At 37.1% G+C, this 127,244-nt stretch overlaps 4 protein-coding genes across 6 annotated transcripts; 1 reads left to right on the forward strand and 3 right to left on the reverse strand.

Annotated features, from left to right (window-relative positions):
- Positions 1 to 4,635: 4,635 nt before the first annotated feature.
- HAT1 (histone acetyltransferase 1) lies at positions 4,636 to 22,810 on the reverse strand. The gene is made up of 11 exons (XM_083864795.1): positions 22,726 to 22,810; positions 21,688 to 21,759; positions 21,298 to 21,373; positions 19,552 to 19,672; positions 14,101 to 14,280; positions 13,749 to 13,870; positions 13,144 to 13,248; positions 12,705 to 12,811; positions 10,116 to 10,267; positions 8,761 to 8,877; positions 4,636 to 5,021 (listed from the first exon to the last, which is right to left on the reverse strand). Exons 1-11 carry the CDS (start codon positions 22,730 to 22,732, stop codon positions 4,854 to 4,856), a joined length of 1,227 nt encoding a protein of 408 aa, XP_083720921.1. The 5' UTR covers positions 22,733 to 22,810; the 3' UTR covers positions 4,636 to 4,853.
- A 2,008-nt stretch (positions 22,811 to 24,818) lies between these two features.
- SLC25A12 (solute carrier family 25 member 12) lies at positions 24,819 to 70,280 on the forward strand. Of its 3 annotated transcripts, XM_083864873.1 has the most exons (18): positions 24,819 to 24,892; positions 25,335 to 25,388; positions 29,312 to 29,454; positions 34,211 to 34,326; positions 43,078 to 43,217; positions 45,705 to 45,851; positions 46,948 to 47,086; positions 48,300 to 48,393; positions 48,948 to 49,032; positions 52,304 to 52,388; positions 52,843 to 53,001; positions 56,200 to 56,252; positions 56,450 to 56,530; positions 64,839 to 64,979; positions 66,313 to 66,451; positions 68,708 to 68,866; positions 69,053 to 69,143; positions 69,676 to 70,280. In XM_083864873.1, the coding sequence occupies exons 1-18, from the start codon at positions 24,881 to 24,883 to the stop codon at positions 69,854 to 69,856; spliced, it is 2,019 nt and encodes a 672-aa protein (XP_083720999.1). In that variant the 5' UTR covers positions 24,819 to 24,880; the 3' UTR covers positions 69,857 to 70,280. The 3 variants fall into 3 exon arrangements, 2 of the variants coding, with proteins under 2 accessions (XP_083720999.1, XP_083721000.1); XR_014590505.1 differs by lacking the exons at positions 69,053 to 69,143; positions 69,676 to 70,280 and adding an exon at positions 68,059 to 68,191 and having other exon boundaries at positions 68,708 to 68,817; XM_083864874.1 differs by lacking the exon at positions 69,053 to 69,143 and having other exon boundaries at positions 69,676 to 69,857.
- Positions 70,281 to 73,389: 3,109 nt separating this feature from the next.
- DYNC1I2 (dynein cytoplasmic 1 intermediate chain 2) lies at positions 73,390 to 100,060 on the reverse strand. Its single transcript, XM_083864875.1, has 16 exons — positions 99,781 to 100,060; positions 98,533 to 98,650; positions 97,079 to 97,193; positions 93,734 to 93,824; positions 88,338 to 88,453; positions 80,806 to 80,895; positions 80,399 to 80,561; positions 80,207 to 80,306; positions 79,578 to 79,703; positions 78,497 to 78,643; positions 78,063 to 78,176; positions 77,581 to 77,714; positions 76,466 to 76,610; positions 75,513 to 75,653; positions 74,374 to 74,499; positions 73,390 to 73,697 (listed from the first exon to the last, which is right to left on the reverse strand). Exons 2-16 carry the CDS (start codon positions 98,638 to 98,640, stop codon positions 73,584 to 73,586), a joined length of 1,830 nt encoding a protein of 609 aa, XP_083721001.1. The 5' UTR covers positions 98,641 to 98,650; positions 99,781 to 100,060; the 3' UTR covers positions 73,390 to 73,583.
- A 14,177-nt stretch (positions 100,061 to 114,237) lies between these two features.
- Positions 114,238 to 123,229, reverse strand: CYBRD1 (cytochrome b reductase 1). Its single transcript, XM_083865329.1, has 4 exons — positions 122,874 to 123,229; positions 118,512 to 118,720; positions 115,779 to 115,933; positions 114,238 to 115,571 (listed from the first exon to the last, which is right to left on the reverse strand). The coding sequence occupies exons 1-4, from the start codon at positions 123,058 to 123,060 to the stop codon at positions 115,274 to 115,276; spliced, it is 849 nt and encodes a 282-aa protein (XP_083721455.1). The 5' UTR covers positions 123,061 to 123,229; the 3' UTR covers positions 114,238 to 115,273.
- Between the last annotated feature and the right edge of the window lie 4,015 nt (positions 123,230 to 127,244).

The following is a 127,244-nucleotide window of genomic DNA, read 5'->3' on the forward strand; positions in this document are numbered from 1 at the left end:
CTTCCCATTGATCTAGATTTTCTTTATGTTGTATCTCTTCACCTCAAACTGTGCAACAACCACAAATGGAGAACATACCTCCTGTGTGAGGAATGTTTACAGCATTACATGTTCATTTACTGAAGAAAGAAGCTAGTGTTACTCTCAGAAAAAAACAGTGCACAGTACTGCTCCTACTATATAGATTTTTTTTTTGTAAAGGCAAAGAGGGAATTCTGAATCCTCTTCCCAAGGTTTTGTCTTCATTGTGTCATTACCTGAGATTCTTCCAGTTTGGGTGGGAGCCTTATATCTTAAATGAGCTTTGAAGAGCCAAAGTAGGACATTTTTTCCAACCTTTTCTCTCTTCCTCTGGTCTGGATAATTAAAAATATTTTGAACATGGAAGTCTGAAAACGGTTGGATAAATGATCCCTTGTACACCAGCTTGTCCCATTCTAGATCTAAAAGAAACCTCAGATAGAGTGTGTAATCTTGTTTCTTGTGATTTGTATTACTGAAGGCTTTAGTGCAAGAAACAAAGAACCTAGTAAGCATGTATTTGAATGAGTAGCTAGGAGTAGAAACTGATAGTTGTATTATATTTCTTTTTAGATTGTAAAAAAGATGAGTGATAGGGAGGCAAGCTCATTCCTACAATTTTCCCACCAGTTATAAGCCAGTATGGTGGCAGATAGCATGCCCTGGGTTTGCATCTATTTGTATTACTTTGTGTAATAGCCTTCCATTTTTACTGGCTGCACTAAATTTTTAGCCTCACAATTCCAAATATTGTCACTGGTGTGGTTAAGTGCCTTTCGTAAATTGAATGTTTTAACAGAAAGAATCCAGGGTTGGATTGAAATGTTTCTGATAATTGGAGAAAAGAGTTAGGAGTGTAAGCCAGCTGAAATTACTGAAAATCATGAATGACAGCATGGGGAAAAATATTTCCAATTACTTTAGGCTGTTTTTTTTTTTTTTTTTTTTTTTTTTTTTTTTTTTTTAAATGCAAATACCTGCGACGCATACTTGCTTACGAGATACATGTTAATATGTTACTTTGCTGTCGTTTTTTCAACTTCAAGTACAAATTATCCTAGCAAGCAATGTTTCACAAAGCAGTAGCATTACAGAATAATTTTAAATTTGAAAGCTGAAACTCCAAGGTTTTATAAGATAGGCTTACCAATGTAACAGGTATTTCTAGTTCCAACAGTTTGATACTGAAGAAAGCAGGTCAGAACTGACACTGTGAGGAAAGGTAAAATAGCAAAATATGCAACATGAGATTTCCAAGCTCTCTAGTGTCTGACTGTCATAAAATATGATAAAGGATAAGCATAAAGAACAACAAAGTCTCAGTGAGAGATAAAAAAAGGAATTGAAAAAAAATCTATATAACACACACAAATCCTTCATACAGACATTATGGACTGCTTACCCTCCTGCTGACATTGCAGAGAGAGACAATAGGTCAGTCTTGAATTGCCTAAACTGCCACATAGCAGCTTTGTGTGTCGGTTCCTAGGAGGCAGAGACATTTGCTGCCGAAGATGCTCCTTCAGCAACACACAGACCTTTATTCCCCCAACTACAGCAGTTAGGGTCCTTCAAATCCTGCAGCTTCTGGTAGTTTGCTTTCTCAGTTCTGGAGCTATAGGTATTCTGTTGTATTCCTTGAGATTATTGTTGAACAAGAAGTTGTTTCCTAGTATCTGCAGTAGGTAACTTTTATGTTTCAAAATACCTGAAAGGGAACAGTTTGACCCAGGTTTCTGAACATAAAACACTTTTCAGAGCTTTATTTACCTCTTACGACAAAATCTTGTATTAGCACCGCTGACAATATCTTTATATTGGAAGACAACTTGTGTCTGTCAGTTGAACTAAATTCACTATTTTACTGAATTTCTTTGAAGTACATTCATTGTTGCTGTGGCTGGATTTGAAGTGATGGAAGGGCAAGCCAGCATCTTGATGCCAGAAGCATCTACAATGAAAAGCTTTATAAATATACTCAGAGATCTTATGTACATTCTGAATATTCAGATGTAAAAAACTCGCTAAAATGCTTTATCAGGATGTTGTGCAAAGTTTCACTTGAAATTTGAGTGAAGCAACTGAAAAATCTGGATTTTATCAAAATGCAGAAAAAAAGTCACATAAACCTAAACCTATTATTAGTAAGACTGCTATTAGTTGTTGGGAAAGATGGTTAGTGTTTACTTTAAGTTTCTGTTAGCTAGTAATAACTGAAAAGAACAATAGCAGCTTAAGAAACCTAAGATAACAGATTAAGTATTTGAACAAAAATATTTTTAATCTGGGATTACTTTAGCATCATATTGTGCCCAGAATAGGACAGGGCTCCAATAGCATTCAGCTTCAGCTATCCAATTGTCATGCCCCCAACATCTAGAGTGAAAGAGTTGCTACTAAGCCTCAGTGTTAATTTGTCAGCTCACAAATCCTCACAACTGAACCCTTCCAGTACCTACCTGCAATTTCATACAGACAGCTGTTAGTAGTTCACAGGTCTTCTCAGCACACAAAAGTCAAACATTAGTTGTGTAGTACACTACAAAGTATCTGTTTAAATATAGTAGGAGGTCTCTGTTCTTAGATACGTTAATACAGAAATACAAATGTTACACAAAACTTACTAAACTTTTATAAATAGTACTACACTTTTTTATTTCACAATATGACTCAGTGAACAGCTGGAGTTGCTGCTGTGTGTACTTCTGACAAGCATCCTGCAGTTCACTTGTAGGTGAAATTTGTTAACCCTGTTGAAAATCATGAACAAAATATCCAGACTGGCAAGCTAGGACTTTGTCTGCAGCATCCTGACATGTGAGTATTTAGTCAATTTTACCAGGAATGCATTGTCTCTAGAATGTTAGCTTGAACAGATGCAGGAGCCTACTGAAGGAAACTGGCACATGCCCCACAGCAGTGACAGAAGAGCTGTTGTAGTTTTTAGCTGTCCAGCAAGATTATTGCCTCCTCTTTGCCAAGGGAAAGGACAGTCCAGACAGTTAAGACCACTTCAGGCAAAGTCAGCAGGGCTAGTTTAATTTGCTGATGAAGATTGCTTCAGATAATTGGACTAATTTTCTGTAATGGATTAGGGTGTACTCACAAGGTCTCTCCTGGCAGCAGAGCTGCAGAAGCTGTAATCTGCTGCAGGATGGAAGGATTCCTCGAGGAAGCTGTTTATGCCTGTTTTTCATGCCAAAGTTTTGCAGTTCACAGGCACAGCCCAACATCTCAGAATGTTCCCATGACCATACTGGAATGAGAAACCACTAAAGAAACTGGAAGCACAAATTCAAACTATTTCAACTGTGTAAATGTAAAAAGAAAAACAAAAATTCTGATTTGTTATGAAAAAATGCTGCTGCCCTTACCACTGTGTGAGAGAAGTTTCACTACTGGTGAATAGCAAAAGGAAATTTTGATTAAGGGAAGCAATTTTGTGCTTTTTGGCTCAGTCATTTCCATTAGGCAGTGTTTCTTCTTGTCAGTGCTAGTTTCTTCAATGGCTTAAGAGACTGTTAGTGCAGGCTGTCCCAGAGGCATCAGAAATATCCTGGACCTCTATGCAGGAACCAAATTTAAGCATAATTCTTCAGTTCAGCTTTCCCACTTCTGACTTATAACCAAGATCTGAACATGTTCAATAAAAACTCAAAACCATCCACAAAAAAAACCCAAACTCCAAGTTCCCCAACTTAACCTCAGCCTTATTACTATGAGGAAAGCTGTTTTAACAATTGTTACTATTGATTAATAGATTTAGATACTACAGTAGATGAAAGACATCAAAATATCCTAATCCAGAATTAAAATTTCTTAAAATAATTTAATAGGAAAATACAAAAAATCCCACAGGTTCTAAACATTTAAAAATTATTTCACTTCCTCCACATCACATCAGATAGTGGAGAACTGTCAACCAACAGCTCCAGTTTTGAAAGCTGGACCTGAATCCCATTAGGGCCATCAAACATTGTTAATAAATTTCAATGACCCTTATTCAGATTAAATCCCCTAAAGTCTGAACTACCAGAAAAGATAACAATTTACTCCTTTGAGGGAGGACAGACAGGATATTTAAGAACTAACCTCACATCTGAGAAGTAATGGATAGCAGAACAGAATCAAGGAACTATATAAAGGCTCTTGCTTCCTACAGATTTATGTTTCTTTCACTAGAAGTGCTTCTGGAGTCCTCACAAAGTCTTGGCTGCTTCCCCAGCTGTGAGGTATCTTCCTGAAAATCATGAACCTGAAAACTTGGAGGTTTGAAAAAGGATGTGCTTGAGGCACTTTAGAGACTTTAACAGAATGGGTCTGTTTGCTTCCAGCAGCAGGATCCACTTTTAGCAAAGGGTAAAGACTCTGCACATAGAAAACACCGAGTGACCACAGAACCAATCTTGTAACCTGCTCATGACATTAAACCTGCACAGGCCCTACACCGTACAATGGGATCTATGGAGAACAGCCCCAGGAGAACCAAGTTAAGAGAAATTTGAGACTGCTTAGATTTATATATTAACCTGTTATTCAAGTATCTATTAAGTCTTGATCAAAACAAAAGGGTAAAAGAAAATCCATACAATTGAAGTAACACTGTATCTGAGAATCTACATTTTTTATTTCATCAAGAAGTGCCCCCAAACCTAAAGTACATTTTTAAATCTACAACACAAAAATAGAAAATATTCAAAATGCACAGAAACACAAGTCACTTTTAATGTGATTAAAACGTCACATGAGATTTTCTGCAGTTAAGTGGCAATTAAGGATGTGCTTTACAACACTGTATAGGTATCTGCAAGTCTCCTGTACAGGTAGGATCCTCATGCTTGTGCAAGTCGTTCTAGGACTCTTCGGTAATCTGAAACAAGCTGTTGGAAGCTCTCTTCTAACTGTTCACGTTGCAAGTTTAGGTCTATTTGGTTCAACTGATTAGTCATCTCCTCTGGTCTTAGACACCTTCTCATCTTGGCAAGTTCTCTCTGTTTTTTCTAAGCAATCAAACAAACAGTAGTTTGAACACAGCCAGTAATCATCAAGAATATGGTATTTCATCAACATTTATTCAATTTCAGTATCTAGTTCTTTAAATGTCCCTAATCCCAAGAGAAGCAGTAACCATGTTTGATTAGTACATTTGTTCTGTTAAAGGCTCATAGTTTCTGTATTGCTGATGAGCTAGTGAAGGGAGGAATGGTTTCAAATTTTTTTCCTTAATCAAACAGATTAGGTCTAACAGTACACCTACTACTGAAGACATATGGCACGAAAAACTTGACTGTAGAAATCTGACCAGGATATTTAGTCCTACATTAACATTAATTACGCTGATGTCCCATTATGTGACTGTTCAGCCAACAAATTTCCCTATAACTGACTATCAAAAATTAATTTCAAGCCTCCAGTACACAGAAAAAGTTTCACAAACTCTTACAAATTATTCAAGTTACCAGAGACTAGTAGTAACAGCACTGAAAAACAGTAAAGTTTGTAAGCATAAACATATTTGTACAGAAAGATGAGTTGTCCTTGCTCAGTCACATGAGATTACCTGGTTCTTAAAAACACCTCAAAATACCTTGGTATTTTCTTTATTATTCTTTATTAGCTGATACCTACTTCTGAACTACTCAGTTCTTCAGGTACTTTCCATTCTTTAGTCTTCTCTAGCTTTGTATAAGTAGAATATCATTCAACACTTCATTTAAAAAAAAGTACTATGTGAGCCTGTTATCAATAAATCTTTGCAATACCTATGGAATCAATGCATTAAAAGAAGAAAATCTCACCAAATTATTCTATTTCCAACAGTCTCAAAATCAAAGCACTTTTGTGTTCTAAATTTATGTTTATCTTGCAAAGGAATATTTGTTTTCTTTCTGTGATTGATGCTGAGAGCCAGGAGGAGTGGAGACTACAGTAAAATATAAATGAGTAAGACCAGAATAATTTTTTTAATCTCTCAAAGATTCCACAGATAGGCAAAGTTCAGTTCAGAAAACGAGGTTCTGTACTTAAGTCCTGATGAGGCGTTCAGGCACATTTCTGGCCAATAATCAACAAACCTTTCCTTGATGAAAGGATGTGAAAAGCAGCATAGATGTTTAAATTTTAGCTTCACATTAGCTCTATGCAGTCAAAATGAGTAAGATACTCAAAACATATGATGAGCTGCCCAAATGAAAATAGAGATGAGTACCTTTTGGCCAAGCTTCTGTCCGTAGAACAACTAAAACTCTATTCTAGAATTAATTCAAAGTCTGCCTAACAGGAGTGTCTGTTTAGATTATAAACAGTAGTTCTGAAAAAAGGGTGCCAGCTTTTAAATGCCCACTACAACTGGCACCGTACCATTAGGCCATCTTTAAGTTCCAGATTCCTGCTAAAAAGCAAACTCTTTGCATGTTTCAGATAATCAGTTGTTTCAATATCCATTTCTCCCCCAAATATACTACAAGCATATCCAGGCACACAAGATTTTGAAAACTGCCATCAGTAACATTTTACCTGGGCAGCTTCAAGAGGATTCTTTAAGAGCAAGTTGTTGGGCTGGGCAGAAAAGCAAATTCAAGTAGCAAACAAAGTTTTACAATTATGCAAAGCAGTGCAGCAGTGGTATTTACTTCCAAGAGGGATGACATGAAGAACAAAGACATGATTGAGGAGATATGTCTACCAGCACAATCCACTAATAAAAAGCAGAGTTTGTCAGAAACGGAGAAGCCACAGTGAAACTGAATTTTCACAAGCTGCTCACCCTTCAAGTACCTTGGAGTGATGCCCTGTTAACTAATACACCAAATCTTTTATTTTCTGTATTAGCACTACTTATACAGAAGCAACATCACATCCTGCTGCATCAGTCATCCCAATCTAGTGATGTCACAAGCATAAAGGTCTCAATATCTTTAGCAACCATCTCCTTGCTAATGTAACGACTCCAAGGGGAATAGATCTATTACATGTTCTTCCCCTGAGGCTTCTGCATATAGTTTTTTTCACTGTTACTGTTAGCCAGGAAATAATTCTAAGATGGAATACCATTTTTATTAAACTAAGGTAGTGTCAACTTAGAATTATTCTACGTCTGTACAGCACTGTTTAAAGGAAACTATCAAACAGTGTATGTAATAAAATGACACCAGTATTAGAGTATGCAGTAATATTCCTGATTATATCTTCATAAAGTTTAGTTCCCCTCCTCAAAATTACCCTCTCTATATTATAAGTTAGTTTCATTACATTTTTGAAAACTTTTTAAAAACAGCAATGTGACTAAAATTTGCTGGAAATTGTTTAAAATTAGTGTATGAGTAAGCTATTTCCTAGGCAGAACTACCATAAACAAGATGACTATTTCAGAACATGAGATTTGAAATCAGGGAAAAAGGTGTTGGCTGCTTTAAGGGTTCTTTGGAATCCACACTCAAATAACAAAAAACTAAAAATTCAATGTTCTAAAGTAGCGATATTGCATATTTAGCAATACATAATCCATTCATCATCCATGCACTTATTGTGTGCAAAGACTGAAGTGGAACCACCTGCTAGAAGAACTAGAATTGAAGTTGCTTATGAACTTTTGGATTTTGCCTACAGGACCCAGTGATGAGTGAGTGAATTGAAACCATGTAACAGTAATGAAAAACAGTTGCTGAAAAAACACCCTATTTTTAGTGGACATTGAGTGAAATTTAGCAAAAAAGACAGGACACTTGTGAAAGAAAGTGTGTGTTGATTAAGGTCGTGGCACTCAGCATGACATGAAATTATCACTAGATCAGATAGGTATTTAATACAATGCTGGCCTCTCATTTCTACTAACAGCTTCTGTAAGCCCAACATGACTACTAGCAAAATTCTGCTATTCTGGTGTAACAGGGTAAACGCTGCTTTAGGAAGGATTTCCAGCTGATCAAGGTACTCCTCGTGCTCTGTGTACCTTTATATGTAGGATTTGGTTTGCTACGCAAGTGCTTAATTGACAACAGTAGCTAACATGCTAGTTACAGCAATAAACCTAGATTTATTTGTGGCCATTTTGACTCTTGATACAAAGACTGATGGCATTAGCAACTAAAAAAAAAAAAAACTTTTAAAATTGGTATCTCAAAGGGTTAGTTTATGCAATACAGACCAACCACACTGAAAATCCAGGATGCAGAAATAATAGGAACTAAGAAAATTACTTGGTACTATGATTAATACTTGCTTGAATTTTACTGCTGCTATTATTTTATATTCCATCTGCATGGAGTTGTACTACGTTGATGTGATTTAAATTACTCCTAGCAAGTTGTTTCCTTAAGACTTAGCAAACAATTAGAACAGGAATCTAAACTAGACATAGTTTGCAGTGTAAACTTTACCCCTCTTCAAATTTCCAGCTTGTCTATTTAAGGTATGTTTTTAACCTCTTGCAAGAAATTGACCATTTCCTCCCCCTTAAACCTACTTGGGCACAATGCCCCTTGTAGCTAGACAGCAAAAGCTTAATAGTAACCTCCAACTGGAACTGCACAGGAAACAGTCAGGAGCCAAGCACAGGATCTTCAGTGCTGCTATGTACGAATGTCCTCTGCATCTGTATCTATGTCAACTGAACACTGCATACCTAATAGTAGTTGATTGGCAACATAATTGGCATCAACTACATTTATGGAAATTAAAGTAAAATCAAGTATAATTAGCCTTGAAATAAATATGAAATGATACTTAAGTCATATACACCTTATAGGGCCCAATCAGTCTTCTTTTAACATCCAACCGATAGCTTCTGGACTGTTCTGCATCACCCATATTTGTTGCACGCAATCGGAGAATTTCATAAACTCGTCTTGTGTGTTGCTAATGAACAGAAAGGAGAATAAAAACCACATCTGAATAAAGAGGTCACTCAACAGAACACCATGTGGAGAAATACTGTAATATGAGAATAATTTTTCACGTTATCAGAAGACAGGGGCATGGATAAACCTGTCCTCGTATCTAGTGGGTTCAATGAATAAACTTTTTTTTTTTACTTCAAAACCATTTTCTTCCATCCACCTACTGTCTCATCTCTCAAGTGTTGCACCAGCTGTAGAGGTGCTTCCAGGACTTGCTCTAAGTGGACAGCAGAAAGCCCAGAAGCCAGAGTCCAAAAACACTTCTAAGAACAAGGACTGAAACTAGAGTGACATTAAGCAATACCAAGCAGTATCCACTCTACTAATTTTAACAATCCACATATAATTATTACCCTTCACAAGGCCCCCTGAAAGTTCTAAATATGAACATGAAACAACAATATTTAAAGTCTCCTATTTGCTAGGGAAGAATATTCATTAGTAAATGGAAAAACTGAAGTGCTTTTGGTATCAGGATCAGAAAGTACAACATCTGTGGAGAAAATTCTGTTGCTACTGTATCAGTATTAACTTCCATCTGTATGAAAACAGAATTTAAGACCAAGGTTTTTTTTTTTCTGAACAACAGAACAAAAATAAAGTTGTTTGTTTACTAAACTACCATATTTATATACTGTTAAAAAACCCAAATGAAACTTATTTATCCTTTCAGATTTAAAATAGCAGATGCAGTTTCCTTATAGAAGTTACACCATTTTCATGAATACATCCAAATATGGCTTCAACACTGCCCATCCCTCAAGGTTTAAAGTCTTCAGTACAGCACATTCAAATACATTTTAAGTAACCAACTCTACTTCTATTTCACTACCATGCTCAAAAATGAATTTAATAATTTAAGATTACCAGCAAATTTAGTTGTTCAATTTAACTCTTTAGTTCTTCAAGTGTTTAGAGTTGCACTAGTAAGTTGTTCGCCACTTCAGCATTCTGCATTCCCAAAACAACACTTATTTGCACAAACTCTTGAAAGAAATCAAAACCATGTCAAATTCTATTACAATAGAATTTGTAGGTTAAAAAGGCATTTATCTAAAACCATGAGCCATGTATCTCCTGATACACCCTTAACAACTGTCAAAATTAGCCAGCGTGTCAATTCCATGTCTCTAAGTTTAAATTGTATTGTACTCATTTATAAGAGCATGTCCAACTACAACTGTACTGATTTAATACCTTATTTATTTTCAATTTTTGTTGAGCTTCCGTCACCATTTCTTGACTGAAACCTTGCATTAACTTTACTGGGGAAAAGCAAAGTAAATCTTGACAGAGCTTTACAAGAACAAAGTCTCTAAGCTTCACGTAGTTCTCAGATGGATCTTCAGCTAGAAAGAATAAAAAAAGCTTATCAGCATTATTTGTTTTCTCACCTCTGGTATGTAACTACAAAGAACTATGGAAAACAAAAGCACATGCAGTATTCATCAGTATATACTCTGTGCTTAATTGTTAACACTTATCAAAGGTTTTAATCTTTGACAGTAGATATCAAACAGGTCACAGAAAGATAACTTTTAATACTTTGTGTATGCAGTGCTGTACATATTCTACATATGTATTATGAAATTGACTTGTTTAAACCCATCTAACTTTTGGAAAAAGCAGTCTAGCCTAAAAACCTTTTTTCTTGTATCTTTCATTGATTCTGTATTTGGCAGTGGTAGAACTACTGAAACACAAACAAATGGGAAAACGTGGGAAAAGATTGGTGAAAATATCCTATTGTATACAAGTGAACTGGCTGAAGACATGTATTGAGCAGGAGTTAGTCTTTGTTAGCAAGGAAGGCAGGAAAAGTTACAAGAACCCAAAAGACAAGATTATCCAAACTTAAAAGGCTGAAAGGACCTAAACAAAAGCTGATCACAATTTCAAGTTACTTCCATTTTATTCAAAAAGACAGCTATTGATTCATCACTATCAAAACTGTTGCTTTAGAAAAAAACCACAGAAACTGAGAACTAGCCTCAGTTAAGATCAACAAGAGCCCATATGCAACAATTTAATGCAGAAGGAAAAATATATACAACACTGAATATATTTCTTCTTTCCTTGCTTTAGACAAGCTCACTACAAACAACTAGCAGGTCATCCTTCCCCTTCAACACTCATTTTTCTGGGAGCTAGCACTGTGGAGTTTATGGCTAACCAGCTTACAACCCAGCTGTGTTTTCCTTTAGTTTTGGGGTACACTGTAAACAGTTAAAATTTGCAGCTTTAGGACGTTCAAAAGCAAAATAAAGCTACCAAGAAGGACTGGGACAGAAGCTTTTGCCATGCAGTGTATGTGGCACTGCACAACTAATAATTTATTTTTCTGGGTTAGGTTAAAATGTGTTGTGCATGAGTGGCCTAATCTTGTATGGCAAGCCTTATAGCACTTATTCTGCAAAAGAGATTGGAGAAGTGCACTAAAGTAAATTGATTCATTCTTTTGCACTCAGATTAGTTAGAAGAAGAATGAGGCAGTTTCTGTCCAGTAAACACTATCAGCATACATTTGGTTTGTGTCAGGATGACAAGGTATAAGCAGAACAAAATATTTGCTGCAAACGTCAAACTCAGAAGTAATTTTAACTAGCAATCATTAGCTTTTACAAAGAAATTAATTAGATCTTCATTTCCTCTTTATAGAAAGTTTAAAGGCTTTATTTCACAATATTAGATGGTATGTAACTAAATATCCTGGCCATAATAAGACTGTCCAAGCCCAAGATCCCCCTCGAAAAGGACAATAAATACTTCTCTGAGAGTTGTAACTTTCATAACTTGAGTGCCATATAGAATATTGCAAGCTTTCTTCTGCTTGATTCCACAAAACATGGAACCCTGTTTTAGTGCACATTTACTGTTTGCTACAAGCCTGCACTTAAGGCACTGAGCCATTAGTATGTCATAGGATTTATGCAGTAGCATGTTCAGACTTTGCTCATCCTCAATTATAAAAGTATGGTTTGCACTATGAAAAGGAAAAAGTAAATGCACATGAGTTCCTGAAGCGTAACGTAAGTTATATTTCTTAGGTTCCCATGAAGGATTGAAATGATGAGGTGGATTATTTTGTTACGATGATCCAGCAACAAATGCATTATGAAAGCAAGTGGTCTATTGAGTTTTAATCAGAATGGAGAGTCATTTGTAACCAAGATGGGACTACACATAGAACTGAATGGTCAACGTGTTTGAACTGCATTTCTTCCTTGAAGCCACAGGACTGATGTCATGCCTGTGGCAATTTTTAAAGTTAATTTTGCTATGCACATGGATCCTTTATCTGCCATTTCCACAATCTTTTGTTTTTAGGTATTTGTGCACACACATCTATTATCATGGATACCTTCAGCCAGCTCCTAGAACACAAGTTCTCTACAAACTCTTACTGTCTGTAAAATTTCACCTTGCACACTAATATTAATATGCTATTTTAGTGTCCCCCCTCAAGTTTGAATTTTGGCTAATAGGGCTAAGTTGAACAAGGAATTTGACAAAGCTTGATCTCTTGGCAAACTCAGCTGTGTATCTCACAATAAAATAGTTAATTAGCTGGTAATCCGTTCACGCTAGGGATTGAATTTTCCTGGTGTGCTGCTCTCTAAGTATTTAAGAAGCTACACTATATACACTTTTGTAAACCAGGGTATTAATTCTGAACTGAGCAGAAGCTAATTCTTCAAAAGGCTTTAAATTCAGACAAATTAACATAAAAGTTAGCTTGTGGGCTAAAAACCTGTGAAAGTTCCTTATTAAAAATTTAACACAAACCTGTTATGTCAAGTACTGTAGGAGAAGACATATAGTATCTATGAACTGTTTCAAGCAGCTGAGCACCATGGCCTTCTCCTTGGAATGGTGGCAAGATCAGCATCTGGCTACAGACAAAGGAATGCATTTTCAGTTCAAATGAAAGCATTTGGAAACATAAGCTGAAGTCTTAAAAACAAAATGGTATTCCATATTAGATTAAGGGATGTGCAATCTTCATGTTAAAATGTTATTTTTAATCTCGAAATTGTTAAATATTCAAAACTTGTTTGAGAGTCCCTCCGCTTCAAGAAAGAAACAAAGAAATAAATCAGTGCATAGACAGCTAATAATGGGGATTTTTTTAAACAAATCAACACTATTATAAACAAGTATTGGGAACTTCAGCAGTTCCCTCTTCTGAAATAAAAGGCAAGGCACGAGTTACACCGCCAATTACCTTACACGTGGCCGGGTTTTGTCTGGGTACACATAGTAATTATAGACTGTCATGTAGCCTACGGTCGCAAAGAGCGTAGCTCCATCCTTATTATACTTCTCAAATCTGCAGATAAAACAGAAAGCCAAGCAGGTCAATTACAGTTGCGCTCCCATGCAGTGTCCATTTTCTTTTCCATTCTCCAACTGAATTTTCAGTGTCAGCAAGCTACTCTGTGAGGGCCCAATGGGTACACCTGCTATGTTCTGAATGTACAATTCACTTAATTGGTGTGCAGCAACTTGGATAAATCAGACCTCTTTACAGCACTTCAGTGCACTTGCCTATTATCAAGATGAATAGGTGGCAAGTAAAAGAAAACACAGGCAAAGCTCATTTTACTGTTTAAGCCTACATTCAGGGCTCTAACGGACAACAGCATTTAATTCAGCTCTATTCTCAAGCTTTCCCGAAGCATAATGGAGGAAAACTCAAGCCTCATAAACAATGTTTTTTCTTTCCTGGGAAAAATATCATTATACTGCTCCAATAATTGGCCAGCCACAATTAAAATGCAGGCTTTGTGGAGGTAATAAGGTCCACTGTTGCTTTAGAACTGTACTTACACTAGAAAGTAGTTCCATCTTTCATCATCTACATCAATAAAGCTAGCAGTTTCAATAAACCACATCAAGAACGTCTGAAGCCTTTCATGATATTCTCGAAAGCCTGGACATGTCATGTCAGCCTAGGGAAAAAGCCAGGAGAAGTCAGGTGAAACCTATCACAGATGCAAGAGGAAAACCTATGCAAAACCTAATTAAATTCTCTGATATAAAAAAGCATGTTAATGATTAATAAATGGATAAAATTATAGTATTTATACACTACAGTTGAATCACTACAGAAGGTGCATCTCTGCAAAATAATATTGAACTTGGTTGCTCAAAAGCAGAAGTTTAACTTAATTTTTCATACCTTGTATATCTGATATGTTATATCTTCACCAGCTTCCTCATTATGGATAGAATATGTGTGTAGCAGCATTCCAAAGGGCTTGAAGTTGACCTCCTTCTCCAGCAGAGACACAAAGTCATCTGTGTTTGTGCAAAAACCAGGTGGAATGATTTCTCTAATTTTACTTTCAACATCATCTGCCTGAAGATTACAAAAAGGGGAAGGATCAGTGGAAGATTAGAAAAAGACAGCATTGATGTCGCTGCTGTGTTTAAGAAATGAATATACGAGATATATTAATTTCTATATCTACCAGTATCATCACTGTATCTACCAGTAATTTAAAAAACAGGAAAGAAAAAGAAAAAAGAAAAAGCAAGCATTCTTGTTGTTCATTAGTGATCTTCCAGCAAGTAAAGGAGCTCATGAGATCAGAAATGTCACAATCCAGCCTTTGTAAGCATCAAAAAGCTCTTGGTTACAGCCTAAGTTCATGAACATTCTTATGTTTAGAGATTGTTATATTTGTTCAAGCTTGACTAAGAGCATTGGTAGCTATTCTGTAAGCACAGCATGTTCAGAAGGCAAGACTTTCCAGACAGCAATTCACCAAGACTATGCTATACTACACAGCCTTGGAGGACTCAGGTTCCCAAACAAGCAGCTTACAAGAGGTATTAGGTGATGCAGAACTAAGTGGAGAAAAAGGGACAAAGATCAAAAACGGTAGCTCCCAAATAGGAAAGTGACAGCTAGCACACTCTGGCATTCTTATGGCCCCCTGCTTGAAATGCCTGTCTATAGAATCAGCTGCAAAACACAGTACAAACTCAGACAACCACATCCTGCATTCTAATAAAAGAAAGTTTTGAAAACAAAGTTTGACATAAAATAGTACAACTTATGAATACTGTCAGCAAATCTGACCTGTAGTCTAACATGCTGTAGAAGACAAAATATTCTGACACCAAAATTTAATTCAGAGATTATTCTTTTCAGATAGTCAAAGTTAGAGACTATCAGCTGAGCAGACTTCATAATCCTTTTCAGACCCCCAAAAGACCACTTGATTGAATACATTTACTACTTCTTTATAACCATGAATATTTGATGAAGCTTCACAATAACGTATTACTGCTTCTCACCAGGCAATAAAACTTAATGAATTGGTCTCAACTTAACAAAACCATACTCCTCAATACAACTCCTAAAAGCCTGACATTACATTCAACAAAATGAGCTTACATTCAATTCAAACTTTCCTCTGGACAATGAATCCAGGTTTTTACTTAATGGAGTTTGCCGTGAGTTCAGCTGTAATGTTTGTATTGTATCTATTTCCACAAGGGCGGACACAAGAACACTTTGTGTTAACTTACTAAGCAGCTCTTTCACACCGTTTACATGCATGATGGGTATTAGTTCAAAACCAAGACCCTTACTACTTAGCATTCAAAACAGGGAAATTAAGATGCTTAGAACAAAATACACTACAAAAGGCTAATACAACATGCTACTAATTCCTGTCCTTTCAGCCATGGGCCCTTAAGCAGAAGCAATGCACCTGCAAATGAATAGCACTTTATCATTCAGTTACATTTTTAGCGTAGAGAAAGACAGACTTAGTTCAGCACAAACAAGTTTTATTCTTAATGGTTTGGTACTACCAACATTTATATTTATATTTGGAGAGAGAGCTATTAAGCAGTTAAAATACAGCTCTACAATACCTGGTGTAAGAACTCAGTAAAAATGTGTACAATCTTTACACTCATTTCATTCTCAAAACAAAGATAATTTGTTGGTGCCTTCGGTATTCGTCATAAACCAGTATTAGCTAAAATACGTTTTCCTTACACTTACTGATTTAAGGGCATTACACAAAAACAGCCACTTCTTCAGAATCAATGAATTACATTAAAAAATGTATTTATATGGAACACAATTTAAAAACGCCTTTTAAAATAATTGTGCAAGTGCGTTGTTTACACAGATCTTACATCTGCACTACTGACAGAGCTGTAAGAAACCACAGCTAAAGATCTGTTGCAATTTGCATTTTATATAGCTGAATAAGCATGCAAAAATAATCTAGAATTAAAACAGTATTTCCAAGCAACAGTACAGTAACTCAGACTATGGGGATGACATCTAAAAAGGGTGAATATGCAGTAAGAAGTACTATATACATAATGTCTAAGTAATTTTGCTTCCCCTCACATTTCTCAGAGGCTTAGCAAATAAAGCACTACATAATATTTTTTGATTCTATATGACTATAACATATTTTCATCTATTGCCTCTTAAAAATTCTCTCCCCTTGGAATGGGGTCTGACACAAGAAAATAGAGTCTTCAATTACTTTTAGACTTAACAGGATTTCTCCTTCTTACAGAGCAAATCCCAGAGTCCTCAGTTTGAGCAGTGGCAGAAGTTTAAGCCATGCAATTTTCAGTTAATAAGACCTGAAATACTGGAATCTCAGTATATCAAGCACAAAAAAAGGAATTTATTTCATTAAAACCTGTACTTTTTAATGAAAACATTCACTATTTAGTAGATCCTTTTCAAATGCTTCTCTTTGAGGTGCCCATAATCCATAAGGAGGTACCAAAATGTGTTTACTGCCTTCCCTTCAGCATTACTTTGACATTGGTGAGAGGCTGATTTTTTTTATCAGAGCAAGACACTCATATCTTGCCAACTGGAGTGGATGCACACAAGTTTGTCTTCAGAAAAACAATCCTGTTGACTACTACAGCAATGTTTAACATAGGCAAAGCCACTTACAATGAAGCATGCAAAAACCTAAATTAAGCCAGTCAACAATTATTAAGCTTATGTTCATGGAAGTGCTGCCTGTAATGTATTACCTTCACAATCAGAATCATGTGAGGTCATGACAGTGAATTTGGTATAGGCTTGTAACTACACTTGATTTGTAGTAGGACTGCTTAAGTGAGTGTCTCTTTGTACATCACATTTGACTCTGAGTAAATTTAATTTAGAAATTATTATTGTACTAATAGGCAGCTATGATATTTGCATACCACGCAGATGCTGTTTCAAAGTGACTTAATTTAAAATACCTATAGAAGCATATTTGAGAGTTGAATTTCTCTAAAAATCGTATGCACGTATTTCAGAAGGGAGCAATGGAGTGGTCAGCAGTATTACATTACAAAAGCACCAAATATAGAAACTATTCTTTTTAATTAACTTTTGTATAAAGCAAATGCATACACTAGATGCAAAGCAAGATATAGAGTTTTGTGAAATACTTTACCCCATCCCATCATAAAATGCAGATGAAAAGGAAGATACTGGAACAGCTGCAAATCTCAAAGCAGCAAGCAATTCAGAGGTCATTGCTATTAATATTTACACTAGAAGAAAGCAGCTTCTCTTCAGTTATTTGAAAGAATTAACTCCATTCAAGGGATAAATTCTGTCTCCTTTCACTAAATAAAGTGCCAGCTTCTGTTCAAAACATGATCATCCTTTGCTGAGGCTGCCACAATAATATAATCTCCTTAAAGGTGGACCTAAATCATGTTACGATGCATAAATATGACTGGAGTTCTGCCTTTTGACATTTCAGGGTTGTACCTCTTCCTCATGTTCAAAAAGATCTTGGACAAAAAAAAAAAAAAATAGTGGCATTGGGATGAATATTTCTGTCAGTCCCTAGCAGGGACAGCAGCAGCTGCTTTAGCAATAATGAAACCAAACATAATATTACAAAATAAAACCACCTGCTGTTGAATGAGCTTGTATGGGTATTTGGATACAAAATCCTCAGCTGTGAATAACTTTGTGGAGCATTAATACCAGCTTGCTTGTAACCAGTTGTGGTAAAGGCAGAAACTGTTGTCCTTTCCTAAACGCCATCTATTCACAGCACAAGATTATCTGTCATGTGTGGTGGATAGTCTCTATCTTAGTAAAATTATCATCAAGGAGGAGAGATAGGCAAATAGTTAACTTACAAAACTAAATGTTAATATGCATTGAAATCAACATCCTGCTGTAATGACAGCTTATGTTCTAACCTCTGCAAATGCTCTCTTAGGATGGTTAAACTGACAGCAAATACAAATGCAGAAAAAGACCAACTACAGTGGTATCCTTTTTTCTATATATATTTAGATATAGCAATATAAGCAGCTTATGTGAATGCTCAGTGCTAGTAACACTAAGGGAAGCACAGAGTAAGCAATCATATTCTTCCCCTTCGCTCTGGAAAGCATGCAGAAGTGCTGCTCAAAAAGATCTTTTTTGCCCCTATCTCAGTCCTAAAGAAATTGGAGGAATAATTTAGTATAGGAAACAGGGCTTGAAAAAAGTAACCATTTTGAGCAATCAAAAAAGTTGCAGTGTGCATAGGACAAGACAGACCTTGTTTAGACCTTCGGAGAAGTAAATTGGGTTTTCCATTTGTACAGAAAATAGGTGAAGCAAAAAGGTGCAATGGTGCAGACTCCTGTATTATTTTGAAATTATAGCAGTGAAAGGTTGGACAATTTGATTTTAACATGCTTAGTGTATGGCCAGCAGCCTTTCCTTTTTTTCCTTATTTCCAAACAATCCTTCATTAGATTGAAGAGCATGACTTTTCACTCCTAAGACTTGTTGCTCTAGCCTCCAAAGTATTTCAGACATGTCCAGGAACTTAACTGTTGAACTGAGTATATTCGAATACACCTTCAAAACTAGGAAGGACAAATCTCTAAAACCATTCCAATGTACTTCTCCTTTTACAATAGGCCTTTCCTTGAAATTATTTAAATAAACTACAAGGAATTTCAAAGTAGTAACTTAAATGCAGTCTGAAGTCATATTTGGAGAACATATGGACAGTAGGAGAGAAAAAAATAAAAACTATTCTGTAAGTATTCTATAAGCCCGGAATACCTGCAGGAAAAAAGAAGAAACGACCAAACAAAAACCCTGTAGGTAATTATATTATCACATTCCTTTATGAAAGACATAAAGCACACATGATACCCATACAGTTTATAATCTATTTTCTGCCTTACTTGTTCCCCAAGTTTTAGAGACACGGTCAAGTGTACTATCTCACAAAGTTCTTACAGAAACCTTCTCTTCCTTCGCACTGATTCTCTCCATCATAAACCCCACCAATGCTAGTCCTCCTCCTGGTCACAGTTAATATGAAAACACAGACTTGCTAAATTGAGGTTTATTTTGTGGAACTGCCTTTGGCATCAGCACCTCACATGGGACTGTTCTGTTTGACACAATTTTGATTTGATTTTACTGTCATCAGGGAATGGGAAATCTACAGATGAAGTTCAAAGCTTTTTATTGGCTTAGCAAATGGAAGCTTTGTTTATTCCTTTTTAATTTAAACCATGTTTAGGGGAGCAATTACTAAACCTAGAACTCCTGTCCATACTGAAGTAAACCTTCTCAATGTTATGCTAAAGACAGAAGCAGACCTGCACTCACCTCCACACAGTCAAACTTCTCATTCACTTTGGATGTGTACTCGATGCGGAAGAGCGTTGACAGGTTTCCAGCAATGTAATACAAGAGGATCTTCAGTCCCTTGTAGCCAAAAGCAACTTCACTGAGAAAGGAGAAAATAACAGCCAGGAACTCGATACATAACAAAACATTGACATCACAGTGGTTTCACTTCATGTAACATTCACAAGATCTTTCCCAGTAAGGTAAAGTAAGCTTCCTAACAGGAAAAGGGAATCAAATTGGATGTGCACTACCTGGACAGAGAATGCCTTACACTGCTTCTATTAGCTCGCTCCTCTAGTGGAAATATTCTGAACTCAGTAAGGCAGTGCCTGTGTCCTTACTGTGACAGCTCAGGAGAGAATGCCTGAAACAGCTAATACTGTTTTTATACTTCTTCAACTCATTAACAGGTATTTACATTAATCGATTGCTACATTCATTAAACATTACTTTGCAGTGCAGTATAATAATTTGGAATAAACTACTTCAATCTATAGTGTACAAAGCACAGATAACCAGGTATAGCGATTTGTGGAGTTTTTGGTTGATGGTTCCTATTTAGTTATCCAATCTAACCAGAAATTAGTACATGCAAAAAAAGTATAGAATACAAAAGCCTCTTTTATACTTTGTAAGTACAAGTAGCCTGAACTTTATACTCTTATGAAGAACAGAAATTTTTTTCTGAAAAAACATGCAGAAAATAGTAATGCTCACCAAGAAACAGGCCAAATTTTTTGTTAAAGTATAGCTAAAACTTTTTTTACTGAGATTTTTCTTTAAATGGTAGTACATTCATAATTTAAAATGTAAGTGCCAGAAGAATTTGCTTGTTAGCTAAACTAACAGACTGGAGATTTCTCTGATTACTAAAATTATAATTATTATCAATGATAGCTGCAATAGATTTATTTATTAGATTTAATTTATTAGATTTAATATAGGTAGCTCATCCTAATTTGAATACTTAGAATGCTTTCAAAAGGAAATTGAAATTAAGAAACACAACAACTTAAAGAAGTCCACAAAAATATGCCACTGGATTTTCCTTAGGGGTTTTATTTTTTGTTTGTTTAGCTTATTTTTTATCTAAGACCAGATTGTTGAATATCACTCTACTAAAATTATAAATGACACTTCAGCACTAATTAATTCAGCATACTCAAAATTAAAGAAACAATACTTTTTTACCTACACTTCAGGGAAGACTTTGATACCAGCATTCTCCTGGAGAAACTGGCAGCTCATTGCCTGAATGGGTGTACTCTTCATTGTCTGGATGGCCACGCCCAAAGAGTGGCGCGGGATGGAGTTAAATGCACCAGACAGCTGCTCCCCTGTGGTGTTCCCCAAGGCTCAGTGCTGGGTACAGTCCTATTTAATCTCTTTATCAGTGATCTGAATGCTTCCTAAGTCAGACTGCAGCCAGCACTAGGCTGGACAAGAGCATTGATGTGCTGGACATGGGTCCCAACAAGTGCCAGACTTGGGGCAGAACAGCTGGAAAAGGAGCTGGGGGTGCTGGCTGACAACTGCCTGGACACGACTGAGGCAGCATGTGCCCAAGTGGCATCCTGGCCTCTATCAGAAATGCAGCAGCACCATCAGGGCGGCACTTCTTCCCCTGCACTCAGTATCAGCAAAATTTCTTGGTTTTTAATGACTTGGAAGCAACTTTGCCCTTTGGGACCTATTAATTTGAATCTGGAAACTTTAACTTACTCATCTCCAAACACTTGATGGCTGTACTCTGGATTAAATGTTGTGTTCTCATCCTCCAAATCCTCAGGAAAGCGAACTGAGAAAAAAACCAAACAAAAACAATAGAGCATGACCAAGTCACCACCTCTCATTTGTTAATCCAGATGCCCTGGCAGCTGTTCATGCAGGTTTCCACTAGAGTCAGACAACTTTAATTAAGAAACTATGTGAGGGTGGCATACAAATGAAGTCAAGGCATCCTATACATGGATGTTATTTGATCTGGGAATATCAAATCAGTAATCAGACTAGAACTGAGAAATTGGCACAGCTGTACACATGCATGTATTTCAGAGGAAGGTATTAGAATACTTCAGTATTGCTTGTACAATATTTAAAAAGTGGTATTACCTAGCTTCAGCTGAATTGCTTCATTTGTATTACACTTGTATTCAGCCAGCTTCTTCTCCATAGCAGTAAGTCCTGAAAGAAAAAGGTTTTCTTAAGAGTTAAGAAGTGTCCAATCTCTCTGTCACTATTACTCAAAAAGTATATTAGAAAAAGGGTCATAAACCAAGAAAAAACACACAACACAAAACCACCAAACAAGAAAGATTAAAAAAGCTACAATATGCCAGAATATGTCAATACAGAGGATAAAGAGATCTATCTCACACACTTTTCTGGAACTAGAAAACATACAAGTATCTCTTTTTAGTTTCTGAGAATTAAAGTCATTACTATAAAAATATTAAGTATCCTAAGTTACTACCAGTTAAATATATATTCAATAGTGTCAGTAAGAAAATAAGAATTCACTATAACATGTTATTTAAGTAACACGTGTCAGGACACTTTAAGTGTTTGCATTCAGTCATTCTCATAAACAGCTGTTAATGAACTACAGTGACACGTACACCAGCAATTATTTGGCCAGCACTACTCTTCTAGAGCGGATGTGGAGGAAAAACGCAAATAAACTGTATTCAATCTGATTTCCAAAGCCTAATCCAGGACAGAAGACAAGTTCACTTCAGGTATGTTCCAAATGCTTTACAAACATAGCCCCCCTTCATTTCAGAAGTACCTTAAGTTCTACATCTCACTTAAGTCAGCAAGCTTTAAGTAAACACATTTTCGGGTTTTTAATTCCCTGCCCACCGCCAGCAAACTCGTGGCCACGGCGATACACTCCGGTTTAACACCACCAGACCGTGGCGGCCATAAACTCAGAGATTCGCAGCAGCAGGACACAGGAACTGGGTGGCAGAGCAGCCGCGCTTCCCTCTCACACCCCATTGCCCGTCCCCTGCGCTCTGTCCGGCCCCGAGCTCACGCTCCCCTGCCCCGCGCCCCGGTCACGGCGCTACCCCCGGGGCCCCTCTGCCCCGTCAGGGCGAGGCGCCGCCAGCGTCCGCCCGTTCCCCGAGCGGCGGGGCCGGGACTCACCCGCCATGGCCGAGTCCCCGCACACAGCGAATCAACCCGCGCGCCCGCCCGCCGGAAATGAGGGACGCGCACACGCGCTTCCGCTTCCGCCCGCCGAAACCCGGCGGGGAGCCAATGGCCGCCCCGCGCGGCGCGCCTAGCCCGTGCGCATGCCCAACGCTGCCTCGAGCCTCGCGCCGGCTCGCGTGGCCGGCCCCGCCCCGTCCCCTCAGAACGCGGGCCGGGCGGCGCGCGTGCGCAGCGGGGCTCGCGCCTCTCACGTGCGGGCGGCTGGCCTCGCGCCCCCGGGGCCCCGCCCCCGCGCCTTCCTCATCCACACACCTCGCTCGGGTCTCACCGCTGCACCTGCGCTTTGGCCGAACAAACAACCGCAGCTTTGTCACTAGTAACAAAACCAAAACAACCCCCAAAACGCTCTATGCTGAACCCTTGCTGCAGCCGCTGCGGGAACGACCATGGGGATTTTTGCCATTTTGTTTCAAAGGCCTGGCTTTTGTTGCACATTGGTACTCTGTGCTGGTCTGGGCTGGGGTAGAATTACTTTTCACAGTGGCTTGTGTGGGGGTGGTGAGTTCGATCTATGAGGGTCCCTTCCAACTCAGCTTATTCTGCGATTTGTGCTGAACACAGGGTGGATAATACAGAGATGGTTTTGTTATTGCTGAGTAGGGCTTATATAGAGAGCCAAGGCATTTGCTGCTTTTTGTGCTGCCATGCTGGTAACGATGTTGGGGCTGCATGAAAGGTTGGGAAGACACACAGCTGGGACAGGTGTTCCCAAGAGCCAAAGGGATATTTTTGACCAGATGGCATGATGCTCAGGGTATAAAGTGGGGAGAAGAAGAAAGATGGGAGAGGATGTTTGGGGTGATGACAGTTGTCTTCCCAAGTAACTGCTAGAGGTGATGAAACCCTGCCCTACTGCAGATGGCTGAACACCTTCCTACACGTGGGAAACAGTGAATTCATTCCTCATTTTGCTTTGCTTATATGCGTGGCTTTTGCTTTTCCTATTAAATTGTATCTCAACCCACGAGTTTTCTACTTCTTACTCTCCCAGTTCTCTCACCAGTCCTGCTGGTGAGGGAACAAGTGACTGTGTGGGGCTTGGCTGCTGGCTGGGGTTAAACCATGACACTCTGCAGTTAGCATATATATATACATACATATATATATATGGATTTGCTGAACAAGTGCTTGGGTGGTCAGATGCTTACCAAGTAGGCAGATTTCTAGCAAAACTGTTCCTGCTGCCAGCTGGGACATAGGCATATATGTAGTATGTGAACTCTAAGATATATGCAGAAAGTTTTTGTTGGCATGTAACTATAAGAAGTTGTTTTCCAGAGAAAAGTTGTTTTAAACTTAAGCGAGTCATTGTTTCATAACCACCAGTATAAACTACCAGCTACTGTATTGTAGTTTAATATCTCACTGTGTTATTTGAGGAGTACCAGAATCTGCCTTTTAATGTTTTCCAGTGGCATCTAATAAAAGACACTTTGTTGGGCCTTTAAAATAGCACAGCAAGACAAAATATGCAGTATTATTTGTCAGGTTTTACAAGCACTGTGATTGAACTGTTGAAACAAAGTATAAACTTACTCTTTCTTAAGGCTGTGACCTGCATGCTTTTCATTTTGAAGTATAAAGCATATGTGTGCTCTGCTGATAAAGGGTTGTAAGACCCAGTCAGAAGTTACTGAATTCCAGCCAGATTTTGGGCCTCTGGTTCTGTTTGAAATACAGAGTTACAACCGATTTGCAGCCAAGCTGCCAGAACATCAGTCGGCGCTTGAAACCAACAGGTACACACCTCTGCTGACCCTCGGGGGCACGGCTGCATCTGTTACGCCAGAAATGAGATTCAGCAGCATTAGAAAAGGCTCAGTTCTGCACTGTGGAGGCGCTACCTGCAGCCCTCCGCCAAGGACCCTACACCCCCGCTCCGGCGGTGCCCTGGCGGGGTAGAGCGGCGCTCCCGGGGCTGTGCTGGGCTGTGCTGTGCGGGCCGGGGCTGGGCGGGGCCGGGCTGGGCTGCGCTGAGCGGGGCAGGGCGGGGCGCTCCCCCCACAGCGCTGCGCTCAGGCGGCGGCTGCTGCGGCGGCGCGGCGGGCGGGCGGCTGGCTCCTCCTCCTCCTCGTCGGCGGGCAGCATGGCGGTCAAGGTGACTCTCGTACCCGCCGCCGGTGGCAGGAGGAGCCGGGCGGGCCCCGCGCGGGGCCGGGGGCAGGCGGGGGGAGGCGGCCGCCGGCGCTGCGGGGTTCCCGCGGGGGCCGGTGCCGCAGGGCGCGGCGATGGCGGGGCGGCCCCGGGGGAGCGGCAGCGCAGCCCGCGGTGCCCCCGCCCGCCGGAGTGCCCGGGGTGCCGGGCCGGGGTCCCGGGGTCCCGGGGCGGCGGTGGCGGCGGTGTTTGTCCCGGGGGCCGGGGCTCCGCGGCGCTCGCAGGCGGCCGGCGCTGACAGCTGTCACCGGTCCGTCCCGCGGCGCGGTCACGGCTGAGGCCGGGCCCGGCGGGTCACAGGGGACCCCTATTGCCGCCTGGGGCCGCCGCGCCGGGTTCGTCTGCGCTCCGACAGTGGCTGAGCATTAATTCACTTGTGTTTACAGGTGCATTCAACCAAAAGAGCGGATCCCGCTGAACTACGAAATATTTTTTTGCAGGTAAAAAGAGCTAATGTTGTTTGAGTGTCAGACTTGTGTGTTGTGCCTTTCCAGCAGTTTGCCGTGGCATCAAACGCGTCATGCTGGTGGGACACTTTGAAGTTCACTTTGCAGGCACACTGTACTGAAGGGGCTGTCAGGCGTTGAGGAGAAACTGCTGCTGGCACAAACTGTGATAACCATTTCCAAATTATAATATTAAATAAGTTCCTGAACTATTTTCTAATTTTCTGTAGAGCAAATAATTATAAAAAAGTACTGCTTATTTTTTATTTTAGTCGCCCTTGTAGAATTCAAAAACATTCTTCTTCCATGGCTGTATGTTTTGTCCTTGGGATTTGCATGTGTTCTTACAAATGGTTGGACCACTGGCAATGTTTTTAGAACTTGAATTTGATTTCTCAAGGTTTATATATTCTGTAATATTGTCCCTTGCAGGGGACCTTATAATTGTCATATAAAAATAATAGTATGAAGGTTTCTCCACTCCTGTAGTTTCAATGAAGCTTGATCAGAAAGGAAAATCCAGTCAATCTTAAAACTTTGATGATAAGCTGTGAATCAGGCATATGGAATAAGAAGAACAAGAATTGTGTTTTAGGTCCATAATAGGGCTCCCGATATTTCAAAATGACTAAAATATCTTTTTTTTCCCCTAATGTTGAGTGTTAGACAGTATATTTAAGAAGCTTTTCTCTATTTAAAAAATTAAGAGTATAAAATTAGAGCTAGTACTGTGAATAATAAAACTTATTAAGTATTTATACCTATCTTTTGATTCTACTATACCATCTGACAATTTCCATAAATCATAAGTAGTCAAATATTTTGGCTGAGAGAGAGGAGTTGTATCCCAGCCATAATTTTGGTGGCCTTTGCTTTTGCATATTGGATTGCACTGTAACATTGCTGGAGTGCAAAAACTTAGAATGCTGGCATCAAACTTGAAGCTCAACATTTAGTTTCTAGTACAAAATACTTCAGCACAGGTTCATTTTTGATTGACATGGCATTCAGCTTTTGTAGATAAAGATTACAGTAGAGTATGTTAATAAAATTAGCAACATCAAAATGTAATTTTTAAAACATATAATAATACAGTGTAAAAATGTCATTCTAGAACAGCTTTTTTTCAACTTTTTGCATGATACTTTTGCATTTGAATGAAAAAAGTTAAATGAGGTGTCAAAACACTCTATTGAATTGTAAAAGTGAACTCTGTATGGTTCTTGACATCCAATCAGTAGAAGTTTTTGCTTCTGGAAATAAGCAATTGAAGTTCTTGATAGTGGTCATACAGAGAACAGTGGAGAGGAAGAATATTGTACCACTGGATGTTGACATTTTCTTTCTGACAGTATTTGTTTTATTGACCTAAAAAGCAGTCTGTTTTTAAAAATTGGCCTTTTGGTCATCTCCATGTCTGTCTTGTTTTCTTCAGAGAGATGTGCAAATGAAGTTGTGGATTGTTTGGTGCTCTGAGGAATGAAAAATAGAAGAGCTCTCCTCTCTTCCTTTGAGTATCTGAGATTTTGCAGTTAAAAAAAAGCATAGAGAAAGAATTTGTATTTCTTCTGTATTCTGTTGAGTTTGGAATTGTGTTTTCGTTTGATGCTTAGAAATCAAACTTAGTTGCAGGCTTTAAATGAAGAGAGAATCATTCTTTTCAAGACTAAGTTGTAGAAAGTCTTGCTATGAAATACTGCAAGTGTTTAGGGGTCAGATACGTTGTACTCTTTGCTGAGAGTGCTGGCCTCTTCTGTGAGCTTCAGCTAAAGGTCGTGCATTCCTTCCTAAATTTGGCTTCCCTTGGAAAGGGTTAGAAGGGAAGATGTGAGCTCTAGGCATCGTCACCATCCACCTTAATCGTGGAGCCTACTTAAATTTCCTTCTGTTCATGCATGTCTTCTAATGTTATATCTACCTCCCCCTGTGCAGTTTATGTTGTATCTTAAAGGATATTCAGATATTATTACCTTTCTCTTCAGAATTTCTGAAGTGTGCTATCTGCTCCTTCTAACTGTTTTAAACTGTAAAAAGATAAAGTTTGACTTGCATTAAAAGATGTGCTATTTCTCTTAATCCTGTGACTATGAAATGCAGGCATTCAAATTTCATGTCTGTGCACCATCAAGTAAGTTACCTTTTAGGTGTTTGCTAACCACAGACTTCAGAAACAACCATAAAGAACAAATTTTGTAACAAATTATCACAGAAGGATAAAAGAGTTGGGTGGGAAAACAGTTACCATATTTCTTAGTGAATCTTCATTATTTTTCTTAGGCAAGACACAGTCAGCCTTTGGAAAATAATGAATTATTTCCTGCCTGTTGAATTCAAGTGTAACCTGTTCAAGCAAGGTGGAGAAGGAAACAAAAAGAGATTTCCAAAGCATTGTTTCTGAAAGTGTGCCTAGCATACCTAGCACCAGCTTGTAAACTAGAGTAGGGAGTTTGTATGTTTGTCTAACGTGAGGATGTTTAGAAAAGAAGTCTCATGGAAATTCATCAAGTGCTTACCTGAGGCAATCTACAAGTGTATATTAAGAATTTTGAGTTATAAAGTAACACAGTTCAAGACTGAGAAAAACACAGATTTAATTAATGTGTTATGTTTTATATTCAAATTAGATTATAACTTAAAATTGAACTAAAAGATTCTTGGCTGAAGTTAACTGGTGCAAATATAGGACTAATGTATGTACATGCTTAGCTACTTTGTCAGGCCCTAATTTATTGACTTGCTGCCAAACTCTTCCAAAATGCCATGACCTTCTCATACGGAGCTCAATGTATCTGTCAGTTAATTATTTTTGTCCCAAATTTTTTTAACAAAACTTCCCCCAAACTGTTTTTATAAAGGAAGGTATTATTGTAAATTATTATTTATGATAAACTTAGAGAAATTGGTGTCTGGAGAAAAAAAGATGGTGTTTAGGTGTTGACTGTTTTTGATATGCACTCTACTGTCATGCAGTTGACTTCAGTGATTCTTGAAGATATGCTTCATACTCTGCATGTTTGATGGACCTTCATACATAACATTTTCTCTGGATTTCATGTCTTGCAGCAGAATTGTGCCTCGTAAGGCATTTTTCAGTCACTTGTGTGTACACCTGAGAACAGAACCTTTCAGAGTTGATTCAAGGAAGCCACAGTTTTGTTGTGCTGTCACATTGGCAGTGGTGCTGAATTAAGGGATCCCTGTCCACTGCTTTGTATTCCTGTTTTAGTGGAAATACTCTTTTAATTCTCCATAAATTCAGTAGTCTGGTTTAAAGTGCAGTCATGCAAACAGCTGTCATCACAGCTGTAGAGTAGAAGAGGAAGAGGTGATGAGGTGAGGGGCTGATATTGTGCAAGAGATACATGAGATGCTGAAGCAAGCACTGTCTGTGTGTGTAAATTTTTCCTTAAAATTATTAGTTTCAGGATAAAAATTAATCTGAACATTTATTTCTCATAAGAAGAGAAAAGAAATAATTTATGTTTTCCAAAATTAATGTAGTAAAATCAGGAACAATTATTCAGAAGATATCTGCCGCTAGAAATTGTAAGAAAATTATGTGCCGTGTTTTCAGTGTAGCTGCAAATGGAATGCTATAGCATGGTTGTAATTTTTGTAGACTTTTGCAATGACCTGACAGTTTCTGAAATACATAGTTGTTTTCTAATCAGAAGATGCTGGTCATTATGTGAACACATCTATTGTACAGGGAAATCTGACTGGTGGTAGTATAAAGCTAGTACAGTAACACCTTTAGTTCAGTCCAGCCCTTTAATTTCAGAGCAGTTATGTGCAGAGAGTTGTGCACCATTTTAAATTACATTCACTGAAGATACTAATTTGGCCATCACCGATAATTAGCGTCTAAATGGATTAATTTTTGTTTGTGTGGCTTTGGTTTTTTATTTTTACTCTAGTATGCAAGCGTTGAGAAGGATGGGGAGCATTACATGACCCCAGAGGATTTCGTGCAGAAATACCTGGGACTTCATACAGATCCACAGCACAATCCTAAAACAGTGCAGCTGTTGGCCGGAGTGGCAGATCAAACTAAAGATGGGTGAGAATTTTGCTTTCCATATGAAACTTGTAGTGCATTGTTAAATGTGTGAGTGCATGAGTTTGATAACTTCATCTTCCAAATGCATTCTTGATTTTATTACACTTTAGGCTTATTTAAGAAGGGTTTTTTTTCACAAGTACAATAGACTATAAATTTGTAAAAACTGAAAAAAAGTTACAGTGTTTAGCATGGATTTTTTTAAAGCTAAGATTTATTTTGATGATATTTTGTTAATTTCTACAAAAGCTGAGGAAGTTGAATGGCAGGTAAGTTAAGTGTAGTATGGTCTTAGTAAAGTTCTTTTCTGTATGTCCTCATCTATCATCAGGTACTTTGTAGAGTCTTCAGTACCTGTAATTAAACACAAAAATGTGGAAGAGCTTTCTTATTTCTGTAGTGTGCAATTCAAATCCAGCCACTGAGGTCTTTTGAAAAGTGCTGACTATTAGAAAAGAGAGACAATAGTGACTTTATGAAGGAAGAAGTTTGCCTAATGAAGATCAGGTCACACCACATAAAGCTTTTCCAGCTGTGATTACTGATGCTCCTGCTTGCTTTTAGAGAGTTCCCTGAAACCAATTTACAAAGTCCCTGCTCTGCTGAGGTAGTGCCCTCTGACTCATTTGTCTTCCAAGGAGCTTTCTCTTCTGCTGTATGTAGGCTTCTGGTTTTGGCCTTGGATTGTAGCAGGAGGCCCGGACATGGTTAAAGTAAAGTGAGAAGGTTAAGATGGATCAGAGAAGAGGTCAAGAATGCAGAAGTGGTTATTTTTTTGAGAAGAAAATGCTGTTGAAGTAGTATACAATACATTTGTAATTATGTAAATATAACTTCTTTTAAATTGAAAGCTCCTTAGCTTCCTTGGTTACTTAAATTTTTGTTTTGTTTTCCTGCATTCTGCTATAGAACATTTTATTAGTTTGCTTAGTGTCCTGGGCAGCTTGCACAGTATCTGTGCAATGGAAATGAAATTGTATATGCTGTATACTTCTTACTCTAAGTGACAAATACAGGATTTCCTGTTTGATGTTATGGTATATGATTTTTCTTTTCATAAGGCTGCAGCACTTTGATATTATATTTGATAAATCTTAGTAACCTGTCTCTGTTTCCAATAAATGGCTACAGTTTGTTGCTTTATTATGGATTGAAAAGGTAATTTTATATGTATCTGTTAAAATAATAGTTTAATTAATAATGTAAACCAACATGCTTAGCATATTGTTTCTCTAAAAGCTGTTGGTTATCTTTTATGGTGTGCATTTCTTCAGAAAATATCTTATAAAAGGGTCTTTCTTATAGAAGGAAATCAGTTTAAATGCTACAACAGAACTTTTAGGAATTGCTTTTTGTTACTTTCCCTGTGAATAAGATTTTTGTTGGTTTTATTTTTATATTTTTTTAATCTGGGTAATATTTGAAGTGATAGATAATCCAGTATGGGTTATAAAGTAAGCGTGCTTTACCACCTTCTTTATGGGAAGAGTGGGATTTTTATTTTGCACTGCCATATAGTTCAAAGTGTAAAATGTTTATGTGTTTGAATACTTACCTCACTTATTTTCTTAATGTTTTAATCTATATTTTTATTTAATATATATTTCTTGTGAAGAATTTGTTATAGCCCCATTATCAACATCACGGGTTTTTTACATTCACATTCTTTCATTTGTAGTGAGCTGTAATATATCAAAATCCAGACTCTAATAACATGAATAACTATCGTAGTCTTCAACTGAACTCCAGGATGTATTGCATCTTTCAAGAGCTTACTTTATGAAGTCCAAAGAAGTATCAGTAGTCCTGTTCTATGCATACACTTTTACATTAAATGACAGCCCAGTGTCATACAGCAAGTCATTGAGAAGCTTTGGGTTCTGTTAACGTAACTTCATTCCTGTTATCATATTCTCTTAGCTTTGCTTGTCCTTGAAATAAATACTCAGTGTTGATGGTTGCTTCCATTGTTAATATTTTTTATTTCTTTTAGGTTTAAGTTTGGCACTTTACAGAAACAGCACATTTTGGAACTGGCGCTCTGTAGGCATGTGTTTAAAGAAAAATGTTTTTACTTTGTTCTAATGGTAACTTGATCCTTACTTAACTGTTCCAGAGCACTATTGCCTTCTCCCATTACTGCTGTACAAGACTGGTTTGCTTTAGTGGAAGTCACTAAGGTAGTTTTTAAAACAGATGACTGTTCACTTCCAAAATGTTTATTCCTCATTGTTACAAGTGCATATTTGTAGAAATTTATGTGATGACCTCTAAATTAGAATTTGGTTTAAACTTGCCTATTATCTATATGTTCTGTTAGCTAGTGCAATAGGATTTCACTGATGCTGAAGGCACTCCTGTGTCTTCAGGCTGCAGGCACTGGTTTTGAAATTAGGATAAATACCCTCTCTGAAGAATATACTTATATACATATATATATATATATGCCAAAACCAGCCAAGGTATTTTCTTCCCCCTTCAAACCTTCAGAATTTGACAGTAGTAGTTCAAAATTCTTCATTTTAACTCCTTTTTTCTGGGTACTCTTTTTGTCAGCATATCATTCTTAAATCTGAAATGTGTTTTTAAGTGAAGTCCCCAAGAAAGAGTTGATATTTCACCTAATGGAGAGTCACAACAGAGCTATACATAGTGTCTAAAAAGCTATGTTGTGTGGGGAAAAAATAGAAAATACTTGTAGTAGGAAGAAAGGAAAGACTGAGAAGAATTGCAAATACTGTGTGATTTGAAGGGTGGCAATACAGAAGAAATCAGAGGAAAGTAAATTTTTTAAAAAGTTACAGATAAATTGAAAGGTGAGTGATTTTATATTGTTTATGGACTCTGTAATGCAGTGGGTTCACTGGATGGTGCTTCAGTAGTGAGTAGTGATTGGGTGGGAAGCTCCATCATTCTGTTTAATCCAGCTCCTGTTATCTCTGCTCCAGTGGCTAATGGAGGATCACAGAGGCTCTCCCTGCTCTTTTAGGCGTTGCAAGTTGAATATGTGGAAATTGGATGTGTCTGTCTCCTTTTGCTGTAGGCACTGTTATAGTGAGACTACTGAAGACGTCTTCTTTCAGGTTCAGGCTTCTACGAATGCATTCTGCAGAGATCAGCACTTGATTTTGTCAGTTATAAAGCTTCCTGGTTAGGAGTTAATTTGTGTATCAGCTTTATGCATGTATGTGAGATGTATTTTGAAATGTTACTATTTACAATTATTTTAAAGGAACATTTGTTTCTTTGATACTAACCCTTTATTTATCAAGATCATCCTTTGGATGAAATTGACTTTGCATGTGAAGACCCATTCTCATATCTCTGATTTTTCTGGCTAAGATGCGGTAAATATGATAATTTTGTATTTTCAATATCTTAATTATTTTCAAAGTCACTAGGCTTTTTTCTGTCTTTCTTGTGCAGTGCATATATACAAGAATGTTGACGTATTTAACCTTTTAAAAGTATCTCAATTCTGCTTCATGTGTACTTAGACAGACAAAGACTAGATATAGTAATGAATGGTGTGAATATTGTGATTTTTTTTTTTTTTTTTTTTTTTTTTTTTTTTTTTTTTTTTTTTTTTTTTTTTTCCTGTGAGGAACAGACTTTATACTTGGCTCTTTAGCAGTGAGCAGTAATGTTTGAAGTAATCACTATGAGCTTATGATCTCATATGATGAGTACTAAGTTGAGATCAATTATGTACATTTTCTAGGAAAATTTCTAGGAATTAGTGATACTCTCTGCTTGAACAGCATTTACTGATATATAGTAATTTTTTTGTTTAATATAGAAGATGTAATTGAAATTCTTATTCCCATTGATTATTTAATGCTAAAATACATATCCTGTCCTTTATCTCATTATTTTCGTGTGCCAGCATTATCCTTTATCTACACTTAGTAAGATAATCTTACTTAATCAGGTTTATCTTTCTGCAGCTGTTCATACATACAGCATTAGGATGCCTTCTGAAGGGTTTTTTTTATGTTAGTCAAAATAAGCAGAGTTCCTCTAGAAAAGTTACTTACTATTATCCTAATAAGATACCTGTGTGTTCATTCAAGTCTGAGTTAATATGTGGTGACCAGAAAGACTTGGATTTACCAGTGCATCCTGAGTTGTGCACTGTGACTGTCTTGCAAACACAGCTCAGAATGTTGTGATCTGCTGTTACACTCACATCCTTCCCTGCCTTGTCATGTCTGTCCTTGGATCCAGATGTTTTATGTTTGGCCCTGAGTACATTACTTGGCCATTCATGTTATTTTTGGAGTGTAGTATTCTTTCCATATGCATAGTAAAGTGTAACTTTTTCTGAACCTCTTTGTTTTTTATGAATGTTATGTATTGTTTTAAGAAAATGTGTGCTTTATAGTGCATTCCTGTACTTGCTTTACAGTATCTTTTCTTAGTAGAAATACATATGTAGTAATACAATGACAGACCTGCAAATTTCATGTTGTTAAAATTTTTGTGGTGTTTTTATGTCTTAATTTTCAGGTGCTGATTACATTTATAATTAAAAAGTAATAACCTGTAGGTGTTTAGTTAGAATTCAGTGGCTTCATAGAGGAAGAAACTACTTAAATGCAACATACTTTTCAGTCTCTAGAGTGTTAAGTACTTAAGTTAGAATTTTTTTACTATTTGTATCACCCTTTTTTCAAGAGTATCAGATGCAAATTTTCATTGGTACTATGAACAATTGAAAAAAAAGTCTTTATAACTTTTCTGTTTTCCTTTCTAGGTTAATTTCCTTCCAAGAATTTTTGGCATTTGAATCTGTTTTGTGTACTCCAGATGCAATATTCATTGTTGCTTTTCAGTTATTTGACAGGAATGGCAATGGAGAAGTAACATTTGGTAAGAATACCTAAAGAAAAACAGTTTTAAGAAAGTGATTATAATATTATCTATCATAATAATGGTTCATGACCACAGGTGCATAGAAATACATTTTGGGCAGTACCATACTGTTTCCCTAAGACTCTGCATGAGCAGAACTTTTTTTCCTCTCTCAATTCAAGCTTAAGAAGTACACAGAGACAAAATACATTTTTCTCTGTCTTCTTGAATCAAGGTTTCTCATTTTCCTGAAGTAGTAAATACAGTGATGTCATGTCATCCTGAGTAAAATTCTATATGCTGGACTTCAAACTCCTTCAACCATGAGGGAGTTTTAAGATATGGTATGGATGGATCTTCACATTTCTTTGCATAATTGCCATTTCATACAATAAGAGCTCAATATAGAAATTAAGGAGGTCTAATAATTTAATTTCCTGTGGTAATGTTCCTTTTCTTGAGGAGCAAATCTTACTTTAATGTTTTAAGATCTTACAACTAGATTATATATTTGCAAAATTAGGAAGAAAATCTGGCCTTTGGTTTTGTTATCTAATCAAATATGTTAGTAATTAGACCAAAGTCTTGAGGTTAACTGTACTGCTTTGTGATACTGCTAAATAACTGTTACCAACAGTGCAGTTTAAGGAGGACTAAGGCTTTATTTTTAAAGCTTCATGTTTATGAAAATTAGATAAATCAATGGTAAGAATTTTAATAAAATGGAATGAGAATGTTATTTTTATCCAAAAGAATAAAGCACTCAATAAAGAAAATACAAACTATGCTTGAATTTGTAACCACTTGGTGTTTGTACTATTTCATTATTATGAAAATTGCTGTAACTTGTTGGGAAAAAAAGAGCAAAGGTCTTTTTATGGAAACAAATTGTTTGACTTATGATGCCTGTTAAATGACCTAGTTAACTGAAGGGCCAGATACTAAGCAGTTTGGATGCACAACAACTTGAACAGAAAATCTTAAAAATTAAATAAAGGTGAAGTCAGTAAATGCAGTCATTAGGAACTGGAGAAACTACTACAATCAGTGTGACCATGTTAACAATGGTTTATTAAATAATCTTACAAAATGGGGGTTTGAACTTTAGCTCTTGTGAACACACTTGAAATAGCTGGTTCCATAACTGAACAATAAGCCATTTCAGATGGTATACAAATTCCTCAGTTAGACTGAGGATTGTTATTTTTATATAATTAAAGTCTAAAAGAAAACACATACAAGAGAAATTGTAAAACAAAAAATTGGTGTTTTTTTCTTTATCTTCCTTGCTGATTTTCTTGTAAGGCTGATAAATCTTGAAAAGGAAATTCTTGAGGGAATTTTAAATTTACTATTGGTTTATTGATTGCAATTATTACTATATTTAACATTATGCTATTAACATAACATGATACATATTTTTTGTGCTACAGTTCCCACATTCACTGCTGCTTTTTCGTCTTTGTTCATAACATGTGCTACTTACTTTTACTTCATACATATCATACATATTAATACAACTGTGAAAAATGGGAATGATGATCTGTGACATCTTCAGAATATAGTAACCCTGTAGTCAATTCCCAAGTCAGTCTTATGGCTGTTCTATAAATGCACCCTTTCATTTTCATACTACATAAACAGAAAGGCACTGGGTATAGTTTCATGTAAAAATAGGACTATATAGAAACACAAGTTTTAAAGTTAAAAGTTTTAGTAAATTATTGGAAATACACTGAAATGGAGTAAGTTTAGCCAATTGGTGTGAGAATCAGTCAGACAAGTCAGGTCTTTTATAGACTGTGTACTGTATCCAGTCTGCACATAAACTGTGTTGATTATGAGAGCAAACTCAAGTCAAGATTTTCTAACTCAGATGAAATGCTCTGTGGATGTGATTGCATTGATGCCAAAGCTATCTCAAACCAGTCAGTCTTGCCAGAAGCAACATGGATTTACTGAGGTTTTTCTGCACTGTACATCCAAAGCAAGGGACAGAATCAACCGGGGTCCGTTAGACCAGTAACTAGACCCAACACTGGCCTTGTGTGAGATAACATGTTCTCAAAAAGTACTGTCTACTCAAATTTTCAGTTCTGGGGAAGTGAAATGTGCTTGTTGAATTTTAGAACTGTCTCTGTTTTTGAAAGCAAGCTGCTCTAGATGGGTTCACTTCTGTTTAGGATTTATTTACTGACATGATTTTCAGCCATTCTCAAGCACTTCAGCATTTTACAGTCATCTTGACCCTTAGTCTACTACTCATCTCCTAAAATACTTAGCTTCCAACTCTCCAGTGATGAAACTATTGTGTCACAGAAGAACTGTCTTAGAAGAAGACTTTAGACACAATTTTGCAGAAATACTTGTATGCCAAATTTAATCACTGTCTTTGTCTGCCATATCATATGTTGAAACATGAAGCCTTCTATCACTTTAATGTCATCTACTATTTTCTTACTGCTTTGGGACACTTTTCCAGCAGCTTTGGACATCCAGAAATCCTATATGAATGACTGCCATAGAAGTGTAGTTGGTATTCTGCAACATTTGTAAAGTAGATCCATTGCAAGAACAGGAAACTGGACCTACTTTGCCTGAGCAAACTGCACAGCATGCTCAGTACTCCCTGTATGTTTCAGCTGTACTGGACTTGCTGTCAGCTTGGTGAATAAAAAAGCAGTAAAATTACTATTTTAGTAACTCATGGATACAAGTGACAGTGTAGTTTAAACAAGTTTTTAATCATGGAGAAATAGATAAAAAGCATGTATTCCTAACCAAGTGCTCCTACATCTTCATCAGTGCTTCCATGGTGAATATTTTATGCTGAATGTGTTGCTGCTGACCCCTTACAATACTGCATTATCCATAAAATATTTAAATGCTAACAGCTAAAGCTGATGAAGACAAGTGGGGTTTTTTTTCAGGTTGTTGTCTGTAGCCAGAGAAGACTGAGAAGCGCTCTGCTCCTTTGATTATGGGATGTATTGACTGTGCTACTTAACATGAGTGAAATATTCAAAAACACTTCATAAAATTAACACTATTGTACTAAGGAATATTATTTTTATTTCTTTTCTGTGTAGATCTTCTGACCTGAAGGTTAAAGCAAACCTGAATATGAAATCTGATTGGGTTTTTTCTGATGTTGAAGCAGATAATATTTACTGTGTTGAAAAGGTGAAGTTTGTGATTATCTGCGAAACTTCTCTGAAAAATAGTTTGTCTAACTGGAAGTAAAAGGATTCTTTGTAATTTATCTCTCTGGCACACTATACAATGATCTGGACTGCATCACTTTTAATTGGAATATACAATTTCAAGGCATTTTCCAGCTGTTCTTCCTTGTAGAATCGCCACAAAGAAAGCCATTCTCTGATGAACTAGAGAGTTTCACAGATGCTTTTTCAGTTAAATACACATGCTGGTATGGATAAAAAGATAGAGCTAAAATATGTTTGTGATCCTTCTGTATTCAGAATTATTTTGGAGATAATTGGAAAATATTTATGGAACAGAATTTAAGGCTTTTAAAAACATCCTGCACTCAAAATCTAATTACAGATATTTTGCAGAGTATAACAGCATCTTCTTCAAAGGCATTGGGGAGAGGAAGGCGATCAGATGCCTCATAATGCAGCTATGTGAAAACTGTACAGTATTGGTGAACTGAAATAATAAACATCAATTTAATAGTTTCAGCATTTGAGTATACAGGAATACTGAAGTTTTGCCCAATCTGTTTTTTAGGCAAGTTTTAATCTGAGAGAGGAAGTTCAGGTTTCCCTTAATCAGGATGCAGAGTTTGAGAATACTGCAAGAAGATGAGCAAGAACAAGGGAAAGGAGTTTCGTATGTGTTTATGCTTTGGTTATGACTATTATTTCTCAGGGAACAGGGATCACTTCTAGTACTCACTCCTTCACCATTTCTAAAAGGGCAGCTGGGTTGAAAATGATAGGATTTGGATTTAATCTTCAAAGTTCTGCTTTCAAAAATATTACTGGCAACCATAAAGACTGCAAATACATTTTAAAATACAAACAGAAAAATACTCATAATCACATAACTACAGACATGAGGATAGGAGGGAAAAATCCATGTTTTCATCAAGTGCTATAAACCAATTTTTTTGGCCTCCTGTTAGTTCTACATTACATTCTTCTACATTAGTTACCTATTTTCAAAGTGTCTTTTGCTTAACACATGCATATAATGTAGGAAACATCACTGTTAGGACTTTAGTTTTTCCTTTTGTTTCATGTTATATGATTTTTTTCAGGCTTAAAATACAGTTTTGAATGCTTGTTTGCAATGCAGAATGGGAATCCCTCTTACTACTGCTACTACTATTTTTTTTCAAAACCGTAGTTCAACAAGAGGGAACAGAAAAGGAGAACTTCATGTTAAAATTATATGTATTGACAACTTCTTAATATGGCTGTCATTCATCTTTCAGTAGAATCAGTAATCCTTTTAAAATAAGAGTAGAAATAAAATGTATCTATTTAAACTTTCTCATGTAAAAGTAATTATTGTATTACATTTGGATTACTCTTAATACGCTTCTCCTGCATCAGGTGCTACAAAAATGTCTTTCTACCCTTAACTGTGATTCTTATTTTATCCTTCAAAGTGAAAATATGCTCTTAGCATAAATAGTGAACAATAGCATCATATAAATGTTAAAATTCATTATGTACATTAGGCATGAAATATGCAAAATTTACACAGTAGATTATTGAGTAGACAGATTTAAAGAAACCCAAAACAACCTTGTTAAACAACAAATCTTTACCATACTTATGCTGCTGCTTAAAACTTACCACTTTTATATTTTTGTGTCCCTAAGAAGTGTGATTGCTTTTTATCACTGGTGTGAGAGAATGGCAAACTGTTAACAGGTTGATGGCACTAGAATTGTATGAGCTTTCCACTCTGCTTCTTGGGGAGCTGATAAGTCAAAATAAATAATAGGCACTGCTGCAAGGTTTACTTGGAGTATTGAGCTCATCCCCACAATGGGCCACCAACGAGACCTCATAGTGTTTATAATTTAAAGTATTCTTCCTCCTTATATGAAATTGATTATTGCCTAGAATCTTTGGGGTTTTGTATCGTTTTTCTGAGCCTGATAGGTAACAGTGTTTGATGGAAGTCGAGCCAGTCATGTGTGTGCTGCCTGCAGATAGCTGCTCCAAGCATCTATAATTTGTTTAAAATGATTGGGTGGGGAAATTCTGAAGCAATCTTGTGAGAATGTGTGTCGCCTTGGAGGTAATGTACTAGTACACTAGAGTAGTAGGTTTATTGTTCCTGGGGCTGATGGTAAGTTGAGTATGTCATCAGGCTTCTGACTTGTATGCCTATCTGAGAAGAAAATGCATTACTATAAGCCTGGAAAGAAAGTTATCAGCTCAGTAGGAAAGAATTCCACTACAGAAAGGTGAGCAAAGAGTAGAAGACATTAGTAAATGAGCAACATGTATTGACAGGGACAATGAATGCGTTCTGTAAAATGTCCTACTGAAATGAAAGGCTTGAAAAATAATTTCCTGTTTGCCCCCTGCAGAATAGCTCTGTTGGAAATTTGAAACACTTGTAGTTTATCTTAATTTAGAAGCATTACTAGGTTTTGACTGAGGAAGACAAAAAAAAAGCAAAGCCAGCATCTGTACATTAATGTTGCCTCTTTTCTTTGTTGTCAGTGCTTTCCTTCTACTGTGAAAAAAAATTAAAAATTGAACATCTGTTGATAATTCAGAGTGGTGAAAGTGTAGGTGATGATCACATTATGTATAATTTCTACAATGTGAGTGGCTGTTTGCTGCTTCTCATCACACAAGTTGTTAGCTGTGGTGATGGCTATTTTCATTAATGTAATAGAAGAGCCAATAGAATGGGATTATAAAGGTATTGTTGATGTATTGTGAGGAAAGCACCCCTGCTCTTAGCTAGACATAGTAAGTTTTAGCACCTAACGAGGTGTTTGAGAATCACAGGTGGCTTTGGTAAACTGTTCAGTGTTTCCATGGGTTTAACTGGGTCAGTTACTTTGCTGTGGAGGTGGCGAGGCACTGGCGTAGGTTTCCCAGGGAAGCTGTGGATGCCTCATCCCTGGAAGTGCTCAAGGTCAGATTGGATGGAACTCTGAGCAACCTAGTGGTCTAGTGGAAGGTGTCCCTGCCCATGTCAGGGGGGTGGAATGAGGGGATCTTTAAGGTTCCTTCTGTCTCCAGCCATTCTGTGGCTCAGTGATTTTTCACAACAAGGGCACAGTTTTACCTCTGTACCCCAAGTGTTTATAAACTTCAACATGGAAGTAATTAAGCATTATATTCAAACCCAGACTAATTTAATACATGCAGAATATACTGAGTGTGAGAGATTGCTTGGAAAAAAAGGAGTAGGTGGGTAAGGCACTTCAGTTTTCAGAGAGGCAACGAGCTAGTTTGGTTACTGTTTATTAAAGCTAGTTAGCCATTACTGGAATTCATCAAGTACTAATACACTCAACTATTGAATATAAAATTATAAATTAATTTAACTATTATTTTTATATGCTGAACAATCTTGACTTGAGATATGTTGATGAGTAGTCATAAATGTTTTTATGAAGAAAAAGATTGAATATAGGAAATTGTTTTTTGTTTTTTTAAGTAGTATACAGTTAAATGCTTGAGAGTTATGAAAACACCAGGGGTTTAGGTCTCACTAAAAACAAGTGAAAAATCTGTCTCAGTGAACATGGATGAATAAGGAAATAGACTTTTTTTTTTTTAAGTGAGGCTTTTTTTTTTTCTTTCTCTAAAGTTAAGAGAGGTAATTATTGGAAAGAAGTGAAAATAGGATTAAAATTTTCTGGCTGCTTCAGCACATTGTTTTCTAGTTTTCATTTTGGGAGCTCAGTGTGTATTAGAAGTCAGTTTTGCATACATGTAAGTAGTAGCCAGATGGCACCCTGTTTGTACATTAGTAGCCAAGCCAGTAGAGCCAGCCTATCTTCTGCTCTGTTTGAGGTTCATTGCCATTTTGCAGGCTCCATAATGAGCTGTACTGACCTGTTTGTGTTTGTAGTACATGGAGACTTTAGCTTGGCCAGAAGTTGCAGTGAATTAGTGCTAAGAAGGGAACTTAAATGTGCATACCTTGATTCCTTGATCTGCAGCAATGATGAACAAATCTGCTGCAAACAGAACTTTCAGAGGAAGTTCAGCAAAATAAAATAGGTTAGCACTATGTATTCGGTGCTTTCTCTCTTCTTTTCTTAATCCTCACCTTGCACATTGATAGTGGTGAGTAGGTATGAGTAGACAGTTACAGTCAGAATAGGTTATAGTTTTCTTGTTGACCCTAACAAGTCCTTTAGCCGACCTTGTGGTGGAAACTGGTTTAATCTGTAGGGTGTTGACTCCTATGTTTGGCCTTTACATAAGGACCAATCACTAGCCATAATCTGCCCTTTGAATGCGTAATCTCATGTAACTGTGAAGGACATGATCCCGCCAAGGAATCCGACTGTACACCACTGGTTTGAGACATATATTCTGGACATTTCCTTTCCTTTTCTCACTGGAAAGATGAAAACATATAATGGATTTCTTAGATTTGCTCTAGAACTAAGACTGTAGAATTGAAACTATGAATGAATCAAGTAGTCTTTTAGCATAGAAAAAGCAATGCATTTACTTCAAGTAAATATGATTTGATCGAGTTATCAAATGATAATTAAGGTTTTTCTCATTGCATTTTGTCTGGCAAAACTGTTTAAACATATAAAAGGTGTGTTATCAGCTAAAATATTTTGTATTTTGTTTTAAATTTTAACTGTATGCCACATTTTATTTTGTTGTCAGCAGATTCTAGGTTGATAAACCATTCCAGGTACTGTGAGGGAAATCTTGAAAAGTGTTCATGTGGTATGAGTAGATGTCCTGTTATACAGTTCATGTGTTTGATAGTCTGCACAAAAAGCAGGCTTGTTTTGCAGCATGGCAGTGCTGTGTATGAATAATGCATGCTGTTTTTCAGATGAGGTTTTTGCCTGAATTCAGATAATATGTGTAGCATTGAGATTTCAGATGTACAGTATACATGTGGAGAATTCCATAATCTGAAATGGCAGTTTTTTTCTTTACTTCATTTAAAGGAGGACATCTCCATCTTCACTTATCTTAAAACATTTTAATAACTGAGACTACCAATTATGTTTTATAGGATTGGATTTTTGTGCTAGGGCCCTATCAAAAGCATCTAATAACGTGCTTTCTGCTGAGTTAATGATATGTTTTAGCTGTCATTTCTTATACCTATCTTCAATACCCATATTCAGACAGTGTGATTGTAATAATCAAGTTTCAATCAAACCATACTTAGTGTGACAAATATTGCCTGAGATTGTAGTGCAGGTATTTCTGCTCTTGATAAAGGGCTTAATTTGACTCCTGGCAGAGACAGAGAACCACTATTGATTCTTATAACAGAATGCAAAATAGTTTTTTATTTGTCATGTATGAGGGAAATTGCTTCTTAATTAAAACTAAATAAAACACTCACTCCATGGTTTTATGCAATAATACAAAAAGTATCATTTGTATCTCAAATGTGTTCTTTTACAGGTCTGTAATGGTTTAGTTAGCAATTATTCTTAAGCTAAACCCACTTCTTAAACAGCTGCTGAAATCATATTATTTTTTGTATTCCTCCTGGAATGTTTGTAGATTTTTTGTACCCCAAGGCTTACCTGTTGTTTTTCCCTCCCCAAAGCGAATGTCAAAGAAATATTTGAACAAACTCTTATTCATCTTCAAATCCCGTTCAACTGGGACTGTGAGTTTATTCGACTGCATTTTGGACATAACAGGAAGAAGCATCTTAACTATGCAGAGTTCACTCAGTTTCTTCAGGTCAGTTATTAACTTGTTCCAAAGTTGGAACTGAAATTCATTTAACTTTTAATAATACACTAATACTATTATAGATTTTGAGTTTATTCTGGTAGCGATAATACTTATCTGATACTAATCCTGACAGCTAATGATGAACTGTTACTTCTCCATGCCAGTTTTGTAAGCAGTGTGTACTCATTGTGTTGTAACTTGAATACTATCCTTTAAAAGAATGGGACAAAACATACTGTTTATGAAGTTAACTATTTTACTGATTGTTGTTAAACTGAGTTGAGGGTCTGCTTTTTCTGTCATAGGAATTCAATAGCAAAACTAAACTCTACCAGAGAAAGTTAGCATCCTTAATATAGCCAGTTATTACTGACCATAAAAACTCCCCTGTAGAGGTTTTAGCTTCTGTAACATTTCTTTTGTTTTATAAACATTCTAATACTTACCATTTTTTTTTCTCTCACTGGCATGCATGCTACCACACACATACTGGGAGTTTAGTCTTAAATGCAGCCAGCTTGCAGGAGGTAAATCTGGTTTCCTGTGATGTTGCTGAACTACCCTTTAGGGATTGGGCTTTAAAGAATTTCACTTGTTGAACTGCACTTTGTGATAAGCCAAAAAATTATAGTTAAAACATATTATGAATTGAACATTATACTAGAAGGAAGGAAAAGAAAATGTCATCTATAAAGGATGGAGAAAGAGCAAAGTAGGAGAAATTTACATTGTAATTCGTGGAAAGGAGGTTCACAGAGCTGTTGGTAATTGCAGTGAATTCCATAAATTAACACACAATGACCACCTTGTGATATAACTTATAATTGCCTGTCTAGTAGACCTGAAGAAAAATAGATTATGCCTTTCTAGAGCTGCCTTTGATGCAAGAAAAGTTTTGTAGGTACTGTCTTAAAAGTAAGGAGTGATAGATGTGCTTTGACATAATCTGTAATTATTGTTCAAGATAAAAATACCTCATAGGGTCACAGAATATTTTGGGTTGTAAGGGACCTTTAAAGGTCATCTAGTCCAACCCCCCTGCAATCTGCAGGGATGTCTTCAACTAGATCAGGTTGCTCAGAGCTCTCTGACCTTGAGTGTTTCTAGGGATAAAACACCTGTCACCTCTCTGCGCAACCTGTTCCAGTGCTTTACCACCCTCATTTAGTTTAAAATCAGTACCCCTTGTCCTATCACAACAGGTCCTACTAAAAAGTCTGTCACCATCTTTCTGATAAGCCCCCCCTAAGTATTGAAAGGCCACCCTTTCAAGGGTAAGGTCTCCCAGGAAGGAGCCTTTCTGTTTCCTCTCTGAACAGCCTCAGCTTGGAGCATTTTCTTATAGTGGAGGTGCTCCAGTCCTCTATAATTTTTATGGCCCTCCTCTGTACCTGCTTCCAAAATCGTTTGTTGGGAAGTCAGAGCAGAGTTATAAATGTTTGTTCTGGTTTTATGTTTGTTTTTCCAAGATACTGCCATGTAAGATACAGTAGCCTCTTACTGTCATCATATAATAAAAACTCTTAGGGAAGGCTGGTATGGTTTTGCAGTAATTTCTGTATGTAAATGATTTGGATACTTTTATCCCTTCTTTTATATAAGATTGTTTTTCTCTTTTGGTCTCACACTGTCTTTTGGGGTTTGGGACTTTAATCAGAGTGGATTTGTTGTACCCTGATCTAGAAAATGTTGTTCATGAGGTTATGAGAGTTGAGAAATTACTGTAAAGGTGATATAAGCTAGATGGCTTGCCCTCTTCTTACTGTCTGTCAGAACGTGGTTATTTTTTTAGTGGCTTCTAGAGGTCTGAATGACAGCTGAATGGGCTTTATTGTTTGCTTGAATAGAAGGAAACAACTTTTTCTGGACATAGAATTTACAACTATCATTATTATCTTGAGGTTAGGTTACCACAGTGATCTTTGTATGAAGGTTTTTACAGTTTGTATAGGAGTTTTAAATTGTCTGAAATGAGTGACCATTTGTGACATTATGGGAGATAGCTGTTTGGGGCAATCTAAATCCATATTATATAATTTTCATTGTCCTCCTGTTTATTTTCAAGTACTTTCCAATGAGTTAGTATATAATAGCCTAGTCATATTTCATCTTAGATATGTAAGAGATCACCTCACTTTGTGTCTTCAAGATCAATATGAGAAGTTTTTCTAGCATGTAAGTATTTAATTAAGGAATAGATAGCAGGCAGGACATGGGTTTATGAAGTTAATTTCTTAAATAATTTAGTGAAAGTGCATATTTCTTTACAGATGAATTGAGGCTTTTCTTTGACAGAGGAATGAATCTGTGGATGAAATCAGTATGCAGATTTCTTATTTTAGTTGAGCTGGCCTTGAAGTTTAAGCTGTATGCTATTGTCTGTATGCACAGACCTGTTGGAATATGAATAAGAATATGAAATTAGTGAAAGTTTTATGAACAGTGGGTTACAGAATTTGCTTCTAATCTTCTATCTCTGAATATTTATTCTAGGAGCTGCAATCAGAACATGCGAGACAGGCATTTGCGTTGAAGGACAAAAGTAAAAGTGGTCTGATAACTGGGCTGGACTTCAATGAGATCATGGTTACCATTCGCTCCCATATGCTCACTCCATTTGTGGAAGAAAATTTAGTTTCAGTAAGTGTTAACAAGAAGTGCCTTGAATTCAGTGTTTAATAACTGTGATGTTGAAGGTGGCACTGCTTCTCTCCCACTTTGTTTTCTACTTGTTTATCACTCACTGCCTTGGTGCTACAGATTACCAGCTTTATAATAGAGTGGGCAGGGTGAAACATGGCAGCATTCCTTGGCTGCAGTAGTGAAAAGGTTGGCAGTCTGGTTTACTTGTTTAAAGTGCCGTAGGAAGCAGTTTGAGTTTGTCTACTATACTTTCCACTAGAGCAGGGCAAACGACTTGGTACAGAAAGAGTCATAGAATTGTAGAACCTTTTAGGAAAAGACCTTTAAAATCATCAAATCCAATGGAAGTTATTTAGGACAAAAGCATCCGGTTTTTATATTTGAATATATGACATCTCAGGAGCTGGAGACTACTCACAGTTTTGTCCTTTTATATACTCTTGCATTCTTTTCTTTTTCAGATCAGAATTTGGAAAATCAGTATGTAGATTCTAGAGGTAGAATGGTTACAGCCCTGATAGTTTGGCAAGATCTGTAGGTAAAGTAATAACATACAAGTTATGATCTGAAAGCATGTAGTATGAAAATTACATAAGAATGAAATTTATATAAAAGATAAAGTAATAACTTTTATCTTACTATCTTACCTATAAATCTTGCCTTGCCTTACTCATAAGGCATACTGTCATCTATAAAATTTAGAGTATCTACTAACTTTAGACTTTGAAGTAAATGGTCACTGATGTATGTGATGCAAGAAATAAGTTAGTGCTTTTATCTAAAGGCATTTGCATGCATTTCTCTTTCAGAAGACTACTCAGTGACACTTCTAATGTGTCTATCAGATAACTTGAATAATAATCTACTTATATGATTATTTCCTAATTGTTTCCTAGTGTTCAATCTTTACCACAAAAATAGCAACCTGTCTAATAATTCTCCCCTCACATTTCTATTAAAAATATCTTAAAATTACAGGAATAGAAAGATATCTTTAATTCTTTCATAATTTGCTCAAATGAATGTTTCTGTAATTGGAATAAGATATTTTAAGTGTTTAAGGCACTTAACTGTTTTCATTTAATTTTTAAAGGTAGCTGGTGGAACTGTATCACATCAGGTCAGCTTCTCCTTTTTCAATGCATTTAATGCCCTTTTGAATAACATGGATCTTGTTAGGAAGATATACAGTAATATAGCAGGTTCAAGAAGAGATGTTGAAGTCACAAAAGGTAAGATATATTTCCTACAATTTATTATTTTTTTTATTCTGTTCATTTTGTAATTGGATGCACGTGGGTTTCGGTGAGTCAGAAGTGAGTTTATGACCACTGGGAAAGTGTTGTTTTAGCTGTGGGTGAGGATTTTCCTCCTCACAGGTTAGTAAGTATTTTCAGTTAGCTCATTAAGGAGAAGATTCTGACAGGAGTTGGTAACTGCAAGTCAGTATAATACTGAGGATTTTACAGCTCCTTGCAGGAGATGCATTGTTGCTTAGAGATAGGAAGTTCCCAGGAAATGTGGTGGAGTGGGTTAAGTTTGAAAATTTGAGTGGTTTTATATATAGATTATGCCAGTTAGTGCCTCACAAATCCCTATCCATGTGAAAGGTTGCCAATATTTCAGTCCTGTCGCAGACATAAGCAGATGGCTTTTGTAGCCATTTCATGACAGATTTTTCACCAATTTTACTACCTGTATAGATGGGACCAGCTAAACCACTGTGTGGTAAAAAACATGCCAAGTTCTTTTTATTCTTTTTCTTCTTTTTCTTCTTCTTTGTTTAGCTTATATTCATATGCTCTGCATGTTTTTCCCTAAAGGAAAGCATAAAATGCTTGTTCTCATCCTCCAAATTGTTGTAATGAATTGCTTAGCAATGTTTTTGGTACAGATGCACAAATAGCCCTTGCTTGGATTTGTATTGAGAAAAAAGACTGCTGTGTTTTCACTGCTCAGACTTACCTGCAACTTGCCAATTATGTCATAAATATGTTGTGTAATTTGGCCAGATGGATACCTAAGCTTGGAGTCATTCAGAGATATGAGAGGAAGAAGTCTGACATGATGGGAATAGATGAGTCAGTTGCCCTTAAAGCTGTGAATAATGGACCATTCTTCTGTTTTGTTCTGTTTTGCAGAACTGCAGAAGCAAGAATCACAAATTGTGGGTGTTGTTTTATTAAGCTGGCTAATTTGAGGATTTTTGTTATCTTTCATGAATACTTACCAAAGTCAGAGTTGTGGAGTCAGACTTGGTCTGTGTGGGGAAGGCCTATTTCAGGATAGATGTTCTCCTAAAGATGCTTTTTCCCTTTGCAGTATTGATTTTCCTTCTTGCTGATAGACTTAATTTTTATGATATTAAAGTTATTTGAAAGGATTCAAAGAGGATATTTAGCAAATAACACAAGTGTTGTATTTTTTTTTTCCTTTTAAATCCAGAGGAATTTACACACTCTGCAATCCACTTTGGACAAATCACACCACTGGAAATAGATATTCTCTACCAACTTACAGACTTATACAGTGTTACTGGGTAACATTATCATGAATTTTATCATTTTGAAGTCATAATTTTTGTGTTTCCTATGTGATCTCTTATTTTTGTCCTAATTTTAAAAGGTTTTGTGTTCCATTATGTTTTGTTACAGTAATTTATTCAATGTAAACTGATTTTATTGTGTGCATGCGTTTTGTAAGTGAATTGTGTATGTCAAGCACAATTATTAATTAATATATTATGAAGTAGCAAAATACAATACTCCCAAAAGGCTACAGTGCACTGGTTGATGTTTTGCATGGGTCTTTAATGCATGCAAAAGCTTACGTAGTAATAGCTGGAAATGATTCAATTTGCGTATTATTTTCCTTATTACTAGTAATGAAGAACTTGCTTCTGAATAATCCATGTTCCCTTCATCTCCAGGCATTCTCTAATGCAGTGTAGCAGACTTCTTAGGTCTGCATTCAGATATGACAAGTGTCTTTTTTTAAACTCACATACTTTGTGGGGTGTGGCCAGGAATACTGTACTGAATGTGTTTGATGCTTTATCTAACCATAATTTCCTTTTCTCTGCCTTGTGCAAAGGCGCTTAACTTTGGCAGATATTGAGAGAATAGCACCACTGGCTGAAGGTGCATTACCTTACAACCTGGCTGAGCTCCAGAGGCAGGTGGGTAGAAAAAAAAAAAGGTTGAAATTGAGTGAATGTTAACATGTACTTGTAAATGAAAAATAAGAGTGATGCACTTTAAACAGGTCCCTGACAAGTGGAATGTGCTGTGTGTATTGCTGTAAGGATAGAAATGGGGCAGGCTGTAGATAGTGTATGTGTCTAGACAAGGTATGAGATGTCAGAATGGCCTGTTTAGATATAACCAAATATGGATACTTGAATTCCCTACTGTGAATACATTTATTCACTCCTGGAAAGGCTTTTCACAGGACACAGCCCTCCATGAACTTCTCCAGCATGAGTTCTTCCTGTGGAACTCAGTTCTTTATGAATTCCTCCAGTGTGTGTCCCTTCCACCTGGGTGCAGTCTTTCAGGAATAGATTCAGATGGGTCCTCCATGCAGTTACAGCCTCCTTGAGGTGCATCCAACTGTTCCTGTGTGGGGTCCTACAGGGTCTGCAGGGGAATCTCTACTCCAGTGCCTGGAGCACCTCCTCCTGCTCCTTGACTGACCTTTGTACCAGCAGAATTGTTTATCTCGTATGTTCTCACTCCTCTTACCAGCTGCCGTTGCACAGGGTTTGTTCCCCCTTCTTAAACACATTATCCCAGAGGTGCTACCACTGACACTGATGGACTTGGCCTTTGCCAGCAGTTGGTGTTTGTCCAGGCTAATAAATATTTTTGAAAAAGTTTTGTAATGACATTCCACTGCCAGCTTTGGTTTTAATCAGTATTTTCATACTCACCTCTCTGAGTGGACAAAATACTAACTTACTTCACTTTTCAGTACTACCTTTGTAGCTTGGCACTCTCTGAAAACAAGCTCAGTGGGGAAAGTTTCCCTCATCACTAGAACAGAATATACTCTTTTCATACTCTTGGAGTACTATATTATGTTTTCATCTTATTCTACATTCTGTGTTAAAACCAGACACCAGAAAACAAAATAATTCCAGTTTATTTAGTTTATAAGGAACAGTCTTTTATTAGACCTTATCCTAAGTGAACAGTAAGTTTAAGGGTATTGACAAAATGAAAGATATCTGTTCATGAAGAGCAAATATCATCTCAGTGTGGTCCAGCTGTCCCTGGGAAATGAAACCAATTCTGTAATCAGTTTTATATGATTTAAAAATCCCTTTGTAAAGAAAAATCTAGATTTTTACAGAAAATCACTCTATATAGATCTGGTAGAAATGAAAATTAGCCTGCTTTCAACCATGTTTACTTTATTGTCAATTTTTTTCATTGTGGAAGATTTTTTTAAAGCTTAGCAGCTGAATATCCTATGGGGATGACAGCTAGAGTAATTTTCTCTTTATAAATATTCATGATTTGAAAGCTATAGCATTAATTACATTCATTTACATATCCATCTGAACACACAAGCAAACTGAAAACTTTGTGAACACTTATTTAATAATATAAAAGTGACATTTCCTTCAGAAAGAATTTGATTTTTAACGTTCAGTGATGCATTCACTAAGATTAATGTCTAAATGCAATGATTGGATTTTGATGAGAACCGTGTGAAGCTTTGAAAAAAAAGAATAATCTTAAAACAGCTGAAAGGCAGCAGGTGTGCTAAACTAGGAGAAAATTTCAGTGGAATGAAGAACTAGTTCTGCTTCTAAGGCTTTTGGGGGTATATTATTGCATGTATCTTTTATTTACATGAGTCAAAAGAAACGTATCTGAATTTTATAATTTATTTTTGTGGGTTTTTTGGTTTTATTATCCTTTGGGTGGTTCTGTGTGTGTTGTTGTTTTTTTTTTTTTAATAAGGAATCATAGTGGTTTTACAATAATGAGGACATTCTTTGGATTTATTGCTTCTATTGCTTGTAAAGGCAGTGCATTTGATTTATGCTTTTTTTATGCTTGTCTGCATGTGCAGTGTGTAATTTTGGTGCTACCTAGAATTTCTCTATTCTTCTCTGTTAAGCTATATTGTGGGGGAGGAGAATGTCTTGTGGAGGGAAGTGATTTTAGCTGTACCTTTTTATTCTGTGGAAAAATGGTATAAAATATAATGCATGGTTTTTTAGAGGTAATGATCTCATCTTGACCTCACAGGCTTTTGTCAGGTATTGAGTATATATGTACCATGTAACACCTTATGCAATGCAGGCAGGCTTTTGCACATCAGTGTAACACCAGTCCAAAGAGAGTAGCTTGTGCTGAGGCAGGCACTGTCTTTCTGTGGTGCTTCAGTGAGCTGAGTGTTTCCTGGCTGGGTGACCTTGCAGAGGGAGCTGAGAAGTTGTGTGTGGTAATCTTTGTGAAAATTCCTAATATGCATCAGTCTGGGGTCTGTGGACATTCCAGCTGTGTGACAGGAGCACATCTGCTAACAATACAGGGTACTTTGAGGAAAAACAGGTTTGTGTTTGGAAAGTGGACTTTAGTATCTGCTTTACTATGGAATTTAACAGTTAATATCTTGGCCCCTTAGATAGCCCAAACAAATTATGCTGCATAGTATCAGTTCTTCTCTAATTGTCTTATTTATGTTTGGATGAAAAGTTGGCCTGTCTTACACACTTTATAGTGCAATTTGTGAACACGTCTTGTTAATCAGTTACCTTGTTTCTAATAGCCATATAATAACATAATTAGGAGTCTCTGCAGATATTTTCTGTGCAGACTGTATTACTTAGAATACTTAATACATTTATAATAGTGCATGTAATTGAAAGGGTTGAGGTCAGCATTGCTCTGTAAATTAGCTGCTGCATGAAAAAATCTTGTGGACAATACTTTTAGGAACAATTGACTTTTTACTTGTTTGAAGACATGAAATCACATGTTTGTGCTATGCATTAATGGATATGTAATCTTAAAATATGTCCTGTGCTGATAGAGCCTGTCTGTGAGATATTCTGTAAATTCCTTTTGAAATATGAATTTTATTTGAGTCAAAATGGAGTTCCATGCCTTTCAAATTCAAAGGCAACAGAATAGAAAATAGCAAAGTTGTTTAGAGTTTCTGTCTTCTTTTTCTTGAGCATCATTGTTTTGATTAAACCAGTGTACTGGTTTGGCACAACCAGGAATATGTAAAGGAATATTTTCTAAAAGGAGTATTTGGAAAATGTGCTTTATCCAGTAGGCAGAATAAACATTTTTTCTTCTTCCTCCTGAACATAAAGCTACTAATTTTTATCAGATTCTTTCTGTACCATTGTAAAAGCAATTCACAGATGCCTTTGTTTTCCTGTGCAGATTTTCAAGCTTTTTTTCATTTCTTTTTCCCTCACACAGCAATCTTTTGGAGAAACAGGCAGACCTATTTGGCTCCAGATAGCTGAGTCAGCTTACAGGTTCACTTTAGGCTCAGTTGCTGGAGGTGAGTAATATTTCTGCTTTCTGTTTCCAAGCTTGGGTTAATTTAACACTGTTTTGCCAGACTACTTGATCTTATCTAAGGTAGATGTTTTGGTTATACATGTGTAAAATCGAATGTTGGAACCATTTTGGTTGTGCTGTTCCCTTTCTTGCCTTATCACTTGGGTTCTAGAATCCCTCTGCAGTCCTTTGAAACTATGCCAGTAAAAAAATTCCTTAATGGTAATTCAGCTAGGTGTTCTTCATTCTACACACCTTGTTTTATGTAACAGTGTAATCCATTCTCCTTGAGACTTTTTTCTATTGTTGTTCTTTCTTACCTCCAAGATACCAGAGGTTTTACCAGCTTATATATTCTTTGTGTTTAAATAAATGCCGTAGAAAATAATCACAATAATTATATACTCCACCAACAATGACATTGCAGAAATAATTCTCCAGGTGCTTTCTTACAGCTGTTGGTGCTACTGCAGTATATCCCATAGACTTGGTGAAAACTCGGATGCAGAATCAGCGCACCACAGGTTCTGTTGTAGGAGAGTTGATGTACAAAAACAGCTTTGACTGCTTTAAAAAGGTTTTGCGTTTTGAAGGCTTTTTTGGTCTCTACAGAGGTAAGTGAATTAAAATATATATATATACATCAAGTCAGTAATTTTCTGTCCCCCTTTTTTTATTTTAATACCTCAACAGCTAGTTTCCTATGGGAGAATCAGAATATTTGATATCATGTCTAATTTTGCTTTCATTTCTGAGCTCAGTATTTATCTTCCATTGCGTACCCTTCATCATAAACAGTTGCTGGGAAAAAACTGAGCTTTTTTGTTGTTGTTAGTGATTTGCTCTTTGCTGCTTAAGTAATTGAAAGACCTAATTTTTGGGGTGTAATTGCTGAGGATATAATTGTAATCTCACAAATTGAGGATTGCAACTTTCAGCTGGGGTCAGATATCAGGAACAGATTAGCAACTGAGGAATAAAGATTGATTTTACAGCAAATATTTTTTGTTAAGAGACAAAAGACAGTAACTTGGAAATGTATCTGGAAACTGGATTCAAGATCTTATGCCTCACGCTTTTACAGGTAGTGGGACTTGTTTTATAATTTTATCTGGTGAACAGAAGTTGCATTCTGCTGTTGAATTATGTTGCTCCGTTTTACTTTAAAGTATCACCAGTGAAACTCAGAAAATTGTAATTTTGAAAAAGATAACACTCTAAGATACAGGTTAAGAATTCATCTTTTTATCAGTTAGGCTGAGTTTTAGTCACATTGGTAAGGTGACTTACATATAGGGCAAGTCCTTGCCAGCCCTCTGAATAGATACTTAGTTGAATTCTCTATTTTAATGGTAATTTCCCATAGCTTTATGAAGTTCACAGTTTTAATGAGGATCAGCAAGGTATTTATTAATTGGCACACCTGTTTCTTTAGCTGCAGCAAACTCATGTCATGGCTACAGCATTTTGTTCTGCTTTGTGATGTGTTCAGGCAGTGAAGACACTGGACAGTGTCCTTTATGGACAGTATCTAAGAAGTTTTTGCATATGAAAGTCTGTGTGTTCTGGCTAGAGAGTGTTTTGTGGTCTTTAAGGATTCTGCTATGCAAGTGAGTAAGGGAAGGAATATGTTGGTGCAAAGTTAATAAAAGAACTGTAGTCTGTGTAAATTATGTCTTACTGGTAAATAGTTTTCTTTTTTCTTCTTTCATAAAACCAAATACTTGAGTTACATCTATGAGACTGATTCTTCAGTGCTGTTCTACAGTACCGTTTTCTTTCTCTTGCCCCCTCCCCATTTTTGCACAGCAGCATCTAAAATAACTTGTTATTTTATTTCTTATTTCTTTATTTCAAACACTTTGAAATCAAGGATGATTCCTTTGATGAGTTAAAAGCAGTGTTTTACACTTGGAAAAAAAGTTCTTATTTGAAAGAATGTCAATTTGCTACACTTTTTAATAGCCTGTTTAATAATTGTCTTTAAGATTGTTTAGGATAAGAAGTTCATGTAGTTGTTTTGAAACTGTTACAGTTAATGGTCAGCATGTTGCTAAGATTTGGATTCAGAGATTTAGATGTTCTGTTGGAAGTATGTTAAACTAAGCAGCAGAAACACTTACAGAGTTGACTGTGGGTCTTTTACTGGGTTCTTACATTCCTGAGCTGGATTATCCTAATTGTATTGTAATATAACAATACATCTATACCATAATATAATGGTACAATAGGGTATTTGTTTCCTGCAGCTTAAAAAATAGAACTGAACACAAACTGGGAATTAAAACTATTATAATTCTAAATTAAAACTTAGTATTTTTGGTCAAGAAAATACACCTTTGCTTCTTGACACCCAACTTCAGAACTAATAAAGTTTCTTCTCAGGTCCTTCACTAAACCATGCTCTCTGGGCACGAGAGCTCTGTCCCAGGCTCTCTGGCACACCAAATGTGTGTTCCCAGTGAGTTCAGCTTGATTAAAAAACTGAGTGGGGGGATTGTCTTGTGGTGTTTGGTCTGGTGGTTTTGGTTTTTTTAAGTATAGGAATTGCAGAACTGGATTGTCTTTTCAGAAGATCAGAAATTCAGGCTGGGAAGGCACCTTTTTTTTGTTACTGTCAACCTTTCTTTGTGTTTAATAACTACCTTTCCTCAGCTTAGTGAGTCTGTAGATCACACAGAAGGTACTGTGTTGGAAGAAAACACTACACTGCATATATTAACTGCCACACTTTCTATTAAGGCACCTTTGTTCTGAGCTTCCTTTTAAGAAAGTAGTATAAAAATTCTGCAGAATGACTATTTCTGGAATTTTGAACTATCACATTTTAGCTATGATTTCTCTGTACTTAACAAATATTGGAAGGTGGCATTGATATGGGTTTGTTGCTGTGGGGGTTTTTTGTTAGTTAACTAGCAAACACTTTTAACAAAATGATATTTCATAACCATGGAATAACATTAGGAAGTGACTATTTCTAATAAAAACAACTTTCTTTTAAGTTTTATGATCTATGCCAAAACAACTGTGGCGAAAATGGATTTAAAAATAACAGATGCTATTATAGTGTGTTATTTTAGGAAGTTAAGACTGCCATCTACTGATTTTTGTCTTAAACCTATTAGTTCCTAAAAAAGTGTATGTGCATTTTTCAAATGACAGTTCATTTTGATACTAGCTATTTTCCAGGAGCAAGGGCCTTGTCAAAATCACTTTGTGTCCCCTAATACGTCCTCTTAGTAAGATAAAAAATGCTCATTAGTAGTAGGGTTTAAAGAAGTTAATGCTACTATGTTGAACTGAACAAGAGAAAACCTTTATATCCTTTGTTGATTTGAGTCTTCAGAAAACTCAGGTTAGTAAGTCAGGTAGAAGTGAGTTGATAATTTACAGAGTCATGTGTATATCTCACAATTACTGTCCCGTTTTAAAAAGTGATGGCAAGCTTTATGGCAGAATGATGCCAAGGGGCTAAAAAAGTCAAACTAACTCTTACGTAGTAGAAATATCCAAAGTATATGTTTGGTCCTTAAACTTTTTTCCTTCTGTACAGCAACAGCATCAGGCTTGACTTGGTCGAGGAAGGCAGATCTGGTCGCAGATATGATGATTTCATTATCATTTTCAACAGAAATTGTAATATAAAATTATACCGATATGAATATGCAGTGCTCTAGCAGCATCCCATACTTAAATGCCATCCACCTCAAAGGATATTCCTGTGCAGAAAGGCATTTCTGTACAACACTGATAAAATATTATTTTCTCTATTAGGAAGATAATGTTGCCTTATGATGTCTTTGTTTCTATAGGCTTGTTACCACAGCTGATAGGTGTTGCTCCAGAAAAGGCTATTAAGCTAACTGTACGTATCTTTTTTTTTTTCCTTTCCTCCCTGGCGTCCTTTTGTTTGTTAACATGCACAGGATTTATTTTCTAAAATGTGTGAAAGATGACCACTTACAAACATTCTAATATATGTGGCTACAGATGTACTTGATATATATTAATAAGGAGGAAAAATAACTTAAAATAGTGTGTAATATATTGTATCTTTATTAGGTTAATGACTTTGTCAGAGACAAATTTACTAAGAAAGATGGTTCCATTCCACTTCCTGCAGAGATCCTTGCTGGAGGCTGTGTAAGTACCTGTCCTGTATTCCTAGGAAACATTGATTCTCAGTCATGCCCGGAGTAGTTGGAATGACAGTTAATGGGTGTGCTTTGTACAGGAGTGCTCTATTTTCACCCAGTCGTAAGAACTAAAAAAAAGGACTTTTTCTGTTTGGAAAGCTTAGCATACTTCTGAGTTAAGTTCTCTTGGAATGATGTGCTTGTTTTGGCCCAGTTTGTAACTTTCAGTTTCAGCAGTGGTTTTATTCACTAAGTCCCAAGAAGAGGATGCCCTATTCTCCCTTTCCATATGTTCTACTGGGTTGCCATTCATCATTTGAGAAGACACAGTACTCCTTGAGAATGGATTATAGGCATGATTAAGTTTCCTTCAGGGGAGGGATAGAGATGTCCACAGTGGTTTAAGAAAGTCGAATTCTTGCTGAAGAGTTTAAGAAGGAAAAGAAATACACTCTTCAGCTTGCTGTATGTGAAATTTTTACTGTTGTGAAAATACGGAAAAAAATGAACAACGTAGCCTTACCTTTCAGGTGACATGTATGAGTGAATTGTCTGTTTAAATGACTCGGTATAAAATGCAGCTATGTTACTCCAGATGTTAATTACATCCCTCATCCAAATAGTTAAAAAACAAACCATGTTTTTGTTGAAATGAGGGCTGTAATTCAGTGGATGTTTTAGCAATCTGTAAGTGGTTTGAATTGATATTGATTATAGATTTCTTTTGGTTTTGCACATTGGCTAATTTCATTTGTGGGATTCCCCAACAGTTGTTAACCCTATAATATGTTTAAGGCTTGAGTTGGGTTTCTTTTGTAGCAGAGAACACTAATGACTTCCAGTTGAGTAGGCTGACAGGCTGGTATAAAACCTCCTTGGCTTACAACAAAACCTGGGGCAGAAAGGTTGTTGACCTCTGCAAACTTTTAATTCAAAGAAACAGCCCTGGAGGGAGACTGCTTAAAGTTCTGCCTGATTGAATTTGGCAGCCTGGTACATGCTTGAGTCTTCACTTGTCAGTGTACAAAGTTTATTTTCTGAGAAATGTGAGAAAGCAGCTCTAATGTGTAGCTAGCAGAAGACTAACCTTTTTCTAAAAAGCTCAGTAACATAGAAAGCAAACACAGGCCATCTATAATGGCAGAGAATATAATTCATTTGTATTTGTGCTGTGCTTAAATTCATAATTAAAATCAAACATCTGATAATGAATTTTATTATTTTACATTATTTTGTACTGGAATAGATAATACTAAATTCAGTATACATTAGAGCCTTTTTCATTTGCTAGGTACTCCTTTTTCAAAATAACTTTGTTGTCTTATTGTAATGAACATGCAAAAATGGGGGGGAAATTGAGTTTCAGATAAGCTTTCAGAGATTTGGGTGTTTTTTTCAAAGATGAGCAGATTTGTACTCTGTCCAAACACAACACCTTCTAGCTGACTGTCTGAGCTGATATTTTCATCTCCTTTTTCAAGATACTAATCTCACTCAATCTGGGAGAATTTTAAACAAAATTATAGAAGCAATGTTGGTCACAGTTTAGCAGCCTGAGGGATGTTTCTTTGTAGTTTCCTCTGGATCATCTGGTATCTTACTAGTTGAAGATTGTTTTTGTCTCTACTGCTGCTTAGTTCAATTTTAGCAATTCTACTTTTTCCTAAATAGCAGAATCTTTGATAGCAAGCCAATAAGGTTAAGAGTCTGAAATTATCAGCTGGCTAAAACAGGGGCAGTTAGATATTAGTCTTTCTTTTTTTTCATCCTCAGACCTTTTAGTTCTCATTTTGACAGCTCTTTTCTATGTTGACTTGCTTGGAAATAGTGTTGGTCTTCAAGCTTCTGTTGTTATTGTGTTCTGTTGTTCTACTAAATACTATGGGATGCAACCAACAATTGCATCCAAGGAAGGGCCACAAGTAAGCTTAGTCCATTTCCTTGCAGGGATCAAAAGGCTTTGTGTTTGAGTGTGTTTCATTGTTCCTTTATTCTCTTCCTTCTCTCTCTATTAGTACAAAATGATGGGTTAATGTGGGAATGGTTGGATTTTATATGTGCCAAAATTATTTTCAGCGTTTGGATTAGGGTAACTTAGGTTTTTGAGGCTTTTTGTTACTGTTCAACACTTAAATATTTTGCTAATAGTATGCTATAGATATAAGCTAAAATTAAAAAATACTTTTTAAACTTGTCATAATATCAAAAGAAATAGCATTATGCCCACATGTAGTTCTGAGAGATGGACTTAATATGGACTCTGTCTCTGACCCTCACTTACCTGTGTTTAGTGTTGAACTATCTCCTCATTAACAGGAATAATGTAGTTTTTGATAATTTCTGGTATGGAAATGCTGATGGATGAACCAGATAAGCCAGGCATATTTTCAGCCATTTTACAGAGTTTACATCAGATACCTTTTATACTTGTAAAAGCCTTCCCTCTTGCAAGACATGCAGAAGCACATGGTGCATGCCACAGTCCTCAAACAGCAATCAAAAGAATTCTTGTGAGGAAGTGGTGGCAGCTTGGGTAGGGTTCCAGCAGACATGACAAATTCTCCTCTCTGGATGGCAGTGCTGTATCAAAGCTTATGTATGGTGTTACAGTCTTCTAAGACCCACATACAAGGACAGGTGAAACCTTTCACATTAAGACAGTGGTGGTTCAGGAGACCCTGTGTAGGCTGGTCAGTATCCTCAGCTCTGGAGTATCTGGAAGCAGTGCTGTACTGTCCAGCAAAGGGACTGCTCACAGGCACGTCCCTCCTCCAGAAATGCTGACCCTGAGAGACTGAACTGCTTTGGCCGAAATTTTACCTCTCAGGCTCCAATAATTCTCAGCTTCTGTAAGCTTATGGAGGAAAGTCATGTTCCCAGTAAGAAGAAACATCTTCATTCTCTCAGCAGTTCCCAGAGTTCGCCCAGGAAGTGCCTGTTTCTATGGTCAGCTGCCTGTCTGTTGTCTTTCCTTCCTTACAGCAGGGCAGGGACCTCCCGCAGGCAGCCCGTGCCCTCTGCTCCTTTAAACCTATCTGCTGGCTGCTGGGCAGTGTAAATGTCACTGAGAGGTGCAGGGTCTGTCTTCTCAGAGCCCAAATATTCCCAGCTGCTCTCAAGCTGTAGCTGTATTTGAAAACTGCAGAGTAGCTGTGTGGGGGCAGCTCTGTTACAGCAGTCAGGTCACACCTGTCAGTGAAAGGGCTCTTGTCCTTGATGGATGAAACTGAAATCCCATCTTTGTACCTGCCTGAAGTACGCTGGTTTGTTAATCATTAACAGCACTATCTATATTTACACGTGTTCAGAGCCAACAATTTCTTTCCCTACTGTTACTGTAATTAATTGAATTACGTTTCATTGTAATTCAGTGATTAACTGGCATTCCTGCCTTTGAAGTTTTCAGCTCCCATTAGCTTTGAGTTGCAGGGAAACTGTGAGGCTTTGGCGATAGTTCCCTCTGTCCCGACAGAGGCTGGGAAGCAGGGAGTGCATGCCTGCTATGGACAGTGCTTCCCACAGGAGCTCACACACATGGCTCATGTCAGTACATCGTGAAGGGCAAGGTGCTGCAGGGAACTGCTCATCCTCACCTGGGAAGCAATGTTGAAGTAGATATCTAATGCTGGGTGGATGATTCATGATTACTGTTACAGTAGTCAAAGATTCTGGGATTTTACGTTGTAATTCCTATGAGTTACAGAGGAAGAAATGGAGTCTTCCCATCCTGTGCGTGGTGCTTAGCGTTTCAAATGGATGAATTTTGTTTCTTCAGAAAGACGTTTTTGCTTTATGCTGTAGGAAGAAAGACTATGTGGGATACCAGGCAGAAAGGGTCTTGAGAACCTTTGGAGATGTAGGCAATGCATCTGTTGATAATTAGAGGTTGGGATGTGTGCATGTATGTTTGTGTTTGCACATACATACGCAGAGAGGTTCAAATTTACCACTGATTTTGAAGTTTTCATAAATGTTAACTCTAAGATTCAGTCTAAATATTTTTTGTATCATTATAAGAAATAATTTCCATACAAATTATGCAAATATACATATATACAAAAATGCATATAGGTTTATCGGGCAAATAAGAATGTGTCAAACACTTAGTTTGGAAAGAATAATGTAAAATGTTAATGGTTTTGTTTAACAAGCACAAAAATACAGAATTATAACCGTCAGACTGCTTTTCCTTCAAACCCCTGAGGATGTGTTACTTCTTTTATTATACTTTACAAAAATAAGGTTAGTAGCGTTAAACTTTACTGCTTTACCTTGATTTCTATTGTGGATATTTAAAATCAGGTAGAAAATGATTGTTTAATAAAAGAGACAGTAAGCTCACTCTAGGTTCATGAACAATGTCAGCTTTGCCTAGAGAAAGAAATGCAAGTTCTTTTGATGTTTTTAAATAAGACTGTTTTAAGTAACATCTTATTTAGCTGCTTCTGTGGGACATCGTTGTGGTCCAGGATGTGGTGGTTTCTAAAAGGAAGGAAGGAAGGGCTTGAAGTAGGGCTCTCCCCTTTGGAGCATATGCCTCTCGGGTGGAATTGGAAAGGGCAAGAGGTCTCATGTTGCAGGGTCATTTGTGTATTTCCTTCAGCCTTTGGCATGTCATGGGGCGTTTGCTGTGGGATCTCAAACTACATCTTTTCTCTCATAACCTTTGCTGTCAGATTTAGTTCCTTTACTTGCTCCTTGTAGAGTTATTTTACATGACATTAAGGTTAAGTAGAAGCTTTTATTACTGGTATTTTTGATGTGTATGAATAACCTCCATTCAGAAACAAATTTGTCAACCTTTTTTAAAGTGTCTGTTGCAATTTATGTGTGAAGCGAGGATTTATGAGAGAGAAATCTAGATTTACTGCACCATCTCCAAAAGCAATTCAGGGACTGCAATGTATACCTCTGTGTGCATATACACGTGCACATGGATTTAACACACATAGCTGACAGCTGAAGTAAGAGACTTTGAAAAAGAGTGATGCTGATTGCTAATGATTTGCACAGGAGCGTGGAGATTTGTACTGCAAACCTACATGCTTCCAGTTCATTTTTATTTGGAGATCCTTTGTGTCATTCTCCTCTGCGTCCTTTTCTGCAGAGTGCTCTTCTGCTCCCCAAGGCAGCACTCTGCTTTGCCTCACACATTCTTTGTCAGATAGATAGCCAGCCACCTTTTACTTAAATAGAAAACAGACAAACTGACAAACCACCCTTGCATTTATTCTTTAGAAAATACACAGTGAAAAAGTGAGTTTTCTTGTGTTACATGTTCTGTATTAAAGTAAATGCTTGTCCTGTCTGTACTTGTGATCCGTTGAGGGACCTAACTCATCTGTGCCATTCCACTGAATGCAGCTCCTCCCTGTGTGGTTCAAACCACTGCTGGGCAGGAAAGTTTGCCAAGCTCCAAGTAAAACAGTGTAAGTCAAGACTTGGATAGAAGGACATACTGCTAATAGGGAGTATTTAACTGGGTATCTAAGTAGTTACAGCTCTTTTTGAGGAAGCTGCCTGTTGATAAGTCTGTCAGCACTGTAAATATTCAATGTTCATTATGTTGATGTAATTAAAGAGGTTTTCAGTGGGTTTTCTGCCAATAATATAAGCGTAGAGTTTTTCTTGTATTTTATTTTGCTCAATAACCTGACCACCAAATCATCTTCTAATACTGTTGGAATACATAATTCTGTATTAACTATATAGAATTTGTAACACTGTATTTCTAATTAGTGTTGCTACTAATAAAATGTGTTGTGTTCAGAGTCTTTTGCTTTCTGTATCAGAAAAGGGCTATGGCTGATGCTAACAGAAAAGCAGGCAGCTGTGCACCTAGGAGAGGAAAATGTTAATTGCAGGAAGATTGAATTCAGGGTAGAAATGTTTACAAATTGGCCTATTTGTGTTTCTGTGGTGGGTGTTAGGCAAATAGGAAAAGTTATTTTGGCTGCTCTGCAGGGTGTGCTAATTTTTAACATTAAAAATAAAAAATGGAATTTCACATACACATTTAAGCAAATAATACATATTTAATAGGCAGGAGCTGGTAATAGTCTAGAAGGAGTGAATTTCTAGCTTAGTGTCGCAAACTAAAGTTACTTGAATTTTTTTGTGTGGTCCATTGTATTATGTAGCCAGAACACACTGCTTAACTTTTTATCTACTAAAATTATTTTTTTAAAAATTATACTGGGAAATGCTAGACATTTGAAATTGGTTTTATGCTTAATGCAATACAAACAAACAAAAAAAAGGTTAACAGAATTTTCTAGATGCAAATTTTATAATTTTTATTTAGATTGGAACTTTGCCTAGCAAGACAGCCCTTTTGTCTTGCATGCATAGGTGTGTATAAACTGAAAAAGGTGAGATGAGAAGTAAAGAATGCCTTTGGTGGTGAGTGGTGTCAGAAAACTGAGGAAACACAATGCAGTAAGTCCAAGGAACAGAGAAGATGGGAATCCCTTTGGCTGGTCTGAGAGTTCTTGTGATCTTCCCGTTGGTTGCAACAAATGTCCACAAAAGCAAAGGCTTTGCTTTGCTTTGGGAGAGGTGAAGAAGTGAGGGAATAAAATTAAAATTAACTGTATAGATGATTATTTGAGTGGGAAGTGTTAAAGACAGTAATTACTACAGTGGAGATAGTTAATCAAAAGCAGTGGTTAATCTCCCACTGTTTGGGTCAAGGTGCTTCAGTAAATCTGTTGCAGTGATGATTTTAAGTGTCAATATTGAGTGCAGTAATAAACAGGGCTTGCAGTAAAAGGCTGTCAGTGCTCAGTAAAGGCTCAGTGCAGTATGGGATGCTTGGTCAGTGAAGGCTTCTTGCCCCCAGCCCATAGATGCTGCTGAAGTGCTGGGTCATTCTCAGTAAGAGCTGACGAAGGTTGCAATGCTCTTCTGTCTCTAGGCTAGAATAATTCAGATTGCCAGCTTCTAAACTGTGCACCAGGGCTAATCTCAGATTTATTCTGCCTGCTGCTGGAGAGAGGAAGATTGTGCTATATGCAGAAAGGATGAGTGTTCATTTGTCAGTCAGTCAGCAGAGAACACTGTGCAGGTTGTCCAGGAGAAGATGCTGTATCAGACTATTGGTTTTACTGCACCACACCCCCCTCCCAACCCCCCAGCACCACAAAAAGAATTTATTGCTTGGGCAATTTAGAAGTGGTAAAAAGTTTTAACTGCAGATGTTCTGCATCTCTCTACTTCACTAAAATCTGATGGCTTGGAGGAATCAATCAAAATTAAGAGGAGCTTTTATATTGTGCAAGAAATGCTTTTTATAGTTGGCTGTATTCAAGTGGTTAAATGCCATAATTTTTAAGGAAGTGGGTTTAATTTTTAAATGAAAAAAGGTGGCTTAGGAATAGGGGAGGATAACAAGCTTAGTAAAATATAGCCGGATTGTGATGAACCACAAACTTCTTCAGAAGTGAATGGTAGTACCTACAGCAAACCAGGGAGAAATCTAAACATGTCATTTTAAACAGGTTTAAAAAGTCTGAAACTGAACTGTCACATTGAATCTCTCTCAAACCTGGGACACAGTTCTTTGAAAGTCTTTGGCTAAAGTGCAGAATCAGAAGCAGCTTTACAGCACTACTGCTAGGAAGTTTGCAAGATAGTCCTTCGGCACTGCCAACAGAGTATTTCCTGCAAGTAAAATCTGTCTTGCTCAGCTCAAAGATACGACTTCTGTTTCTATCTAGTATCATATTCTGAAATGTTAGTCTTCCTATTTAAATTTTATATTTTGTTTCCACTTAGGACTATTACAGGCTGCTAAACAAAACTCCAAACACCTTTTCTAATAATTTAAAATTACGCTGTTAAATGCAAATTTACCTTTTAAACAGCATCACTTCTAAATGCAAATAGCATGTCTACACATTGGTGATGGATTGTTATTGAATAAACATAAGGTCTTCTTTATGTGTATTTGATGCTCTAGTAGCACAAGTCTAATGATTATTTAAGTTTAGTATTTCCTGTAATATCTGATAGACTTTTAAACACAGCAATGACTTCTAGAAAGTGATGTCGAAGAGAAAAGCAGAGACAAACCAAATTAATTCACCTCAGGGGGCTATAAAAATAAAAATGTAAAAATCTATTTTTAGAAACCTATGATTTCTGATCTGAGGCTTTTGACTTCCAGAGAGGTGCTTTATTATCTCTCATATATTTTTACGTGAGAATATCTGCCAATGCAGTGAGAAGTGAAGGCACCCATCACCTTACAAAAGTCAATATGTCACCACATATTCTGGTAATGCAATTTACTTTCTTTTTCCTTGGGTTTGCAGGCAGGAGGTTCCCAGGTCATCTTCACTAATCCTCTGGAGATTGTAAAGATTCGGTTGCAGGTAGCAGGAGAAATTACCACAGGACCCAGAGTCAGTGCCCTCTCTGTTATAAAAGATTTAGGCTTTCTTGGTCTTTATAAGGTATGTACTTCTGCTTCGAATGCCTTCATCTTTTTATGCTAAACTTCTGTATTGTTGAAACAAAACCTGTTAAAAACAAAGACATCTTTTGAATTTAAAACCAATCTCTTCCTGCAGGGCAGCCCCACAGTGGAAAACTGAAGAAAACTCACTTCTATATTAATGGCAGTGGGATACAAAAAAATACTCCCCCATTCTATCCTTTGGGCTTTTATGCCAAGCTACAGGGAGTCCTGTATTGCAGACCTGCTGGCTTCTGGCACTGCTCATTTCATTTGGTGGGGTTTTGTGAAAAGTTTCTTTAGCTTTCCCTGTGTGTTGTTCTTATATTTATTTTGAATCTCTGTATCTCTATTGTTATCTTTGCAGCAGGATATTCTCTTTGTCTTAATAAATTGATGGCAGTGAAACAGCAGTGAAGTTTAGTAGGATTCAGATTTTTAAGAAGTTAAGTGGTGGGATTTGTCAATAAATTCCGCTGAAAAAAGCCTGTTCTGTATGGTACTTCAGCAGAATGCCAGTCAACAGATTCCTTCCCTGCAGGTATACTTACTGCCATCATTACAGATCAGGTGTAATGGAGCAGAAGCTATTAGTTTCCTTAAACAAGGAAGAGTGTTTCTTCCTGTATCTTCTGCCAGTGCAAGGGGTAATACGTAAATTCAGCAGTTACATTAGCTGTGCACTTAGAAAACATTGCTTTATGTGATTTGCCCATAGACCTGCAATAATACTTTAAAAATGTGCACATTTACTTTTAGAACTGAAGCTTTTGTTTTGAATTTGGTACTGTTGTGTTTCCTTATTAAACTGCACCCAATTTGCAGCATTTTTTCTTTTTGCTTATCTTCCAGTGCAGCTTCTTTGGTCAAACAGATGATGATCAGTGTGAGGTCTTACAGTGCTTACTGGTATTTTAGTAGTGTCTTTGTGTTTGGTGGAAAAAAGGCTGGCAGGGACTTGTCTTCCTGCTTCCCTGGTTTTCAGAAAGACATAAAGACTGATCTTTGTCACTTCTTTCATTGCCATTGGACACACAGTGTGTAAAAAGTATTTATCCTAAGTACTGATGTCAGGATTGATGTCATATATAACTTACTAAAATGATACATGAACCTTGAATCTTCTCATTCCAGACACTTAGTTTAGATATGCTTTATTCTTATTTTCAAGTTCCCTGTATCATTTGTTTCCTGAGACATTTTATTTTCTGTGTTATTTATATGGTACATCAAATGAGTTTGTACTTTCAGGGCTCAAGCTGCTTGCTGGATATCAATTTTAGCCTCATTTACAGAATTTATTTGCATTATGTCTCTTTGCTCTGTGTCAGGGTGCCAAAGCATGTTTCCTCAGAGACATTCCCTTTTCTGCAATCTACTTTCCGGTTTATGCTCATAGTAAACTGATGTTTGCTGATGAAAGTGGCCATGTGGGAGGGCTTAATCTCCTTGCAGCTGGAGCCATTGCAGGTAATATTGCAGAATGTTTCCTAAAAGTAATTTTTTTTTTCTTTTAGTGAGTAATATTTAATATTCATTTGGTAGCCCCATATAAAGGAAGGGTACTGTACCATTGTTTCTGATTTAATCTAAATTTGATCACTTTTATTCTTAGTGGGAGGCGATGTAATTTTGATGAGAGCTAATTACATTTGCATAATGTGGATAAACAGCGTAATGCAGCTCAGCAACTTGTAGTCAAATTTGATCTGTCTGTCTCAATGGGGTTTTACTTGTTACTGAGCTCTCAGAGTTGAAGGCTAATTTGAATCTTTGATGAACATAAAATGAGAGATCATAACAGCTAAGAAGAAAATGATGACTTATCCAGGTTTGGATTCTGAAATAACTGAAAAGAAACTTTGTTCAAATGTAATTGCTGAAAATAGGACATTAGTTTGTAAAGAAGTACCATACTCTGAAATATAAAATATTTTACAGCATCTCAAACAAGTTTAGTATAAAGACAATATGCAGGCATGATAAAAAGTTGTTTTTACTAAAGACAAGGGGTATGAAAATACTAGATGTAGGAATTATAGTGGTGGATATTAAACATGCAGATAGAGATGGCCAGATTCTGCACTGCCAAGGACAAGCTCAGCAGATGAAAACCAGGTATCTGCATGCAGCCTTGCAACTGGGAATGATTCAGTGTCAGAATCTGCAGTTCAGAAACACCACTGGGCTGAGCAAGACCCTTTGCTACTTGTGACAGTTGTAAGGAGTCACTATACAGATCTGTATGTCAGTTGTGAGTGCCTGTGTGTGAACAGCAGTTTCCCATGTCGGACTTGCCGCATAGCTTTGGCTGCACCTTCTCGGTGCCAGTTGGTGTGTTCCTCGTGCCAGAGGGAAGGGAGACCACTTAGGAAACATCTAACAGATTCGTAGCCCTGTTCATTCTTTAGTATTTCAGAGCTGCCAGAAATAGAAAATTATTTAGCTTATTATATGCATACAATACTCATATATATTATATTTTTAATTTGTGTCTCCTATAAGACTTTTTAGACTGCAAACTTCACAGTTTTTCTTTGTTTCATTAGTGTCTCTGTGTTGCTTATACTTGGAGAAGAACCCTATTAAAAATGTATGTAAATCTCATAGGCCTAGTTTTACAGCATGTACAGGAATCTGCCTCTCTGAATTGCAAATTTCACATTCTCAATTGCTCACTCAATCCCGGTTACACGTGCGCAGCAGGCAAAGAATACAGTCTGAAGGAATCTGCCTGTAAGGAAAATCTGCATATGATTGCAGTCTGTGTATGCTCACAGGCTTAACTGCAGTGCTTGTGTTGTTTTCCTGTAAAACCTGAATTGGTCAGTGACACTTCAGAATTTATCATCACTTATGCAACCAGTGACTTGTTAACATTTTTAATTCAATATTAAACAATTGTAAAAGTTTAACAGAAGTCAAAATTAATTTCATGATTTTAAGTCAGATGATGGTTCCTTTTTGTAGGGGGATGAAGTTTTTATAGTATTCAGAAGTATTCAGAAATATCTCAGATAACACAGTTATATACTGTGGAGTACATTTCTGAAAACTTTCTCCTTTCCTTTGACTAGAAAGCCGAGAGTGGTGCCTTGGAAGTGGAGATTTGTTCTTCCATCACTGTTGGCTAATATCACGCTGTTGGTACTAAGCAGACTTGTAAAACACCTTCATTGTCCTCAGTCTTTTTATGGCTTGCCTACTGAAGTAAGCAGCATCTATTCTCCTACAGAACAGTCCAAACAGCAGTTTAGACAAATTGAGATGGGGTTTTAAGCAGTAGTTTTTCTCATCAACACTTTTAACAATGGCTGCACAGGATTCAATTCCCAAATCAATCATCTATGTAATTTGCAAAATATGTTGTAGAGTATAAACAAATACAGTAAATTTGCACAACTAATTTTTATATACTACATATATTGCCAATTTTATCTTGTTTCAAACTACTGCTACGGCCAGACCGCTAGAACATGCTGAGAATGTGTTTTGATAGTTTATTTCCTTTACTACCAGTTTCAGCCTTTAAATTTAGAAGAAAGTCAGAATGATTATCTCAGGCACAACAGTTTATATGAACATCAAGTGTAAGAACCTGCATTTTTTTTGTAACATCTAGCCCTTGTAAAAAATATGAAAGTTTGCACTTGTATTTTTCAGTTGTAAGTGTTTCATCTTTTACAAGATCCTTTGTGCAAATTAAATGTGGTTTTCTTCTAAAAGGTGTGCCTGCTGCTTCTTTGGTAACCCCTGCTGATGTCATCAAGACAAGACTGCAAGTGGCAGCTCGCGCTGGTCAGACAACATACAGTGGAGTTGTTGACTGCTTCAGAAAGATTCTAAGGGAAGAAGGCCCTTCAGCTTTGTGGAAGGGAGCTGGAGGTGAGAAAAAAAATTAAGGCTGACCCCAAATCTGCAAATTGGCATTTGCTTTGTTAAGGACTCAAATCAGAGCAGTATTTACAAGGTCTGATTGTGAAAAATGTAACACCTTGTTAAAAATGTTTAGTGTCTCTCCTGAGGAATTGCTCTATTTGTTTTAACACTATGATTTGTAATATTTAACAGCTCGTGTGTTCAGATCTTCACCCCAGTTTGGTGTTACTTTGGTCACTTATGAACTTCTGCAGAGATGGTTATATGTTGATTTTGGAGGCCAGTAAGTCAAGTATTTGCTATTTAGCTTGCACAAAATAACTGCCAAATTTAAAGAAAAAATCCCGAAGTTTTTCATGCATGAAACCCATTAAAACTTGTTGGACTTCGAGCACCTGTACTTAAAATTGCAGCATGTAAAAAAAATCCCCCCGTCCTTATTAATTGAGGGAAACTTGCATGCCACTTCTAATCAGATGAGGAGATTAAGAACCATTTCATATTTATTTCAGTATGCTAATTTGTATTTCCATTGCAGCAGGATAGTTCTGTCCATTTTCCTCATAACACTGGAAGCTAAAGGAATTTACAAAAGTATCAGTAAAAATGTAACTTCAGTTTTGGGTTTGATTTAAAATTAAGTAGTGATCTGACCTCATTCACTTCACCATAAGAGTCAATTAATTAGGGCCAACTTTAACAGTCTTCCATATTCAGACAAAAGACTTAAGTATTTAAGCCTGAATAAGTCTATTTAAAGTCCTTTCTTATGAAATCTAGACTAACAAAATAACCTTTTTTCTTTGTCCAAACAGCAAACCTGCTGGATCAGAATCTACCCCAAAAACACGAATTTCAGATCTTCCTCCTGTTAACCCTGCACATATAGGAGGATACAGACTTGCTACAGCTACGTTTGCTGGTATAGAAAATAAATTTGGTTTATATCTTCCAAAGTTTCGAGCTCCTGCCACCACCTCGGCTCAAGCACACTAGAAGCTGAGTCCTGAAAAGATGTTTCAAATGAACAAAGTGATGCAGTGAAAAGAGTTCACAAGAGTACTGCTGTATTTTTTTCCAGTCAGCTGCATGTGTTCTAGCTGAACTGAGCTTGCAAACCTAATTGCTCCTTTCAAATATTCATACATACCTGCATTTATTTATTTATACACAAGGAACTGATTGAAGCTGTGGTTCTCTGCCTTGTTTTAACCAGTGGCATGAAGCTGTAGCCTAGACTTTGCCTTGCACAGCTTGCATTTAATGTTACTGTACATATTGTACATCTTTGTACAGAGACATCAGGGCATCTATACACGTACATTTATATAATGGGTATTGCAGTTCAAAATAGTTTGAAATGTACAGATGTTTTGAAGGTGTTTTGTTAACAATCGTGACAATAAAATGTCTAAAAACACTTGTGTCAGTTTGCTTCTTTGAATTTATAGGCAGTTATCCAGTATGATTGTTTTTCCCTCCACAGAGGAAATGTGAAGATGCACAGATGCATTTAATGAATGGACAGGACAGGACAGAGCCTCTGCAGGAATGCCCCTCACTGCTAGTTACAGCAAAGAAATTGAAATGCAATGTGCTGTAAGTGTTAAGAGAATACAATAATTAGATGAGCACATGCCAGTATTTTATTTTGCAGCACTACTTTGTGACAAGAAATTCTCTCAAAATACATGGCAATACTAAATGTGTAATAGATATTACTTCTATGGTAGCATATTCAAAACACAGTGAGAGATCTGCCAGTTACTAACACACTCAAGATTTTTTACAGAGTTTATTACTCAGAGTGCCTTTTTTTCTTGAATAGAAAACTTGTTATAAAGAATTGAAAGCATTCTATTTCTAGATTTACCATGTTTTACCATGAGATTAGGTTATTTTTTTTGAGGGGGGGGACCTACTTTTGTACTATTTTTATATGCAAAACTGATTGTTCTTATTTACAGGTGAGTGGAAGTAAAAGAAGAAGAGAAAGTCAAAGCTTGAACTATTTCTGGCTTAGTGTCTGCCAAAAGTTTTCCTAGTATAATATTTAAGTGCAAAAATGTCAGAGGAAATAGGGGAGTTTAGATTTCTGCTGTGGAGGAAAATGAGTCACATCATCTTTGCAGCCAGAGATGAGAGGGGTGGTTTCCAGTCTTGCTTACTGAAGTTTTACATGTTTCTTACAGGGTTAAAGATCCTGGAATAGAGTATATCCAAGTGGTATAAACTGATTTCACGTTCTGTTTTCTTAATTGGGTGACAGCAGGCCCATCAGGGATTAAGTCAGTTTATGAAGAAATGGCTTAAGAACTGAACACTACACAGACCAGCCCTTTTCCAGCTCTAGCCTCTAAGGAAGGTAAAAATTACTTCGGTGCTGAATAACTTTTAGTGAGCCAGAGGCTACAGTACACTGACCTTGGAAATTTGATCACTATTCTGCAATATGAATATAGATAACCCCATTAGGCGGCTTCCTTCTTTATTTGTTGTATTGTTTAAGGAATTTCTTGTTCTGTACTGTTTTCTGGATAGAGACAGGCTTCTGGAACTCTCTGCTGGATCTATGAATTTTGTCTCGTGCTTTTCTAAATAGACAAAAACAGTGGAGACCCACTGACATTTAATCTTAGTCACAGCTTGTTGACTGCCTTGATCAAGGCCTTAGGACACTTGACAGTGTACAACAGCATTTGTATTTCTTGCAGCTCCAAAACTGGAGTTTGGCTTCCACAATCCTCATTTACAGCTTCTAGCATCACTTTTAGTCTCAACGATGTAGGTAGGGCTTTTACAACATTTTTAATAATCTGTACTCAACTATTCTGTGAGGGAGGACCACAAGCAGGAATAAAGAGAGTAGTAATAAATTTAATAATTGAAAATTATTGTAAGGTTGAAAATATACAAAATTAATGCCATATGACCTGTATGTATGTGAAAGAAAGCCTCACCTACTGCATTTCTGAAAACAGACGTGTGAGGGATATGTATGATTCAAGGAAAAGTAATGTCAATAAAAACACCCACAAGAACCATCAACCAAAACCCCAAGCACCTCCTCCCTCCAAAACCATCAAACCAAGAGACCTCCTGCTTGTTAAGAATTCTTCTGCCTAAAGGTACAAACCACCCCCTGATGTGCCTGTTCCTACACAGTTCACATCCTTCTCATCTGAACAGAGCTGCTGTTGTAGGGTTGAGGAGAACAAATAGGATAAATGTCTGCAAACTGAGCAGCGTGGTTGTGTTGAAAAGGGAGGGACACACACTTGAAATGCTAACACCAATGGAAGCCTAAACACATTTCACTTCCAGACCCACCAAAAAAGAAAACTTTCTGAAGAACTGTTGTGTCTCTATAAGCTGCTCATACTAACAGAACTAAGATAAGGAAAAAGAGAAAAAAAGACCAAAACTAAACAGAAAAGTTAAACAATGAAGAAACAATGACAATACTCCTGGACATGAAAATGATTAAGGAATATAAACCTATTTTAAGCATATAAAAACCAGCTCTTCTGGCAAAACAATGAGCTTGTAACAGATTAAGAACAAATGTAGAGTGCTAAATTAAAGGCTACAAAACTGATTTAGTGCCTAATTAGTAAAACTCACAGTATTTATTAAAAAAACAACCCAAAAGAAACAGCCCCCCTGCAACCCGTCTTGATAAAAAACTTCATAATGTGCTAAGAAAGGAAAAATAGTAACCTTTAACAGAAATTCCAACTGTTTTGTTCCGAGCCATTAAGAAGTTTTGTTTAAATAAAAATGTTAAGGATCAATAATAAAAATCTTTATCTTAGTAGAGAAAATTAGTAGTAAGTCTGTGGTTAACAGAATGAAAATCATCATGCTACAGAAATCAAGTTTAAGTCTAGTTCCTTATCCTTTGGAAAATAAAAATTTGATAACAGGAGGTTTTTATGCTACTGGCCAATTACCATGGCAGTAAGGGATGGCTGGGGGTAGAAAACAAGCCTGTGATGTGTGTGAAATGAAAGGCTTAGCTCCCAGAAACTTTAAACTATTGCAGGGACACAGATTAGAGGTCAAGGCAGCTGACAAGTGCTTGTATAGTATTTATTTATGAATCAGTCTCACCTTTTAATGCACCAATTCAAACAAAAGGAAATTGGTATTAAATATGTATTTCATTAATTCAGGTCTGATTATCATGTAAGTTTGTAACTACAGACAAATTTTTATTCACATATATTACCCACTACCAGAGTCTGAGGCTTATCTATATATAAACAATGAAACTTGGAACATATGCATGCATATCATGGGTAATTTGAAGAGTTCAAATTTAAAGAATGCTTCAGAGATTTACTACCTATTGAAGGTTAGTCTGTAATACAGAAAGTTTCAGGAGCAGAACTTCTACTTTTCAGAAAGATACTGTTTCAGAGTGGACTTTAGAGAAGCCAAGTAGCAAATTTATACCAGGTTAGTAGTGTTTCAGCAAAAGAAGATCCTTGCAAAGTCGAAGTTAACTGTATTAAAAGTTACACAAATCCAAGAATGTGCTTGTAATTTATATATAAAACATAACAATGCAAGATCTGATTTTCAGTGATCTTAATACATTTCAAAGTCCATTGTTGAATCCACATTCCTCCCCTAAGCTCTGATCAGCAGTGACACTCCAGGATTTGCATCCCGTGGTTCCCGGTGGTATCCAGGTGTGACCCTGCAGCCCGGGAGGGCGCTATGCCGGGATGCGGGTGGCAGCCTCCTCCTCGGCGTCTGCTCTGTTGGCGTTGATTTCCGCCAGCGTCCGGCCAAAGCGCGTCCACTCGTCCCCGCGCGGAACCGCGATTTGCTGGGACACAGACAGCGTTACTCAACCTCCTGATGAACAGAGCTCAGCTCACACTAATGGCACAGCACTTCAGTAATGTTCAGAAGAGGTGCCAGTAGATAAACTTGCCTTTATTTTAGTGTAAGCACCAAAGGCTCTAACTAATAAAAGAAGCAGAATTTGAGAAATTGAAGTATAAAATGATATTATACCCTTGTGCTATGTAGCTCTACATGAGAGACTGCTTCAAAGGGAATACTAATGCTATATCCTCATGCCATCAATTAGTCATGTACTACTGCAGTACACATACTTGCAGTAGCAACAGCTTCCCTGTAGGAATAAAATCAAGGCTGCTCCACTGCAAAATTTTTTGTTCGGTACTTCTCAAGCTAGGATCAGAATTCACATATGCCACAGTTACATAGAAGATAAAATTTCTGTAAAAAAACCATTGATTCTTATTTCACCAGCCTTACAGTAAAGCTTTTTCTTTTTGACTGGATTACAGCATGCCAAGTTATGCTAGAACACCTTAAATAAAACACTACTAGGAATTATTAATTCAAAAATACAAATTAAACCTAATCATTATTTCCTCTAATGACAGGAGAAAAAAGCGAAGGGCAAGCTGCTAAATAAATAAATAAATGCAAGTGTTTTGCAATATACTTCACACAATACATGACATACATACCTCTCCCACGTCATATATAACTATTTGTCCTTCTGAATCACCTACAGCAATCTCTCTCCCAGAATGTGTCCATCTCACACGGTTCAGAGCAGGATTGCCCTCCACAGTGATGCTTGCAGTAGGCACCTGTTCCAATTTGAAACACATTACTAAAAATGCATCAGGTTTCCGTGAGCTAGAGATTACAGAACACACTTAGGCCATCTGTGCTGCATCAAAAGCAATGCCCAACACTTCAACTGATGCATGGTACACAGATCAAAGACACTGTTCACAATACAAAGACCTCAGTGGCCTGAAGCTATCACGAGTGACATGACCAAAACAACACATCTGTCCCTTGGCCACGGTACAAACATCTGCTATCAAAAAGCACATCTGCACTCTTCCTGTGGGACAGGAGGCACAGACATGCTTTCAGGCAGTGACGAGGCACCCTGGGATCTCAGGAAGATGATGACAGAGGGATGAAATCAGCTGTTTTGGCAGGTCAAGCCCTGCCCAAAAGGCTAGAACAGATAATTCCAATTTAAAGCCACAGGCTGACATACCGCCCTACAACTTTCTTCTATATGTAGTTTTCAGATGGTGAAATTAAAGTATAAAGTATCTGTCAGGTTTCTCCTCTGATCTACCTCCAGCAAATCCCAGAAAAGGTTTCTACTATAATGAAATTGATAACCCGCACCAGAAAACGAAACATTGCATTCACTAAGTTAGAAACAAATGGCACTTTCACTGCAGTATTACTGTGGCAACAGGAACAGCAGTGGTGTGTGCTAACAGGTTTGTTCACACTGTTAAGCTGTAGGCTGACAAGGCCTCAAGGTGGGAGGTCTATAATCACTTCACAACATAGATCAGTGTTACACCAAAAGATGTTTTGCTGTCTTGTTATAGGTAAAACAATTTAATTACTGCTGTTATTCATTAAGAGGAGTCATTTGTAACCCTGTAATCAACGAATGCTATCTACTACACAGAAACTACTGGGACTACAGAATATTTAAAAACAAAAAAAAAAACAAGGTATGGTTAAAAAAACCCCAAACTATGGTAACCATGGACTTTTTATGGACTTTTTTTTAAGAGTACAAACAATTTTCCATCTGCATTTGACTGTTAACCTGATTTCCCACCTCAGTATCATTGTTGAGATTCCAGAGGTCGAGCCTGCCCATCCCATCCACACAGGCAAACAAGGCAGGGTGAGTTGGAGACCACATCACATCATAAACATAATCTGAATTGTCTTCAAAGGAGTAGAGAGGTTTGTTATTCTGAAAAGCAAAGATAACAATGAGATACCCAAACTCTACATTTCAAATTTATAAAGCTAACAGGTAAAGCAAAATACAGAACTTCAACACTATTACCAGCAATAAGTAAAAAGTGATTTGCTTTAAAAAAAGTCACTGCAAAACTCAGCCAAAACCTAATGCTTTTTATTATTAAAAGTGTGCTTTCCGAAGCATGCAGCCATTTTGCTGGCTGCTACTATTAAAAAAAAAAAAAAAAAATCAATGTCAAGCCAATTGTAAATTTAATGCTTTAAGAATCTTGTAAATCAAGCCAATGATAATTCAGTGGCTATTACTCAGAGATTTTAACTCTGCTTCCTCTGCTTTGCCTTCCTCAAGGCATCAGACTAACAGAGCAAGAAGTAATTCTGGCAATGAAAATGACAGATATTTCAACTGTGAGCCTCATCAAGTTTAACTGATATTAGTTTTGGTGCTGTCCCTTAGTCCTCCACAAAATTGTAGCAAAACATTTGACTTATGAATATATGAGGTAACTGACTTTATAACATGATTTACATTTGATTACATTGTAATTATTGTTGAAAACAAAGGGTAAAAGACTGAAAAGAATTGATCAGAAATATACAAATGATGTACAAGCTGAAAGCGAAGTTTTACACTGTTAATCTTAGTTCTGCTCATCAGCTGTCTCCTCTTTGCAGGACTGCAGCTAAGAACCTCAGAACGTCACACAATTTAACTCCAAGTTTGTGAACTTCCTTAAGTAGCTTAAATTATAGCACCACCTTGTGTCAAGGGCTATGAAGAAAACCCCTGAACTAAGTTACCTTCGTTGTCCAAAGCTTTACTGTCCAGTCAAAAGAAGAGGTGACAAAAAGATGTGAGAAGTCTACAGGTCCAACTGCTGCATGGCAGTTGATACCTGTGATTGGTCCCTGGTGTCCTTCAAACATCTCACTGATTCCAGCTTTGCTGTTTCAGAATATACAACCAAGGTTAATTGATTTGGAAACCAAACACTGAAATGCAATTTAAATACAGCCACAAGAAGATTTTGTTGCCTTATATGGATGTTACCCCACTGCAAAAGGCTTCACCACAGCAGAGTCACAGAAGACCAGGCTTGAAAACAGACCTTAAGTTCAATATGTATTTTCTACTAACTCTAAGTGCCAAAATATATCCTAGGGACAGGAGACTCATCCAGGTATCAGTCCACACATTTAAGTATGTTGTCCTCCAAGCAATAGCTACATCTTCAATTCATACAAAGAACAAAATCCAGTCTCAGGAATAAGCATAAAACTCCCATTAAATTAAGAGAAGTTGCATATACTTTAAGGGCATCAGGTTCAGACATAAACCAGTAACAATATATCCCTAATAGCCTCCTATCTGGGGTGATGAAAAAGGAGGGAAACAGATGGGAAGGATGTTACACAAAAGTGATACAATTTTGGGTATTTTGGAACCAAAAAGCTGTGCAGCAAGGCAATGTGTATTTGAGATGAAACCTGGACACTGAATTGTATTTAAGAAAGCAATTGATAAGGTACAGTCAGACAATTTCAAAATAGATTGAACAGCAGGAGAACAGCTAGCCAATTTAAGATTTGTGCGTGATGTTACTGTACAATTATCTACAAAACTGATACGAAGTTTGGAATGTTCTGCTACAATTCAAATGAATAAAACCACAGTGACCTACACTGTCCTCATCAACACAAACAACTCATAATACCAATTCAATATTCCAACCATTTCTGGTTTTAATGAAGCTCTTAATCAGGAAAAAGTGCACTGGAATTCAGACAGAGATACTCTGAACTCCTTCAGTGCAAAGGAGAAAGTATGAAGTTTAAAAATTTTTGAGTGTAAAGCATAGAGGAACTCATCCTTCCACTATTTTTATTTCATTGGAAGAATTAAAGTTTGTATTCACCTGCCATGACGACATGCAGTGTACACTGAGCCTTCTTCGCTGCCAACAACAAAGTTGTTGACATCTCCAACAGGGAAAGACATGCAGGTGACAGCCACAGCCTTGGACTGTTTGTGAACCAGCTCCATGCTATCCTGTAGTGAAAATAGCAGCAACTTCCTTCATAAAAGCAATATTAACATCTACAAAATCTTCTAGATTTCACAATAGGTTTTTCTTTTTATTTTACTTGGGCAGGAACAAGGAAGTTTTCTTACTACATTTGTGTTCAGCACTAACACAAGTACACCAAAAGTGTACAAAAGAAACAACAGAAAATATTTGATTCCACAGGTGGGGAAATATTTTACCAATATCAAGCTATCTTTATTCTATGTGTTGGAAAAATGTTGATTAATGTTTATTAAATCAACCAAATTTTTTTATGAAATATTAATCTAGAATAGTTACTATCTATCTATATTTCTCAAAAGTTATCTTACCTGTGGTTGGGAAAGCATATCCAGACTCCAAGAGCATATTTTCCCATCAGTTGAGATACTAATCAAATTATGAGCATTCTGGGTCCCAACAACATTTACACAGTACACTGGGTGCTAAAAAACAAAATATTATCAGAAAAGAATTTAGAAGTAATAACCATTTCTGATATAATTAATGTACAGTAAAATATACAGCTTCATCATTTAACAAAATACAAAAGATTGATCCCAATCAAAAGTACAAATTATATTCCCCTATAAAACTGATACTTGTTTTTTCTGACCCTCTGATTTTTATGAATAGCCCCATTCCTAAGTGCCAAAATATGGACATAGACATTTAGGCATTGCCAATCAAGTGCACTGGACAGAATTTCCTGGATGTTAAACACATCTCAACAGGGCACAGTCCTTGAAGATATTTCAGCTCCTACCGTGTGAGCAGCAGCTGAGAGTGGCGTTCTCTGCACCGGGGTTCTCTTATTGCTGCGATTATCCCACAGCACGATCTGGCCCGAGTACGTGCCACCAACCACCAGATTGGGATGAAATTTTGCAAAAGTAGCTGACATCACTGCAGACTGAAAGGAAGAAAAACAAACAACAAAATATAAGAACTATCATTCAGTGACACTATGTCTAAAACAAAAGGAAATGAGGCCAAATATCAGAACAACTTCTTTGCCAAAATTTATTCAGTATGTTATTTCACTGCTCAATTACTTAAGGATTCACCCACCCTTTTTAACTCCTCAACAGTATTTTTATTTCAATTTCTAGTTATAAAATGAAGTTTTCTCCTCTTTTCTTTCACATGCATACATCTGTATTCCTCCTAGCATAGTTTATTAGCAAAGTAAGGCCCAGTAACACACAAGATTTTAATAATGTTTTGCCATATTCTGTAGTGATTACTTCTTAGAGAATGTAGAAATATATTTTGATATAACAGAGTTACTTTTGCAATCTGAGCTTTGACAGTAATGTGACAACATGAGGTTAAATTTTGATTCAACTGTGTAATTTTCCAAAATGATGGGAAAAACATGGATATCTTGGGCTTGGCATAATGGAAGAGATTTGCATGTTTTTATCTTTCAGAAAAGTACTAGAAAACCTCTGTCTGCCTTTTTCTTGATGCATATGTTTCTAGTTTTCATCCTTATTCCATTTCCTCAGGCTGTCTTCATTTTATTCCGTAAACTAAGCTGTAGTATACAATCCCACTCAAGCCCCTTACATACAAACCTCTGTGGTTTAACCATTATGCAAGAAAGTTTCTGTTCTTTAAACAGAAATAAAAAGGAGTTCTGAAACAAGACTGAATTCTGAATGATGTCAGAAATTCTGAAACAATAACATTTCTCAGCTGAAGTCTCTAGCTACCAACATCTGTTGGCAAATAAATGTGGTTAAAGCAAATGCCAGCCCAATGAAATTATTATATTGACAAACATAAGGAAGGTACTTGTCCAAATTCATCAACATAAAATCCCTCCCAAGACAGAATCATACCTGGCAGTGAAAGACATACTCTGGGGTAGTTTTCTTGTACTTCATATTCCATACAAGGGCCACCCCATCAGGCTCGTGAGGTGCATCCTCATTGTTGTTGTAAGAGGCTACAAGTAATTCTGGATACTGCATGGTAAGAGAAAAAGACTCAAAGTAAGCAAGATGACTGGCTAATGGTCCAGATAATCCTAGAATCTTTGTTTTCTTTTGCCAAAATGGGGTTAAAAAAACACCTTGCATTATAAAGGCATGAAAAATTGTCAGTTAAAACTGCAATTATTGCTAATTTAGCTCCTAAACCAGCATTAACATACACAATAGTCTGGTTGTCTCCTCATAACTTTCTTTTAACTCTGAAAGCCATTACTTTTAAGTGAGCTTTCTTTTTAGTGAAGCTGAGTTTCCTAAACAAAGCAATCCATAAACCAAAACCAACTTTCTTCACAATACAAACCTTTTGCTACCTTTCACAAAAGATTAACACTCTGTGTACTTTTTGCAAACCATGGAGCACTTAAGGAACACATTTAGAAATACAGCCTGTATCAACTGTGCTTTTCTGGGAATCAAATGCACAGAACTACAACAATTTACAAAGTCAACTGTTTACTTGAAGCATTTTGTTTTACCTGAGATGACCAGTCCAGACAACTGACAACACGATGCTTTGACCAACGTTCATCAAAAAACTGCCTATTTAAGGACAGCTTTGCTCCTGCTTGAATCTCTCTATAAAGAGAATTAGGAGATATTAATCTTAGATCACTTTTTCAATTAGAAGTATTGGAAATTCACAGAAAAGTATTTAACGTTCACATTACCCTTCTTTGTCCTCTAGGTCTCTTCCACTGTAGTCAAAGAAAATGTTGATTTGCTCAGAAAGGGCTCTTTCAACAATCCTTGTGGAGTGGTCAAAAAAACTTAAAAATTCTTCAGAATGCAAAATTTGTTGCTTTTCCTCCTCTGTGAGTTCATGAGGGGCAGCTGAAAAAAATTTATACAGACATTTTCTGGGCTGCATGCTTTCACCAATTCTTTTCAAGAAAACACTATCATGATTTTATCATTAAAGTATTTATCATGATTTTTAATAATTTTTGCATTTTATGTTTTGCTGGCAAATTAGTATTTAACAATGAAATTAATTTTAAATTAATGGAAAAATGTTTAAAAGTGTATTGATGGCTTTCTTTACAGCACACTCAGATTATCTTGAGGTGAACAGTACCTTCTTCCTCTTCCTCTTTTTTTTGTGTTTTTTCTTCTTCAGGTTCAACTAATGGTTTCGGTGCAACCACATCATCTTCCTCTTCCTCATCTAAGGAGAAACATTATGGTAAGACCGTCAGTGTTTCTAACGGGGAACAGTAACCTTCTATATGAATCTCAAATAAGCTGATGTAAAATGGTATCATGTAGCTTAAAATGGTTGCATTTGTAAAATGTAGTCCCAAGGATAACATTATCACAAAGCAAAATATCATTGGAACACTGTCTCCACCTCAGTATCAGTTGCACTGAGTTATGTAGTTGCATAAACTGAAATAAGACACGCAGGAAATTGTAAAGAATCCAAAGTGGAAATCTGTCTTACAGGCATTTATGATTCCACACAGAACCATGCGGTGCATGCATGTTCTGTGTAACACACTGACACATTAATGCTGCGGAATAAAGAAAAATCAAATGTCTAAAATAGTCTACAGAGCAGCTGCTTACTTGTGATCTGAAAGCATCAGTCTAATGGGTCTGCACATGGCATGAAGATGGCTTACATTAGCTTTCAGGTTGCTATTCTGAGAGGCAAATTTTGCTAAAGATAATAGCGGAGAGATTACATTTTTTCTGTCATTCTAGATGCAAGTCTCATTATCTGTATCATGTTTGGCAATGAGAACTTTACAGGAAAATGTGTTTTCCCTAATTGCAATGAATAACATAAAATGTTAATGTTCAGGAATACTGACAAGTCTTACAGCACTTTCTGCATTTCTACATTTTATTCTTTGAATACTGTAAACCAGAAAATACCTTTAAATTACTTAGAATTGTGGGATATGCTGGCTTTTCTTCATCCACTTTCTAGAATAAGCTTCCGAAAAGACTTGTTTTTATTGGTTAAACAGCTACGTCATCTGCTTATAAGGGAATGGCAGCAGGAGACTGCTGCATGTCTCATCACAAGTAATGAGACAGTATTCAACAGGGACTAGGCTTGTTTGTTGCAGCCATCTCCCTGACCCATGTTCAAAGTTATCTAACACAAAAAGTAAAAAAAAAAAAACCCACAAAATCCACATGCATGCACACAAAAAGAGTAAAAAAAAAAAAAAAAAAAGGGTGGTCAAGGGATGGGAAGCAGCTGCCAAGCCATGGTCCCAGCAGCCAGGCCAGCTGACTAGATAGCAACAACCAGATGGTACTGCAAGGATTGTCTCTCTGCTATGAGGTGGCAATGGGATGGCACAACATTTTTCTGCTTGACTGCTTCCAATCATGTCTTTCCCCAATGGCAAGCCTGTGCAATTACCAGCACTCCAGGAGGTCTACAGACAAGCCTTTACCCTGCAAACAAAATACAGCTTGTAGGCCATACCAGCTGCCAAACCACACACATAGTGATAGGTTTAAAGAGGTCTGAAAATCTTTCTAACTCCATAGTATAGGCAATAAAAATATAACTGTACCTGCAGGAAAGAAAGCTTTAAATGACACTGTATAATGCACACAATAATACAAACTCCAACTTAATCAAAATGATAATGACGTATGCCAATCCTACATTACTTGAAATTGAGCGATTTTTATGTTCTGACAAGTTTACAGAACTAGGATAAATGGCATGAATGATTTCAATATATGCTCATACTTTTGAACCAAATGGTGAAGGTTAAAATCTTTCCTTTCAAGGGCCTCAATCAGCCACAAAGGAAAACAGTAATCACTGTCTTTTCAGCCAGCCCAACTGCATTTGTCAGCCCTTTCTCCGTCAATGCAGCCAGAGCAATCAACCTGCCAAACATTCAGAATGGAAAAACAATCTGAAAATACAGGGTATAATGCACCTGCCAGTGAAAATGGCCATTTCAAGAAAAGCTAGTGATCTCAGTGACCCTGCTGAGGAGGCGGTGGTGCAAAGGGGAAAGAACCCGTAAAAGAATTCTTAGTGATCTCCACTCTCTTGCACATTGACACTTCCTTACAAAGCATGCCAATTACAGCTTTTGTGCTACTTAAAAAAAATGAAAGCTTTTTTGGGCAAAATAATCACGCTAAGAAACAGAAAGACACTGCTCCTTTTTCGATGGATTCGCATGCACAGCGGACTCGTAACCTGAAAACTGGATAACTTGTGGCCACTCCAAAGAAGGGAATTCTTAATGTCAAATAACTACAGGTGTGAACAATGATTAATCAAAAAATGTAATATGAGTTAACACACATAACTTTGAGAACAACACATCCAGGATCACATATTTAAATTACAACCACTTGGATAAAAATCCCCCTCTTTTTCGCTCTGCCAATCAATCTTGCAGAATTAAATGATGCCTTCGAATTTAGAATTTGCTTTTGGGTCACCCTGGATACATTATTCTAGCTTTGAAAGTCCCAAATTAGAAATTTCAGCCCAACCCCCCATTAGTCATACTACACTGATTCTAAGTACCATTTTCAGTGACAGGAGTCAAATTCTTGTCAAACGTAGATGGTCAACCCCTTAGTGCTATATGACCTTCTAATCTACATATTTTATTCAGAAGATCATATAGTTGATTGCTCCTGCCTTTTAATGTTTGAAACATAAATGGCATATATTATACAGAGCTCTAAATTCCTTCATAGTACTTTCACTGCATACAGCCAACTGATATTACTGCATTTAAATGCAGGATACAGCACTTATTTTAATATTCTCAAAGTATCAGACTTGAATTCTGTGAAATTGAACATGTCATCTCACTGATTTATCTGTAACTGCATAAATCTAAAACCTTCTCTCTAAAGAAGCGTCACATATAAACTTTCTTATTAAAGGATCTAGAGATAAAAAAATCACCAAAAAAATTTAAAAATCCCCACATATACAAATTCTTGACCTCATTACCCAATACTAGGATGCTTTCTATTCCAAACCCAGGAAGCTTTCTCACAGTTCACAAAAAAGGCACCATTAAGCAGCTGGACTAAAAAACAAGGTAAGTAATATTTGTTTTAATTACATTTTCCTGTCTCTTCTTCATCTTGAATTTATTTAATAGCAGGCCAGATGCCAGAAATTGCAAGGAATTAGCATAACAATAATACAGCACCCAGCAAACACTGAAACACTGGATATACTATTTCTGAAAAAGTTCCAGTCTAGTAAGTCAAGGACCTACAATACTATCATTGCACTGCATTTATCTCAGGTCAGCTACCTACATTTGAAACATTAAGGGCACTCCCTAACTACACCCACCTTATTCATTATTGACTGTACCAACTGGCATTTTAAGCCACTTCAATTGTCAGTGGCTTCAATCAGTACCAAATATGATTTCAGATTAAAAAAAGGCTGCAAAAACTTGGAAAAGTCACAGGGCCACAAAGACAGGAAATGGGACTCTATGTCACATCAACATATTGATGAATATTCATTATAACATGCTAAGGGATTAACTCCATGTTGTTTCTGACAGGCAATCAGGGGATCTAAGGTTACAAACTGAGCAGTAAAGTAGCTGCTATTTTTATGCAATCTTTAATAGCAACAAATGTCTTGCCAATGAATGCTAAAACAGATTTAATGAACCACTGAATTTTTACTTTCAGTTAACATCAAAATTGTGATATATTTTGGCATGACAGAACGAAAAGCAGTGCTGTAAATTAGGCTGCACCTAGCAATAACACTGTAGAGTGTAGTTCCAGTTGTCTGAGCAATCTGTTGCTGCAGAGTAGGTTAATCAAAGTTAAATCATCTGTGAAATGGGTGGCTTTTGTTAAGCCGAATGTCTTCACATCAAGTTTTCCTATCTGTATTTCTGTACATTTAAGTCATGTACTAGATAATATACAATCACAGAATATTCTGAGTTGGAAGGGACCCACAAGGATCATACATGAATATACAATGGTTCTGTTATTTCTTTAAAAATATTAAAACGCATAAATCCTGCACTGACTGTACCAGCATCCAAGAAGCAAATCCTATACATCATATTTTTATTACTCTGCTTAATAATTTAATTCTGTGTCCTGGAGATGTTGGCAGACAATTATTCCTCAAAGAGTGGAGTTAATGCAATAATACTGTCTGCAGTCAGCTGTGATTGCACATGCACAGTATTGTACAACAGCACTAAGTAGCAAATACTCAGTTAGTCCTGGAAAGCCTTAATTGTGAGCAAAATCATATTCCCCTGTACACCCACCTTTCTTTGCATTAACTGATTTCTAAGAGAGATCCCAATTTTATTGTTTTATAATACATAAGAATCAATCTTCCTACAGCAGTTTCTCAAATACTCTGAGGTCATAATAAATCAACATATTAGTACTGCAATAAAATAATGGAAGTTGTGAGAACTCTTAGAACACTAAATACCTTCATCTCTTAAGGAAGCTGCAACATTTCAAAATTAATTTAACTGCTACATGAATCCAAACCAGCCATTTCCAAATGCCAAGTTTTATTTGAGTCTCTCTTTATATGAAGTCTCTCTTATTTAACTCACTTAGTATGTGCTGCCACAAATATTTCCATAATAACTAGAAATGGTTTTAATCTAAAACTAGTTTACTTTTACTTCCTATCTGTCCCACCAGGCAGACTGGCTGTAGTTTGAATGTTTCTTAATTCAGCTTACAATGTAACTACATAACTGCTGTAACACACAGTACTGGAACAAAGAGAACTATTTAGTTGGGTGATTTGCTGTGGGTTTTTTGGTTTTATTTCATGTGCTGTCCTCCCCAGCAAATCAAGTGTTAGCACAAGTGGACCTGAAGAAGCAGAATAACTGCAGAGCATATCCAATAAAACTGCTTCTATTTTCCTTAGTCAAAAGCACAGCTCCAACAGCATTTCAAAATCTCAAAATATATTATGAAGGGTCCAGTTCATTTTATAAGAAGCTGGGAACACTGAGCTAACCTAGTTCAGATGCAACTTGCTGCTGGATAAGGAAGCTGCTGCAGGTGTAAGTTCAGTTGCAAGCTCCACTTTCAAGTGTACTTTGCAAGGTTATTTTTCTTTACAGTATATGCACTCAGATAAGCACAACTCAGACTGTGAGAAGAAATAAGAATCAATAAAATATATTTTACAGAATTTAAATTTATCTAATTGCACCCTGTAAATTCAGCATGTTGTTTTTGCCAATTGTTTTAAAGAGTTTTAAAATTTTCTTTTCCCAAGAAAAATCTCTTCCCTAGTGACTCCTTTTTGTATGTTGCATGATTTATTTTTTTTTTAAACCTACATCCTATTTCAGATATCATTGTAAAATGGGAACATAGAGCTTTGTTATTATGTATTCAGGTGGTCTTAAGATAAACCTTAAAAAGATCTTCAACACTGAAATGATAAAAAGACACCTGTGAATTTTGTGAAGCACATGAAATAAATACATTTTTAAAAATTATGATGGCCTCAAAAAATCAGTATTTGTACGGTGGAATGGATCAGGAGACAATACATGCACTGAGATGCTTTCTGGTAAATGCAGAAATAGAGATGACCACTGTTCCAATACAGCAAACCTCAACTACAGCCTATCTACTGTGAAACTCAGATCATACAATCCCAAGCAATTTCCACTGTCAGCAGGCAACAGAAGTAGAACTCTTGAAGTACATAAACTGTGACCTAAGTCTTCAGATTCCATGAACCTGACAGAGGGAAGGAAAAAGACCTGAGGGATTAGAGAAAGGAAATGTTGAGGGCATGAGAGAAATGAAAGCAGGAAAGCCCCAAACACCTACCTGTGCAGGGATACAGATAAAAAGAAGAACTGAAAAGAAACACGGAGAAAAATCATATCCTCTGGCTCACTGAATAATTAAGTTTGAAATATATATCCTTGCATAAACATCCAAAAGTTCACATACCAAAGAGCAGGAAAATGCAAAATTACGAAGGTAGAAGTAGGTCCTAAAATTGCTAATATAGACACATATTCAAAGTCAGTCATATTAAACAACTGAGAGATTTTGTTGTAGAACTACACACAAGCTATGACAAGACTAATACTTCTGTTTGCAGATAAATTCAAGTGTCTCAAACATTGAAAAGCAAATCCGCTAGCCAACCATATTTTCTTCTGAAAAAAATTCATTTTTTGAAAAGTAAACAGGTCATGACTGAAAGAAAGCCTGTGTTCAATTGCTGAAAACAAAACCTGTTTAAGTTATAAATAAATTACTTCCTTCTTTTAAAACTCAAAGTACAAGCTTTAAGTATAAAAATTTAAATTATTAAGTAGTAAGGGGGTTAACTGATAAGTTTGTTATAGGATACACAGTCTTGAAGTAAGTTCATAGAATGTTGGGGGTTGGAAGGGATGATCTCGTTGATCTGGTTGAAAGATGATCTAGTTCCAACCCCTCTCCCATGGGCAGGGACACCTTCCACTAGAGATGAGACTGCTCAAAGCCCCCTCCAATCTGGCCTTGAACACATGCAGGGATGGGGCAACCACAGCTTCTCTGGGCAACCTGTTCAGTGCCTCACCACCTATAAAGTAACGAATTTCCTCCTGATATCTAATCTAATCTCTTCCAGTTTAAAGCCATTGCTCCTTGTCCAGTCACCACATGCCCTTGTGCAAGGTTCCTCTGCAGAGCTGAATGCAGAACTCGAGGAGCAGAGGAGAGGGGCAGGATCACCTCCCTTGACCTGCTGGGGATGCTGGTGAGGATGCGGCCCAGGATAAGTTTGGCTTTCTTTTGGGCCACTTCTCAAGCTCGTCCAGGTCCCTCCGGGTGGCATCTCATCCTTCAGGCATGTTAACTACCCCACTCAGCTTGGTGTCACCTGCAGATGTACTGAGGGTGCACTCCATCCCTCTGTATGTCAGTGATGAAGATAATAAATAACACAGGTCCCAGTATGGACCCCTGAGGGACACCACTTGTCACTGATGAACACCAGGACTCCGAGCCATTGACCTCTGGATGCAATCATTCAACCAATCCCTGATCCACACAGCCTACCCATCAAATCCATCTCTGTCCAGAGTAGAGAGAAGGGTGTTGGGGAGGATCATGTTAAAGGCTTTACAGAAACCCAAACAGACACTGGGTACACTTTCCTTGTCCACTGATACAGTCACTCCATTGTAAAAGGACACTAGGTTGTCAGGCAGGAGCTGCCCTTGTTAAAGCCATGCCAGTTACCTCAAATACCTCCCTGCTCTCCATGTGCCAAGTTATGTGTGGATTCTTAAATGTCCCAAATGCAAAATATATCCCATTTATTTATCAGCTGTCAGCTAATGAAGCAACTAAGTGTTTAATCTGAACATATACTAGGAGTGTGGAAGTACTACACATTAGTAGCAAGAGTGATTTTAAAAGAGATACAGAATGACAGTAACAGTTAAGCAAAACTTACAAAAATTTAGTAATAGAATTCATATAAATTATCTCACATATCAACTTTCATTTACCTTATTAAGTTTCAGGATCACAACTGCTAGCTCTAATTCAGCCAGTCATCATTATTATATTAAAAGAAAATCAAAATAACTTAATAGTAATAAATTAACCATTCACCTTCCTTGGGCTGAGTCATAACAGGTGTTTGCGTCTCCTTTGTGTAGGTAACGATTTCTCGAGGAGGAAAGTCAACTTGTGTGATTTTGGCCATTCCAAGTTTAACAGGTCCACGTCTAAATAAAATTAATTTAAGAATCAGAAAAAAAATTTAATTTTATTATTCCACATTTTGCATAGAATAATACCCAAGTCATTATGTCACAGCACTGCTTAGTCAAACTTAAATCAAAGTGGAAACTTCAGACAAGTCCCATGATTATGTCTACTATTTTATCATTATTATTTTAAATCAGCAACTATTTAAACATCTGTGAGAAAAAGGAAGATGTGCACATACAAATATCTGGACATTGGGATATAACTTTAAATTTTTGCTCTTTGTGCTTGACCAGAATACTGCCACATATGTGATACATCGGTATTGTCAGGGGTACAGATCTACTCACAGGTCATGCTTGTACAGCAACAGTTCTAAGATTATAAAGTTTGAAAACCAACTTAGTTATACTGAAGGAAAAAGCATTTCCTAGTAGTTTAACTTCGCTGTCCTTTTTTGTCCATCTCTAAAATACTATCTAGAATGCAGAACTGCCAAGCTGACCTGAAACTCACACTGACAAATAATTTATCCATAATACATTGTTTCAGAGCACAATACTGAAAACCTCTGAGCTTTCTGATTTTAATAAAGGTGGATATAGCAAGCTTCATACAACACATAATATATTCCAAAACCTGCACAACATTAATTCAGTTATTGCAGCCTTCTGTAAAACCTAATTGCAGTATGTGCTGTAATAATACTGCAATGATCCAACAATTTACCTATATCAGATTTAGTTTCTTATTATCCACTCCTCTTCCAAGATAAAAGCAAATGAGTAACTCCTTTTGAAAGGTTTTGGTGGGCAGAATCATAATTCTTAGCACACAATGCAGGTTTTAATTAGTGCTTATAATGAGCTACAGCTTTTATAAATGTATTTGTAAGAAAAGATGGGAGTTGCTCTGTTTTTAAACAGCCATGTTAACCATTTTATTTTAAATAAATGGCTTCCTAAAGTTTACATTTTGTCAGAGACTCTAAGAAAACAAAACTTATTTGTGTTTATTAGAAATAAGCATCTAATGTATATTAAATTATATAAAAATTTCCCATTGCAAGCAAACCATGCTGAGTCTAGGGACAGCAAATTTCTATTACTTACAAAACAGTTTCTTAACAACAACTACTACAAGTCTTAAAGGAAAAAATGCTCACACTTATTATCCACAAGCACATGAAAGAGGGAATATAAGAAATCTATGCAATACCCCAGATCGGAATCAGAGTGGAGCTGAAGAACTGATGGATCAGTATCCCAATGCAGCGTCCTGGTACCCCAGGGTGAACAATCATGCAGCATTAGCAAAAAAGGCCAGAGATTAGTGAAGCAAATACACACTATGAAATTCTAAAGTTACAGCAAGCTTATAGTTATTTCATTGTTCATAAGAAACAAGGCAATGCAACATCAGTTAAGGGAAATTCAGCAAACAATCAGTGCAATAACACATGCAGTAAATACAAAAGTTAAGAAGCAAACAGAATTCAGAGCTATTAGCAAAGAATTAAATTATTTTAAAGGTTGAAAATTAAAGGCCTGCAACAAACGTTGCCTTAATGAAAGGCAAATAAAAGTATTTTAAATACTGGTAAGAACCACTAAAAACTTGAAATTCCTTTCAAAATATGTTCAGATTTGTTCAAGTTATATGAAGACAGATTTGTTAACATAACATAAACTTGCCCAGAGCAGTAAATATGTGGAGGAAACTGTCATATTGGTAAAGGAAATGAGTCAACACATAAGCCTTTTGGTAGCGGGGCAAAAAAGCATTTCCACTGGGATAGAGAACTGCTAGAGTTTCCAAGATGTGACATTGCAGTAATTATGGGTTAAGCACTGCCTTGGGCTTGTAAGTGTCATCTGAGTTAGAGCCAACTCCATCTAAGACACTTAAAATCTCTTATAAATTGTGGGCTTTATATTAATAACATGTTTCAAAGTCATGTGGAATAACAAACAGAATGGATCCATTTCAAGTTGTACTAGAAGAAATAGGAAGGGGGAAATCAATGTTCCCTCTACCTTCCTTCTTAGCCTTCATCCCTTCTTCAGAAATTTTCATGTAGTCTGCTGGTCATCAGGCTTAGGCAGGATTTTAGAAACATACTTTTAAGAGATTAGCAGATTAACCTGCATGGGTTTTTTCTGACATTTTCATATGTTATCTGCATTTTTAAAAATGATGTTTCTGAATTAAAAAAATAAGAATATGCAATATTTACTATGATAAGTCAATAAAAGACAATTTTACATTTTCATACCATACATGGTAACTTTTCTATTAACCAGGTGCAGAATTATTAAAGCTGAACTGAAAAATATATACACAATGCCATAAAAGCTCATAAATATGGGTGTGCCATGCACTACCTTGTTCTTAATGGAAAGTATGCATTAGGACTATAAATCATAATTTAATTAGGAATCACAAATCCACCACCTTCATATATAGCCAATCAACTGCATCCACAGCAATAGCTTAATACCCAAATCTCAAAAATCTTTTCATATCTTTTGTGGATCAGAAAACACATCATTTTAGCCTAAAGTTAACTACTTTGAGCATATTTATTCATTAGATCTCTGCTATCTTTCTTGACCAAAGAGATTTAAGCTTAGAGTTTAATTTGGTCCCTCAGACTTGAAGCTGGGTATTGCTTATATGTTGTTCAATCATAAGCAAAACCAAACCACCATCCCAAACTTCATGTTGCAAAGAACACCTTAGCTTAGATACAGATGCAGCATCACCATAATACCTGTCAAATATTTTCTCAACTTTTTCAATTGTGTTTGAGAGGAACTTGGGGCAAAGGCTATTAACATAAACCGCTCCAACTTCTGCACCCGTTAACATCTAGCCCTTAATGAGGCAGCTTTCCTGCTTTCAAAGCATTATTTTCACTTTCAAAAGTTGCTTCAGTTGGATCAGGGACAGTCTGTCTTTTAAAAGAGTTGAAGCTAACAAGTAGTACAGGAGATACAGTTAAATATTTCTCAGAGATATTATTTTAAAATAAAGGTAACATTCTAAGATAAAATTCATGTATTATATATGTACCAAAATAATACAAAAGACTGTTTCTTTTATTTTCCAGTTCGTTTTGCCTTCAGTTAAATGAATTTATCTACAAACTTTAGTGAACAAATTTCCCGTTCTTCCACATATGTCCAGATTTCTCTGTATTCAGGCACATTCCTAACACTTTCTATACCTCTAAAAATATTTTCTGTTTTTAAACTAATTCTATGAAGTATCCACCAGCCTAAAAGTAAACCAGCTGTATTCTTTTCTAGTGTAGGACTTGCACTCTTGACTGAAGAAAAAAAGAGAAAGAACCAGGATCAAACTAGGAAACAAAACTCTTTACTAATGAAAATAAAGCAAGAGAGATAAAGTAACAGCAGGAGCACAGTCTGAACACTGCTCTACTACTTACTAGTAGAGTTACTGACAAGATTCAGCATCACAGAGGAGGCTTTATAATACATCTCATATTGGGAGGAGTCACCTATGAAATGCCATGTGTAACACCAAGGGATATCATACCGTCCAACTCTCATGTTCAAAAAGTTTGAACTTGCACTAATAAATCAGGATATGGGCACCCATTTACAGGGGGAAGGGAAGAATCCACTAGTGGGAAAGCAAGCAAGGGGATTCCAGCTGGGATTCCATAATACCTTCCAATTTAGCTGTATATTCATACCTCCGTGCCTTAAAGATCACAATCCTGAGACAGATCTAAAGTTTGAAAAAACACTGGGCTTTTGTGACTCAGGATATGGGTTTTCTCAAGGCTTCATAAGAAAATGCATGCATACAACTATGCACTACTATGTTTGAGAACAGACAACCAGAGCACAGTGCACTGATGAGGTGGAAATAAATTTAGTACACAACATGGCATTCCATTACAGGTATGTGGCCTATACATACTGTTTCATACTGAATTTAAATTAGGTGTGAATGGGAAGAAAGTATTTTCTTTTAACAAATTCATCATCAAATACTTCTTTTTTTTCTTCTAGTGAACATAAATATATATACAAATATATTTTTAAAAAGACAATTTAATAAGCAATAAACAATTTAAAATAATTAAAATTTGCTTGCTACTCAATTAAGGAACAATTATATCGGTTAATTAACATGACAGGCAACCAAGATCATACCTGAGCACTGTTTAAAAAAAGTCTGGGTTCACATCTGCTGTCTGCTGTATTTTCTGTTTTAACTTAATGATTTCTACTCAGAAATAGGCACCACATAACCTTTGATCAGGTCATTATTACCTTTAATATTTTCAGGTTAAGATGCATATAGTTATGCATGCATAATCCACATGCATACAAAATATTTCTGCAGTTTTTAGAAAGATGTTTCAAAGAGCTCTAACCTGTAACTGCTTTTCCAAAACAACTACTCATAAAACGACAGTAATTGATAAGTGCTGCAGTTACTGTGCTTTGACTAAACGTCATCCACAATGTATACTTACTAAATTTAAAGTACACAAACTTCACTTGCTGAGAATATCTTATCAATATTAATAAGCAGCTACTGCTCTTACTGGCAGACAGTGCATGAGAAACAAGAGAAATACCCTTTGGGAGTAGTGTTTTCCCACCTTATTACCCATCTATCACCACTAGAAATATTTATCTGACTCTTCTTTAGAGCAGCATGTCTCAAACCATCACACTCAAAGAAATGGTCAAACAGCTGTGACAAGTACTGGCACTGAAAAAAGACAGAAACAACTCGTGGCTGTACTAAGATGGAGTTATATTTTGACAAAATAAGAGATTGCAAGTGCTGTAGTTGTGCTACACAGATGAAGTAAAATAATGAGAAATATGGTTTTCAGTAAGGGAAAAATAAAATCAGAAGTAATGCAAAGTTTGTAGACAGTTTCTTTTATTAGATCAGCTAGGTATGGTAAAAAGCAAATAGTCTATCATCCATACCCATCCTCCTTTAGAAAAAGCTGGGAAGAGCATAGAAGTTAGACTTTTTGAGTTTGTTATTGCCCCAAGACATGCATTTTACTTCCAACTTGCAAGTTCAAACAACTCCACATTAATGGCAACTTCAAATCAGGAAGTATAGCTGCATTTCAAATTTTAAAGTAAAGTATTTCTGCTAAACAGTCACTTTTGACAGATTCAACACTAACGTCATATTATTATAATCAAGCAATTAACCTTGATTTCTTCTAAAGCTTAACTATTCAGAATACAAGCAGTGAGCAAAGGAAGATGCCAAGGCAAGTGACATACCTGGCTCCAACAGCACCATCCCCGGAGTCCTGGCTCCCGGCCTCGCTTGGGGTACTCACGGATTTGGAGGACGGAGAGGTAGGAGGAGGGACTAAATAGTGAAACAGACAGGTATCCGCTGTTACTACTCGCAGAGGATGCACAGCTTAGGATGTTTGCAAATTAATTAAAAATGAAGTATTAAAAAAGAAAAGTGATGGCAAACAAAAAAATAAATGGATGAAAATGAACAGTAGAAAGAGAGGGGAAAAGACAATGTTAACAATTCATGCTGGACTTTCATGCAATTGTTTGGTATTTATGCATCTGGAGCATACAAAAAGACATGGAGGGGAAGACATTTAGGAGAAAAGGAACTGAAAAAATATTTTTAAACTGAACTTTTGACAAATGATGACACTGATTTTCAAAGGGTAATTTCCACTGACTCATGTTGCTTAAACACAGAAAAGATAATTGTTAATACAGCTCTGACATTAGTATTTTTTAAAGATTAGACAATGAATGTGTTTAACTAGCAATGTTATTTCAAAATATATAATCACCAAAAAAACCCCAAACTGTGCACCAAAGAAGTGGCTGTGTCATACAGCATCCTGTTTTTTTTTTCTAGTTTGAATCAAATCAACATAAATCTTGTGTATTACAATGTTTCTAGTATTATGTCTGGAGAATTACTTTTTTTTTTTTTTTGCTTGACAGTAAACAGTCTAGTGCCACTGCATTTAAACTTCTTAAATGTCAGTTCATTTTCTGTTTGTAGACCAAGACTATGTTTACCATTTGAAAAGCAACATGCTTTCTGGAAATGGTTCATAGTGAAGGGTATCATGCAATCTGATACAAATACAAAGCTACTTTAGTATTTCTTTCAACTTTTCTTTTTAGAAATGGTCATTTTTAAATGAAACTTAGGGTTTGAACACAAGAGTCAACAGGTGTTTTGAAGGTCCTTATATGCTTCATTTTTCAGCAATATGCAAAGCATTCGCTTCTTAGTAACCCTTAAAAAACTCCTTGAATCAACTCAACACAAATCATTTATATAAACTGCTGTCCATCTGTCAGCAGTTAAGCATGGGAGAACTCTGAATTTAAGTCTGCAAGACTTCTACAGAATTTCTTGAAATCACAAGTATATTCTGAATTCTAAAGAATTTTTCTACCCCATCTCAAAACAGAGACATGGCTCTGATTGACAAAAATTCTCCCTTAATTTTACCAAAGTAACAGTGCACTCTTTGATTTACTAAAATTCCATTCCTCTGAGGGGAGAGACCTTTTTTATATGTCTTGAATTGTATTTCAGAAATTCATACTACACACATTTAGTCTTTATATTTATATAACTGGGGGCATGTAAGAATATATAAACTCTTCAACTCATCCTCGCTATGCGCTGGTTGATCTGGAGCGGAGGAGCTGCCCCAGCCCTGTGCTTTGCCATCTGTGCATTTTCAGGACACGGTGACGCCACTCGCGGGGCCCAGCGCTGATGCTGCAGCGCTCTCTTGTGGGGAAAGCGATCCTTGGGAAACCCTTCCCAAAACTGAGGCGAGTCCCACTGGAAGACCAATAGCCTTGCAAAAAGACCAGATGGAATTTCATCTACCCCAGAAGATTAAACTATAAAATCTTTTTGAAAATAATTCTGGTTCACTAACTTAAGGCTTCTTATATAGTAAGTATGGTAGATACCAAAAACATACTAACACGGATACAGTCCCTTCTCCCACAAGAGAGCTCTCTCTCTCTAGCAGTTAACAGCACAGGAATTGCCTTGGAAATTAACTCCATTTTCTAGGAAAGAATCTAATGTCAAGCAGCCCTCCTCCACTGACAGTGGGAGCCCACACTACCTTGCTGCACACCAAGCAGCTCAGCCATGAGTTAGCATCAGTTGAGCACACAGCTCTGGATTTGCCAGCATCCAGTCAGCAGAAAAGGAGCTTGTGCCTTAGGGATGCTAACTGCAGGCAGCAAGTAGGACATTTTAACTTGATTAAGGATCCATATCAGGTCTGGTTATCTCAAAAGGAATCAGAATTAATTCCCTGTGTACACTGAAGGGTGTGATTAAGTAGCAGCTCAGTGGCATCAAACACAACATGCAGGGTGTGCCCCACTCTTGCATGTCAGCACCTCTGTGTTTTTCATGAACACCCACTCTAAGCGTACACATTAACTTGCTTTCAGGACTGGCTACTCTTTGCTTTTAGATTCTCTCCCAGATGTGGAAAAAAGCTACAACCACATACATTCCTACAAAAAATTCATCAACTAGTATAGTATTATGCAAGGGAAGCGTTCAACTATTAACCTAGCAAAGCAAATCTGTAGGTCAGAAATGATTACTTAAACAGCTGCACACTGGTGCTAACACAGCCAAATGGACTCTCTCGATTTGTCTCTATTAAAACAGCTTGAATTAACAAAAAATGACTGCTGGGGCTTTTGGAATGTGAGCAGATATAACGGTGTTCACTTTTGAACACTTGAGGATTACACAAAAGTAATTATGAAAATATAATCACACCTATAACTCTAAGAAATTACTATTATTATTTTATTTATAAATCCCATTGAATAGAGCCCCACCAAGAAGCCAAACTGATAAGCTTTGAACCCCTTTGATTTCAGAGTTGGAGACAAAAAGCAGAGTTGCATTATCATGTTCCTTGCTTTCATCTTCCATAGGGATCTGCCTAAGTAAAGGCAAAAAGCAAGAGCCAAGATGCTAACACATCCAAGAGCTGTACAGATACCAGTCATCACCCTTGGAAGATAATTTTTATACTTAGTGTTGCTATTGCTCCATTGAAGTCAGCCATGTATTTGAGATAAGAAAAACTAGGGTGTAAAAGATGCCGTAAAGAAACAAGCCAACTCCATACAAAAACACGAGCATTAAAATTTGGCATTGTGGAAAAAAGTAAAGAAAAATACAGGAGAATAATGAGCATGAAAAATGGGGGGGGGAAGAAAATGCATACATGATACTTACATACTTTGATTAATACACTTCAAATAATCCATAAAGTGTAAATGGTGTTATTTTATAAATTAATATTATGTAACGTGTACTGAAGCACATAATTTGACATTTATAAGAAATCATGAAGGACAAAAGAGTGAAAAACCCAAACATGTATAACCCCCCAAGCAGTAGCCAGGGAATTATTATGTTAGTCATACAAACACCTCAATCCTAACAAAAACAAACACACCACCAGCACAAAAAAACCCCCAACACAAATCCCAAAAATCACTTTATCCCCCCACCCCCAAAAAGACTAAACAAAAAACTCCCAAACATTTATTTCAAACAAATAGTAACATTCCTACCAACAGGCGACTCAGGTGTCAACCCCATGCTCTGGAGTAATGCTTCAGCTTCTCTTCTCTTCTTTTCAAGATCCGATTCTTCTTGTACTGGAAGAACTTCTTTCTTCTGGTCAGTCTAAAAATTATTTAATAATTAAGTTATAGCATTTAACCTTTCATTTATTTTGAGACCCCAGAGGCTTTTTGTAATACTGAAACCTATGATCAAGTAGGTTAGATACTCAATTTCAATAATTCTGACGGCTCTTTTTTGTAGATAAAGTAAATAGACAGAAATAATGATGTTCCAAAGCTTTGGCACTGTCTTTAAAGGACATATATAAACATGCAAAAAGTGTCTGCATATTTACCAAAATGACTAATACTTCATCAGATTAAGAGTACCTTTTTTTACACTAATTCTAAACACTGTAAAATGCAAAGAGTGAAAAAAAACCCTGTACCTGGGTATAAAAGTATTTTAGAGACAGTCATATGGTTCCTATTTTTAAATGAGAATAACTGTATCAAAGAAAAGTAGTTTTAAGTTGTGTTATATGCTAGATACAAAAAAAAAAATACACCCCCACCCTCTTTCATTTAGAAATAGTGCAAGCTCTACCGCAAAAGATGCTGAATACTCCATATCCTTCTACTCTTAGCAGCTGTTTTAAAAAGCAATTCTGGTAATATATTGCTACAAGATCATTAGGACATAATTTGAGCTATTTCTTTCTCCTTTTTGTCTGAATCATGTACTTGGCAGCCGCCCAGTTATATGCTGATTTATAATACCAACTAGATCATAATCAAAACACAGAGAAGTAATGAAAAAGTACCCCAAAACATACCAGCAACAGTTTCGTTTATGAGATACAATTTGCATTCAGGAGAAACAGTAATCTATCACTGATTTTTCCATACTTGAGCAGTGAGAAATCCAGAAGACTGTTAATAAACTAAATGTAACACACAAGTACCATATACATACTGAGCATTGCTCTGATTTTAAAATTCAGCCTATAAATAAGCCAAAGAGCAGAATATAGCACATTGTTTGTACAATCATAATACTGACAGTCAGGTAATTCCTACAGACATCCTCAGAACTGTACTTCAGAAGTGAGTTATTTAAATAACACCAATCACAACTCATTAAGCAGAGCTTTCATGCAATAGATCAGTGATTTGATTAATGATGTCACATGCACACAGATAGTTCTAGGAATCTGAACTTTATGCTAGTGTAAGATACTAATTTTCAAATTTTTTTTTAATCCACCTTATTATACGGACAGTTGAGAACAGTAGGTTTTTATAATAACAGAAAATGAAAGTGCTACATTTATATTAGCACCAACCATTAAATAGACACTCCCAGAATAGGACACAGAAAATGATTATGTGAATCTCTTCTTAAAATCTGGGCCAGTTACATATGCAAGTCAATTTTCAAAGTGAAAATTATTTCTTACTTCTTTCTTCTTTCTTTCTTCCTCCTTTCTCTTCTTCTCCTCTCTAATTTGAGCTAATCGCTGCTTCTTGCGCTCCAACTCCGCCTTCAGTTCACTTTTGTCAGACATGGCTGAAACACTGATCAACAGAGATCACGTCACTGGCTTTTGTTTTCTTTGGGTTTGTTTGGGGGTTTTTTTGGTGCAAAGTAAAGATTTATTAAAACGTTTAGTAGAAATACTATAAATTATAAGGCAATGTAGGTACAAAGTGTGGTGGTCAAAAAAAAAACTGTAAAACACATGCATTATATTTTTTTTCTCAAAATTGTTACACCGCTAATAAATTGGTGGATCATTTAAAAACAAAAATGCTACAAAAAGTTTTGCTATGTAACTAACTCAAATACAAACAAGAAGGTCAAAAGCAAAAGGTGGAAACCCTGTAAGTTTAGAACTTCACAAAGATTTAGAACACAGGTAAGGAAAACTGTGTGAAAGGGCTAGGTGAAGAACTTAATTTTACTGGTTTTAAGCAGTCAAGTCAGCAAAGAAAATGCACAAGTGGTCCTACAACAAATGAGGACACTATAAATGCTTTTACAGTAAGCTTGACAATACGGATACAAGATTAGCATTACTAATATGACTATGTGCTAATTCAAGATAAAGAATACTTCCAAGTGTTTGCATAGCACAGCTAGGGACAGAAAGGGATGCAAAATGTTGCAAGCCTCATACGTCCAACCTCACATCTTAGTAATAGGTATACTGGAGTATGTACTCCTTCATGTCGTCTGCTAGCACTAATAATCTAAATAATCTACAGTCAGCATTTTCAAATGGCATTCCCGTGTCCCTTTAAAACAGCACTAGGAACGGGCGCTGTCACACACGGACTGCCGCCCGTCCAGGACCGGCCCGGGAGGCGAAGCAGCACAAACCGAGCGAACCCGAGGGGAGGGGAGTCCCGCCCACCTCGTCTGGAGATGACCGCGGTACGAACCTGGCGCCACTGGAACCCAAGTCCCCACCCAAACCCCACGAGGGCCGTCCCGGTGAGAGCGCCCGGCAGCGCGGATAGGGTGGCCCCGCGGCCCGGGAGAAGGAAGGCAGCACCCCCAGCCTCGCCCACTCGCTGAGCCCCGGCACGGGCCGCCCCCGGCCCCACCCTGCCGCCGCAGCCCTCGCTGCACAGGGCGAGGCCGAATGAAGGCGCGTTCCCACCGGGCGGCGGCGGCGCTGGGCGCGGCCCGGGCCCCTCCGCACCTGTCCGCGGCTCCGGTCCGCCGCTCCTGCCCTGCCCCGCCGCCCTCCGCCCGCGCCCCTTCCGCCGCCGCACAAAGGCGCCGACAGCTGGCAGCCGGCTGCCGACGGCAGACGCCGAGGGTCAAACCAGCTCCGAAGGCGTTGTGGGATGCGCAGAAATCTACGGGAAGTGCGGAAGAACACGGAGATCTGTGCAGTAAAACACTCAATGTCCCACTCGTCCGCGCTGTCAGGGCCGGCAATAGGAAAGGAATTAATATGGGGGACGAGCGCGAAGCGACGCAGGGACGGGGCGGTTCCCGAGGGCCGGCACCACACCCCTCCCGCGGGGAGCTGGCCGCCAAAGCCGCTTAGAGAACAACGACACCCAGCATGCAGTGCGCACCGCTGGATGAGCCTCGTCGCCGGCGCTCCCCGGGCGTGGGCGCGGCGCGGCCGCGCCCTGCATGATGGGAGCCGTGGTCTTCCGGAGTGGCGGCACACCAGCGGCCCGCGGGGAGCGCGCGCCGCCGCCTGCCGTGGAGGGCGCGCATGCGCGGCGTGCCCGGTCTCGCTGATGGCGGGGGTGCGGCGGGCTCCCCTCAGGGCGGCCTCGGCAGCGGCCCCGGGCGGGGCAGGGCAGAGCGCTGTGCGGGACGGCGCCTTCGCCTCTGCACTGGCTTCCGGGCAGTGAGGGACCATCCACGTTAGGCCCCTCCCGCAGCTGAGCATGCAAACCAGTCCTGTCGATGCAGACGCTGATTGAATTTATGGCTTTAACTGTAGGGCCCACAAGCGGCCGGTAGCCATAATCCCTGCGGGGACCTGGGGATAAGGAGTGTAAAAGCTGATGGGTGTGCGCGTCAGGCCAGTGACAAAATGGCCACCGCAGATGGTGCCCTGTCAGCCCTGGCCTCGGGCTGCCCTGGCCACACGGCGGTTCCCGTCACCAGCGTCCTGCAGGGGTGATGTTACACAGCTCCAAACTGGGAGCAAGTGACTTTGCTGCTTCCCACTCGTCCTAAACATACATTGTCATTTGTATCCTGTGGAAACTTGGTATCAAAATCCTGTACCTGATTTTTGGTAACTACTGGGCTGGTTCTACTGACTTCAGAAGGACATACAAGTTTTCTTAAATATCAAACAGTATTTAGAAATAAACATTTTAAATGAAGCCAAGTTCTAAATTTTTGAAGTTAAAACATGACCCCCATAGGGTGGAAATTTTTATGGGCCATCATTTGAATTCCTGATATGCACTAAAGCAAATTTCATCTTTTTTTCCATTGGGAAGGCAAACTGCTTTTCATAGAAAAGGATCAAAAGCATCAGAATGGATATGGTATGTTAATAATAGGAGGTGGGACAGTGAAGGTAGGAGAACTGATGGGACACTTACGGTTCAAAGAATTCAGCATTTTTCATTTATGCTGGAAAAAAATGTAAATTATGCCACCCTCACCTCCTGGTGCAAAGTTATCAGACAGACAATCACTAAGTGATACCACTGACATTAAAATGGCAGAAATGTTATTTACTTTTATTTATTTCTTTTGGAAATCTTACAATATCTTATTGCAAATGAAACAAAAATCCACATATAATGGTGTAAAAAACAAAGCTTTGTCTGCACTTTCAATGCTGGATTATTGTTCCATCTCAAAGCTAATTGAAATCCGAGATGTTTGTATCAAAGCTGTAATGAGACACTGACAAATGCCTTTCTGCCCCAGTGGAAATGTAATCTTTCTATTGAACATTTTGTCCTGATAAATTCCATCTGCAATAGGCACAGGCATTTTGCATTTGAATCAAGAAGGTCACTCCTTTGGATCAGATGATATAGTATATACTCCACTTGCCTTTAGGTGAAATTGATCCTTTACTGCATTGAACTGTGCATTTTTTACACCTAATTATCTTACTGTTTCATCTAAATGAATTTGGAATGCTAACACTACCACCCCTTTTTGATCTTTGCGCATATCAGTGAGACGGTTCTCTGAAAAGCCTTATTTCTTAGACAGGAATGCTTAAAAAATACTCAGTTGCATTTCTTTGCTAAATAAACCAGAATAAAATCAATGTTTCATTTATTGATAGAATTGAATCTTTCACAACATTCTCCTCACTTTTGCAGCAGTAACACCATAGTTCTACGTATAATTACTCAAACTTGTTTGAGTTATCTTCTTAGTATCTAATAACTAAACTACCTATTCAACATTTTGGTTGTTCTGCTCATAAATAATGCCATTGACTTCAGTGAAGAGAGGCACCATAAAACTGAATGGCAGTTGCACTGTGTTCACTCTTCAGTGTTAAAATTTTCATTACCTTTGAAAATGTGACTTTTTTAAAAATATAAAATAAATTGTACTGGGTGTATGTACAAAACTTTGTAGATTATTTGTACAAAACAAAGGGAAGAATTCTCTAGCTATGGAAGGGTGACTGTGAAATGCATAAATAGCAGCTAGGTCTCTGCAGGTATGAACCTGTTCTTATTTAAATCAATGGAAATTTCGCTGCTGACTGCAGTAAATGCTGCATCAAGAGCTCAGCTCTTTCCGAAAATCAATTAGACACTTTCTTAATAGGCTTTCATGCCTTTGAAAATCTTTCTTTAAATTACGGATGGAAATCAATCAATTAGACCTTAGAGTTCATTTTATTAAAATAAATCCCACAATATTGTGCAAAATGAAATATAGTGCTTAAATTTACTGACTTATTTATCCAGAAAGACTAAGCAATATCTGTGATTGTCAAACCCCCTTGTTTTATTTGTTAGAATATGTAGGATTCAACAGAATACTGATGTGACTCTCTGTTTTGAATTGTTTCTGCACTGTGCAAAACAGTGCTGGTACTAGAAGTTGAGCAATGAGAAATTGCTCTGTCTGGACATGGACTAAAGTTAATTTTAAATAGAATTTTATGTGATATTGTAGCAATTGAAGATTCTGATTCAGTATCTGCTAAGAAAATGTTGGAAATGCTTTTAGAATTTTCTTAACCAACTAAAGTTCAGTAATAGTGGATACCAAAAATATAATTATTAAGGAAGATTAAACAGTATTTAGTGTAAAAAGACTGTGGCTTGTTCTGATTTGTATTTATTTTGAATCTTTCATTGTTCACAGAAGATCCAGTGATGGCTGAAGAGTACATGACACAAGCTGGCAGGTGCTACAGCATAAGGTTTGCATAAAGCTGATTTTTGTATTTCTCCCATCTTCATCTGCTGTCATTCAGGTGCCAGAACCTGTTTCCTTAAACTGCATTATTGTTAAATGTACATGTATCTATATCACCATGAGATCCTAACATGCTGTCTGCTTCACTGTGCTCTATTTACCTAGAACATATTCTTTTGAAAGCTTAGATAGTTATACTACTTTTATAGGTTCAAATTTACAACATGAACATCTATTTTGTGTTTTGTAATTTGTAATTAAGCTGTATTTTACCTAGATATGAGACAGCATATTTATTATTTTTATAACCTAAAATTATGTAATTATGTATGTAACATGGCAATACATGCATGTTACCTTACACATACTTCTTATAGTAAGGATATTGAGTTTATTCTTTGTTTTGTTTAATAACTTCAGATACAGAGTCAAGTAAAAAGATGCTCCAAATACCTTAGAGCTGTTACAAAACCAGAGATAAGATCAACTTCAGGAGGAATTTCAAAACAAAACAAAAAAAAATTAAAAGTGGTGTCTGAGGCATTATATCTTATTTACTTATAATTAGGAAGGAAAATATTTTTAAAATAATAAAAATAAGCAACTACTACATTTGATAGGTTTTTAATGAAATCAACTGTATCTGTATCTACTTGAAAGTCTGATCCTCACAAACCACTGAGTGATTCTCTTTAAACTAAAAATGGAAAAAATGTGACTGTTAGCCTGAGAACAAGCATGGTAAGTCTTGGTCTAGAGATAATAGCTTTGAAAAGTTATTTTAAGCTAATGAGAAGTTCATAAAAGAAAAGTGCCATTTCAACCAAATAAATGTAATAATATCAGCTAATGCAGAAACACATTCTGGGAAGAAGAAATAAACATTGCAAAGCCTGGAATGGCCAGTATGGAATACAGAAATGTATCCAAGTGAGTAAACATCAAATGAGGGATTATCCCTACTTGTGGAGAATCCATTCCAGCAAGAAATTGAACCATGGACTACTGCCTCTGAAATTCATAGGACTCCCTAGAGAGCTAAAAGGGACTTTGCAGATTCTGTCATCAGTATGCCAAAGATCTCTGCTCTGTACTGTAGTGCTCAAAAGTAAGTGTTCCCAGATTTCCATTTTTAAAGGACTTCTTTCAGAATACTTATCAAGTCTTGGTGTTCTGGGTTTTTAAAGGTCCAGTGAGGTTCTCTTTGCTATTGTTTTGCGTGTGAATGCAAGAAAGAAATTCTGATGAAGGTTCTAAAATTAGAGCAAAAATGTTGTTATGTTCTGAAATAACTTGAAAGGTAAATAGAGTGCTACCAAATGTGCAGGCTAACCACAGAAAAAAAAGAGAGGATGAGCATTTAAAGAGAAATATTTTATTCTGTATTTAGCTTGAAGTGAAAAGAGACTGTGCCAAGCAAATAACAGAAAGACAGCCAGGATGTGTAAAACTAGGTGACAGGAGACTGGGAAAGTGTTAAGGATTAAGCTTCTGAGTCTGCTAAATAAAGGTGTTAGGTATAAGTTAGAACTGATTTAGTACTGAAGGGTCTGCCAGAACCATGATGCTAGAATATATTGGTCCAGAAACATCCTACATTTGAGATATATTGCATATATCTCAAGCAACCTCTAGAACATCATGCTAGACCACAAATCTGTCTTTTACTGAGATGCCTGTTTTGTTTGGAAAAGGATTGCATGATGAGATTCTGTCTCTGAACTCAAGAGGTAATGTCATTTGTGGAATCAATACTACAAAAGACTTCACAAGATTTAACTTTTTGTATTTTTCCTAGCACACATTCAGATGGAAGGCTTACTACAGTGTGTTAGACTTCCCATATCATCAGGAAACCTGTGACACATTTTTAAATTTATTTTAGAAACACAGTGACTGAGTTCTCTCAAACACTGATCACTGATTCATTCTGGAAGCTTTCTTAACTTGATTTTGATTTTGTCCTGTGTACAGCTGTGTAAAGTTAGTGGATTAGGGTTTATCATACACAAAACTGTTCTGAGAATCAAGAGATTTTAGCAGAATCTGCCAGCAACCAGACCTGTGCAGCCAAATCCAGTTAAGATATGGTTAAATACTTTTTGCCAGCCTTGAATAAAAAATAATGTTGTAAAACTGACAACAACTGGTAAGAAACATAAGCATATATTTAAGTAAATGAAAACTAGTTGGATGAGCTCTCTGACATCAAATTCAATGTGATTTGGTTGTATATCCAGAAAGGAAGCTTCATGTTTATGAAAGCTGGGTTTCAAGTGACATTGTAATGAATTGAAGTGCATCTCTCCCAGTGCTTCTTGACCTAGTCAAACATAAAAGATTTTTCATTTTGTTTATTCTATAATAAATGGCTTCATGTGTATGATAACACTGTATAAACAGCATTGACTTGTGGAATGTTAAGCGCACTTTCTGGATAAGATTTTTCATTATTTCAAGCAACAAAGAGATATTCGTAATTTTGTCTTTGGGTGGATTTACAGTTACTTCTACTGCACAAGTGTAGGCTTAGACCTGTCTTCCAGTTACTGAATTTAAACCTCTAGACCAAGTAGATAATATTTCTTTTTTGCTCAATTATGGTATTTAATTTTATTTATTAGGTGTATATTATTTAATTAGAAAAATAACTGAAATAAATTAAATTACCTGTTAATAATTACATTTGAAAACCTGTATCCTCTCAGTGCCAAAATCTCTCTGCCCTCAGTATTTGTGTGCTTACTATGGAGTCTTGCCTTGCTTGGGAAGTTCCCTGCATTTTGATGCAAACTTTTTCCTGTCTCAAAAAATTGCATTTTCCATGGGCACTGTAGACAGAAGACAACTGTCTGCCAGCTGGCTGTAAATGATTTCAAGTTGCACAAGTCTACCTTATAAGCAAGAATCTTTACCTGTTTAAATGTCCAGAGAATGTAATTAAAAACTGAAGAATATCCAAAAGACTATACAGACAATGAATTGCTAAAATAATTGTAATGATGCACAGTTCTACACTCACTCTTTTTTCTCTGCTGAAGGACCCTGTGTAGGAGGCAAATCTCTGCCTGACAGAGTCTGATGAGAGTTTTTGTTAATTACACTCATGTTACAAGGGGCACTATATCAATTCTATATAAAAACAGTACATTACTTCCATTATAGTTGGACATTTGCATGAAACCACAAGTAGTTTCCTTGCTTATCTGTGTTCCTGGCTTGAGAGCAGTAGCTTTCTTGCCTTTGATTAGTTACAACATAATCTAAAATAGAGGATGAATAAAATAATTGACCAAGAATACAGCTTGAGATGTTACTGTCTATGTGCCCCACTCTGTCTTTCCCTTTTCTGCCTCTCCCTAGGGGAAAAGCAGTTACCTTCCTTATGCTAAATCCAGTTCCTATCCACAGCAATCATGTAAATCTTGGCATCAGTCTCACAGCAGAATAAAAAGTCAAATCAGCAGGATGCTTCCACATAAGAGCAACAGGCAGCTCCAGGAGGAAGAAAAAAAAACCTACAAGAAAAAAAATCTTTTCAAACTCTTCCATTTATTTTCTTTCAAAAATAAAAGGTTCTACTCATTAGAAAACCTCAGGTTTTCTTGTATTTTCAAAGATAATATGCCTTCAAAGGATAACAACTCATTATTCAGGCAGCCTTTCAAAGCCTTCTCTTTCAAAGCTTTTTTCTGAATAAACAAATCTATAAAGAGAACAAATTGAAATTTCTGCTTCTCCCAGTGTTTTACATAGAGGCTACACAAGTTGTCTTCTCTCAAAATGAGTCAGACCTCAAACTACAAAGTAACCAAAATTTATTGGATGTAGCTGGTGGAATTAATTTTATGTATTTTACTTACAGACTGGCTCTAAAACCACAAAAATATTTTTAAGTAAAAATTCAAAATGCTAGATCAAAACCCCAAGGTATTTTTTATTATTGTTTTTATTTGTCAAGGGACATTTTAAATGTTTAGAGATAGGCAAAGGAAGACTAAGTATAATACAAATACTATCATAAACATTGTCATGGTGACAATGTAATAAAACTAAAAGTAGGGTTTGTGATATATTTGAATTTTTACTTACTGGATTAATGTACAAAATGTCTTTGTATCTTAGTTATTACATTCCACAAGAGCTTACTTCAGAGTGAATTGGTCCTTTAATAAACTGAGTTACCTGCCCCAGGATGAGAAATTGATTAGGTTTTAAACCAGAAAAAACATACTGAGAAATATAAAGATTTTGTTGCTAGACTAAAGACTCCGGGAAGACAAAGATAGGACAAAAATGTCCTCAGAAGAACTGGAGAAAGGAGTTTAGAATAAGAAGGAAATGTTAATTAGTGAATGGAGTACATGTAACTCAGGGGCTTGGAGGGCATAATGTCAGTAAGTGCAAAATAATAGTTCGTAGGAAAATGTGGAGAAATGTCTGAACACTTACAGGTTTGTAGTCACCTCTGCACTTAGGAGGAAGACTTAGGCATTGCTGTGATGAGCTCAAACCATGTGTAGATTCCTTGATAGAGTTTCCTATAGTTAGTACCTGAATTACAATTGAAAATAAAAAAAGCGGTTCAAACAAGGCTCCACGATGGCTGACATAGCCTTACAAAACAAGAAGTCAAAAGAAGCACTCTGTGTGATTCTGTGCCAGAATATTTGACTTCATGTTAAAAGCAGGTACAAATGGAGTACAAGTGCAGTCGAATACTGGAGTAACAGGGAACTCTCCCATCCCTGAAGTCAGCTAAAAACTCTGGAAGCAATTCTTACTTAAACATACCTTTGTTTTCCAAGTCAAGTAACTCCGTGGAGGGGATTTGAACAGCTGAATGGGGGAATTGCTGTGCACCTGTATTGCCTGTGAATTTTCTTTCATTTATTTGAGGAGAGGAGAGCAATGCTTAGGTCCATGTGCAAACTCGTTCACTCAAATAGTGCTTGTGGTTATACAGTTGCAGTCTCATGGATAGGCAAATTCTTCCCAGGCTTTTGCAGTGCCATCATCGTGTTTCTGCTGCTTGGTAGCAGAGAAGAGTTCATCCAAATCCGTGTATAACAATGCCTTCTTTTCAGAGCTGCAGGCTTTTTTCCCAGTCACCAGGTGCATAATTGTCAGTACAGACCAAGGAGCTAGGAAAACTTCTACTGCAGCATTTTGAGATCTGCTGCAGTTGTCTTTTGCTAGGCTCTTGCAACTTCTGCTTACAGTATGCAATAAAGTGAGGACAAGATTTATCTCTCTTTACTACATGGAAATGGATGTTTCGTGCTGCTAATCTTGCTAGGTATGGAGACCTGTGAAATGATGGTATCATTCAGTATAACTGGAAGTGCAGAAATGAAAGGTGCTTTATTGTTGTTAAGTATCTGTCTGGCAAACTTCTTTGTTCACTCAGTGCACCTCATCCATAATTTGTAAATTATAACTAAAATGTAATTTTAAGGCTTTTAAAGCGAAGTATTTTCATAAAACAATTATGAAGAGAAGAAAGTTATAAATGGGGAAGCTACTGTCTGTCTACTGGAGATACTTCATGAAGACTGATCTACCTGGTTCAGAGTACAGGCTGAACACACAAGAAGATTGCTGGCAAGGTGCAGTGAGGAATGGCCGGCGGCAGGGCAAGCACGAATTGCAGGAAATGGCAACCAGGTTCAGCTGCTTAAGCAGGTTAACAGTTACGCTGGAAAGTCAATCCACAGGTCATAACCCGACCTACTAAGGGTCAGAGTCTTGTGGTCACTAGACAGGTCCAGGGTGATAGGACTAAGCAGGAATCAGGCCAGGAAGTGAAGTCCAGGGGGATGCAGGCAAGCACTGAAATACCCACGTGCAGTGGGATTAACGGCCCTGGACTCATGAGCAGCAGTGTGGGGGTTGAGGCTGCCAGGTGAGGCTAATCAGGGCCATTATGACCTATTATTGTGTTCAAGGTCGTTATTATCCATTGGCAGTCTTGTATTTGAAACAGACTAAAATGAATAGAGAGGCTGTGCCTTACTGAACTTCTGTTCAAATTCCTCATTACAGATGCAGTAATCACTGCAATGAATAGTCATGTAAATTTTCTTGTATTTTTAATCTTGTTCTCTACATCTGATCAGAAATAGGAGCCAAACAGTATTAGTGCTCCCATTGGCACAGTGATGTATGAGCTATTCCTTAACTGCAACAGCAATTGCTGTTTTTACAAAAAGATCAAGCGCTCAAGCTGAATTGGTAGGGTATTTTAAACTAGTATTTCTACCAGATACAATAGTCATAACAGTAATGAGGGCAATGTCCTGGGGAATCAGAATTACATTAATTTTGCCACTTTGTTGACCTAAACATGAATAGCAAGTTTTGTGAAAAACCACAGTGCCTTGTTTACATCAGTACTAGTTAGCCATAGGAGACAAAATAACTTCCAGTGTAGACTGAGAGAATGGGTAAACAAGTAAGATCAAGCACTAGCACTAGGATATCATGTAAAAAATAGCTTTCAGTAGTATTGAAACTAGTCTGTTCAGTGGAGTAGATCAGAAAACATCACCTGAAAACAAGCCAGTGTCCACAGAGGGATTAAATTAAGAACAGAAACTGTTAGCATGTATCAGATGGCAGAAGTGTACTTTTTTGTTATTTGAAATTGGCACTCATGTTTTTTTCAGGATTTTTTTTAAATACTGCAAGGTCAAATGGTGAAAGTACTGGAAGTTCCTGGGGTTTTTTTCCTAATTCTTGCTACTTTTGTATCTTGTATATGAGCTTATCCCTAAACTTTCAAGCTTTTCTGCTCTTGTTGTTGTGTCCTTTAACCAAGCTTGTATTTGCACAAAAGTTACAAACAGAAATTTATGACCTCTGAGGTAGAGCACAGTTAAGAACAATTTCCAACATCAGGGATGAAGAACTACTGTATTCTGAGTGGGCCCTTTAAAAGAAAAGATAAGTGAATATATAAATTCTGACATGACTGTGTGTTTTATGACTACGAAACTTGCAATTTTGTTTTGAGGCAGACAACTCGTCCTATTGTATCACCTGAAAGTAGGGCTGGTCTGTCATCTGCTAAAGCCCATTTTGGTAGTGCTTGCCACCTAGTGGTTCACTGCTTGTATACACATATGAGCAGGATCATCTGCCGCAAAAATATTTGGCATCACACTAATATTTAATTAAATCCTGCAGAATTTGAGTACTACTCAATGGATTTTTTATTTTGTTGGAATTAAATGCTTGTGAAAATTGAAGTACAAATTGCAAATGTTTTCAAAACTTCTATCCATTTTCTGACAGCTGTATTTGTAACTATGACATGACTTGGTGACCAGAAAAATATGGAATTTTCGCATGAGCCAATGAGTAGTCAGTGTACGTGGCCATGGGCTCAGCTGTAAACTCAAGCCCCATGCTAACCTGTATTGGCCAGGGCTCTGTGATGAGTGCATTCAATGAACATAACTGAGCTCATTGAAATGTATACCCATTGCTTCTGCTTCTTCTGTAAGAGTTAGCTGGGGCCCTGTCATTGGTTTAGATTTCTGGTTTGTATGCAGTAGTAACTGGATTTTTCTCAACATTACCTCTTCTCTTAGCTGAATTGCCTGGACTGGTTGTCATCTGTTTTGCTGACTTGGACTTGAATTTCTACCTGACTAATAGTTCATCCCTCATTACTGCCCACTAGTCTTACAGAGGTCATGAGTGTGGCTCATACTATAACACAACACAAATATCTGTTTTGTAAGTTACAAGGGTTCCATCAAATACTTCCAAAAACCATTTTTCCACACAAGTGTAGTCCTCCTGCCAAAGTTTGAGTCCCCTCTTTCAATTTTGAATACAATTGAGGTTTTACTGATTTTTTTTATTAACGTATTTTAAAAACACCGAGTATTTTACCAGAATTTCCCCCAATACATCCAACCTACAGGCAACAGTTAAGGGAAGTTATCAGCAACAGGGAATTGTCAGGTTTGAATGCAACAGGTTTTCTGCCACACTGATGTTTGTAATAGTTTTTTTTATTATTCCATGATGAAGAAACTGTTGGAAAATTTTAGCCAACAGCTGTATGGTATTCGCAGATAATCAATTTATGCTGTACACTTTCAGGAGAATTTCCAGTTAAACTTACTAAACTCAAGAATACCTTAATTCTTAGGTGTTACAGATAGGTTCATGTAGATGATTTTACTTTCATAGCATTTTATTATCATTAACCTATTTGTGAGTAACTTGATATGCAGATGTTGAATTGGGTCAGAAGATTCCGTGGGGTCTGTGCTTAGTCTGGCTGTTACTTATCTGAGGGTATCCCAGCCTTACAGTGCATTATGTTACCATTATATATCAGAATTCATGATCTTCCTGTATTTGCAATTACATTCTCATGACAGGATAGTTTTGGTTTGTTTTTTTCCTCCCTCTAACAACTGCTATGAGGAATTTCTGTTATGATCAGAAGGTGAAATATGAATTGTTTATACATGTTTATATATATATGAATTCTTTCACTTTCCATTGTACAACTGTCCTCCTCTTTTCAAAAAGTAATTTAGGAATAGTTATATTTTAGTAGCATAATGAAATCTGTACTCAGTAGTATCACAAGCTCAAAAAATCATCTTTATTAATATATTAAAAAAGAATAAGGAAAACAGACATTGCAATTAAATATTTGCTCTCATCTACAAATAAGTACCTTGGATAATAAAATAATTTTTAAAGTTCTTGCAAACAGTTAAAAATAGAGGAAGGAATTTTCTGAAATAAAAGCAAAAGAAAGAAACTTCTGAAATAGAAAATATTTGGCAATATCTCTTAGTAATTCAAGAAAATATCCATGTAAACAAGTAATCCATATTTACATTATCATAAGCGATATTCTTGGTTACATGTAGTAAGAAGTACACATGTAATTACATTCAATTTTAGAATCCAATTTGCACCATCATTTGTCAGTTTCATCAATGTTGGAAAAAAAACTTTTCATATTGCTGCAAAACAGAAGGTAAATATAGTATGTTTTTTCCAAGCGTCTTAAAAAGATAGCACATTCAATGTCAGGATTTGCAACTTCCTGGCTTTTTATTGGAATCCAAACCTGGAATATAAGCTCTACAATCATGGTCCTGTAAAAACAACCATGTAAATGATTTCCAAACATGCAGAAAAAACACGATGAAAAAGCTAGAGTTCTACCTTCAATTTGTATGTTTGAAAATACACTTTTTTAATTTCCCATGTTGCTACTGTATTTATATTGCTCATAAATACAGGTAAGAAAATTTACGTGAAAGGAAGGTTGGTGAAAGGCCACTTTGAGGGAGCAGGTTTAGGACTACTACTCTCCAAACACCTGTGTATTTTATTTAGCATTGAACTACACTCTTTTCTTTCTTTCTTTTTTTTTTTTTTTTTTTTTTTTCCCAAGGATACTTAGAGACCTTTTAAATCAGTTTAGAATTAAGTCAAAAATCTACAGTATGTTTTGCCAGTTTTAAATTGCACACACCAAGGTTGATCAAGGTTTAGGAGCTCACAGCTACTGTATCTAATGGGGACCTTCCAAAGATCAGCAGCCAGAATCCCACAGTTCATGCACATGAGATATCACTGCTTATGAATTCCCCAAATGGAATCTTCCAGCCTCTGCTGAGTTTCTACTATCATATTTAACCTCTCAGTTGAAAACCAAAATTATGTTCTGGGAGGCTCCCCTCAAAAAGTTGCTAATCCTTGATTTCCAGTTAGTTTTATATCACATAATCACAGAATGGTTGGAGTTGGAAGGGACCCAGAAGGATCATCGGGTCCAACCCTTAAGGAAATGGCCCTTATGGGGTTTGAACCCACAACCTTGGTGTTACTCATACATTGCTCTTCATTAGAATAGAGAAGTAAAGAAATGCCACTGTTCTTTCTTTCAAGTAGCATTCCCCTTGAACAGTACATGGAATACAATGAAAACCAGGAGGCATACTGGTTATTATAGCTTAATTTTAACAGCATATAGAACCAGCTACTTAGAAATTGTTCATTTCAATACATTCAACTCAGTGCTGTAACGAAAGAAGTCATAGATTTTGTATTTTTTCCCAGTACACTGTACACTTAGTTTCTTCCAAAACAATCCTTAGGCAACTGACTACCTTCCATACAAACATGTGCTTTTATTATATGACCTAGTCCTATGCAAGGATTGAGTGAGGTGGATGAGACACAGTAACAGGCCAATACATAACAATTTAAAATGCTGTTGTCTGTGTGAATGCAGTAGAGAAAATCTGCATAGTAAATTACTGCAAGTGAGCTCATTTATTCACTTCCCCTGTCATGCTTCACGGTGTGATTCATTGTACATAGTGGTACTGGAGAAGTGCTCACAAAGTAGTTTAGTAGTTTAGGTTACTCTTCCTTCTGTCATACCTGAATTGTACATTAAATGCAGGTATTTTCTACAGTGGAAAAATACACCAATGTGAGATTGGTCCTAGTCATCCACAAACCTTTAAGTGACCACATAGAACTCTGGGATGTAGTCCTTGAGTACCAAATGGTACAGCAGAAAAGTTTTAAAAATATTTTATTGTGCTAGCTTTCTGTACTGCACTCACCAAATATTATTACAAATCAAGTAACAGGAACTGAGGTGCTTCTTATCAGAGAAGACCAAAATAACTCATGTCCAAAATAGTTTGTACTAACACACAGTGAACTACAAAAATGGTACATTTGTTGAAGGGAAATATATTAAAATGTTTTTAAAAGCTGAAGTAGATAAAAATCTATGTAGTATTTAAAAAATAGGAGTTATATGCTGTCTGAAACTATCTGTATTTCAACATGAACAGTGGTAAATTTGTATTTCTAGTGGGCTCTGCAGCTTTTACGAGATATAATAAAATGGCTCATCATTTTGGACATGTGCAGTCCAAATAATCTACTATAATTATTCTTCTATAGTAGTAAAAGTATAAATATTGTTTGTATCTGTGAAATTAATGAATGAACATAATACATGAATACTTCAATTACTAGAAAGAGCTATAAAAGTAAAATGCCAGTAAAAGTGAAATCTCTTCACTATTTAGAGAAAAATGCATTATTTAACACTTTCAAATTTCAAATTTAAAATTTCAGTTTTAAAATAAAAAAAAATTCAAATTTAAAAGTCACAGAGTTTGTATAGATTGCTTATAGACTAAAGAATGTCTTCATGCCTATGATAATAATGCTTTTGATTTGCTTTCAGGTAACATTTTATTAAAACAGCAAAGCTCACCTGTGTCTTGGAGAAATCATTTCTCATGTGGAGCTTTTTTTTTTCCTGTGAGACTGATAACAGATTTTTCTCGTTTCTAATCTCCTAATTTCTATTCTAGTAGCATAAATCAACAGAACTGTGCAATCAAATAAAGATACAAAAATGCTGCCTTCTGGGATAAAAGGAAGACTTCGTTTAAGTGATACATTTTTCTAAGTTTGTTTCTATAACTTTTCAAATAGGAAAAATTGTGCATTTTGTTGTCTTAAAACTTCTTTAGATTTCAGTAATAATTGCACATAATTCAAAGCCAAATATTGTCTGCATACAATATGTTTGGTAGAATGTATCTGGTCAACAGATACATTCTGATTTAAAAAACAAACAAGACAAAAACCCTAAGAAGTTTCTTTAGGAAATATAACATTTTATGAAGATATCTAGCAAACTTTTAATTTCTTTTTCTAATTAAAAGTTTTAGAATAAACGTTTTTATGAAACAACTCTGTAAAGTGCAGAGTGACCTCAAATCCCATAGAACATAGCAGCTGGTGAGGGGGTTAATCAGCTAGAGATTTAAAAAGTGTTCATTTTAAAAAGTGAACATTACCAGAAAATTGACGTGTGACAAACAAAATTATTCTGTCTGGTCTACCTCATGGCTGATTCATAACCTGCAAAATCACTCAGGAGTAAAATTTAGTATGGATCTTGTTAAATTTTCCATGACTATAGGAGATATAAGCATCAAATTAAGAAGTGATATGGAAAACAGTTTCCTATTATGTGATTTTCCCATTATGTGATGTCATTCATGCTCTTGTTTTTTTTTTACAAGGCATGGACTAGTCATGGACCAATAAAATATGCTTGGGACTTACAGAAATTTAAATCCATGTGCAGAAAACTTGAGTAGTTTTCAGCAAGCCATACTAAAATTAAACCCCCAACCTAATTACATATGCATATAACTAAATTAGAAGGACCCTTGCGGCGGGGGGCATTTGGAGGCATAATGGTACTTTTATTCTGTGTATTTTCTTTACATAGTTGTTCTTTGTCCTGCTTCATCAAATGTGATGTTTTGTTTTCTGGCTGCTTCAGTATTGCTCCTTGGATCAGACTTATCTGCATTACTGTTTGTCATTGTGGATTCTGCTTCTGTGCCTTCAGGGGTTGCTCCAATGTGCCTCACAGTTTTAGCGTTCTCTTCTCGGGGCCGCTTCCAGTGGGGCCTGCTTACCATCCACAAAATAAGTGCACCAAATATGACAAGCAAAAGACCAAGACAGTTGACCAAAATTGCTTCTGGTGGGGATTGACTGTATGGAGGATTTGACCTTTGAAAGGGGAAAAAGAAAGAAGAGGTCAGAAAAGATTGTTGTAAAGACAATCCCAGTCTAAAAACAGCAGTCTCCTGCTAAGTATGTCTTTTTAATACAAATAAAACAAAACAGTGTCCCAGTACTGGATGCTTATTATTCTGGGCAAATGGAAGTATATTTGCAATGCATAACCTTAATAAACAAGTGGACACAAATACTTACAATGAAAATATAAGCTTTTCTGTGATTCCCATGAGACATGTTGCAATCACAGTTCCAAAGATGGTAAGACCCGAATAAACGTGAATTGGCATGAGAGCTGCACGGAGACGAACTGGAGCATATGGGAGCAGAAAGACAACGACACCGAAGAAAAGCTGAAACCAAAACAGATTCATAGTTAAGGATAGATGTAAAACAAGCTGCACTTCTCAAGCAGAATAAAAATAATCATGAAAATTCCATTCTGAAATCTCTTCAGGTAAAAAAAATTGAAAAAAATTGGCATTTCTATTTTTGGATGTGTTTCCTGTCAAAACCAAAGCAAAATTTTGGATTAGCACTTGGGAAGCAGACCTTAAATATTTTATAAATCATCCTACCTAATATCAGTGTCCAAACTTACTGCTGGTGCTAAAACTCCAACCAAACTAAATACTGGAAACACAAGTTTTTAGTGTCACTAATTCATTAGCATAGTAAAGGTGTGAGGCGCCACACTTTTATAGTCTCATCAAGTCCTGTTCTCTGCTCCTGATGCAGATTTGCACATAAAGGAACATCAGAACACAGTCTAACCTTCTGACTTGAGTGGATTAAATAATTTTATCTTGTTAGAATTTCATTTAAATTTAAGTGCCTATCTTTAGAAGGGGAATGGTCACTCAATATATTGATCACATAGCATTTACAGAGTCAAGACATGTATGGGTGGCATCAAGCTATTCAGGGAACATTAGTCCTCCTATTAGCACTAATTTTGTGTCCCATGACTGCATCCACAGGCTTGCCCAGTTGTGTTGAGGTTGCATCCCTTCTTCAGTTTGTTCTACCATTACTCACCCCTGCTGCTAAATTAGACACAGTGCATGAATTTGTATTTCATCCTGCTTTAACTTGATCTTAGTCCTTGTTTTATCGTTCCGTAATGGATTAGAGAGCCTGATATTTTCTCCCTGGGAAGCTTTTTAGTACACCATAATCAAATCATCTCTTAATCTTAGATCTGCTAAACTAGCTGGAGTTTTTTAATTCTTGCACTTGAAGATAGCTTTTCCAGCTCTCAGATTACTTTTCCAGAATTTCTTTCAGTTTGTTGCTTTTTATTTTTCTGATCATTCTTTTATATATTTTTAAAAATCCATAGTATTTCATATTAGTTTCACTAATGCCATCTTTTTCCTGTTGTCACAGCATTATGAGAACACATTTAGAGCTTCACGTAATTTTTGAGTACTTCTTTCTGGAGACATAATTTTCCAAGAGACAGTCTCGTTACCTTTTCGCCTTATTCTTAAATTAATGTTGGTGTGCTATACTGTATTAACTTACATTTGGCTTAATTACAATATAGTTACAATATTGTAGGCAGAGTACTATGTGAGTGTATGACTAACATGCCCCTTGTGGTAAGTGCCAAGTGTCTTCTCTATTAACAAAGATACTACTTTATGACAATTTTTTTGTAGTGCCCAGTCACTTAGCAAACATCAGTCTCTGACTGGAGACTTACATCCCAGATTGGATGAAGGAATACCAAGGATCTTCTGATGTGACAGGCAAGATATTAAATGATCATGTTTATGGTAGGAAAATGAAAAGTGGAGCTAAGATTTTAGTCTCAATTCTTCATTTAACCATTAGAAAAAATACTTACACTCAGTGTAGTGGCAGCAGAGACTTCCTTGAAATCACTGCATTATTAGGACAAATTTAATTTTAACATTGTTCTTTCTTATTCATTCATATTCATTCTTTTTAATTTGTTCAGCTATAGAGAATATACTCAACAATGCTGCAGTATGCTTTCTTTTTTTCTAAATGTTAAAAACACTATTTCAACACTATTTCCTGTACCTCTTCACCTGAGCAGTAAAGGATAAAGTCCAGAACCCAAATCTCATAGCTGAGGCTTTCCTATGCTTGATCATAGATAATTAGGTCTTTTTCCTTTTTAGTGTGTGGGGAAAAAATATTTGAAGGAACAAAATAAAGTTCCATAGTGTAATAACACAATATAGGGAGTTCAGAATATATATGCAGAAGCATCTGTATGTGTTCTGTAAATTTCAGGGCATGGTTGCTCTTCTTTGCCAAATGCAAACAGCACTAAATTAGCTCATTTTACATTACAATAATGCTAATTCTCTGCCAAGAGGAGCAGCTAAAAGCATGCCCAAGAACATCTTTCAAATCTTTCAAAGTTCTTTCTGCTGATTCAGGAAAACTGGTTAACCAGTAGTAGCTCAGTCAGGTATCAGATGCTTTACATCTCTGCTGGTGCCTAATGCACTTGTTCTGCTGATTGACAAAAGGTTTGAGGGCAAGAAATGACATTTAAATGTATAATAGCTGGGAAAAAAAAAAAAAAAAAAAAAGCTGTTACTTAATTTGAGGCTTCCGTAATAAATGCGCTAACTATTTAAATATGCTGCCAACAAACCAAGTAACTTGCAGTAAGTTTAGGAGTTAATATGGCTTAGAAACACACTACTGTGTAACTGTATTGTAAATTAATGGCCATTATGCCAGCAAATAAACAAAGTATACTTAAAAATGCATTTTCTTCAAAGTCAATGATCCAATATTCATATATTTACATGATAATTTGCCAAATCAGAGTGTAAAATAGCTATCCCAGTAGTTACAATGTACTAGCAAGAGCCTATTATGCCTGAATTACTCAAAACAGTCTTCAAATTTACAACCTGTTTATAAATACAGTTAGATTCTGACCTGGAGGCAGTAACATATAACAGCAATCAGCCCAATCCAGCTGTGCAGACTGTACATGTTAGGATTGTTGCTGGCATTGTGGAAATCAAACGCGGATACTATAGCAATAATTACAAGAATCATAGCTATGGTATTTAATCCAGCATGTATGAACTTCATCAGGAGTTTGCTGCACTTCCACGTCCAGGGCAATCTGTACACAATAATAGCTGACAAAAGAAGAAAAACAAGATTTTAGGCTTCATAGGATAATTTCTTTCAGATGTTAATAATTATGCATAATTCACATAGTTACATTGTAAATTACAGCAAAATCCAACCTTAAGTCTTCTAAAAAGTCTATTAAAAGGCTTTTTCTCAAAGACTTAGCATAGCATATTCTGAAAATACAACTGAGGCTTAAATAATTTGAACAATAAAAAGTAATGACACCATCTATAATGTCTTGCCTGAGCAAAGTCTGAGCACTCAGTGATTCATCACATCCTAATTTAAGGCTTCTGCTTATGAAATTACAGTGAAAATTTTATATATATTTAGCTATAATAAAACAAAGGAATAATAATATATGTAGGTTTAAAAAAAAAATCCTGTTCCAAACATTAAGAAATAGAAAAGTATTACCTGATAATGGAAAGATTAGAAACCTACTTAAGTGATTCTCATGTGCTTGACTCATTCATTACTTCTCCATAACCCTTGCATTTAAGGTGAAAATTTTTTAAAATTCACTTTTTAAAAACTTGGATGCATTTCAATAAATACAGTACTACACTAAATAATTCACAAAGAGACCACTTTACAAGTCAAATTTCCATATTATGATCAGATTTTTAAATCAATGTATGCTTTTACACACTGTGTGAAAACATAATACTGGATTGAAAGCATTCCTTAGAATATTTAAATATATACAGCACTTAGGTTGTTCTTGGCTTTCTACTTTAAAAAGCAACAGCAGTAAATCCTACAAAATCAGGAAGATAGAAACCTTGTTTTAAAGATGATTTGACTGTCTTAAAGCAATCTTCCATACCAAGCTTATCACCTCCAACAGTTCTCCAAAGTGACAGTACATGATAATGTTAGAATCATAGAATCCTAGAATCGCTAAGGTTAGAAAATACCTCTCAGATAACTGAGTTTGATCATCAACCTATCACTGCCATGTCTACACTAAACCATGTCCTGAGCGCCACATTAATGCTTTTTTGAATACTTCCAGGGACAGTGATTCCATCAGTTTTCTGGGCAGCCATTTCAATACCTGACCACCATTTCAGTGAAGAAATTTTTTGCAAATATCCACTTGTTACTTGGGAGATGAGATTGATCCCCACTTGCTATACTCTCCTTTCGGGCAGTTCTAGAGAACAATAAGGTCCCCTCCCAGCCTCCTGTTCTCCAAGCTAAACACCCCCAGCTCCCTCAGCTGCTTTTCTTCAGACTTGTGCTCCACACCCTTCACCAGCTTCACTGTCCTTCTCTGGACACACTCCAGCACCTGTCTGTCTTGTATTGAGGGGTCCAGAACTGGACACAAGATTTGAGGTGTGGCTTCACCAGTACTGGGTACAGGGGGAACATCACTGCCCTGGTCCTGCTGGCCACATGATTTCTGATATAGGCCAGGATTCTCTTGGCATTCTTGGCCACCTAGGCACACACTGGCTCATGCTCAGCCAGCTGGCAATAATATCCTGCATTAGACTATTATTAATCAATTTAGTATTAATGATGACTTCTGATTTTGTAAAGCAGATATGTCAAAAGGCCTCAAAACAAGCTGCAACATCCCATGAGGATATTCCCAGTAAATCCTCCTTACCATATGTCCCACAGTATTGTCAATAATTTATTCACAGTGCAGCAGAGTACTGGACTCTGTATGAAGAAAACTTAATGAGCCTAGGTCCTGGTCTCAGTTTTTAGTCTTTGATCACAGAGGGTCAAGTCTGGGCTAAACTTTTTTATATAATATTTTCTTGTTGTCATCTAGCTGACTTAACTTCCAAAAGCACTATCAAGCTCCCTAGTCACTTGTCCACATAGGCCCAATTTCTGTTTGGGCCTTGAATTTTCTAAATTGTTTCCCATAAACATTGCAATAGAAAACCAAGGAATAACTGACTAATGGTTTGGCCAGTTGTTAGCAATACCATTTGTTACCATGTTACATGCCACAGCCTAGGCCACATGCATGATATTACAGTTTGGTTTAATCATCTTTCTGTGAGGGCTTTGTCTGAAGTTACACATTGCAATTTCAGCAGATTTGTTTATCACTGTGAAAAGGCATGGGTTTATTTCCCCATCATCACTTCTGTGTGCTTCTCTCTGCCTTTCTCATAACTGGTGCTTTTCTGATCTGCAGGAGGAAAGAAGACAATCTGGGGAGCAAAGGGAAGAGAAGGAAGATTCACCTTTCAGTGAGTACAAGCTCTTAAAAACTTATTCAGATGTGATGTGTAATTTCATATCAAAATTAAAACAGCCTAGGGCATAGGCACATACAAAATTAGAATGTTTGGTGGTGACATGGTAAAGCAGCCTTGTGAAGAGTTTTCCCAAGGCAGAACATCTCTAGTACTGTTAAGAAATCCGGCAGCCTAGGCACCCTAGGCACACCTTTTTGGCTCAGATCTTACCCCTGATCTGAACTATGATCACAATATTGATCATATCAGCACACATCACAAAGGGCAGAGTTATCTTGAAGTATTTTTATATGGCATGAGACATCTGTCCTTTTACAAAGGTACAGGGCAAAGTTCTAGAGTTATTGACCAATAATTCAACATTTCCATCTTTTAGACTATAGACTAATAAACTCAAGAAACAATTAGTTTAATTATTGTTTAAAATCCTCTACTCAAATTACTTAACCAAGATTTTTTTTTGCTACATCTTTCTACTTTCAGCTATTTAAAGACTTCTTTTTCTTGTATGTGTCCAAAGTGGTATCTGATTTTCCACTCTCATCCAAATTGCTTTGAATTCAGTGGCAGACTTCCATCAGCCAAATTTGAATCAGATTCACAGTGATATCTTAAATGTTGATATTTCATCTGATTTACTATAATATCCCTTCAGTCTCCAACTTTTCCTATGATGTAATAGGACTTCCTCCCTAAATGATTCTGTATTATTAGTGAATTCCTTGTATGTGTGTGGTTTCTTAGCTATGGTAAACTTCCATTTACTTTGCATATATCCTTATCTATACAGGGTTTGGGGCAACCCTGTTTCTCTGTGACACAGGAAAAAAAAAAAAACAACCGAGTTTCAGAGGAAAAAAAATTAGAAAATACATGGGAACAAGCTGCAGAAAGCCGCTCCCTATTTTCTTCAAAAGTTCTATGCTTATATAAAAAAAATAGGTTGGGCACACTAAGTAGTATAGATCTTAGTGAAGTCGACAGGTGGTTTTCATTGCTTATTTATAGCCTGAAATTACACGTGGGATTGAGCAATGTTATGTAAAACAACTTCAAAATATGGTTTATTGCTCAATAGTATTTGGCAGCTTGACGCGGCTGAGAACAGCCTCACTCCCGCTGGAAACCAAAAATTTACAGTGTATGTTCAAATCACAACATTCTCTTCATGTCCAGAACTAGACAGCCTTCGGCATCTTCCAGCCTTTTGGCTGGTTGGAAGTGTAAGGCGAAAATGTTAGTCCACAACTGAACTCTGTGAAATTCAAAATTCATACACTCATTAAAAAAAAAAAAAAAAAAAAAAAAAAAAAAGAGGAAAAAGCAACCCTGTACCTTAATAATTATATGTTATTTAAGCAGCAGAACAAATGATTAATTTAAGAGATATACTTTACGAAACAATTCATCCTAAGTCTAGCCTGAAGAACTGCATTTTCGTAGTGCTTGTGGTGCTACATTTTAGCTGGCTCCATTTTCCCTGCTCCTGGATCAAGCCTCTGGTACTGAACTTTCCTTTCTCTTCTTGGGACATGGAAGAGAGCCAAAAGAAAAACTTTCCTAGGGCAGCATTTCTGGCATTTCGATTTTCAACTTGCATAAATTCCAGCTACCTAGGAAAAGCACACCTCGCAAGCATTAGTCAAAGTGCACGGCAATCCCCGGGCCAGGATAAACAAGTACTTGCAGAAAGAAAAACCTCAAAACAACCCAAAGCTCATATGTAGCAATTTTGGCTTATTACAAGGGTCTCTTTGTCCCTTCTCCCGGAACGCTGGCTTCCCTAACCCGCGGAGCGACTGCTGCGCTCCCGCTGTCACCCGCTCCCGGCCCCGCCCGGAGCCTCCCGCGCCCTCCCGCCGCCCCGGCCCCGGGCAGACCCGGCTCCCCCGCAGCTCCGGGCCGGCCCGGGCCTCCGACGCACCGATGCCCTGGATGAAGACGAAGCCCATGACGATGAGGATGGGATGCCAGTTGAATTCCCTCGAGCTGCCGTCCCAGCTCAGCCCCCCGCGGTACTGGAAGACCCAGACGAGGGAGATGACGACCGACGCGAAGCCGACCAGCAGCGCAGAGGCCAGCAGCGCCAAGAATCGCCCGTAGTCCTCCATCTTTCGAGCTCCGTGCGCTGCAGCGAGCACCGCCAGGGACTGGCGAAGCGGCGGTCGGGCGGGGTCGGACTGGTGTGCGGGCTCGGGCGCGGAGGGGACGGGACGGGACGGGACGGACACAGCAGGGGCGGGAGCAGGGCGGCACTCCGCGCTCCTCCGCGCCCCTCCACCCTGCCCCTCCGAGCGTCCCGTCGCATTCAGAACTCCGCCTTAGAAAAGAATCTTCTGTGTCAGCCCGTCTCCTGCAATGGTGGCAGTCCGACTGCCCTCCCCCGGCAGCCGAGGAAGGGAGCGGGTGGTCACGGGTTTTGTGCCGAGAGGCTCTTGTGGAGCTTGGGGAGCTCACAGACCCGCCGTAAAGATAAGCCGCCACAAGCATAAGCGCTTACAGTTAAAGCAGGAGCGCTGCTATGATGAAGAGACAGACAGCACATACAGAAAATGCAGAGGAGCAGGAGCGCACTTAAAGACACTGATGTACTTACCTGGAGCAGTCTTGCCATCGCGATCGCCCCCTTCTCACTGGATTCATTGAGTGCTGCAATATAGAACAGATATTAACCAGGTTCATATGTGGAGTCTGGCCTAAGTATGCAGGAGGATGTGGACATTGTTCTGTCGAGTAGCACAAATACATCAAATATCCACTAGCAAAGAAAGGGAATGCATAAAACTAGTTAAAGTTAAAGGAAACAATTCTATGAAACTTAAAATAGTTTAAGTAGAATACTGCCAATTCAAACATACATAGTGTTGGAAATATCTACATAGAGACATGGAGACCAAGCCAGATTGGAGAGTGATTCTTCATTATTGTCTTTAATCTCCTAAAAATAGACGCTGGTGTTTTAAAGAAAAGCTTGGCTTGAGCTCCACTTGTATAAAGATACTTAGCTTTAGTTTGCATGGATTTGGTGTGAGCTGCCCTCAGGATTTAACTGGTTGCTCATTCTACTCACAATGGTAAGTAGAACACTTGTATTGTTAAATTTCACAAGTCACAGCATCTAAGAGAAGATCTAAGCCCTAAATTCTGATGCATAATTTTGCAAGGGTGCCAGATTGTCATCAGCTTATGAGGCACACAGGTCATCTCAATATGGTCAGAAAAAATTTACTTTTGTCTCTGTAAAGCCTAAAAACAGACATAAATGCTTATTTTAATCAGCCTCCTATGGACCTAAATCTTCCAATTGCAAAATACTTCCAGTTCCCACTGATTTCAACAAGCTTTGATTATATCCAGGATCCCAACAGTCCCATTTAGGAATCTTCTACTCAAGTGGATTTTACTTAAGCTAAAACTGTATCTCTCAGAAGATTTTCATGAATTCTTATAGCTCAAACTGGTTTACCCTGTTAAAGCAGCAAATGACAAGAGCAGACACAAAATTCTATTGAACTGAATATGAAGCCTAGCTTTACCAAGTAATGATGAACAATTAAAAAAAAAAATTGAAGAAATTCTAAAGCTTAGAGATTTTTAAATAAACCAACCAGAACAAAGTGCAAAAAATAAATTGTTAGAAAAAGTGAAATGTTCTTTATGGAACATCTGTAATGCAGAAGAGATTTCAGGCAGCATGATTAGTAACTCTGGCCTGTATTTCTCCACATTTCCTGTTCTGCCACCTCTTCTTGCCCACCTGGTGCAAATATCAGATTGGTACAGAATCAGAAGCAATCCTTAGCACAGTTACGATGTCCCAGTGGATTTCATGTTTACTTGGGGGTGGGAATTCAACATGATACAGTTGACTGCTGAGGGCTGAATGACGCACTTGATAATCTGGAAAATAACCCCCCACTGGCATAAAAATGAAACTATCTGTATAGGGCATTCAAGTCCCTTGGATCAATGAACACCTGCTTTTGTTAACCATTACTGTGGGTAGGTTCTACAGCAGTTCATAATCTCTCTTCTTTTCCAGAGCTTCTGTCTCCTAGAGACAATGATATTTTTCATTGTCAACTCTGTCACTGTGTTCCCTCTTAGCAGTTCTGTTGGGACATGATCTAACATGCACTTCTTTCTTTGAGTTGCTGCATTGTCAGATGTAGGATGACTGTGACTTCAGACCTGGAAGAACTTCAAAGTAGAGAGATAAAATAAGACCTATGAAACAGACAGATTCACGTATTATTTTGAAGAGGTAGCAATGGATTCCTGCCAGTATTACATGTGTGGTACTTGGTAACTGCTGTCACCATTGCTATACCATTCATACATCTTGAGAGCAGCAGCCTAAACATAAGTGTACATAAATGCCTATCTAAGCAACACACCATGTCACCATAGGCCATTATTTTGTGCAGCTGATGCAACTTTTTAAATACAGGAAGTGTTTCTAGTTTCACGTGACCAATAACTGACTTGTCAGAGCTACACTTAGAATAAGATTAGTCTCTTTCACCAGCTACAACTTTATCTCTTTTTTCCATGCTGAACAAGTAATTTAAGATCTAAGCCTTAGACCTGGATATTCCAGATAAGTTAGAGTATCACTTAAAGCATTTGCATGAGTTTTTCAGAAACCTGATGGCTGTTCCTTTTGTAAACAAACAAAAATTCTGAGATTGTCCAGTCAGCTTTGTTCGGGCAGCTAATTTAGCTGACTGTTGTTGGAAGCTTTAGAAATACCTCTGTAGAAGTTATCTTACCAGGAATAATACAGACAAAGGAGTTCACGTAATTACTGTTTGAATAGCACAAACAAACCAGAATGATCCTTTTACTCTTTTTGGTAAGAAAGAGTTCCATGCCTAAGCAACAGAACCCTTTGACCTTTGCTACTGAGAACCTCAAATTTGTCTTTGCAAATTACAAATTGTGAATATGGAAAAAATTCTTCCAATAAATGATTTTTACTCATTCTCCACCCTAGAAAAAGCTTTTACTGAGATAAAATAAGGCACATAGTGAACCTTTTGTCTAGAATGCTATAGTGGTCATAGGCCAGTCATTGTTACCTGTGCAATGAAACTCTCTATTGATCTTCAATCTCTAAACATTTTGCTTATGTGAGTTGTAGGATATTTTTCTAATAATTATTTTGTAGAAGCTTTTTGAAGTTGTGGAACTGTGGGACAATAGTTGGAATTGTCAAAGCAAGATTATAAAGTTTTATGGGTTTCAGTTTTTATTTGGCTTGCACTTTCTTATTTTCTTCCCTACCACTCACCAGCCTTGAGTGAGTATGTACTCAAATGACAAGAGAAAGGCAGGATGTGCACTCTTTTTGTGCTCAAAGCAAATCTTATTAAGAGATGTCACTCCTTCATATCTTATAAGTTTCTAGGCTGGGAACTTCCACCTGGGTCTTCAAACAGATACATTTATCAAATACAGATAAAGGGCTAACACCTTTGGGATTCTATATTTGCTTCTTTGTCCTGAGCCAATCACTGAGATGTCATAGTGAAGTGGAAAATAGAAAGTGATTTTGTTGAAGTAGAAATGCTGGAAGTATGCTGCTTTGGTCCCCAAACCAAAATGTTCCTAAGACAGCCATAAAATCAAGCCAGCTTTCAGGCAGTACAAAGAAGAGGCAGGGGCATTACAAAGGGCTAAAATAGGAAGAGTGTGGTGTCAAGATTCAGGAGTTTCCTGTATTTCCATCGCCCCAGAGCATGGAAATGTGAGCAATCGTGCTGCAAATTGCATGTTAGAGGCAGGCAACATCCAAAGTTGAGACTAACTGCAGATCCAGAAGATAACAGGGAAAATTGCCAAAGTATGAGTCTGAATATGGAACATCCAAGTAAACACGTTAACAGAATAATTTTCCTGCCTGTCTTCTGGCAAGCAGCTGTTACTGGGGACTGTCTGGAGAGCCTGCGAGCCTATCATGTGGAACACATTGCTTCTCCTGCAGCATCTCAAGTATGCCAGAGTTCGTGAGTCACTTTGTGGAGTAATTCCAGTGAATTTTAACTTTCCCTTCCATGTTTTCTTTTTTCTTCCTCAGAAGAATGTGCCCTTACTCTTCCCTAAAAATATAATACCCTCAACAACACAGCATTCCTTCTCCACTTGGGCAGGAATAAGGCATTTGTACTCCCAGTTTACTAAATGAGTAGCTAAGCTATACCAAGTGGTTCTTAACAATCACATTATTGTAACTCTTCACTCTGCTAGGATACCTAGTTCCTTTTATTAAAAAAAAAAAAAAATCAACCCCCCC

This window comes from Zosterops lateralis, assembly GCF_965231275.1.
Source record: "Zosterops lateralis genome assembly, chromosome: 7".
In the NCBI taxonomy this organism is placed as follows: Eukaryota; Metazoa; Chordata; class Aves; order Passeriformes; family Zosteropidae; genus Zosterops; species Zosterops lateralis.

What these genes read in the sequence shown, in the direction of transcription:
- DYNC1I2 (XM_083864875.1), bottom strand. Translation starts at nt 98,640, where the DNA reads ATGTCTGACAAAAGTGAACTGAAGGCGGAGTTGGAGCGCAAGAAGCAG. An exon ending in TATGACTCAGCCCAAGGAAG is followed by an intron (nt 80,896 to 88,337) that starts GTGAATGGTTAA and finishes GTTTCTCCTTAG; the next exon opens with ATGAGGAAGAGGAAGATGAT. An exon ending in AGTATGTCTTTCACTGCCAG is followed by an intron (nt 78,644 to 79,577) that starts GTATGATTCTGT and finishes TCTTCCTTTCAG; the next exon opens with TCTGCAGTGATGTCAGCTAC.
- CYBRD1 (XM_083865329.1), bottom strand. Translation starts at nt 123,060, where the DNA reads ATGGAGGACTACGGGCGATTCTTGGCGCTGCTGGCCTCTGCGCTGCTG. An exon ending in CGTCTTCATCCAGGGCATCG is followed by an intron (nt 118,721 to 122,873) that starts GTGCGTCGGAGG and finishes TTCTTTTGTCAG; the next exon opens with CTATTATTGTGTACAGATTG. An exon ending in GAAAAGCTTATATTTTCATT is followed by an intron (nt 115,572 to 115,778) that starts GTAAGTATTTGT and finishes CCCCTTTCAAAG; the next exon opens with GTCAAATCCTCCATACAGTC.
- SLC25A12 (XM_083864873.1), top strand. An exon ending in GCAGATCAAACTAAAGATGG is followed by an intron (nt 29,455 to 34,210) that starts GTGAGAATTTTG and finishes TTTCCTTTCTAG; the next exon opens with GTTAATTTCCTTCCAAGAAT. An exon ending in GCTTTCTTGGTCTTTATAAG is followed by an intron (nt 64,980 to 66,312) that starts GTATGTACTTCT and finishes GCTCTGTGTCAG; the next exon opens with GGTGCCAAAGCATGTTTCCT.
- HAT1 (XM_083864795.1), bottom strand. An exon ending in CATCAAGTGTTTGGAGATGA is followed by an intron (nt 19,673 to 21,297) that starts GTAAGTTAAAGT and finishes CTCCTTTCTCAG; the next exon opens with TGAAGTTGCTTTTGGCTACA. An exon ending in AGATGGAACTACTTTCTAGT is followed by an intron (nt 13,249 to 13,748) that starts GTAAGTACAGTT and finishes TTTTATCTGCAG; the next exon opens with ATTTGAGAAGTATAATAAGG.